Source organism: Pyrgilauda ruficollis, unplaced genomic scaffold (assembly GCF_017590135.1).
Source record: "Pyrgilauda ruficollis isolate IOZ18807 unplaced genomic scaffold, ASM1759013v1 scaffold131, whole genome shotgun sequence".
Taxonomy (NCBI): Eukaryota; Metazoa; Chordata; class Aves; order Passeriformes; family Passeridae; genus Pyrgilauda; species Pyrgilauda ruficollis.
The window spans coordinates 594,451-736,834 of NW_024511544.1; the positions used below are offsets into that span (position 1 = coordinate 594,451).

Genomic DNA, 142,384 nt, shown 5'->3' on the forward strand with positions numbered 1-142,384 from the left:
TGCTGGGAAGAAAAAGTCTGTGACAGCAGGCCCAGCCAGGTGTCAGCAGCAGAGGGCCAGGTGGTGCAGGGTGGTGCTGGACGGGTCCTGCCTCCAGGTCTGTCATCGCCCAGGCTGCAGGACAGGTGAGAGGAGAAGTACAAATAGCCATGGAAGTAGTAAAGTAAACAATTTATATGAAAGGTCAAAGCTGCTTTATTGTTTTTATCAGTTGGATTAGGGTGAAAAATGAGACGTGCTGGGAGTGTTCCTGCAAATGTTCTGGGGCTGTGAATTACACACGACACCTAGGCCACCGAGCCTGCCAGGGTTCAAGGGGAGTTTGGACAATGCTCTCGGGCTTGTGGTGGGAATCCTGGTGGTCCTGTGCAGGACCAGCAGTTGGACTTGACATTCTTTGTGTGTCCCTTCCCACTCAGGACACTTTATGACTCTCTGACTTTGTAAGTGCTGAATTGCCCGTGTATTTCCTGGGCTTGTGGGCTCAGCCTGGAGGGTTAAATGGCTGTGGTGGAACTTCCTTAGCACAGACAGCTGCTTTGTTTCCTCAGTAGCTTTTCCAAGCAGAACTTCTTCCTTTCCCACCTTCTCTCTTTGGGCTCTGAGGCTGTTGAACCTCAACAGATTTTAATGTGTCCCAGGAGCTGGCTTAGTCATTTAATGATTTTATATATCTATAGCTCTTTTCCTTCAGGGAAGAGGTAAAATATCTGCTATTCTGTCACTATCAGAGCCACGATCCTGTGGAACTCACCAAGGGGATTAGGGAACCTGCAGAGACATCAAGGGAAAACTGTCATGGAGCTCAAACCAAAGCTGGAGATGGCCATGGGACCTACAGAGTAACTGCTCCGGGGGTTGCCCTGGGCTCCAGGGAAGCACCTGTGACACTCCCTGGGACAGTGAGCAGCACACACCGTGCCTGTGTTAAGCTGGGGTCTCCAGCACCTGTGGAGGCTGCTCCTCTCTCCCCTTTCGGCTTTGCCCCATTGCTGGAGCAGGATGTGATCTCATCCAGCAGGAGGGATGTTTGTTTCTGGGAGCCTCATTGGACCCGAGACAACGCACCCAGAACATGAAAACCTGGAGGCCACGAGTCCTGAGGCACCTTCTGGAAACACTTCAGCTGTCCTCGATGCCTTCCCTCTCCAAAGCCTCTGCTTGGCACAAAGGTGCCATGTCTGACCTGAAAAGAGCAAAATGAAGATGATCATCACCTAAAATCTCCTTGGGATCAGTCACCTGCTAATCAGGTTAGCTATGATAAGGATAATTGTGAATATCAGCACAGCTTACCTGACAGCCCCAGTCCTGCAGATAAGACGTGCCAGCAAGGTTGAAGGATAAATGTGTCATTAGCTAATGAGGCCCATATGCTTGTGCAGTCAAAGAAGAGTGAACTAAATGCATGCAAGAGCCAAAAAGCAGATGAATGAACCATGACAGACATCCTGAAATCATGTTTAAAATGCAAATATTGATATTTCTCAGGCTTTTCTCCCATATGTAAATCACATCTAAATAAGGCATCTGGCAGAAGAACATATTTTGCCTTTGAGCTCAGACACAAACGAAGCAAACCCAACTGGGGAGTGGCTGCCATGATTCCTGGAGACCACAGGCAGTTGGGAGTCACAAACCAGACTTGCTATCATGATGGATGCTGAGCCTGAAAGTCATTTATATGCAAATCTGCACAAATTAATTGGAGGGGATTTTTTTTCCTAAAAATGCAAACTACATATTTTTCTCCTGGGATCAAACTGCAAATGGTGGGTTTGGAGAATCCAGAAACAGTCAGAAAGCACTTCAGTACCAGAGAAATTATCCTCTTTCTTCTGTTTCCGTATTACTTGTACGGAAGAGAAAAAAAAGAGAAACAAACCACCAGCATTAATGAGCTTGCTCTTATTTTGCAGTAAAGGTGCAACTCAGGGAGAACTTTCACTTGTTTGGGAAAGGTTTGGGCTACTCGTTGCAATGCACTTGCTCTCTATTGCTGCTGGAACTGACATTTATTGCTTTGCTGGTCTGCAAGATCAGCCCACCTTTCTCCACCAGTGACATCATTTAATAGGGCAAATTATGTCTTATACATAGTTCTGGCAGAGGGCTACGAGCTTCAGGCTTCCCATGTGAGAAAATGTGCCGAAATCCCTCTCCTTGCCTTAGAATGTGCCACTTTGAGTGAATGGAGCTCCCAGGTGAGTTTGTGTGGGGTGCAGCAGCCACTCTGCCTGTGAGAGGCTGCCATTACACCAGGCATGCTTGTGAAAGCACAGGCTCAAGGGTGCTGCTGCTTGTGATTAAGATTTGAATTGTGACTTTGGGGCCAATAGGCTTTAAGGTCTCTTCCAATCCTAAACATTCTGTGATTCTGTAATTCTACAATATATCACATGCCTGGATTATGGGAGCAAACTGAGGGTGCTAAATAATGTTTGGCTCCAGGGCAGTCAGATGTGGTTTTTCATCTGCTTTTCTTCTTCTTTTTTTTTTTCTTTTTTTTTTTTCCTTTTTTGATATTCTTATTTTTCTGACCACCCTTTCAGGGAGCACAAAAAAAGAGACACCCTTTTCCTTGGCTTCCCTTTGGATTATCTTCCTGAAGGGCACAGAGCCGTGAGTGCTCATCAGATTGAGTTCAACTGCCAGTGCCCTCAGCTGGAGGGCTGTGCTGGGCAGCAGGTGTGGACACACTGTCAGAAACAATCTCTACACCCAGCACCCACAGCAGCAAGAGATGGAAATGTTGGGAAAAGACATTTGTGTCTTTCAACCGAGCAGAGATTTTCAAAAAACACAGTGTCAGGCTGCTAGTCTGGAGTTTATAGACTTTCTGCATGTTGGAAGTGGGAAGGTAGAGCTTTAATGCTATGAAATGATAGTAACTGAACAAAAAAATGGAGAAATTGAGTGTAGAAAGAGCTATGCTGGTTAGCACCAGCTAGGGACTTGGCCCCAGCTCCTCTTTATGATCTGATTACACAAGTTATTGTTGTGGTTTGTGTTTGTTTTGCTTCTATCTCCGCTGTTCTGGGATTTGACCACATTGCAACATCTCCAGCTTGGGCCTGCTGCAAAGGGCTCCTTGTGGCCCACAGCGCTCCTCTAATCACTGAAATATGACCCAGCACGTGGGCTTGGGGAGGGTGCTCCAAGTGTGACCTAAGTGTTGCTTATCAGACCCTTCTCCAGCCAAGTGTGGCACTATCCCGTGCTGGCATCAGCTGCCAGGCCATTCCAAACCACTGAGGACTATCTCCTTCTCTCATATAATATCATATATCATATAATATCATATCATCTATCATATCATAATCATATCCTATCATATCCTGTCACATCTTGGTAAATGCATTAATAGATCACAACAGTTGCTCATATCTCGCTTAGTAGGTGAAAGGAAATCCCCCTCCTCCAGATTAAGAGAATTAACATGGGAGTGTCATTCCTGCTTCATGAGGACTACAGCAAAGGCTTTTTTTATGGTTCAGGACAGAGGAGAATAGTTGCATTTTCCTATTTCTTCTCACACACCCAAAAGGTTCCGTTTGGGAGCTGATATTAACCAGTCTCATGAAGTGCACCATATGTTTTAGTCTTTTTTAATTATTGTAGCCTTTATGGTCTCAGCTAAATGTCATACTTAGTGCTTTGTTCTACAATTAAATCTCTCCTTTGGGGAGATCCTAAGATCTTTTTCTCTTGTCATCTGTGAAGTGTAAAGGAGAGCCACAAACTTACGTTACTCTAGGCAAAAACCAGTTCTGTTTGGAAAATAAACTTCAAACTATTATTATATCAAGATGCTTTTTATTAAATGCTGTGTTGATGCCACATAACAGGAATGTAAGTGATAAAGGATATTTTCACTCTTTCTTCATTGCCTTGCATAAGGCAAAGTGTTGGTTTATTATTTGAAAATAAAGGTCTACACAGAATTTTAAAAAGCCAGCATGAGCTCAGGTCTCCACACATTCTAAAGATCTCAGTGCTAAAAGGATGAATTTACATCTCGAGCAGACTGTTGGTTATTGCTGAAGGACTTGAATCTATTCACAGCTCTCTCCCACTCCTCAAACCCACGCCCTCTTTCTGCAAAGAGCTTTTTTGCCCACAGATAAGACTCATTAAAATAAAAAATAAAAATATTCGTAACTAACAGCAAGGTAGCTGTTAAATGTAGCCCTTCTGATCCTCTGCTGGAACACTTCTTACTGCAAACCAGTTCCTGGATGCCGGGGTGGGAATGTGACTGTCCTTGGCTCCAGAGGATCCCCCAGCTCTGGTTTAACATCTGAGCTCCCTTCTACACTAGAGAAGGGATTTCCCCACACCTTGAGGGCACCCCATCGAGGGGGGGATGTAGGGTGCTGGCCCTGGAATGGCTTTGTCTGGGACTGTGAGGAGCTGTGGCTGCTCTCATCACAAATGTCACCAGGCTCTCTGCTTATGGCAGTAATTCCTAACTACACTTTGTGCTACTCTGTGCAGATAACACTGAAGAGGGGACTAGCCATTTTCTTTTCCAGTTTCTCTGTGAGTGGTGCTGATTTGCCACAGAAGCATTAGCATTGCAGTTTGGGGGAAAATCAGTTTAATTTATTGATGATTAAAATAGAGATGGTCTGAAACAAAAACATAAAACACCTTCTGCCCCCTCCTCTTTCCTGAGTGTCAGTGGGCTGCTTCTGACACTCATTTCCTCACAGCCCCTTGTCATTTTAACCTTTCTCTACTCCCTCAGCCTCAGAAACAGGGAAAAGGGATCATTGTTGTGTGTGGAAACCATAAGAAATGGAAACTGCCACGCTGCTCTGAAGGTGTCTCCAAAGAAGAAAGCAGCGTGGCTGGAGGAGTCTGTGCTGATGAGCAGCTGGCCCAGGGCTTTGGCAGTCCCAGTGTTCAGACATCACATTAAGGACAACAATAAACAAACAGAGTTTTCTCCATGACCCTTTATTTTTCCCAGAGATGTTCATGGCTTACACTGGAGACCACTGGAGTGGGACCTGTGGGCAGCAGGGATCTGCCACTGCTGCCTGAAAACCTCTCCAGAGCAGCACTGCCTCAGAAACTGGAACGTGCTGGGGAAGCAGACTGGGCTATTACGGGTCAAACCCACACTGCAGGGGTTTTTTCCTATTTTTTTTTTTCCTTTCTGATGGTTATAACATTAATGGGCTACATTTTTCATTCTCTCTGGCACTTCTAATGAGAAACAGGGATATAGGAAGATCCCTAAACAGTTTACATGTGTGCTCTGAATCTCAAAGTAAACACCCAGCCAAATTTCAGGAGGGAGACTGGAGGCAGCTGTGAAAGGGGCGTTGCTGCTGTCTGATTTATAGGGTCAGCTATTCCCTTTAGTAGGAATGGGAGCTATGTCCAAGGCAATAATGGGCTGGCCTTTGAGCATGAGCTAACCAGGGTTGCACGACATTCCAGCCCTGTTATATTCCTGCACAGCAGCATCCATAAATTCAGTAAGGAAGTATGTGCTGTACGTGGATGCCTCTTGCATGGATCCAGCCCCAGTGCTGCAGTTTCAGCTACGGTGGGAAAACAGAAAATTAAACATTGCTGTTGGGTTTTCCAGAGCAGGTAACATTAGGAGTAATTTTTAACTTTGAATGGAGATGATTTTGTGTGAACTGGGTATATTTGTGCAGGATGAGATGTCCAAATAGTCCCTGTGGGGCTTGTGAGCTGGTTTTGTTCAGAACTTGGCTGTCTGCGTGTCTGTGCTGCCCAACAACAGGGATGTTTGCCTCATGAGATGATAACTTTCACATGTTGTTAGAGATCCATCACGGCACAAATCAGAACTAACCAGCTCACATGGCCTTCAGCTTTCCAAGATTTAATCATCAGGTTTCCAGGCCGGTTCAAGTTTTTATTAGCCCCACACCTTTTCCAATTTGCAAAGCCTCTAATGTGAGGCCTTCCTTCTGGCTGGAGGAGGGAGCTGGTCTGCCAGCACTTGGTGACTGTCACCCCTTTTCCCACAGCACTCAAAACATGGCTTTGCTTTTTGCTTTGGATCATTTGCATTTTCAAAGAAGTGAGGCAATAGCGGTGACAATAACTGCATATTCAATAACACCACTTTCGTTTCTATCCCAATTGGTTTATTTTAACAGAAAACTGGTTTTCTATGGCAGAGGTGCTGCGAGCCTGAGGCTGGGACAGCAGGCAGCATCAAAGAGCAGCTTGTGCACGGGATAACTTCATGACATCTGGGGAAACAGCCATTCTGGTAGTTTATTTGTGTAGTAGGTATTTATTACCATTGCAGGATGTTGCCTGGCCTCAGACCCTGCATTCTTGGCCTCAGTGCAAACATTTTTATTCAAGCCATTCACCAGAGGAAAACAATTATCTGTGACGAGTAATTTTAAGGGTTTATGCACTCCTTTGTCAAATGGGACCTTGTTGTACCTTCCAGCTTGCCAACGACCCACACTCACTGGCAGCAGGTCTCTGCCTGTGTGGGCTGAGCTGGAAATCTCTCCTCAGCAGTGACAGCCCCTTCTTTGTCCTGTGTGTCACCTGGCTGGGCTCACAGCAGGCTTCTCTCCAAAATGCAGGTGCTGCTTGGGACAGACTCCTGTGTGTGAGTCATGTGTGAGGACAGAGCAGCACTGAGGGTTGGAGGGGATGAGACAAAGCCACAGCCTCATTAAGGAGGCGTTGTGAAGTGCTGCTGGGATTTGAGATCCTGCTGCAGAGCAGGGAGCTGTGGCAGGCTTAAGCAGTGTTTCCCTCCGTGTTTGTGAGCACTGAGATGAGACAGAGGTAGTCCTGTTCATTATTTGAGTGGTTTTGAAGGACTGATGTTCCTGGTAATTTTCTGGTAGTTCAGTGAGTGGGCAAAGGCAGCAGGGAACTCCAGACAGCAAAGCAGAGCTCGGGAGATGAGACTTCCTGTGCAGTGAAATGCAGAAACAGCAGATGGAAATCACACCTCACCTCAGGGATGAAAACACAATCCACTCATTTTGGGTGGGTAATGGAGTGTGTTACAGGGGAGGTGACTCACAGCTGGAATTCAGGTGGGAATATCCAGCTCAGAATAATGCCTTTACAAATTTCTAAACTTCCTCCTGCTTCCTATCTTCCTCCTCTCTGCATCCCTTCTGGCTTTCCACTGGAGTCTCTCCTGTGTTCTACCTCCTGCCATACCGAGCTGACAGATCTCTGGACCCACAGAGGATGCTGCTGATGGAGCAGAGCTGGGTGTGGGTGCAAAAAAACCACACATAAACAGCCCACACAGAAAGAGCCTGTGGGCTCTGGGTCCTCGTTGGCAACCTTAAATGTTTGTAAAGTTCTGCTGAAATGGGTTTTCAATACTTTATCCTTTCTAAATTTGGAGCATGTTTCAGAGTCATAACAGCAGTCATGATGGCTCCACAGGATGCAGCCTGCTGGTGGTCACTCTTATCTTGGATATTTGTTTTGTTTACAACCTGCATGTAACGTGCTGCAGCAAATCTAAAGTGGATTTTGACAGTCTGCATTAGTCAGCTCATCTGCCATGGAAAGAACCAGAGCTTCCCCTGTTCTTTGAAAACTTTCAAGGTCAATACTGATAGTCTCAAAAGAGAAAACAATAACAAGAAATGTATTGTTTCAGTTACATCTTCAACTTCCTCACTCTCAAAATGTTCAGGTACAGAGGATCCAGTGAGAGGAACTGGGATGGCCAGGAGGAAATGGGAGATAGACTGGGCAAAAACACCACTTTGCCAGCTCACTGCACACCTTGTATGGATGTCAGACTTGAGCCTCTACTGCATATTTGGAAATCAGTCCAAGATAACGTGTGTCTGACATGCTTGGTTTGGGTTTCTTGGCAGCTTTACATGTGACAAAACTGAAGGTAACCAGCCCTGGCAGAGGGGCTCTTTCTGCAGCTATGGGGCAGCGGGAGGGCTTGCCTTGGCTGTCCTTGCAGCCTTTGCCATCTGAAGGCTCCTCACTGAGGTGACATCTGCTGGTGTCAGATGCTGATTTCCATCAATTACTACTGGTGGAAAAGTTTGAGAACCAGGAGCAGTTTCAAATCAGGTTCCAAGATAAAGATCATTTTCATGCTATTTCCCTTGAAGAGCCTTTTGATGTTAGATTTGGGTACATTTCTCAGACACTGGCAGTAAAATGTCAGAATCTGAAAGAATACTTTATCAAATGCTGCTTTTAAGTGCCCTTGCCTTGCCAGTACATTAAATTAATGACAAGTCACTGTCAGGCACGCTCGCTCCTGGCTTGAAGAATTAGGCTTTATTCTGTTTCACATGTACGACCTGATTTCCTCTCAGGGCACTGAATGGGTGTAGCAGAGAGTGAATGTGACCAAATACCTGCAGAAAAACTGACTGATGATAAGGAAAGGGAGATGCTGTTTCCCTTCTAAATGATGGTTTTCTTTCATTCAGAAATGATGGGTATTTCCAATTAGGCTCGCTTCATTAAATCCTGGTTGTAATAGTTCTTCAGTGTCACTTGAAGTCAAAGCAAAATATTTTAAGTGATATTTACGTTGTTAAAAATATGGCTCAGAACCAGAGTAATTACTGGGGGTACTTTTCACACTGCAGGAATCTTCTCCTGTGATCTGCTTCTTTACCTTTTCCCTGTCACAAGTTCAACTCTGCAGGTTGCAGCAAACCTTTACAAGTTGTGGTGATCAAAATCCCCAGAATGGTGTGAGCTTTTCTGCATGGCCTCAGAGTATTTATAGACTGTCATGGATTTGTTTGCATTGAGCCAGTCAATTTCTCTTGTATGAAATGTGCTAGCATAGGGACTCTGGTATTTTAAAGCAGCAACATCTGCTGAAAGCTTTTCCTGTGTGAGCTGTGCATTTCTTATGTTTCTCAACCACTGAGCTGTGCATTTCTTATGTTTCTCAACCATACACTGCAATGAAAGGCACGCTGTGGAGTGGTCTGACTTTGGCCAAGGGGGCATTGTTTTCTGTTGCTTTGTGACATCTTCCCAAATTCTGAAAAACTGTGGTTGGATGAGGACACGCAAACAAATATTTCAGTCTGAGTCTGCTCTGCTCCATGGCTATTCAACCAGAGCAGCACCACCTCACAGTGGGAATGCCAGAGCCATGCGGAAGGCAGGGTCACGGAAGAGATGTGGCAAAATGGATCCTACAATATACAGGGGCAGAGGACACTGGTGCTGTTGTTCCACTGGTCTGCAAGTAGGAAATTGTTGCTTAGGAATCACTAGAGACTTCTTTTCTTTTTTTTTTTTTTTTTTTTTTTTTTTTTTTTTTTTTTTTTTTTAATCTTAGCTTTGGGATTTTAAAATGGCACATCTTTTCTCTTCTGGTTTGATTCCACTTCTGTGGGGCTTCTATTTGAAAAATAAGTTGTTCCTAGGTGGGTCAAAGATTAACCAGCTCGTGTACAGAGGTTTCTTTGTGCTCAGGTTCCCTGTCTGTCCCTTGGAAGGGGACAGTGCTACCCTCTCTCCTTTGGTGCACAGTGCAGAGCTCAGAGCTTCAGGAGAGTTGGAGATGCAAAAAAAAAAAAAAAAAAGGCTGGATTCAAGTCCAAACTTTTCTCCTGAAATCAGACTTCCAAAGAGTTGGTTTTGCTTTCCAAAGCTAGTCCCTGAGTTGGTATGTGCTTATCCCACCCATGAGGATGGCTGTGTGGATTCACATGACCTGCCTTATCCTTTCAGTCCCCAGACAATGTTGTTGGTTTTCTATCATTCAGAAATGATGGATATTTCCATTTAGCCTCACTTCATTAAATCCTGGATGCATTAGTTCTTCAGTGTCACTTGAAGTCAAAATAAAATATTTTAAGTGATCTTAGGTTGTTAAAAATATGGCTCAGAGTAATTTTTTACTTGGATAAATTGAGTGAAAACACTGCCTGAGGACAGGCCACCAGCATAGGGCTCCAATTTTTGGGTTAGGTTTAGGACTTCCTGAGTTTATCCAGGTGTGTGGTGCTCTGGTGAGGTGCAGCTTGCACCCCCTCTTAGATATGAGGAAGGATTTGGGAGCCTGAAAGTATCTCCCATGTGCATCATTTGGTTTGATGAGACAACTTAAACCTACCTACAGACTTCACCTTGCTTAGGGCATCATGCCTTAAACAGGAAAAGTTGCGGGAGTGATTCTGGGAGTATCCTGTAATTCCTGGTTTAGTTTTATCACAGTCCTGACTCCTTTGGTCTCTCATGGTGTTCCTCAAACACACAGCTCAGGGTGTTGAGCTGGAGATGTGGGCTCACTGTCAGCTCAGTGCCAGTCTCAGTGCAAACCCCAGATAAAGCATTACCCCAGCTCTGCTGCTCCCTTCTGCTCCTGCTGCAGTGGGGGCCAGCAAGGGGCACTCACGGGCTGTCACCACACGATTTAAGGGGACTGTAACCCTGCTTTCAGCGCAGCAGTGCTCACACTGCATCTCCACAGAGGGAGAGAGAAATCAGAGTCCTCTGCTCCTTCTATGCTTTCATTTTTCCTCCAGATGAAATTCAAGACTGTGTAGGAACATTTTGGGAGGGCTGATTGTTTGTTTACAAAGTAAATAGCATTTTTCTCTCTGGCTAAAGTTACACAATGATTTTGTGCAGTTGGTCCATCCCTCAGGGTGTCCAGCAGCAATCGGCAGGACCCTTCCCACATACACTGCAGCATCACACAATAACACAGTCCCACTTTCCCAAGCACTGGCTGTGTTGGAGACAGGATACCACATTTCAGAAATGGAAACTCTTACCCTGCTACTTTTTCCCTAATTGTATGCACATTTTGTCTGTGCAGACTTCAGTCTTGCCTGTGAATGGGAGTTGAGAGACAGGACCAGCTCCAAAGTTTCCTCAAATGTTGCATTTATAGTGTCATAGATTGGGCCAGGCTGACTTTGCCATGAGGAGGAGGAAGATGGCCAAGCACTGCAGGGAGCTCCCAGCTCTGACTGCAGCAGTGGATTCTGCTGCATCCCTTGGCTGTTGGGATGCAAAGCTGGCAGCCAGGCCGTGGATGCTCTGGTGCCTCCACCAGCTGTTTGCAGCTGTCCCCAGGGCCCGGGCCAGGCCAGGCTGGTGCTGCAGAGCTGCTGCGCTGCGGGCTGGACAGGCGGCCTCAGTGGGATGCTGCCATGCTCCTGCTACTCCTGTTCTTCCCTGCTGGCTTGGGCAGAGCTGTCCTGCCAACAGCTCTGGTGGGCACCAAACAGGGTCTCTCCTTCCCATAACCAAATGCCCGGGAAGACAGAGGAGCCCTTCGGTGTGAAAACATCCCAGTGTGTCTCAGTGCTGCCTGCCCCAGGGACAGAGCTCCAGGGCTGGCCTGCGGGCCCGGCTGGAAACACCTGGTACTGAAGGGACAGAAAGGCAGGGGGAAGCCGAGCCTGGTGCCCAAAGAGAGGTGCCCGAGCTCTCGATCCAGGACTAGCGGCTCCCTCTGGCTGAGCCCCCTGAGCTCACAGGCACAGCCCGCTGTCTGGCGGGGCGCACCGGCCTCACTCCCGAGACCCTCTGAGGAGGGATGCTTTCCCGATGACATAGTGTTTGTTGCAGGGACTCGGTTCGTCCCAGGGACTCGTCTCTAATTTATCCCAGGATGGGTTTCTATAAACAGTCGCTGTTGTCACACGACAACAACAGGACGCTCTCGATGAGCAGATCGGGGGCCGAGCACCGAGCGCTTCCCTGAGGGCTTACGGCCAGGTGAGTTGGGGGCTACTTACATCTCAGTAAGCAGCTGTGGGACAAAAAGAAATTGAAAAGCCCTTTTAGTACAACCTCGAAGCCACCTTTGGTCGACACAGCGGCGTTAACCTGGGTAGAACCAGGTGAGGCCCCTCAGCCCCGGGGCAGGCGTGGCGCTCACCTCTAACCCCCGGCTTTTTCTTTTCCTTGGTAGCTGCGGTCCCCAGGAGCCGGTCTAGGGGCTGCTCCCCTCCCCGTGAGCCTCCCCGCACAGCCCATCCCATCCTATCCTATCCCATCCCATTGTCCCGGTGTGTCGGGCCGTGCTCCGCGGGGCTGCCGTCCCGCCCGGCCGCTGTCAGGTTGGACAAACCCCGCCGCCACTCGGCCCCGGCGCCGCTTTCCGGCCCCTCCCTCCGGCCCCGGGGTCCCGCGGCCCCTTCCCCGCGGAGCGGAGCGAGCGGCGCGGCGCGGCCCGGTAAGTGCGGGGCAGCGCGGGCGCGGAGCCCCGGGCGCTCCCGGAGCCCGCTGCAGCCCCTCCACCCAGAGCCTTTCCGGGACAAGTACGCCGAGATTTCCTTGCGCTGTTCCATTCTCTCTCTCTCCCTCTCTCTCTCGCTTTTTTTTTTTCTTTTTTTTTTTTTTTTTCCTGTTGGTTTGAAAGCGGCAAATTGTCAAAAGAAAAAAAGTTTCTGTGGATGTTTCCGAGCTGTTGGTTTATTGAAAACAACTCGCTGGGTGGAGGCGAGAGCAGCCCGCGGGGCGGGGGGAGTGTTTGCAAAGCAAATGTCATTTGGCGCTGGGGGGAGAGCTGGCCGGATTGTTCCTCACACGCGTCCACCGAGTCGTGCAGGCTCGTGAGCCGAGCGAAAACCAATGGGAAGTTCGAAAGGAAGAGGAGAAGGTATACGGCAGAGTTAAGAAAAGCGCTCTCTGCCTGTTCTTGCTGGTATGCTCGGATTTCTGCAGTGAGCGGCGTTAAAACGGACCGGGGGCAGTGCCGGGAGCTCCGGGAGGACAGGGGAGGGATGTGCTGGGGAAGGTTTGGGGACCAGGCTCGTAGGATCAGTGGAGAAACCGAGCTGCCGGCCGCAGAATCACTACGTGCGTGCAGGGCTGAGCCAAAGCCAGCCGGCTCTCTGCCCCCATGCCTGCCCTCACCTTATCTCCTCCCCTGTCGCTCAGAGCCTTGTGCAGGAGCCTGGCGGTCGCCCCGGGCTGAGATCACGGGAGGAGGATTTGGGCTCACGGTAACACCTGCAGGAAGGGCCTTGGAGCTGGTGTGTGCCCCACTGGTATCGAATTTTCTTTCTCAACCTTTGGCTTTCTTTGGAAAGGAAAGCTGCCGTTATTGCCAAGTTATATTAGCGTCGAGTTTGGTTTCTTTGCACCTATAGGCGATGAGCAGAGGGGCGGTGTTTGGAGTTTGTGTGGTTTGCTAACAGATCATCAGCATCTGAGTTCTCTCCTTTCCTGCTCCTCCTCATGATGAATTCTTGCTTTAGGCATCCCCGTCCTTCAGATGCAAACTGCAAACGGAAGCTATGGATACATCCCATAAATGTGGCTATACTTGTAGCTTACGTATTTCAACAACAAAAACTACAGTTTGTGCTATACAGTTAATGAGTGTAAAATTGTCTGAGAAGATTTTGGACATAAACCCCCCTTATTAGTGGAATGGATTAAATTAGTTTTAATATGAAGAATTTTCCCCCAGTGACAGAATGGAGCCTATGGAGGCCAAACGCTAGTCTTTTAACTAGTTCTTCTCCCGAGTGGCGTCAGCTGGACCTTCAAAATCACTTTGAAGACAGTTACACCAGCATTAATAGGGCTGATGTTGGCCTAAAAATATATTCCAAAAATCACACTCTTAATTGGCACTGCTTTGTTGGCAAAGCTTTCCTGGTGCTGCCTTACTCTTCAAGAGTGATGTTATTTTAATTGCATAAATGTATTATGTCACGAAAGCAGTGCTCTGAGCAGGGTTTATTGAGTTTAGTGTAGAGCCTGGAGCTTTAACTTTTCCACTAAAGACAAGAAACCAATGGCAAAGCCATGGAGCTCTTCAGCCTTGGGAGCTTCTCAGGCACCCCTCTTCTGTAGGACTGCTGGTCTGAGCACACTGCATCAGGCTATTCTGCAAGTGACACTGGAATAAATAATAAGTAAACAGTAGCCTTGCAGTGTGTATAAATTTGAGGAAAACCAGCTCTCTTTTAGTTTAAATCAGTTTTTGAGACTGAAGAGATCTTTACTTTCCATCCATCCACTTTAATACCTTTCCAGTTGCATTAAATGATCATGTGATATTATACATTTCTTAATTTCTCTGATCTACTTGAAGAAATGGTGTTCTCCAGTTTTGTGCACTGAGTGTAGGTGGCCTCTGAGAAGTGATGTTGGGCAGAGTCCCCTGCAGTGCTTGGTGGCATTAAAGATGACATTTCAGACAAAGCTCTTTCTGTCCTGCTCAGGCATGAACTCGTGGGAGAGCAACAACAACCCCCATCTCTGAGGGTTGGGGGTGAGTGTGGCTGAGGATCAGCTGGATCCCACTGGAAGAGGCATGTGGGCTCCCAGGGAGCCTCACCAGAGCACTCCTGAGTGCAGCTTCACTCCTGCATGTGTGTGAGCACCCCAGGCTGCTTTTTGGGGCTCAGGTGGTAGATGGCAATGGAGCAGCAGCACAGTCAGGAAGTGGCATCTTCTGCATCTGATCATCTGTCCCTGCCTGGGATGAGTCCTGCTGTTATTACCTGGAAACTGTTTCGCTGGACAGTTCCTCGGTTCCAGGAGGTGATACTGCTGGGGCTTCCATGCTGCCAGAACCCCTCCAGCACTGCAGAAGGACATCCCTTCCTCTGGATTGCAGCCTTCTCCAGGCTGCTTCCATACTGTGATTTTGTGCCCTCTGAGGGCTCCTGTTGCTCTCACTGCTGTCATGTCTGGTGACTCAGGTCTGACAGGCTGCATGGAGACTGCTGGGGATGGAAGGGACCTTGGCTGTCCCTCCCCATCATCCCTGTGTCACCAGATTTTGCGTCCCATGTAAGCCAAACCAAGCCTCCTGCCAACTATGCCTCTCTCTGCTGCCTTCTTTCCTTAATCCAGGCAGATGAGAAATCTTTACAGGGTTGGTCTTCTCTTTCAAACTGTTCTTTGAAAACGTTTCCATGCCTGGGAGTTTCTTCCCATAGTTTGTGGGGTACAAGGTGGGATTTAGCTGCTTCTGCCAAAATCAGAAGTGTCTCTTACATTCTGCAGAGATTTTGGTGGCTGCTGAAAGACTTGCAGTGGGCACACGCTTTCCTCCAGCTGCCTTCTGGCTGCTCAGCAGAGGAAACCAGAGTGCTGCTGGCTGGGGTCTGCCTGCCCCTTCCGTGAGCCTTTGTCCTCAGGCCACTGTGATCTCAGGTGGCCTCACAGTGCCCTGGGAGCTCGCCTTCCTCCTCTGTCCCAGGGCTGAGCGTCCCGAGGTGTTTTTCTTAGTTGTATGCAGATCCCTAGTAACAGAAAGAACTGTGACTCCTAATTATTGTGCCTCTTATCTCCTCTTCGATGTGCCACCAGCCCATATGTTTAGAATAAGGCTCTGATCTTGTGATATGAGCTCATGCATTCACTTTTGTTTAGCTTTTCCCCCCATTCTCATGCATTAGAAATTTGGATTTCCTTCCAGCTCATTGGCATAACATTAACCTTTCTTTCTGCTGGAAGTGACATGTTGCCTTTAATAACAGGGGCCTGTATTTAATATCCCAAGAAGTCCTTTCCAATTCCATGTTCATAAAGATCAGGAGTTAAACAGAAGAGACTTGGAAAAGGGCTTTCCAAAAAGTGGTTGTTTTCTCCTGCTTATGTTATTGTGGTCTTTCTGTTGGAAATCAAACAGTTGAAACAAACGTAGGTATGAAGAAATGCAGCTCACTTGTGGCCTGGCCACTCCTCCTCCGGTTGAACACGACCAGAGCAAGACCAGACCCTTTGAGCTATGTTATCATTCTTGCCCGTTACAAATCTGACCCATTATTCATTAAAATTAAGCTGTGTTAATTTGCATTACGTGCATTCCTGTCTGTCTTGTTTGCTAAGGAGCTCTGTGGGTTGGAGCAGAGGCAGGGAGAAGTTTGAGGCCTGTCACTGATCCCTGCCTTCAGCATGCAGCCGCGGCGGGGGCAGTGTGTGTGAGCAGAGATGTCACCGGCACTGACTGCTGCGTGCGCTGCAGCCTGGGCTTTCCCCAGCGTGGGCTGGTTTTATGAATGAAGGCAGGCAGGGAGTGCCCAGCCCGGTGCCAGGAACGCTCTGTGGGAGGGACTGGGTCCCTGGTGCAGCTGCACGGACAGACGGACAGCCAGCTGCCATGGGCCGGGCTCGGGCACCCCGACAGCAGCTGCCGCCAGCAGGTACCTCCAACTCAGAACTCAGACTTTCTGCCTATTTTGGTAGGATTTTTTTTTTTTTTTTTTTTTTTTTGTGATCCTTGGCAGGAAACTTCTTTTAGTTTAGTTCTGCTTTTTGCTCCTGACTCTATTCACTGAGAATACCTTGGAGACAAGGAGCTCATTTTTTCCTGTATCCAGAAAACCTTTTAGTAACTGCTAACACCTTACACCTGTACACATAAGTCAAGAAAGGATCTTAATGCAGTTTTGTCTAGACTGGTGATGGAGAGAGAGAGAAAAAGCAATTCCTGGGGCAGGCATACATGACATTTTGGAAATAGAAAATACAACCAGCAAAGATTTTATCCCCACCAGAGCTGGCAGAAGGGGTCTTAGGGGTGTTCTTAATCCACCTCCCTGCAAATCCAGCCAGGTTAGCTCAAACCACCTTTGTTTTTGACTTGAATTAGCTGAGTCTGCACTAGCACAGTGAATGTTCTCTCTGTCCCTCCTGCCAGACATGTGGTGGGGGACTACCAGCCAGCTGCTGGTCCTCAGCCAGCTCCTGCTGTAGCCACGGCCAGGAGACACCGTCTGTGTGTCCCCAGGCTTCACTTAATGAGAGCTGGGCCGTTTGGCCAGCATCAGCTTAAGATGTGCCCCTTACACTTTGTTTGTGCTGTCCTAAATCATCTCAGCTTGGTACCTGCCCCCATCTCATAGCTGTCACTCCTGGGAAATTCCACAGATCCCTGGTGCTCAGGGTGGGCCAGCTGAAATCCCTCAGGGCATCAGTGTGGTTCCCACTGAACAGCTGTTCTACCCATGGAATGGCAGACCTGTTCTTCTGCCCGAGCATTTGTGAACCTTTTAGGATGATGTGGATATTCATGGACAGAGGGTCAGGGGATGCCTGTGGGATCTGAATTCCCATTTAAGTTATAAGGCAATTTGTTGTCTGAGTTTCTGTGGCAATCAGATTTGAAGTGTTTTATAGAAAAAACTTCTAGGATTGCTGCTTTTCTGTGCTATGCTCTGGGCTTTGGAGGTGAGGTTACTTATAAAAAAAATTAAGGTGAAAGCTGGAAAAATTATTTTGCTGGTGTCATGAATCAGATCAGAATGAGAGAATACATTTAAAACTTTGAAACCTTTTCACAGGAGAGTGTTACTTTAAATATATGTCTGGAATGGGGAAAAACACCCACTTCTGCAAAAGATTTAAAAAAAAATAATTAAACTCCACTGTTTAGAAATGATTAATTATTGTAACATGTGAGCACTGCAGAGTTTCATCTACTCACATTAGTATTTCAAATGATTTAAAGTTGTTTGTTCAAGGTTTGCTTTTAGTATGTCATTAAATGTCATGGATTTATTCCAGCTGTCCTCCACAAATGTATCACTTATGAAGGATTTTGCATGGGAACAGGCTGCCAGATTTTAGTTTTGATAGCAAAGCCCAATTTTGTTTTATTTTTAATCTAGTTTTGCTTTGCTAAGTGTATTACTGGCTCAAAGTGGAGTTGACAGAGAAGATGGTAGCAGCTCTGCTGGGCAGAGTTACTGGACAGGCGTGGACCTCCTGAAACCCCCTGAGCCCGGGGTCAAGGGCAGGCAGCTGGTGCAGATCCCTGACCCCACTGACCACTGCCAGCCCGCCCCTGCTCCGGGCCCGCTGGCCTCTGCCTCTGCACAGTTCCCACGAGCACTCCCTAATTTGCTTTAGACAAAGCCAAGTGGATTATCTCGAGCCACCAATTAGACTATTGAAGATAATCCTGCTGCCTTTTGGGTTTGTCTCTTTCCTTCCTGAAGTGAATCAGTGAGGACTGAGAGAGGCTGCTCCTCCATCCACCTGAAGGAGCTGAGCTGCTGAGCCTGCCCGGAGGTTCTGCCATCTCTGTGGAGGCCAACTTTTTATTTATTCAGTTTTCATAACCAGGACACTCACATCTGGTGGCACGGCATGTCCTGTTCTCATCTCACCTGCCTCACGCGGGGAGCTCTGTCCTACAATGCGTACAACATCCAGTCTGATGATCCTGAATGTAGGCTCTTGGGCATGATTAATGTATAAAACTTGGATGGCTGTTTGGGCAGGATATAATGCGATACAGAGCAGATTGGTTTGGGGGATTTACCCCTCAGTTCTGAGCTGCTGAAGTAAATGTTTAGCTCTACTCAGGGGAGCTGCAGAATGCTCGGAAACATTCATTTGCCTTTAGAGCAAAACCAAAAATGCAGTCTGCTTTCTGACACGACGTTTGGTTCCTGGCATGGCTGCCTGCATATCCAGGAGGATATGTCCTGTGGAAAGTGTGTGTAATAATTCGTGAGCTTTTGTAAAATGCAGATGTTAACAGCAAGAGTGCATGATAAGCAATCTCTCGTCTCTTTTATTAAGATGTTTGCATTCTTCTCAAGGTGTTGACATAGCACACTATGCCCTGGGGTGCTGCAAGTGTCTGAATATTTAGGATGTGTAAAAGAACATTTAATAATGTCTCTCCAGTCTGGGCAAACAGGTTAACTTGAGTGCGTCAGTTCTATTCCTGCATTTAAATAGAGTGAAGTGGAAGAAACTCACTGGGGTTTGCTTAAATTTACTAAAATCTCTCTTCCTGCAATGATTTAAAAATAAATTAGCACTTTATGATGTTTGCCATGAAGATGAAGCAAATGCCTAGACCGGACAGCTCACACATGTAATTCTTGGTTATGTTTCTGTGGTTTGGGGTTGCTTGTCTCTGAGAGTGTAAATAGCACTTAAATTGTGTAAATTGTGTGTTTGTGCATTGCTGGGCACTGTGGCATTCCAACATGCAGCTGCACAAAGTTCCATGTTGCTTCCACAGCTGGAGGATGGCTTTGCACTGGGAAAAACCTCCACTAACTGGGAATTGGAACTTGATAATTGTGTTGGATCTAGATGATCTTTAGGTCCCTTCCAACCCAAACCATTCTGTGAAAACAGGCAGTGAAGTGTGTCAGGCAAGCATGTGTGTGTTTCAAATGATCTCCAATGGGTTCAAAATTAAATGTTTCCATTTGGTTTTAAGCCTGCTTTTCGAAAACTCGTTTAAAGAGCCTAAATAACATCTGCTATCAGTAATGTTGGGGCCTTAACAAAGGACAAGACTCTCATGTTAGTGACTAAGGTAGAGCTGGGTGTTCTCAGGAGCAGAGCTGAGGATTTCTCTAATAACTTGAGTAACAACTTCCAGTTTTCCCTCAATGCTGTATTTTCCTGATGGTCTTGTTTCCTCATTAAAAAGAAAAGCTAAGTGAAAGAAAATATATGCTTTCTGCAAAACATCCTATTTTCATCTTTATTTAATTAGCAGGTTTTAATTTGCAGAGTGACTGTCATCCATCTGACCTGCCTCCCGTCCCCTCCCCTCCTTATTGACACTGATATTAGAAGTATGGGAAAACTTAGACTGTTGGCAGAATGGGTGGAAAATCAAATGTTTAATGTTTTGCTTGAACATTTTGTGGTTTCTCCTGAAATTCTTCGTCTGAAACAAAGGATGTTCTTTGTTCTTTATTGGGACACTTGTTTTTACTTGAAAAAAAATATGCAATGTCATTGTGGATTGCAGAAGTTTCTAAAGAAATGACATAAGTTCTCTGCAAAAACATTTTTAAGACCTGGGAAAAAAGGAGACAGTTACAAACTGCAAAAAAAATTGACTGGTTTCATGTGTTTTTGGCAGATTCTTACAAATACATTCAGAGTCAAAATGTTAGTGATTTGGAAAAATTTTGAAATAGAGTAATTTCACATGACCCCCTCTTGGAAGCTTCTGGGTTTTGCATTCTTTGCTCCAACACAATTCCCACTGAAGAAATACTTCAAAAAACCAACATTATGGATTCTTTTTAAAATGTCATTCCTTGCTTTTCGGGTAACTGCGTTGTGTTTATGTATCTTAATCTCACCCTGATTTATATGATCAAAACAAAGCATTCATGGATTTGTTTGGAGTCTGCCTGAACCACGAGACAGGCGGAACTGGCAGGCCCGAGGTGCCCAGCTCCTCCAGCTGGATGTGGGGGTGCTGTGGGCACCCCATCCTCTGTCCCCTGGGCACCCTAGCTCCTGTCCCCTGGACACCCCATCCCCTGTCCCCTGGACACCCCATCCCCTGTCCCCTCGGCACCCCATCCCCTGTCCCCTTGGCACCCCAGTCCTCTGTCCCCTGGGCACCCCATCCCCGTCCCCTGGGCACCCCATCCCTGTCCCCTGGGCATCCCATCCCCTGTCCCCTGGCTCTACAGCACCACGAGGGCTCCCTGTCCCTCCACACCAGCGGGCACAAAGGCCTGGGAGCAAGCAGTGAGGACGCGGGGTGGTGGCGATTCGAAGTGGGAAAGAAAGGTGGCTTTGGGACCATGTGGTGGTCGTACACGTCCTGCCCTTCCAGCCAGGCTGGCTTTCACTGCCGTGCCTGTACTGTTAAATAGCTGGTAGCTGTCACTCCATGAGTATTCCTTTGTTATTTGAGAATTACTGAGACACTTAATTGGCTGTTCATTAGCTGCTTTAGAGAAAAATAAGATTTGATTAATCATCATTTCAGCAAATTATGGCCTGTTCTGCAGGCTAATGGAATTAGGCAGTGAAGAGCTGGCTTCCTGCAGCACGCTGTGCCCTGTCCTGGCCCTGCAGCCCTGCCTGGCCTCACCTGGAGGGCTGGGGGGCACAGTAATCGGGGTCACCCCCACCAGTCAGGGATGGGGCACCTGGACTGGCAGGGTGGTGGGGTGAGGAGCACGAGTGCTGCTGGGGCACAGTGCAGGTTGTGCCTGGGGCTGTGGCTTCCTCACAGCGAGGCCCTGGCACAGGATACCCAGAGCAGCTGTGGCTGCCCTTGGACCCCTGGCAGTGTCCAAAGACAGGCTGAACAGGGCTTGGAGCACCCTGGGACAGTGGAAGGTGTCCCTGCCCATGGCAAGGGGTGGAATAAGATGAGCTTTAAGGTCTCTTCCAACTCAAACCATTCCATGATACTGTGCTATAAACACAGCCTTGATCAGAGACAACTGTTGGTGTCCATTCCTAACCTTTGAGGTCACTTCACTTCCTTTTTGTTACTTTTGTTTTGTAAGCAATTGTCACCTCAATCGAGATCAGATTTCTGAGCTGAGATGTTGAATTCATCCTTGAAGAATATATCTTTTTCTCTGAAATAGTCCCATTACATTATTTCAAGTTTTGCCTTACCAACATGCTAATTTCAAACATAACTGGGTTTAGTAAATTATGCAACAGGGAAGACAGAGCTCTCACCTTTGCTTTAGAGTAAAGGTCAAGAGTTTGAAGACAGGAAAGCTCCAAGATGCAGAATGCAGTTGTTAGAAATCCCACAGAAGGTATTTGTAGATCTTAAATACCAGGGCAAGGATTTAAAAAGCAGATTCTTTACATGAAATTGCTTTGCTGCCTTCTGGCCAAGACTTAAAAGTTCCCGCAAAGGTTTTCTGTTTTCTGCCATCTTTTTGTCTTACATCTTTCCTCTTCCAGGATCACTGACTGTTTCTTCCCTGTAATCTCTTTTAGGGGCCCTCTCTTGGCTGTTGAAAAGCAGTTCTGTCTGCTCCCCCATCTGCCCAGGGCAGAGGAACAGAGACCTCCCTTCCCCTTGCCATGTGGGACTCCCTCAGCCTCCCTGACTTGATTTAGCAGTGGTTGGGCCATTGACCATGTTGACATTGGGATTACATGGAATTTGCTTGCACAAAAGCTGGGGAACAACACAGCCCGTGTGAGTTTGCACTTCACCCTTCTCTGAGCAAACACTCAGGAAATGCCTGCACCAGGCTGGTGCTGGTTGTTATCCCTGGGGTTGGTGCACAGCGTTGGGGACCTCATTGTGGGGCTGGGGCTGGACTAGCAGCAGTGACAGGATTTGGGGACTATTCTCCCTCTGCTCCTCTGCACCTTCTCTGGTGCTAGGCAGCTTCACAGCAAGTGTAACTCTGCACTGTGCAGAATTTGGGAAGAAGAGGCATTTCCTCCTTCTCTCAGTGTAGTGTTCTTGTCAAGCATGATGGTAATTGCAAATTCAAACCAGAAGTAGATCAATAACAATAGAAGAATATTAACAGAAGAGTTAATTGACAAAGTTTAGAGGCTTGGTTTTTGGATGCTGTTAATTGCTTAGCTGATGGCAGCCCTGGAGAGGAACAGATGGGACTCTTCCAGCCCAACATGTGCAACATCTTCATTGCCAAAGATCCCAGACCAGATGCCCAGGGCTTTCCTGGGTCTTGAGGGGCCTCTCCAGAGCTACCTCAGTGACCAACCTCGGCTTTGGCCATGGGGATGGTGGTGGCCCCAGCACAGTGGTGGTGGCCCTCAGCAAGGAGTCCCCTCTGTGTTGGGACTGTGGTCCCTGCTGCACCAGACACCCAGGGGAAGGAAAGGGCCTCAGTAGCCCCTGAATACCCCCTCAGGTCTGGAAGGGGGAAATGAGCTATTTTAGGGCCCCACTGGGGTGGAGGAAGCAGTCCCAGCGCTGCCCTGGCTTTACCTGGGTCAGGCAGCCCTAGGCTCAGCTTTGAAATGTGAAGCAGCTTCCTTAAGCATTGCAGGGGGTAAAAAGTGAATTAACCATATCATAGGCACATGGTCCTTCCCTGCTCAGATTACACTACAAAATCTGGGCAGTTCCTAAGATAGAGCTGGAAAAGGGGATTTGGGAGTGTGAGCAGCACTTGAAGCAGAGCACAGCTGACATGGCTGGGAACAAAAGGTGACAGGAGAACTCGCCACATCTGCACTGCTGCTCATACACAGGTCAGCAGAAATCTTTCCTAACTGGACATTTGTTGCAAATTTGCTGGGAGAAGTGTAAAGTAACTTTGTCTGAGTGCTGGCTTTGCTTTGTGCCTTGTGTTCTGCTAGTTGCAGAGAGTTTGTGTCTGGCTGGGTTTCACTTTGGTTTTTGTACTTTGTTTTCCAGATTTACTTTTTAACTGTTCTTTAGGCTCTAAAGCTACTGTTAAATATCTCCAGTTTGATGCAGTTTAAAGACTTAAGTAGAGAGGGGTGGGTTTGCTTTGTTAGTTAAGGCTGCTAAAGCCGGGTCTTTGCTGCTCGTGGACAAAGCTTTTTGCTTTTTTGTAAAGTTCTCCATAAGCAACACATGTGTTTGTGCTATTAGTCAGATCTTCACGGGCTTTTTTTTTTGTTGCTTTCTCCTCAAAGTGAGCTTCTTACAAAAACAATTATTTTTAATGCCACTTCTGGCCTTTTGACTGGGAATTCAAAGTTTTACCTCACAGGCTGGAGCGAAAGTTAGGTTTGTTTTTGTTAATGTAAGTCAAGGAGTAGCAGTGATTCACTGTGACAGGCTGAATGTGAGCCATATGAACCGAGCTGCACAGGCATAAAGGAGAATTGTGCTGCAAAATATCTACAAGTAATTTAGATTTTGACACACTTACTACTTCTCAAGTTGCATTTCCCCCTCTCCTCACGCTCCTGCCCTTCCCCCACCATCCAGGATCTGATGTGATGGAAAAATATAGGCATTGTCTCTGGGATTAGGAATGGCTGGGCTAAAAGTGCTTTTTGCTTCTGTGGATTTTATTATAGCGGTGTGAGAGCTTCCTAAAGACATGGCAATGACTATATACACTTACATACAGGGTCTTAAATGACGACTTTCTGGGCTGCAGTAATAGGGTTCTGAGATGATCATTCCTATCCTTGGGAGCGTGCGAGTGTTGTGGGCTGGTTTGTGTCACTGGGACACAAACCCCATGCTGGGTTCCTGCTCCAAGGAGTGTGAGTTGTGTGGATTTGCTGGAGCCTGGCTCCCACAGCTGTGGGTGACTGGGGGCAGGGGCTGCCTGGCCCCAGGAAACCCCAGGAAACCCCAGGAACTGGCACAGGGCCACTGTGTCCCACTCTGGGGGCAGCATTCTACAGAGCCCTTTTTTTCCAATGAAACACTACCAATTTCTTTTGTGTGTGTTTTGGGGCTTTTTGCTGTAATTCTCCTTTTTCCCCTTCTTTATTCTGTGGTTTTCTTGTATGAATGGCAAATTAAGGCTATTTTAGTGTTGACTCAGACAGTACATATTCATAGCAGGACTTTTTGTCCAGTCTTTTTATTGATTAAATATTGTAGCATTGGGGTGTAGAAAGGAATGGCAAATGGCAGCTCATACTGTTATGAACATCGGGTTTCTTACTAGTCAGTGAAAGACAGAGTGTAGAACTGCATGTGAGTGCAGTTAAGTGCAATATCTGTAAAATAAGACATATTTTAATGGCTCTTAAACTTGAAGATCGAATTCTGTTCTCTTAGGAAGTGTATCCTGCAGCTACAACAGACACACACTAGGAGAAAGGAGAGCAGAATTTGGTGTTGCAGTGAATTTGTTATAACCCGGTGGCCCATTCCAAGTCTCTTTTTCCCTGAAGTTATTAGCCAGGACCCTACTGGAAGCGGGGATTAAGCCAGACGTTAAGGTCATGTTGTGACCCACCTTTGCTGTTTAATGTCGAATGTGAAGTTTTAAAAGCAAACCAAAAATAATACATTGAATACTATTGAGGCAAAGCCCCAGCAAAATGTTTGTCATCAGGTTCCAAATGATGCCTTGCTTCACTTTAACAATGAGCTATCCATTATATGGTCTGAATTTATGGAATGTTAAACAGTTTCTGGCATTACTGTGCCCCTGCAGGAAGAACAGATGGTACATTTGAATGAGTTTTGCTATGGGATAAAATGTTCCCAGGTCTTCACCAGATCACATCCATCTGTAAGAAAGGAATACCATTTGTGTAAAGTAAACAAGATAAAGTCAAACAACTTGAAATCTCCTACTGAAGGAGGAACAGTGCCTGTGGGCTGAGGTGGTAGTACAGATTGGAAGGTAATGTGGAAAGGTACTGCTTAATATTATTTTAAAGGTGAACACTTATCTTGGTGAAACATCCCAGCCAGGAAATCTCCTTTATCAGGCCGTGGGAGGCAGTGCTCAGGGTGTGAGTGGTCAGCGTGTACTGACAGGAGCCTGTGTATAACAAGAGCACATTATTTTTATATCTTGTTTGATTTATAAAGCTTTGGCTCTCTGAGAAGAGCATGGAAACAATGAAAATCCAGATCCTGACAGTCCTTATCGTGCCCATGCATAATGTGGCCACCCCCACATTACTGAGAGGAACATCTCCATCTGGATGCACGCCTTGCACCCTTTGTAGAAGTTTGTCTTGTAGGTGAAACAGAGGATTGGCAGAATTGTGAGGTGTTGCACCATTTTCCTTTTCCATTCCTCTGGATGACCAGGAACTGCTGGAATGATAGAGTCCATAATTGTTTTCAGGGCTCTGCTGGGATTCTCCCAGTTGACCTCCAAGGGAATGATTGCTTTCTCCTCCTTGGCCTCTGCAGTATTGTGGTCCACATTCCACTGAAGGAATATCCCCTTCAATTCATTTGTGTTCCTTACAATTCTGTAAGCTTTCTTCATATTGCCCATAGAGTTCTCCTTTGCAAAGTGAAAAATCACAGGCTCTGCAGATTTATCCACCCAAAATTAAGGTATGTATCGTGTAAATCATGTATAGTCTTTGTACGGTGCACAGCTGTGGGCTTCCCATCCCTGAAAGTGTCAAGGCCAGGCTGGATAGGACTTGGAGCAACCTGAGGTAGCGGAAGGTGGGACTGGGTTATCTTTAAGGTCCTTTCCAGCCCAAACCAGCCTGGAATTCTGTGGTAAAGCTCAGAGCAAAGGGACAAGACATTCATCCCAAACAGTTTATTACTTGCCCTCTGAAGTCTTCCCCAGCCCTCCACTGATTGTAGAGAACCTCATCAGCGAGGTGACTTCTAGAAAACTGATGTTAAACTGCACCAGTGATCTTCTGAGACTTAAACTCACAGACCTCTTTGTTCTGCTCTTGTTCTTTGTACTTGGGATAACCAAGACCGTGGTATCAGCCGCTTGCTTTCAGAATTGAGCCTTCAAAATTGATGTATGGTTTATTACTGAAATCCAGTGAAAATCTTCCCCGTGCCAGGCTCCAGCTCAGTCAGCTGGGTGTGCACGTCTGGCTGGGCTGCCAGAGCGTTTCCATCACGGCGGGTGAGGCAGGGTCGTGCCACAGGAAGGCTCTCTGCAGGTGCCTCTCACTGCCGGGCGGCTGCACCTCGGAGAGCGCTGACAGGGGAGTCCGGAAAGCTGAAATACCTCCCACTGCACCCCCTCTGCTTCCCTTGGTGGGGCTTTTGTCCTTCTTTCATTGTTTTAAATACTGAATATTCTGTACTCTTGGGAGACTTCATTTCATCTCTCATGTTAGTAACTTTTCCATCTTAATTTTCCTTCTCAGTCATGTGCTGGACTGTACATAACTAATGTGGAAGGAGGGACTACAACCTCATTCTTCTTCTGTTGTACTAATTATTTATTTCCCTTTGTACTAATTATTTACTTCCCCTTGTATTAATTATCTTTACAGTTAAAGGATTTCCTCAGCTGGAAAATAAAATAGTTCCCTTCCAGAAGATCATTGACCAAAACATAAATATGTATTTTAATGTGCCAAGACCAAAGAAATTGTTCGTACTGGTCAGTACCACTTTAGCTGGAGTATTGTTTGCTGTGATGAAAATCAGATAGAATTTACTGTTTTGTCAGTGTGCTCAGCAAAACCAAGATGATGATAAAGGAAAAAAAGTATTGTTTAAATTATGTGCGTGTCTATAAGGTAACATAAAAAGTTATTCAGTCAGCATTTTTTGTTAATGCAGTATCATCTGCTTCACTGGGATTTCTGTTTTGAATGTTCCACCTGCAGTTGCAAGTGATCATGGGTTTACTTGTATTGGTGATGATCAGTAAATTAAAGTATTCAAGAGTCTGGGTTGCAAGCTTACCCAGCAGATCATAGTAACTTCCTGTGGTATTAGAAAATGTAATTTGTAATTTACAAAATAAACAAGAGTTGCTTTTCTAATCTCATTCTGATTTGTAGATTGAATATGGTACAGAACCACAAACTGTTCTGAACACAAGAAGTGCACCCGTGCATCTGAGGGCAGAAGCTGTCCCAGGGCATTTGGACACTTGGCAAATTATCACTGAGTGTGCCAGCTTGGGGTTCTGTGCAGAAACAGGAAAAACCCATGTTCCTATCTCCAGGAAATTATTCTTCAACTTAAGGTTACCCTCTAGACAACTGGGATCTGTTCCCTATCAAAGGAAGGGAGTCAAGGTACGGGATTCCACATCTGCTGCAGGCAAAAGTGCAGGATAAACCCGAGGTGGAAGATGGAGGCAGTGCATGAGTGACTTCTGTAAGCTCCACCTGGAATTATTGTTGTCTCTGCATGATGGGCTCTGAGATGGAATGGCAGAGCAGGCTTCTTTACTTTTCAGTTTGGTACTCACCAAACCAAATTAATTCCATTATCTTTTATGGAAAGTTTGTGCAGGAACTCTTTGGATTGATGGATTACATCTGTGGCTGCTGTCTGATTAGCAGCATGATAGATGCAGCTTCATTTACAGGGATTTATTTTCATTCATGAGGAAAAATTGAAGGTTTCTTTCCAGCACTTTTTTTTGCATTAAAACTTTTCAAAGTGCTCAACAAATGGTAGGTTTTGATTTCCATTTGTTTAATGCCTGTGGTAACCAATATTTTTATGAGAACATTTTAACCAAGTTCTAGTTTTTCCCCCATTAAAATAAAAATTTTTTGCTTTAGCTGAAGAATTTAATTGCTATATACAATAACCTTGATATGGACTCTCTTTTGTCACCATATGAGAGGAAACTTCCCACGGAATGATCATTGCTGCTTTTTCTGGATTTTATTAATTTATAATTGGCAATATGCCTCGTGGTACATCCAGTCCGTTCTCCAGATATGCTCTTGTCTGCAGTCCATGGAGTTTGAGAAAGCATGTGCACAAATGCTGAAACAAGTCTGAGTTCCTTTTCTTCAGACCAGAAAATCATGTATTTTGTCAGATGCTCAACCAGATTCAGTATTTGGGTATTTTTCAATGCCCAATAGCTAGACTATCACCATTAATCATGATAGTGACAAAGTCAGGACACAATTATGGAAAACCTATTGGCTGTAAACTTGCTGTATTGACATTTTGTTTTGACACTGATTTGGAATTAATTGGCAGACTGAAGCAAACCCCTCTGAGTTCCTCTGGAGGGTCTCAAATCCATTCCTCAGTTCTGAAGCTGAAGTTCAGGCGATGGAGGCAGCTCTGCCTCACAGGTATGCTGTGCAGAACTGCCTGGCAGCTCCCTTCAGCCTTCCCTGTATGAAAACCATTGTTAATTATTTCCAAATTGCCACATGGCAGCGCACAGGGCAGGAAAGGCCACTTGCTAAGCTGTCAGTTAAATAGTAGGCTTTCTTTGGCCTAATTTGGATTTTGGATGGGGGTGGGGGAATTTTCAGTTTGAACTGTTTGGAAAGAGCTGACTGAAATGGGTAGGGGGTGCTCAGATGTTCCAACCAACGCATTTCCCAGGAAAAAGTCTGTATTACTGTCACTGCTTGGGGCAGTGGGGTTCAAAGTGCATAACAGAAGACTGGATTATGAAAAAGAATCAAACTCAAAACTTAAATCTACTGCTTACAGAGAGTTCTAAGTAGTATCAGAGTTCTTTCATGGAGGAAAGGAGAAATGGGGAGAGGGAATGACATCTCAGGTTTTGCGTGCCACTGTCCTTGCAGCAGGCTCTTCCCTTGGTGAAAGGCACTGCAGCCCTGCAAATGGGAGCTCTGTAAAACTTGTGGGAAGGGGCAGGGGGCTGGAGCATCCTGCCGGGAGGTCAGAGAAAGGAAGCAGAGAGAGAGAAATCTAGTCCAGGATCGATTGAAAGAATATATTTGAGGGGCATGATAATGAGATTGTGCAGGGGTTGTGCTTGGGTTAGTTTTGGGAAATGATAAATACCTAAATAATGGGGAACATCTTGGAAACTAGGGGTTTGCTCCTTCCTGAGAGGGAAGAGAGGAGTGCAGCTCTTTAAATAAGTAAGAAAAAATTCTTTCTTTCACTTATCAGAGCAGCCTCCATTATTGACAGTGCTCACCTGAGCCTGGAACCTGGAGCTGGTGCTGGCTCTGGGAGCTGTGCTGCCCCATCACAAGGCTGTCTCCACATGTGTGCGGCTGCTCAAGGTGCTGTGGAGCTCAGGGACCTGCCTGCTGCCAAAAGAGCTCTCCCTGTGCAAATTAGTTCATAACTTATGAGCTTTGACAAGTTTTTGTTGGCTGTGCCTTGGGAAACATTTTTGAGTGGCTGTTGCTGAGTTTGCTTTAATCTTTTCCCAGATTTCTTTGGCTGGTGTGGAAATAGCTGGATTATTTAATTGTGTTTTTGAGGAGTATATATAGTCACCTGAAACTTGGTGATGTAAAAAGAAGGAAAAAAAAAGGTGTATCAATAGCACACACATTTATTTTCACTCCAGTGTAAGAGTTTGGCTCCTTGTGCAGCAGAGCTGTGACCCTGGCCCAGCTGTCAGGACTTGCTGAGCCTCCTGTGCATTGTCCAGAGAGGAGCCTGGCCGTGGTCAGTTTGTCAGGGATCCCATGGTGGGTTTGTCAGGCTCCCCGTGGCAGAGTCCTGGGCCTGTCCCTGCTGCTCTGGTCCCTGTGTCCCATGTGAGCCCTTCCTCTCCGACTCCTGGGCAGCTGCTGTGCTCCCACTGGGTCACTTTGGATCTGCTGCACCGGCAACTCCCGATGACACAGAATGTCACTCCTCTGGAAGCCAAGAACCTGCCCTGTTTTGCTGGGCTGGGCTGAAGGAGAGCACTGACACAACAGCCCCAAGACATGATTCTCCCCTCCCTGGCTCTGTCATTCCCTTGGAAAAAGGCTGCCTTTGCTCTCCTGGACTTCAGAAAGCCTTCAAACCCGGCACATTGTGGAAGAATAAGTCCCAGAGCTGCCTGGTCACTTCTGTTAATGCTTGGCTACTTCAGCTGAAATACCTCGGGTGATGCCTTTCCATTACTGCAGTGTGTCAGGTTCCTGTTTGGATTTGAGCGTGGGGAATGTCCTGGGAAGCTTCTGGAGCATCTCTGCCTGAGGGCGCTTCTGCTGGGAAGGGAGTTCTTATCGGAGTTCTTTTGGGAGGCTGTTGTGTGAGTTTTGATCCCATCCTGCTTTCTTCTTGTTTGTCTCCTCTTGAGTTCGCTGTTGAATTAAGTAAAAATCCTCCAGACTCCCAAATGTCCATTTTTAAAAGCTTTTCCATGAAAAGGGGGTTAATGATAACTGATTTCCTATTGAAAACAAACCTGAGGAAAACTGCCTGCAAAAGCTATGACTCCTGAACACAGGCTTGTTTAGCCAAGAACCAGAGAGTTGACAACTCCTGAGTGCTTTACTTTCAATAACAAAAAACAGCCTGTTGGATTGGGATTTACCCTGAGGTTCATCCTTCCCCTCTGCTCCTTCTGCCCAACACAGGGGTTCAGCTCAGCTCAGATTCCAGTAATTTGCAGGCAGAGATGATGGGCCCTGGGCCTGAATGTTGCATAAGAGCAGTGATGGAAACACTTCTCTCTTTTCATTCATCCTGCCGGTGAACAGCTCTGCAGTTCCCTCTGCGAGGAGAGCAGCAGTCCCTTCCAGCAGCCATCCCTTCCAGCGCCTGGTGAGATCACAAGTTTCCGGATTGAGAGGGTGTGAAGGGAAGATCTAATCCATGGGCTGGCACAGTCCAGTCAGGAGTTACTGGGTTTAGGGGTTTTTCTGGTTTTCATACAAAATGCTCTCACAAATTTCCATTTTCCCTTGCATTTAAAAGGGATTGTTTTAAAATTGTTGTTTCCTTCCGTCCCCTCCCTTCTTCCTCCCTCAGTCTAAACTGTGACCGCAGGCAGGGAGAGCTGCTGGCAGCTGCAGCAGCCCGGAGCTCTGGCTGGGGAGAGGTGTGAAAATGCTCTGACTGGGGAAATACATTTCCCCTTGCTCCTCGGGACGGCTGTGCACATGTGCTTCTGCCTGCTGCCCTGCTTTCTGCAGAGCTTTCATCTCTGTGAGGGAGATTCAGCTTCACCAAAAGATTGACCGCCACAGAGCAGGGCTGTGTTTGGTCCCTGCTCATGTACAACTTGAACTTGCAGGGCCAATTTCAGCTGGCTGGCACTGGGAAGGCAGGAGAATGGTTCATGGCTGATGAACTTGCTTTGTGCACAGGTGGTGAGTGCCAGCCCTGCGCTGGCTTTCCCACAGGTTTTTTCTTTGTGTATCTGAACCTTAGGTGTGGATTCCTGGGCAGGCTCGGGGGCTGCCCCTCAGTTACACCCAGCAGGGCGTGTGCTCCCGGTACCCAGCAGAGGGATTGCACAGGTGGCTGCCACCTTCTGCTCTTACATCAGCCTGGCATCTGGCCCTGCTCACTCTCAAAAGTAGAAGATACAGATCACACCAGCATTTCTGTTACTGTTGTCCTTGAAAATGGCAATTTAGTGAGGGACTGAGAGGTGGGACGGAGAAAAGAATTGTTCTGTCTAAACCCCTTCACAGGGATCTGCAGCTGTTGAAATCGCAGGTACATCTTAAAGGTGGAAGTCTGTGGGTTCTCCTACAATGCACTGGATTTATTCTCTTTACTGCTTTTTGTTTATAAATGGCTGCCTCCTTTTGTTCAGTGAACATTTGGCAGAATGCTCCTGTGTTGCTCCTGTGGCATCTCTTCCACATGTGCCCACCTTCTCTATGTCTGTGGGGCACCCTTCACACAGAGACATTGTCTTTGGGTGAAATCTTTGAAGGAGAGTGCCTCCTGTCACCTCTGCTTACCTAAAATAAGCTTTCTGGTTCAGCACTGAAATGAAACCATCTGGAAAAAGAATCTCCTAATAAAATGCTCCTCTTAATTTAAAGAAGTTGCACATTTAAAATGTCTAGATCTTCTGTGGGAACACACTGGTTTCATCAACATTTTAGAGTAATACGACTGAACAATTTTAATCAAGTCAACATTCTTCCTTTTGGTTTTATGTTATGGCTTTGAATGAAGTAAATCACTTGGAGTATATTGTTTTGCAAAAATGTCAAAATTTATAACTTTTTGGCCCTAAACCGAATTGAAATAAGCATCTTGAAATCTTGTTTTATTCCCCTGCCAGGAGACGGGAATATGGTGTTTTTCAGCCAGGACTAGTTACGATTTTGATGGCTGCTGCTGTTAGCCTTGGATGTCCCATCACACAGATACTGGGTTCATCTGCTTTCTTTTCCCATGAAAATGTGTGCCTGCAGTTCATGCTTATTTGGACTGTTTTTAAAGCTGGTTTTCCATAAGGTGTCTTTACTCTGCTTTCCTAGGAATACTTTTTAAAGAAGGGATTGAGGCATAAGGAACTGCAGCAGTGTGACCACCCTCCATTTACTGCTGGTTTACCTCACATGTTTAAGTGGGTAGAATTTGAGGGACTCACTCTCAGTCCAGAGCATCTCCCCCTCTCTTGCATGGGCACTCCTGCTTGCTCAGGAGGTATTACGAGCATAGGAATGGCAACAACTTCTTTAATAATGGCCCAGTAAAACCCGGTGAAGCCAACAGGGTCAGCCCTTGAACTAAAGTAGAGCAGGATATACAAGTTAGGAAATTCCACAATGGACATGAATGGAATTCTCCTGGGACATGAAGCAGTGCATGAAGACTGGCACAGCTGGCACATGGTTCCCTTGCTATAGAGCTCTGTAAAGCTTTCAACAGGGCCTTTGAAATACTTTTATTTTAGGTGTGCAGGGCATAATTTGTCACTCAACGGAACAGCAGAAGTTAGTGACATTGGTAAGAGTGGGCGAAGGACATTGGTGAGAGCACAAAGAACCAATTCTCATTTTAGTGAAGCCCTTGTGTATTGCCCCAGCTGTGTAAAAGGACATCAAGGAAAGCATTAAAATAGTTAATGGAAACAAATTATCGCAATAACATCTGCTGGTATTAAACTCCCCTGTCCTGCAGAGATAGTGTATTGTTTTTACTCTCTTGGTTTAGAGACCTTTATTTACAGCTCCAGCTTTTGATGCCATTCCCCAGTAATGAGCTGCTGTCTCCAGAGCATCGTTGCAGTGTTGAGGCAGGGCAGGGGTCCAGAGTGGAGCACATCAGCTGCGGGGGCTGGCAGGAGCACAGCTTTGTGTGCAGGGATGGGGGCTCAGCAGCCCTGTCTGTGCTTCCCTCAAAGATGTTTTTCTCTGTGCCTGAAGTAGAGGCTGTTTCTTTGATATGTGAATTTATGGTTTGGGGGGACTGATGGGCGTGGGAAACAGATGGAGAAAGCACAGGGAAACACAGTGGTTTAAAGGAATAAAAAGATACTTTTTTGTTGGAGTCATTGCACCAAAAACAAGGAGCCTCTGAGGAAGGAAAGTGAGCCTGAGGAAAGGGAAGGTTGTGGTCTCATTCATGGAGTAAGGGCTTATAAGGATTTCAGCCTTATCAGTTCAGCCTGAAAACCCAGATGCTGAGGGGTGTGGAAATGGTGGGAAGAGGAAGGCACGGGGGCTGAGCAGGGCACGGAGCAGGAAGTGTGAGAGGCAGGGACAGGGCTGGCCATGAGCTCTCTGTGGGTGAGAGGCAAGGGAGCAAGGATGGGAACAGAGGAAGGACTGGCGGTGACCCAGGCAAGCAAACAAACCCTTGGACAGAAATGGGTGGGGGTGAGGGGGGCAGGGGTGACAGCACAGGGGAGCAGCTCCTTTCTCCAAAGCAGGACTGCCCTGTGATAAACCCTCAGCTGTCCTTGAACACTCTCCCTGTGAGGGATGACTGCTTTCTGCCTCTTGCTTCAGCACAGGGGTTTCTTTTGGGAGTTTGAGCGTGTGCCTGAGATGTTTTAGGAACCATTTACCTGGAGCTGTGCCCCAGCATGGGCTGGCTGGGCTGGGGGTGTTCACAGCAGCTCACCCCTTACCTGTCCCACAGGTGATGCCTGGCCCTGCCCAGGTGCACACTGAGGCTGCCAGACCTGTGCCTCTGACACCCACATGGCCATGCTTTGTTCTGGGGCTCTCTGGGAAGCCTGATGTAAAAAAGGGAATATGGCCAGGGCAGAGTGGAGCTCAGCTGCTTCCCCATGGGTTTTGCACTGAGGCATCACAGCCAGGAGGTACCACAGGAGGGAATGTGACAAAATCCTGCTGTGAGCCCCTTACAGAAGTCACCTGTAGTTGTCCTCCCATTATTTCTCAGCTACAGCAATGTAACAATTACAAATTTGGAGTACCTGGAAAAGCTGCTGAAAGCAGGATGAATTATTAATTCCCAGGCTGTGTTCTGAAGTATTAATTTCAGCACCACATATTGAAAATTCTCCTTCATGAGAAATAGCCTGGTTTTGAGAGCAGTGAGATTCTGAAAAAGTGAAATTGTTCCAAGCTATTATTGTATTTTCTGACAAATTTATTTTTCAGTCACTCTCCTTTAACACACTCAGCTAATATTCTCAAATTAGTAGTAGGACATTTGTAAGAATTCTGTCTCTGTATAAGGTACTGAAGTAATTGGGATTCCAGGGCAGAACTGTGGAAATTCTTAGCACGATTTGTCCGTATCTTATCAGAACAGGCATGCATTTCCCATAGCCTGGCCTCTTGCCAGAGGGGCTGAGCAGACTTGTTGGAAGCCCCCTTTGAATGGGAGAAGTAATCTTTCTGAATGGATTTTCTGGCACAACTCCTGTTGCGTGTGTGGTTCATTGTTCTGGGTGATGTGGCTGTATTTTACCCCCTAGATAAATGTTTCAGGGTTGTTGTTTTTTCGATGATGGGAGGGGTCCTGGGAAAATAATCAGATTGATGGTTCTATAAAATTTCTATAGGCAAATTGTTTTTTTGTTCTAAGTGGTTTTTCGTGTTAATTGTGTAGCTTTGTGGGCATAATTTTGATATAAAGAACAACAGCAGATTAACCCTTGAACTTTTTGATGCTCAAAGGGCTTAGTAATTAAAAAGCAAACAATTTTCTGTTCTTCAAGGCATTTTAACAGTGTTGTTATGGCAGTTCATGTACGTATAGATGTATGTTGTGTGTTCATAGTATAGTATAGTATTTAGTATTCATTAAAAAGTATTGCTGGTGGTGTCAAAACTAAAAGAAGTGGTTGCCAGCGATGGCACGCCCTCAGTTGTTGTAAATGTCCTCCAGTGAAGTTGGAGTCAATCCCTCTGTGCACCACAGTCCTGCTGTGGAGCTGTGCCAACCTCTGTGAGCAGAGGATCCGGCCCTTAATATGTATTACAGGATAGTTAGTATGATGTGTAACCACAAAGTAACCACAACACACAAAGAAGTTCTATTTTAGCCCTGCTGGAGCAAAGAAATAACTCTTAATGCTGAAGACTGAAGTGCAAGAGATTGCTCAGTGGGGGTAGGAGGCAGAAAAAATCCAGATTTTGAGTTAACATGTGTACAGACAAATTCTCACGTCCCAAGGCTAAGTTTTGTCTATAAAAATTCCTTAAGATTTGAGTCTTTGTAATTAAAACATAAAGAATAATTATCTTAAGCTCATATCTGCAGAGGAAGAACAGTGTATTTACTTATTCTCTGCCAAAAAATCTTTTTAGCTGGAAAGATTAACAAAAAGGCATTGAAGTATAAAGAAGGGCCTTCCTTTTATTGAAATATATATGTTTTGTCAACAGATTCAAAACAGAGCAGTCACAACCATTTTTTCTTCCTTTTTTTTTCAGAACAAGGGTGGGGGAAGCATCCAGCTCCAAACTTAGTGCCTCCAATGCTTGGAAGACATTATGATTAATTTTTGTCCTTAGGTTTCCAGATGTTGGATTTCGTCCCAACTTTTAAAGACCTCTAATGTTTAACAGGATATGTGCTGAGTGTAGTCTTTAACAGAGTTTTCTTTCATAACTCCAGGATCTATGAGAAAAGGTAACTTAGGAGGCCGCTGCAGATTCGGAGCTGAAGCCCCAGCCGTCCAGGAGAGCAGCCAAGGCTGAACGTGCGAGGTTGGAGCGGAGCTGCGTTCCTTCAGGAAGACGATGGCCAGGGCCCGGAGCTGGCAGCAGAGCCCTTGGAATGCCCTGCTCCTGGTGCTGCTGTGCACGGGTGGCTGCCAGGCACAGAGGGACTGCACAGGCGCCGAGTGCCAGGCCCTGGAGAACTGCATCGAGGATGTGCTGGAGCCCGGCGAGTGCTGCGCCACATGCCTGCAGCACGGCTGCACCTGCGAGGGCTACCAGTACTATGACTGCGTCAACGTGGGCTTCGTCAACGGCAAGGTGCCCGAGGGACAGTCCTACTTCGTGGACTTCGGCAGCACTGAGTGCTCGTGCCCCAAGGGAGGGGGCAAGATCAGCTGCCAGTTCATGCTGTGCCCGGAGCTGCCCCCGAACTGCATCGACGCAGTGGTGCCGGCGGACGGGTGTCCCCAGTGCGGCCGCATCGGCTGCCTGCACGAGGGACAGAAGTACGTGGCAGGGCACACCTTCCACATGCCCCCCTGCAAGGTTTGCCACTGCCCCAATGCTGGCGGGGAGCTAATGTGCTACCAGCTGCCGGACTGCGACACGTTCTCCTTGAATACGGCCAGCCCGGGGGACGCCGAGGACGGCGAGCCCGAGCGGCACTACGATGATCCCTACAGCTACGACCAGGAGGCCTCCGAGGGAGACAACACCCAGGTGGAGTCTCCAAAGAAGTACAGGAGTTACTCGTCCCACCTGGAGCACGAGAACCTCAGCCAGGAGCAGGGTGAGGACTATGACTACCTGGCGGCCAGCGTGGCTCCCTCGGCGCCGGCCCCAGCTGATACCCACACCGAGGGCACGGCGGTGCCCAGCACCTCCCCGGTGCTCCGGGACCCTGCTGAGATCCGTGGTGCCACGGAGCGCGGCGAGCGCCGCAGGCTGCCCCGCACCACGGCACCCTCCCTCCGGCAGGTGACACACAAGGAGGCACCAGCCACCACCAGGGCTCCTCCCCAGCACACCACGGCCACCACCGAGGCACCCCAGCACCTGGAGGAGTTGGAGAGGAGACCTAAAGGGAACAAAGAGAGGCACGAGCAAGAAAGAGCCCCCCACTCGAAAATGAAAAAGCATGCCAGGAAGGAAGAGCCAGAGAATAGCATGTATCAGGGCCTGAAAGAGGTGAACTTTACGGAGCCAAGCACAGCAAGATCATCCCATGAAAGCCTCGAGGGGAATGATTTCCCCAAGGTGAAGTTCAGTGCTACAACCTCTCCTCCTGTTGCTCTGAAGGAAGACCGCAGCCAGTCCTCCCCAAAGCAGTCGCAGACGCTGTACCGGTACCATCCCGAGGAGGACGGGGACCCCAACTCCATCCACGCTAACCCCAGGCTGCCAGAAGGTAAGAACAACTCCAGTTCCAGTGTCTAGTGTGCTCTTACTCGTGGTAACATTGGTGCTCATTCTCTGCTGTGTTGTTCTTACTGTTGCACATGGCCTTGAAATCAACCAAACCACCACCAACCTTTCTTCCATCCCCTCAGGAGGTGGTTTGTGTTTCCTTTCATAGAACAGGTACCATTTCACTGTTACCCACCTTGTTTTGATTTCACAGACAGTGGATGGGGTTTTCTGGTATTTTAACTTTATTTCAGATGATGATTTATTAAACTCTGGCATTTTAATTAAATTGCTTTTAACTTCTGTTGTGATGTTAAAGAAACATCTTCCTCTTCATAGAAGGATTTAATTAGTTATCTCCAGTTACTCACTCAGTGTAATCACATTTGTACCTTTAGTCTTCTTGTGGAAAGGAAGTGAAACAGTTGTGCTTTCACTTTCTAAATAAAAATATTTAGAGTACTTATAATACTTATCTCATGGTTGTACGCTCATTAGTTCAAGAACTCAAGAGATACACTCAAATACCCCTGAGGACTAGTAGGGAGAAAAAGGGCTCTCTCTTGCTTTATGTTTTCATGGGTCTGGAAGTTTATGATGTTTATGCTCAGCTGTGGCAAGTATATGTATTTTCCTCCCTGCCTCTGGATTCCTCTTGACATCTGCAGGGAATGTTGATTATACACTTTATGCAATGCTCATTACTGTAATGAATGCAAACTTCATTGATGTAAATTAGCACATATACAGCTCATATTTGCAATTCATTTTTCATCAAATCAGGAGCAGTACCTCCTCTTTCAAGATGTGGCACAAAATGTTCTCCCAAGACTCAGCTGGAGGATGCTTGCAGAGAATATTGATGAGTCCCTGGGCAGTGGCATTTCTCCTGGGCTGTGTGGTAGCCGTTAAATCTTGAGCTGTCCAGTCCATCTCCTGGAGAAGTTTAAGACAGATGGGAGGAGGAGAGCAGATTTGGAGCTCAGATTCTAAGTCTCAACACACACAGCTCCTCGTGGCTGTTCAAACAGAAAGTGTGCCAGATCCATGGATGGAGATGGCAGCTTTTTCCTTTTCCTTTGACTTCCCTTTTATTTGCTTCAGCCTCCTTCAAAATATGAGCCGTGCACCAAGGCTGTGTATGATACATGGCCTGAATTAGGACTGACACACAATAACCTGTTTCCTGATGTAACTTTAAGGAAGATTTTTTTTTTAATAAAATTTCCTTTTCTTCTTTCAAAAAAGGAGAAATGGGTGGAGCACCCTGAAATTTTCAATGAGAGGGTTTAAGAAAGTCTGTTGGGGTGAAAGTGTTCAACAGCAGAACTAACTACTGAATTTTGGAGTCTGCTTGGGTGATTTGCAGTCTGTGATTCCTGGGAACTGCTTGGCAGAGACAGGTCTGGTTGGGGGATGGTTTAGGTTGAGGTGCCTGGGGCAAGATGTGATGGATGGCATGTCAGGCATGAATTGTTCAGCTGGCAGAAGCAGGCTTGGGAATCACTGGGTGCCATTTTCCCCTTAGCTGAAATACCTGCGATTTTCTTTAAATATTGCAGAGATAGAAATGAGAAATAAATGTTCTGTGGGAGCGCACAACTCTCTGACTGACTGTAGATGCTGCAGCTCCAAGGCTGCTGCTTCCCTGCCCCACGGAGCTCCTGCATGTTTTGGGAGCCAGCACTGGTGCCACCACACCATGTCCATCACCCACATTCACTGACAGGTGACCTGCCCCACCATTCCCATCAGGAATATTGGTGGAAGATCTGTATGGAACTACAGCACCCTCTCCCAAAATGAGGGCTCTCTTTTGCCGTGACCAGTGCTTGTGCCTAGGAATAGCAGTGCTTCCACTCGTTCTGCTATTTTAATTGACATGGTTGTGATTCATGGGAGTAGCTCCATATGTTTCAAGTAATAAAACACATACATCTTGTGTCTTTGGTGACTCCAGAGCCAGTGGTGGAGGGGGAGTGAAGATATTAGTCAGACTTGAAAGAAAAATTAATCTCGCCTACAGATACAGAAAGAAAACATAAATTTTGTGCATGTATTTCCAACTATAAAATGACAAAAGCTACCAGAATTGCCAAATAACTTCTTTTCTCCCTTCAGGAATTGTCAGCATGGTATAAACTACATCAATCCCCTGATTTTCAGAGCCTGTGGGGTTGTTGTGCTGTTCCCTAATGAGGCTGCAGCCGCTCTGGCAGTGTGCAAGGTTCCGTTCGACCAGCTCTCAGGGCTCTGGGGTGCATTTCTGTGACTCTATGGCCATTCTAGATTTATTTTTATGTTTTGTTTAGTGTTTCTTTTCCCCCAGAGTTTAGAAAGTTTGGGAGCTTCCAGAGAGGCTTTCAGCTCAAGTTAGATGGCTGTTGCATTTGTTCTTCCTGTTTAGCTGTATCCTGGCCCCAGAATTCTGCTGTGCTTGAGTCCTGATGCCTTTGGTTAAAAACTTGGCTTCATTACTTGTATTTTACATAACTCACTTTGGTTTTATATGTAGCTGAGTTTTCATCTCCCAGATCTTTGCTGGTTCATACGTAATCTAATGGTGGAAACAACATGGAACACTTTGGTACTCAGGAAAGGTTAATTTCGTGGTTTGGTTTTTTTTCTTCTTTTTAGCATTGTTTTTCATCTGTAGTATTGCCCTGTGTTCACATCAGCTACTCCGGTCCTAAAGGAGCTGTAAGTGTACAGCAGAGGTAATTACTCAGCTGAGAAAGTGCAAATTAAGTGCTGTCACCATGGGAAGGGAGGAGATTAATGGAGACTGTTCTCTTTATACAGTCTCTCTCCAAACATTGATCTTACCCTGTCACTTACTGCAAGAGCAGCAGACGGGGGGAATTTTAATTTCTGTATTGCCTATTTCCTCATTGTAAAAATGCCCTGATCAGGGCAGGGCTGACTAAAACATATTTCAAGAACTTAGTGTCAAATTCTGTTATGATTTTCCCTCTTTCTTCCATTTCCCCATGCTCTGGCAGTAGAGTGCTGTTCCTTGGACAAATGTAACTCAGGTAGCAAGCAGACTCACTGTGAATGTTTTATCATTTGCATTCTGGTTTTGGCAGGCTCAGCAGCAGTTTGGATCTAGCTGGACCTGTCATGTTTCAGAGTGGAGGTGTTTTTCCACTTAAACTACTCCACAACTGGTGATTTTTTTTACCATGGTGGCTTTTAGAGACAAAGATAATTGTTCTTGAACTGGAGTGAATTGCACCAATTTGGGAGCTGAGATCAGTGCATGTGAGAGTGTCATTTATTGCAGGTGAATTCTGCCCAGGCAGGAGCTTCTGTGGGAGGCTCCTGTGAAACTTCTGAGGATGTAGCTGAGATTCCAACCCACCCATCTGCTGAATGTTTTCTGATTCTGAAACTTCTGGAGAAAGATGACCTTGAATTTCTGAAATGAGGGCAGACAGATCCATGTGCAGGTCCAGGAGTTGGACTTGATGGTCCTTTTGGTCTCTTCTTGGATATTCTATGACTCTGTGAAAGCAGACCTGCAGTGAGGGTTTGGAAGCATTCCCTGAGCACACCCAGTCTTTGTCCTTCTTACTGCCACCATAAAAAGCACTGGAGAGAATGCTTGCCTCGTCCTACAGAAACAAACTCTCTTTGCAATTAGTTAGATTTGTTTGCTATCAGGTGAAGTGTTGTCTCATTTTTACTTGAATTACCTCAGGCTTAATCCTGTGTTCTCTACCTAATCCCAGTCCTTTCTGTAACAGGAAGAAATCAGCTTTGAGGCCTCAAAATAGGATATCTGAGGAACAAAAATAAACCTCAGGAGACTGGTGTATAAGGAGAAAAAGCCTCTAGGCCAGCAAGAATGAATCAGCATGAATTACAGCCCTGGATGACAGTGTTCTGTGGTTCCTTTGGTAGCTGGAGTTCTGAGGCAGCACGAATGCGAAATAAGGCAGTTTGAGATACTTGCAGAAAGAGGAAGACTAAAATACTATAAAATTAAAAAATGTCTATCTGTTCTCCCAGAAGTGGCCTTTGTACTTTATTAGGTAGCCAGATGCTTGTTTAGAAGGAAAAATGTAAATAATTCAACCATTTCTATTAAAACATCCTATGTATGATATGTAGGGTCTGATTCCCTCACAGCTGCTGGTGCACAGCCTTCCCTGTGCCCTTCCCTTGTCACCTCAGGCATGGATTTGCGAGCAGAGGGTGCAAGGAAATCCCAAACCTACCCAAATGATACGGAGGAGTGCACTCAGAGTAACTGTTTGCAGATTCTGCAATAAACAGTAGCCAGATTATCCAATCTGCAGGCACAGACAGCCAGATGTGACCTGGCTCTCTGCTTCCTACGCTCTTGCTTTCCGTTAGGTCTGTATCCAGTCCTGGGAGCAGTCCCATGTGAGGGATGGGAGCAGTCCCATCCTGTGTGAGGAATGGGAGCCGTCCCATCCTGTGTGAGGGATGGGAGCAGTCCCATCCTGTGAGGGATGGGAGCAGTCTCATGTGAGGCATGGGAGCAGGGCTGGGGGGCCCCAGGCACGCAGGCAGCAGCCGAATTCCTAGTGTCCAGACGTGTCCTAGCCAGGGGCGTGCTTTGGGGGTCAGTGCCGGTGCTTTGGGGTTTGAGTCTGGGTGATGGCTCTGGACATGTTGCTGCATGGCTGCTGCTTGCCTGGCTGTGTTTTGGGAGCTGCTCTGGGTCAGATCCTGCTGTTGCTTTTCCACCTGGCTGGGCTTCAGGGCACCTCTCAGAGCTGCAGGCTCTGCATGGGCAGTGTTATTCTTTGCAGGAATTCCCCTGTAGAGCCCAAACCCTCCCCACCACCATCCTTCTCCCATTCCTCATGTGCATCTTCCTTCTAAAACAGAGATATTAACCACAGATCATGAGCTCCTGGCTACAATGCTTTTGTGTCAGGCTTTTATGGGGTTTTGTTTCTCATCTTAAAAGTATTTTAAGCCATAGCTGTATATTGAATAGTGGTCTTAGTTACAAAATATAGTTTAGATGATCCTTTTTAAAGCTCAAAGACCTGTGCAGTGATGCAGGCACAAGCCTGGCATGCAGAGTGCCAAGACTGGGTGCCATGTTTTGCTAAAAGCTGTGTAGCCTGTCATAGTCAGGTGTCTGCCGACTTCTAAGAGCCTAAATAATTTAAGAAATGCTTAGATCTTCAGTTCTTTTCTTTTCAAACCTCAGTACCTGCCAATCTCATAAACAGAGATGTGTAAGAAGGTGGTTCTCCATCTTCCTGTGTTACTCATAAAATTAAGGTAGCAGCTGCTGCCTGCGGTGTGAATCACTGGGGACCACAACGGGCAGGTACAGTCTACAAGGTGGGACAAACGTGTGTTCCTGCAGCTCCTGCCAGTCCTGCCTCCATTAAGTACCCTCTGAAGAGCACAGTTCTTGTCCCACACCCAGCTCTTTGTGCTGCTGAGGTGCAGTCAGTCTTCCTCTGCTGACAGTGCATTATACCCCGGGCTGTTGGTGCTGCAGCACAGGGAGTTCCTCACACAGCTGGCGGGGAGTGTTCTGTATAAGGAAATCCACTGTTCTCAGTGCTGGCACCAAGGGAATGTGCAGAGGATGACTGAAAGTGGAATAGGATGGAGCATTCACACCTGGCTGGGGCGTGCGGGGGAGACTCATCCTCCCTGCAGCACAAAGCCAGGGCAGTGCCTGCGTGGGACAGGCTTTCCACAGGGACACTGAACACAGGGGGGTTTCAGATATCCTTGCCTTCAGGGGCTTTAGGTTCTAAGATAGCTTAAATCTCAAATTGTTGCCATAATACAACTGGAGTTGGGCACCCAACCTAGGATGACATCAAAATGCCTTTGAAAGCCCATCTCATGTACCTGTTCTGTAGAGGTAAAAATCGTTATTTATGCAAAGTCAGCTCCATCCATGGTTGGCAAAAAAAACATTGAATCTCAGTTCTGAAATTCAAACATGCTGCAGACAAAGTATGAAAATAAGATAAAATAAGATGGGAGTTTTTTTGTATAAATTAATTACTCACTTGAACACACGAGGCTGTTGGGCTCACCAGGTTTCTCGAGGGTACTCCATTTGCTGGCTATTTATAGTGAGTATCCGAGAGTGTATTTTTTTTTGTATGCATGATTGATACTCCTTCAGAAAACAGAATTTCAATGAGACTTCTTTGCAGTAATGCGTCTGTTATTCTAATCAATCACCGAGGCATTAAAACTGACTCTGAATATAGCTCCTTGTTAGAGAAAGGAAAGTATAAGTAGTAATTCCTGATCCAGATTTTGTGAGACAATAACCTTTTGAACAGTTTCAAATATGTAGGCCAAATAAACGTAGCTTTCTAGCATATGCTTACTCATGAAAGGATTTGTAATTTCATTACCCCGGGCCTCACAGCGAGCAATATCTCTTACCTCTCAGGGATTCTTAGGTAACATGCCAGCAAGTAATTGGAATTTTATAAAGATCCCCTTATGTGTGAGCGGGTTTTATGTTTTCTTGACTGTTCCCAGTCTGTCTGTGCTCTGCTTTGCTCTGCTTGAGATGACCAATTCCTTTCCAAAGCCACCAGAAAGTCCTAAATCGTCATCCTGAAGCACTGGGGGTATTTATGCTCAGCCAAAGGCTGGGAAAGGGGTAGGAGAAAGAAGTATTTGTGCTGTATTTAGGGCCAGCAAACCTCCTCTGCATTTTTTCCTTCCCTGCCTTTGCCAGGGGCCAGGGAGCTGCAGAGCCCCCCAGGAGCCACCTGCCTTGCTCCAGCACTGTGTGTGGGTGTGTGGGACACACCAAGCACCCTGCAGGTTTGTAAGCAGCAGCATTCCAGAGTCATCGTGCCTGCAGCCGGTCACTGCCTGCTGGAATTGTTGCTTTCCCTCCATCCTGGGATGCTCTGATGGTGATGGGGTGGCTGTGGGATGGTGGCAGCGGCTCAGGTGGGTGCAGTGGGGTGGGAGGGGAGGCTCGGCAGCCAGGGTGGGCAGGGGCTCGTGCTGGGGCTGCCCTGCCTGTCCTCTCCAGCCCTGCCTGCCCTGCCCCTCTCCAGCCCTGCCTGCCCTGCCCTCTCCAGCCCTGCCTGCCCTGTCCTCTCCAGCCCTGCCCTGCCCCTCTCCAGCCCTGCCTGCCCTGCCCCTCTCCAGCCCTGCCTGCCCTGCCCCTCTCCAGCCCTGCCTGTCCTCTCCAGCCCTGCCTGCCCTGCCCCTCTCCAGCCCTGCCTGTCCTCTCCAGCCCTGCCTGTCCTCTCCAGCCCTGCCTGCCCTGCCCTCTCCAGCCCTGCCTGTCCTCTCCAGCCGTAGCTGCTGCACTTCTGGCTGCAGTTTCTCCAACCCTTCCTGCACCAGAAATGGGGCCATTCACACAAACCCCCGAGCAGTAATTCCTTCCCCTTGGTGTCTGAGTGCTGCTTGCTTTTGTGGTGCTGTTGTGAACCACAGGGAGGCCGATTGTGTTCAGAAGGGCTCAGAGTTGTTTGACCGTAGTTTTGAATTACCAAGTACTAAAATAAACGTTTATGGCTTCAATAGCTCTGGGTTTAATAGCTTTTAACAGTACAAAGAGTTGCCTGAAAGGGGAGGATTTGCATCAGCAACTTTTAAAAGGTGTAAAAGTTGATGCTCTTGTGTGCTGTTCCTGTGTGTAAACTAAACATCTTAAAAATAACGAAAGTCATCAGATGAGATCTCATGGCCTTACTGCTGCCATGCACAGGGCAAATGACTGCTTGCAGCTGCAGTGACCTGTGCTGCCCAAGGAGTAGGTGTGTGTTAGTGCTGAACACCCTTCCACCAAGGTTACCTGAACTGGGCACATGAGGATGGCTCAGGGGTGAGGATGGTGATTGCTCAGGATGAGCTTTATTTTGTATGAGGTCACTCTGTAGAAATGTTGTTTCTAGAAGCTGGGGGGGGGGGCTGCTGCCCAGCATGGGGACTTGGTGTGGGGACCCTGCAGCCTGGTGTTAGCCACCAGACACTGGGTTACAGTACAGGAGCTCTTCTGTGAGAGCTCAAGGAAAGAAATGCAGGCAGACATGCCTCCGCTGGTGTAAGGGAAGTCAACAGGATACCAAAATCTAAATCAACTGGAAAAGCAAGTGTGTGCTCAGTACAGGGTCATCAGTGAGCGCTGTTGAAAAGGAAGAGAGTACGGGATGTGAAAAAAGGAACTTCCATGGATGTCTTACATGGTCCAGAAAATTTTCAGCCAATGTGATGCAATATATTCTGGTCTCAGAATGGCACTGAGATGCTTTTTGTGTAATAATCCCCCTAGCACTGGGTGAGGGCTCCAGTCTGGCACTGATCTGTAATAGCACTCACCTCCTCATTACATTCTCTGAAAGCAGCAGCATCAACTGTGTTTGGAGCAGGGGAGCTGGGTTTGACTGGAGCTGGCTCCTAGGCAGGGAAAAAAATTGAGAAGATGAATGAGCTCTTGCAACAAGAACATCTGTCTGTACCTCAGTTTCCTTCTCTTCTAACCTCTCACTATTTTATGTTAATTTCAGTCTGGGTCTTCAAAGACATTGTATCTACTACTTGCTGAGCGCAAGTTAAATTGATTAATATTAGTGAGTTATACATCTTGTGAAGTGAATCAGCAAAAGTGCTTCTTTTATTCTGATGTAGACATCCTTCAGGGACTTAGGAGCCCATTACATTTTGTCAGTGGTTTGTAGCACAGCATTTGTTATACTCAATAGCAAACCTCCTGCATGGTGATGGCACAGGGAAGAGACATTCCAGGCACACAAACGTTGCCTTGGTGGGGAGGAGAATTCCCTGGAAAGCAAACACTGAACAGCAAAGCACACCCTGTGCTCCGGCCAGCCGAGCTGGGAGAACAGAGCCTTGTCTGGAGGGGACTCGTGTCCAAACTTGTCTGGTCTGTCATTCCAAAAGTGAACTTCATGACTACAAAATGAAAATATGTGAAAACATATCTTTGTCATGAAAATGGAGCTTATATAGTGGTGGTTTCTTACAGTTCTTTCCATAAGGTTAAAGAGCTCTTCTGCATTGAACAAGCAGAAAAAGAAGCTCTGAGTGCGTTTAATGGTGTTTACGGAGTCTTTTTTTTCTTTCTTCTACTTTTAATAATGACTGTGAGAAGGCTTCTGGATAAGAGTGTGAAGGCAATGCACTGTGTACTTGGTGGCACGGAGAGCCCTACACCCATCCCACATCCCTGCCAAGTGCTGTCAGGGTTTGGCTACCAAGCTTCCAGCTGATGGCTTTAAAGCTTCCTTACACCCAGCTGTAATTCTGCAGCTATGTCTATAAAACATCTTGTTTATGGCCTATAAGCAGCTGAAGATTAATATAGTTCTTCCTCTTATCCAAGAATCCTTCCTCTGCAATGTTCATTAATTTTCCTGGTGTTGGAATTGCCTTGCATGGTATTACTAGTAGTTTTCATTTCCAGATTCAAACCTACAGTGTTCTAGCTGAATGATTTTGTAAGAGATTCACTCTGAGGAACTGTTTTCATTGAAGATAACATGCACTTAAGTAATGTCTCATGTAATAATGATAAAATTTGTACTTTTCCTGGTTCTGGATCAAAGTTGATAAGCATTGTCTGAACTCATGGCATTGATATCAAAAGAAAAGTGTAGTGACATTCAGTGATGGCTGGCTTTACATTAGAAGGTTCCATAAATGTTGAATTTCAGTCAATTTGGATTGACTGTGGTGGTTTTGTTGGTGGAAGATAAATGCAGAGACTTTCCAAAATCTTGTGCTGTGGTGTCAGAAGTTTTGGACGATGCTTTAAAGTGATGAATGTGCTTTGCATGTGTTCTTGAAGTACAGACTTTTGGCTTGCTCAGCCTATGGCCCTGGGAAAATCTTCCTGTTGGTGTCTGTGCTCTTTCTCCCTCACCCTCGGCCCCCAAGGACAAGAGGAGCAGGTTTGTGCTGTAAAGTGGCCAAGAACAAGCTGTGGGACAGGCAGGGCCTCTCATTGCCCTGGTACCACGTGAAGCTAACCAACTGAGGTGAAAAAAGAGTTACACTGCTGGTTTTCTTATTCTGGAGGAGTGTAACCAGCCAGTTAAAATGAACAGGAGCTTTTGGAGTAAGCCAGTTACATTTGCTTTCCAGTGTGAATAATTTGGTATGCGGAGAAATTGTGGCATGTGGCAGATAGGGCAGTGAGCACTGGTACCCTCCTCTGGGGAGGATGAACAGTTCAGCACTGTAGGGCTGAGGCTCAGTCTCCTTTAGCCTCCAGTGCCAAGTCCCCATTCCCACTCTGGACCATGCAGAGAGCCAGTGCATCATCTGCACTGCTGTTTGTCTGCACAAACCCTTCAACCATGGGTTCTGACCTTTATTAGGTAGTACTGAAGTCTCCTCTTGGTATGGTGAACAGATTTACACAGCTTTGAAATCTGACCCTGCTATTTCAGAGAGAGTGCTTGCTTGTTAGTCAGCTTTTAAATGGAGTCAATAATGTTCCTTGAAAAAAGACCCTGAAGGTCAGACCCTGTCTTGTCAATTCCATGTTAACCCCATTAGTTTCAGTGAGGTACACACTCGTTTTAGCTGTATTGCTCCTCTGACATTACTTTAAAATGGTGAAGGGCAACTGTTAAACATCAGAAATTTTAAAAATTAAATGCTGTCTTTAAGAAAGAACTCCTTACATCTCACATAGGCATACAGCAGTTGCTCTCACTTCACAAGGGTTCCCTTGTAGTAACAAAGCACTTAGTTGTTTGTTATATTTTTTGGTCAGACTCAAATTCCTCTCCCAGAACTTAGAGTTAATCTATAGTAAACAAATACCTCATAAACCATATGATCACTGTATAAATACATTATTTTAGCCATTTGTCTCTTTTGTTTGTAAATTCCCCAAACTGAATGTGTGGGTAATGGACATTTATGGCCATGCAGTTGATAGCACGGGGCCCCTGGCACCACACGGTGCTGAGGGTCACAAGTGAGCTCCTCTTCCCATGACAGGCAGGAAAGGACTTGATGCCTGCTCATCCAGCATCACCAAACACATTCCTTGGGGAAAGAGGAGATGGTGTTGATTGATTAATATGCTTTCCCCACCCTTGCCAGGGTCACAGAACTGAGATTCTCTGCTCTCTTTCAAATGTGGCACAGACAGCTTCAGACTCCCACAGAAAGTTAATCATGCCCTTGAACATAAATATCTGGACTATGGTCAGTTTTGTGCTGTATGGTCAGTTTTAGACCCAGAGGAATTGCACAGTTTTCTAAGTATATAGCATGAGAATTGTCCTTTTGTGCTGCATTCATACTAGGTCAGAATGATGCTTGTCTTGAAGCAAATCTTGGCTTAGTTTGCTGTAGTCCTGGTATTAGTGAAGAAATCCTCACAAGTTTCCTGTTTTATATTTTAATGGCAAGAAACATATGTATATATAATATGTATATATGTAATAGAATCAAAGAATCAATAAGGTTAGAAACTAAGACCTCAGAGCTTCTCTCTCTGTCACTCTCCTGCGAGGTACAGGACAGAGTCCATGTCCTGGAGGGCCAGGGACCATGCTGCTATGACGTGGTGATTGATTCTGTTCCCTAAGATGAACCAGGGAGGTTTCCTAACCCCTTCTCATTTGTTTTGGCTGGCTGTTTGCTGCCACCTTGCTGAGATTTTCCTTTTGCTGCTTGAATCCTCTCCAGATTCAGAACCTGAAAGCTGCCAAAGCTCATGGCAAGTCAGAGGGAGAAAGTGTTGGTGCAGTGCAAGGAGAAGCCAGGCTGGCAATGGGTGTTGAGGATGTTTTTGTTGTAGTAGCCCACAGCACTCTCAGTATGGGCTATGTGTTGCCTTGTCTGTGCATTCTCCCAAGAAGGAAAAGCAAATTATCTGCTCTCATAGCCTGTCCCCTCTCTGCTGCTCCATCAGTTCTAGCGTACAGTGCAGGTTTGTTTGGCCATGCCTCGCGTGGGGCGGAGAAGGTAAAGTTTAACCTTTATTAATTCAGTATCTTGGTGTAATTTAGAGAAGGTGGCTCCATGTGGGCTCCCTCAGCCCAGCTCGGAGGCCTGGCTGTGCCCTCATGTGTGGATGTGCAGGCTGGGCCCTAGAACAGGAGTTAAAGCTGGTGTTCAGCACAGACATTACCCACAGTGTGCAGGATGGGTGTGTCAATGCAGCCAACTCTGCTGGGCACGTTGTGTGTGACTGGTGTCAAATGCCTTTAAAAAGGTGCAGAGGAACTTCAGGTGTGTGCTGGGGAGCTGCCTGCTGAGGCTGGAAGATGCCTTTGTCTTGTTTGCCCTCTTTTCTTATTCGCTGGTACTAAGACTTCGTTGTTAACTTTCAAACTGCTGAGCAGCTTTTAACTACTTGTGTGGATTAAAAATGCACCTTCATCAGATGCTAAAATAGCTCCTAACACCTTCCCTGAATGAGTCTGTCAAGAAGGAGAGAGTTCAGTTCTGAAGCAGTGATGGCTATTGCCACAATTTATGTAATTGAAAATAAAACCTTTGTAAGCAGGAGTTTAGAAGTGGCAGAATTTCTCCACAGGTGTGTATGGTGCTGTGGGAATGCTGGCTAGCTCAATGTAAACATTTGGAATATAGACAGATAGAAATTTTGGCATGTCCCTTAAAAATGAGGTGCTGCAGAGCCCCAGGGGTTGGTCACTGGAGGTCAAGTCAAGGGAGGTGAAACAGGGAACCTTTGCTTGGGGAGCTGAGCTGAGCCCCAGGGCTCAGAAAATCCTCAAAGTGATGAAAAGTAGGGCCTGGTTTGCAAAGCAAACACAGCACTGCAGATGCATTTGTGACTGTAGCTTGATAACAGGGATGTGTAAACAGACTGCACCTGGCTTCCTGTTTAGCTGCAGTTTTCTTCCATAATTGTGAGTTATGCAAACGGATTAATTTGACAGATTTCTGCCTTTTGTGGCAAGTCATATTCAGAGCAAGGAAGAGCGTTAATCTAGAATGAGGTTAAAGTTGTTTGTCAGGTGTTGTGCTTGTAAAGAAAATTAATAACTCTTCCCAGCATGGAAATGTATGCCTTGGACATCACCTACGAAATTAAAGGAGTGCCAAATTCTACAACATGTTTCAAATAATCCAGTATATGAGGTTATTTTTAAAGTTCCATTCCCTGGAGCTCTGTGGCTGCCCTAAGCCATCAACTTTCATTTAAAACATGTTTTTTAGAAAAATAGGAGACTCACAGTTTTCCTCAGAGAGAAAAACTAAATCTCAAATGTTTAAAACCAAACAAAACGCACTGACACTGTAAGGAGAGAGCAAATTAAAAGCTACTCATTAGACTTTACTGTTTAGATGAGATGTTTGGAAGGAATTGCTCCCTGTGAGGGTGGGCAGGTCCTGGCACAGGGTGCCCAGAGCAGCTGTGGCTGCCCCTGGATCCGTGACAGTGCCCAAGGCCAGGCTGGACAGGGCTTGGAGCAGCCTGGGACAGTGGGAGGTGTCCCTGCCATGGCAGGGGTGGCACTGGAAGGGCTTTCAGAGATCCCTTCCAACCCAACCCATTCTGGGATTCTGTGGTTCATGTTTCTGCTCCACTGCTCCTGCAGTCCTTCCCCAGCCACCAAGGCCCTCAGGCAGGGTGGGAGAGCAGCCGGGCTGTGGTGGGGGGGCTGGGACCCGGAAACACTTCTCCCAGCAGGGTCTGGGAACACCTCTCCCAGCGGGGTCTGGGAACACCTCTCCTCTCCCAGCAGGGTCTGGGAACACCTCTCCCAGCGGGGTCTGGGAACACCTCTCCCAGCAGTTCTTCTTGGGTGCACCTGCAGCATCCGAGGTCGCTGCAACAAGGAAGAACCAAAGAGGAACCAGACAGCTTGAGGGGATGAGAGCCAAACCAAGGGGTGTTTTTTTGTTTGTTTTTTGGGGGTTTTTTTTGTTTTGTTTTGTTTTGTTTTGTTTTTTGTTTTGTTTTGTTTTTTCTGAGCCCCACAGAAGTCACTAGAGAGGGCAAAGGAAGCCTTACTGGAATGTTCTGCTGGAGAAGGGAGAGGAGCAGACAGGAGCGTCCTGCTCTGTCAAACACCCTGGGCTGTTAAAGGAGCGCCTGATGGGGTGGGCTGGGGTTTTGTGTCTGTTTAACATTCAGCCTGGAGGTGGCTAAATGGGAATGGTTTAAAATAGCCCCACAGTTGCCATAGATACTTGTCTAAATAGAAAATAGAGGTCTGGCCCAAGCTTGGAGTGTGTCCTCCAAAGCCAGCCTTGGAGTGGGCTAGAAGAACCCCACAAAACTGTGGTGCTGCAGGGAGTCAGCCCAGGATGGGGATGTCTGGATGTGTTTGATGTCACCAGGCAGCTCCAGCAAGGCTTTACTTGGGCCTGGAGACTGGGAAGGGAAAAATCCTTCATGCTTCAAACGCTTCCCTCCTTTTTTTGCCCTGGGAGGTCTGTAGAGCTGGAAAAAACGCCATGGAATGCTGCTTTCATGGCACTGGGTTTGGTTTTTATTTGTGAAATGTTACTGTGCAACAAAGCAGCAGCAAATTTAAAGTAGTTCAGCTGGATAAAAGCACCCTATTAAGGTAAATTTGCTTTATTTGTCCCAGGAATGTGTAGCAAATGCGTGTCTAATTACAGATAAGGCAACTAAGCCTTTCATCTTCTTTCAGTGAAAAAAACTCTGTGGAATAATGTGGAAAATGTTGTGGTGGAATGAAGGTCTTTTCAAGGATTTAGTTATCACAGATGAGAGCCCCACTTGAGGGAATTGGGAATGTTTCTCCCTAGCCTCCGTTGGATGGATGTTTTGGGACAATTGCAGCTGACTCTGGAAATGCTTCATTTTGAGATAACAATCTGTCCCTCTGCCTTTGGGGCTCTCTGGTGTCATCTCTGGGTTTGGGGAGGGGAGGGCAGCTCAGGTCTGCAGGGCTCGGTGAGGAGGATGGAGAAGCAGAATCTGACTGAAACGTGCACACTTAGCAATGTGCCGTATTTCCTCTCCAATTTCTCACTCTGTAGGTGGTAGAGAATTAGTGCTTAATTACTTGCAGGCTGTGGACAACAACCACCCCCTTAAACTGTTTACATTTCTAGATAATGCTGGAGCTGGATATTCTTTGAGGTTCAGTCCTTCCTAAAATCTTTGGGAGATTTTATATTTTATAGTGCTTATTTATCTTTTATACCATGTACTGGGAGAAATGTTTGTCCTAAAGAGCTTTTATCTATTAAGAACCACAAAACCCTGTTCATCTACGTCTACATCCCCTTATATATGATAGATCCCATTCATGCCATTCAGCTTTCCAGCCTGTGAAAAGGCCCAGTCAAGAGGCTTGTGCAATTGGGGGAGTTCAGAACTGGGCAGAAAATCAGATCCAAGGTGGAGCTGGAGTTCTAGACTCACTTGGATACAAGGAATTATATCTAGCAAATATCGTTTGAATAAAACATTAATTTCCCATTATAAAACATAATGTTGCTCTGATAATGGTCCCTCTTTTGAGTAATCCTCATGTCCTGCGTCTCTCTGGTGACTCATCACAGCAGAGCTCTCATCCATTCTGCTCTGCAGATGCACTCAAGCTGCCTGTTCCCCATCTGACTCAGCTCCTGTGTATCAGCATCTCCTCCCATTGCTGTGGAGCTCTGGGAGTGTTTGCCTGCAGAGCACTTCAGCCTCCTTCCAGCCTAAAGATGACTGGTGCTCCTGGCTACGCTTTTAAATTTAACTCCAATTTTTAACAAGATTTTTGGTCAAAAATTCACGTGGCAAAATTTCAGGCTGTCTCAAGTCTTGGATCTAGAACTGAGAAGCCCAAATGGCAGAAGTGTGTGTCTCTGTCCTTGTGTGTATCTGTGAGAGGTACCAATCTTTCTTCCTTTCAGGTTTTCAGTGAGTCGTTGCCTGTATAAAACATTCCCAAATGTGATGTGTGCCTCCTGCAGCTTTAATTAAACTTCAAGGGGTTAAAAATGATGGGGTGCAGGGGTCTAAATGGAGACTGTACCTCTCAGCTGTCACCTCTGTAACAAGTCCTGAGCTGCTGCTACTGAATTTTATAGGTAAATACAAAGTTTTAAGAAGGCTGGTGGGTGGGTGGTGAGCTAAGCAACAAAACCACAGGATTCAGAGAAATTTTTGTTGGAGATTGGAGGGCTGCAGTGCTCTGAGGTGCCATAAGGTCCATGCAGAATGTTCCACGTGTGAATTCAGAGCCCCCAAAGCTGGGGCAGAGCTGTGGGCAGGGCTGACATGGCATTTGTGGTGCCAGGGGAGATGTTTGTGAGCTCTGGGGGTACAACAGAGCCTCTTCTGGCTCTCGTTGCCATTTGGGCTGAAGGAAAGGAGTGTGCAGGTGTTACCAGCTATAACTTCCATCAGAATTACCTGGCTGTAAATAGGCTGTTAAGGCTTCCCTCTGCTTCTTGTTTAACGCTACAAGAATTTGTTGATCCTGAAGAAACACCAACATTTCCTGCCAGGAGGCCTGTGGGATGTGTGCAAGGAGGAATCGTGAACAGAAGAGCCTTTCTTTCTCCTCCCAGTGTTCCCTCTGTGCTGCTCTAGGTGAGGTTTGGGCTGGAGGTTCATTCTCCAGCTCCTGGGTAGTGTTGGGGAGCTTTCTTTTCGTTTTTGAAGTCAACCTCACCCTCCTATGGAACCTGGTGTTCAATAAAGGGTGCAATGCAGTGAAAATACAACTAGTTGTGCTTGTCTGGGGCTTTCATTACTCAGGTGAAGCCCATGGAACTGGCACTGCCATGGAGCTGCCCTCCTGTCACCTGTACCACAAGGTGTACCTGGGACTCACTGCAGCACAACCCCTTTACTTTTAATTGACTTCTCCACTTTTTTCTGGCAGTACTTCAAGCTTCTTAGGTCATATTTGGGTAAAGTTTTCCTTTCCATACTGAAAGCAGTTTCTAGTATTAAAAGTTGCACATGGATGAGAGTTTTCACTGAATGAATGATGAGAGAGGGGAGTTTTGGGACAGTGCCATGCTTCATATAGTGCCTTAGATAGATTGTCATGAGGTGGTTACCTCAGCTGTCAGTCTGTTAGGATTATATAACATTTTAAAATTATCTCCTTTCCTAAGGCCAAAAAATGATTCAGTCCTCTTGTATATTGTATTACCTCGAGCTCTTGGTATTTATTACATATGCAATCAAGAAAATAAGAGTCTGAGGCTTGCAGAGATTTATTAGGTAGCATTTAATAGCTCTCTGTTTGCTAGTAATTTGGTTCATCAGAATGAGGAATTTATTTCTGAATTGTCTTTTAATGAGCAGATAAGCAGGTTTCTCTATCACTCTGAAACTGTGGGTTGTCACTTCAGGGCTTTGTTTTTACAAATGGAAGTTATCTCTTGGATAGGTATCAGCCTGCTGTGGCAGTTTCCACTGGTTTTAATGGACCTTGAGTTTAAATACCCCAGCTAAAAGAAGGATAAGAACCTTTCTCTTTAGTGATATTTCTTTTACTGTGTATTTGGTGCTTGATGGAATTTACACAGCCAGAACAAACCCCTAAGTGATTTTCAGTTCTGTGAATAGTGACTTTTTACTTGGGTATATTGTGATAGAACAAGGAGGAATGGTTTTAAACTAAAAAAGAGCAGATTTTGATTTGATATTAGGAAGAAATTGTTCCCTGTTCGGGGATGCCTTATGACACTGTGATAACTAGTTTTGCAAGGGCCAAGGCAAACAGAGGTGTTTCTCTGTGACAAGATTTATGTGACAAACAGAGGATGAGCAACATGATGTTTCTATGTGGGAAATTAAAGTGGTTTATCAACTGATGGACTAGCTGGGATTTAACTTAGTGCTGCTGAAACACTGCATATGTACAGCTGAAGTTGTCTGAAAAGACGGAAGGGAACTGAGCAGAGTTGTATTCAGCACCTGGGCTCTCAGTCCCTCAGTGCTGGGTGTTACAGGTTCCACAGCAGATCAGAGAATATCACGGAATCATAGAATCACTGGGTTGGAAGAGACCTTTAAGATCATTGAGTCCAACCCAGCCCCAACACCTCACCTAAACCCTGGCACCGAGTGCCACATCCAGGCTTTGTTAAACACACCCAGGGATGGTGACTCCACCACCTCCCTGGGCAGCCATTCCAGAACTTTATCACCCTTTCTGTAAAAAACTTTCTTCTAATATCCAACCTGTATTTCCCTTGATGCAGCTTAGGGAGGACGAAATTCCTCCATTCTGGGAGAAACAGCCACAAGTTGCACCAGTGGAGGTTTAGGTTTGATATTAGGAAAAATTTCTTCATGGAAAGAGTTGTCAGGCATGGGACCAGGCTGCCCAGGGCAGTGGTGGAGTCACCTGAATGTGTTCCAAAACGTGTGTGGATGTGGCACTTGGGGACTGGCTTTGTGGGGAACAGGGTGGTGCTGCGCTGATGGACTTTTCCAATCTTAATGATTCCTTGTTCCTTTTGCCAGAGCCTGGAAACGTCTCTGTGGGATGGGATTTCAAAGCCAAGCAAAGCTGGTGTTCCTCCTCCAGGCTCTGAATTGAACACAGTGTATGAGACTGGAGGTAGTTTTAGAGATGTGCAGCTCTGTGGGACATTTCTCTTTCACACGCCATGGGGAAGGGGAAAAGCCAGAAGAGCAGAGGAGAATCTGAGTGCTGATCCAGTGGGGTCCCCCAACAGCTTTTAGTTTGGGGTTTTTTTTTTTTCTTTTTCTAATTAGAAATTAAAGAAATTAAACAATTAAAAGTCCCTGCTGCAAAGCCTGTAGATAACACGTGGGTTGAGGGAGCAGTGAGCAGCAGGGAGGCCTGCACAGGGCTGTGGGAATTGCCTGCACTTTAGCATGCTCAAATGAAAGGTCATTCCTCTTCAGCCAGGAAGGAAAAGGAAAAGCTAATTCTCTCTTCTTCCAGTCTGGGAAAGCCACCAGCATTTCATCACACAGGGCTGAAAGCTGCCATGAGGCTTATGGAACAGAGAGTGGGGTGATGGAAGGTGTACTCAGCACCCCTAATTCCGCTGTCAATTCAGTTTTAAGGCTGCTCTTTCTACAAACAATTACTGTACACAAGATGACTTACCTCTGGGTCCTGGGTTATGATGAACAGCATCAATCCCTACAGGTAAAAAACCCATTTCCCTCATTTGCAGCTTGTGAAATCCTATGGGAAATAGGAATAAAATTAGTATTTGGTTAAGGACATAGAAATGGGCAAGTAAGTGCAGTTTCCTCTGTTTTACAAACACAGGCATATTTGGCAGTGCAAATTCTCAGATATTTTCAGAGAAACACAGAATAGTATGTAAAGTGTGGGGGATTTTTGGTCAATATCTGTTTCTTAAGGAAGTCAGAAAGAAGGGTAGCAGTAGGTGTAGTTCTTCCTTTTTGTTGGCTTCTTGCCAGGGCATTGCTCTTTTTTTTTAAGCCTTTTTGTCCTTCAGTTTACTCCAGTTATAATTTATTTACAAATGTATTCCTCGGGAATGTCATTCAAAAGCCATGTGCAATGAGACAAGGCAGATTTTGATTTTTCACACCGTCAGGTTAAGCTGTAGAAAGTGGATCAAACAGGACACATGGCTGGCCTCTTTCTTTGGTTCTTTCCTCCTCTGCTGAAATAAACTCATAGGTGTATGGCATTAAATCCTGACTGAGAGTGCTCATACCTGTGTGGGGCAAATCCTAACTGAGAGTGCTGATACCTGTGTGGGGTGTTAAATCCTAACTGAGAGTGCTCATACCTGTGTGGGGCAAATCCTAACTGGGAGTGCTCATACCTGTGAGCTGGAGCTGGCTGAGCCAGGTCTCAGGGAGGTGGGAATGCTGATGGACTCTGATAAATCAGGCAAACAGTGTACACAGTCTGCACCAGCTCCTGCTCAGCTGGGATGGCTGAGGACAGCTCCAGGGTGGAGGGGCTGATGTGCTGGCCCCCTGGCAGCTGGAGGAGCAGTGTGGGCTGCTCTGGGGCCCTGCAGTGTCCCCAGCCCTGGCAGGGGCTGCACTCTGCCCTGAGACCAGCCCTGGGAACCATTCCAAGCTGGAGGGTCATCCCAGGACCTGGGTGTGTCCAGCCACGCAGCTCCAGGGAATTTTGGCACTGCTGCTGTGCAGAGCCATGGCTGCAGCCTCCCCTCCCTGTGGCTTGGCACTGGCCGGGCTTTTGGCACAAGGCTTTTGGCAGGAAGGCTGGCAGGCATCGCGCCGGCGAGTGCCGTGGAGCAGGAGCTCCACCGGGAGCTTTGGCCCTGCTGGCTGCAGGAGCAGGGCCCTCCCTGCTGCTGTCACAGCCCAGGGGACATCAGCCCCACCACACTTTTGTCTTTTGCCGTCATCCCTGCACCCTGCATTCCTCAAATCCTGCCAGCTACAAAGAGAAAATGAATGCGGTTTTTGGGGGTAGTGGTTGGACTTGATGATCTTGAAGGTCTCCTCCAACTGAAATTATTCTGTGATTCTGTAAAACATGAAAAATCACCTTTTTCTTATATGGGGGAAGAAGGTTTGGAAGGGGGAATTTGTATCGTGCCAGCTCTGGTAAGTGAAGATTACCACTATTAAGAGATAAAACAGTTAAAAATATATCAAAAATGCATGTTGGCTTGGGTCCTGCTTTGAAAAAGAAAAAAGTATTCTGTGAAGGTGATGTGTGATGGACCCATTTGTTTATCTGAGCTGAAAAAAGGAAAGAAAAAGTCATCTGAGATCTGTCTGATGTGAAGATGACCTGAGCTGTACTGTACATATCTTTAGATATGGGAATAATACCTCTTGCTAACAGCCAAAACACTTCTTAAGGCATTGAGGAGATTTTCAAGATATGCATAAAGAAAGATTATTCTAAGTTAAACTGCTGGGAGGGAAAGCATCCTCAGCTTGAAGCCATTCTAATTCATGTCTGTCCTCAGAATTTAAAGTCATACAATTGTTGCTAGAAAAGTGGATGCATTGGAGTGTGGAGGAATTGGGACAGGCTGGGCATTTGTGGAGATGTGACTGGAGTTGTACCTGCAATCACCAATCAAAACAATTACCAGTGATTGTAGCTCAGTAGAATGTCAGATCCCTTGCATTTATCCAGCAGGTCTGGTGCTGGATGGTGCTGGGTACACAGTTCCTAAATTCAGTTTGTAACTTGTTTCTGTGCACCAAACAGGATTGGGGAAATCCTACATCAAGAGTTTAAAAGGTTGAGTCTTTCCTTTTAGCAAACATATCAAGCAAATGTATCAAATTTAATTGACTTTTTAAACACATCAAGTGTTTTGGAGCTATTCTGTGGAAATAGCATTTGGAAAGTTTTACCTGTCCATGGTGTTTCTGTTTGAGTTGGATCTGCACGGTGCTGGCAGAGAACAGGAGAGTTTGGGCTTTTGGGGTGATTTTGTTTGAAGGCAGTTGCTGATTCTTGGGAACTAATGTAACCTTCTGTGTTTAAATGCTGGTGGATTTGCCTCATTTGCAGTTGGTTTTTATGTACCAAGTCTACTGTACAGAGGTTTGCAAAACCCCCCCCCCCTTTTTTTATGACTAGTTCTCAGTGACAGTTGATGTCATTAAGCCTGTTTGTGTCATTGTGAATTGTCATGAAGCCTTGCAAAGCTGGAAGTGGCTAAGCAGTTTTTCCACTCACAGGTAATTAGGCAACTATAACATGGCAACACTGGTAGAGATAAAAGGATGTGGAAAGCAGAATTGTATCTAGGAGGCTTCTTTTCACTCTGTTCAGTACTGATCATTACTTCCTAAAGAAATAACTTTCCTCCACGATTCAAGTGCATGGAGTTGTGCTGGTCATAACTTTAACAGATGATGGTGAGGAAAAGTAATTAGCCTTCAGTCAGAAATGGTTACACTGTGTGAGGCAGTGGTGCTTTACACTACATGCACTGTAAATATAAGTCATTTTAACATTGCTGGGAATCCATGAAGCTCTGAACTCAGGTTTCCATGTTCTCTCAGGCTCCTGAAATGTTAACTCTTGGGTTGTAGTGCCAGTCAGTTCCTGTGCTGACAGTGGGAATTAGAAGTCATTGTGAAGTCAGTGAGCCACTGCACAGGAATGAGATCTATTCCAGTTGCATGGATTCAGGGCAAGTGTCACTGTGTTACTCTGATTCCATCCCCTGGCTCCTGAGGCTGCACACAGGAATCGTGCAGTGGGGTGCTGCAGCACAGACACAGCCCATGCAGGTGCTGCCAGCAGGATGGGGATCTGCTCTGAAACAGGATAAGGGATCTGCTCTCCAGCAGGATAGGGGATCTGCTCTGAAACAGGATAAGGGATCTGCTCTCCAGCGGGATAAGGGATCTGCTCCCCAGCAGGATGAGGGATCTGCGCATCCCCAGCAGGATGAGGGATCTGCTCTCCCCCAGTACCTGTGGAACAGGAGCTCATGGTTCATGGCACTTGGGAGAGCACTCTGAGCTCTGGTCCTGACTGAAGGCAGAACCTCTGCTGAGGTGGATGTGCACAGAGGTTTGGGGCTGAGAAAGGCAGACTGGGTGAGAAATGTAGCATCAGTAGTGGTGGCCTTGCTGGACTGTTGTTTTGTGTCCTAACTTGGAGGGAAATTGATTTGTTAGGGTTTGGTTGGGGGGTTTTTGTTTGTTTGCTTGTTTGTTTGTTTTTGGGGTTTAGGGTTTTTTTGTTTGTTTTGGGGTTGTTGGTTTTTTTGTTTGTGGTTTTGTGTGGGGGTTCTGGTTGTTTTTTGGGGTTTTTTTGGGGTTTTTTTTGTTTGTTTGTTTGTTTTGGGTTTTTGTTTTGTTTTGTTTTGTTTCGTTGTTGTTGTTGTTGTTTTGTTTTGTTTTGTTTTTCTTGGTTTGGTTTGGTTTGGTTTTGTTTTTGTTTTGGGGTTTTTTTTTAGATTTCCTGAAGCAGTGTGGGAAAAGAGATAGAGTTTGAGGGGGAGATAAGGAAAAAGGGTCAAGAAAAATAGGGGTAATGTGTGTATGGAGGAAAGGGAGAAGACTAAGGGACTCTAGAGAGGAAAAGCAGTAGTGAAACAGGGAAATCTTCAAGGGTGAGAGCTGCAGGACTCCAGCTGGACACAGATAACACTGTTAGTGCTATAAGGCTGCTGTTAGTTACTCCTGTCTGTCCCAGCAGCTGGGTCACTGTTGCTTTTGTCACTGTGGGCCATCCCTGTGTGACAGCCCTGCCTCTGCCCCTGCAATCTGCCTCACACAGGAAGATTGAAGAGAGGGGTCCTAACCTGGAAGATGTGGATGGCACTTTTCTGTTACTGAAAATGGAATGTTCATGTTTTTTATGAGAGCTTTTGTAACAAATTGCCTAGAAAGCTTGTGATCCCAAGGGCCGTTTATACTGGCTTTTGTCAGATAGCCAATCTTTCACTATAATGTGGTTGCAGCACATTTTACTTGAGTTCATAAACAAACAACTCCTCCCTAAAAGCAGCCTTGCCAATACAGTCTGTTGGTGGTCCTAACCCTTGCTGAAGGGAGCGCAGCTCCCTGCTCTTGTCCCACAGCTCTGGAGCTGCCCCTGCCTGGCAACTTCAGCGTTTAACTGTGCTGCTGTTACAGGAAAAACCTTCTCCCATGACCTTGTGCTGAACATCAGAGCCACAGGGCCAGTTAGACCTCAGAAAGCTTTATCTTATCTATGGGAAGGAGTGGAAATCCTTCAAATCAAAATGCATCTTAGATACCCGCAGCTTGTGCTGGTTGGGTCAGTGACCTTCCAGAACATTAATGTGTTGAAAATGTCAAGACTTTACTTCAAATTGTTACAAGGAGTCACCTATCTGATGTGAGAAGGGTTTCAGGCTTTTGTTTTGGTTTGCAGACACTGCAGGGGTATGTGTTGATACACTGCTATCACCATTTATACCTCCCCTTCCCTCCACCCCTCTTCTTTCTCATTGCAGGTTTACAGAGTGGCAGAGAGGTCAGATTGTGAGCTGTATTTCCAGCTCTGTAGTGGAGGGAGCAGTCCCTCACCTCTCCCCACCGTGTGGCTCTGTTCCATGTGCAAGCTGATGTCTTGCAGTGATTGGGAAACAGCTGACAGTTCACCACCAGTGTTTGTTGGCTGGGAGAAGCAGCAAGTTCAAAGCTGTGCTTTGAAAAGTTTCCTCTCCCTGGATGAGGAAAGCTGCATTCCTTGCAGGGAGGGGTCTGGCTGGTGCCCAGCCCCTGCCCAGAACGTGCTGTCCTGTCCTTGGCACCCCACACGTTGCTCCCAGTCCTTCCCACTGGGCCCTGGGCACTTCAGGGGTGATGGGGCAGGGGAGACTGGGGATGCTGTGCCAGCTCCAGGGTGTCAGGGGACAGCCCCTGGTGCCAGAGCTCACGTCTGCAGTGTAGCAGTTTCACCCCTAAAGTCTCAAAGGGCCTGAGTTTTTCTGAGATAAGAGAGGATTTCCCCTGGCAGGGGTTGGATTTTGAGATGAGGCTTAGTGGGTGTAAATGTGACCTGGAGCCTGGCCCAGGTAAGGAGAGTGCCTTTCAGAGGAACTCAGGTCTTTTGCTTCCTACAGGGTCCCATTTGGGATGTGCAGGATGTGCTGCTGGGTTTGTCAGAGCCGGTTCTCAGGACAAGAGGACTTTTGGGAGGTTAATAGGAAGAAATTGCATCTGATGAGAAAAATGAGGGGATGCCACTGGCACTTTACTGAGATATATGGGTTTGCTTGTCAGTGCTCCATAGTGTTGTATCTTGCTTTTAAAGATCCATTTCACATCCATTTGCTGTGGTTGCAGACACAGCAGAGAAGGGTGTAACTGCTGAACCCAAATAAAACCAAAAAAGATCTCAGCAGCAAGTCAAAATTGTAACAATTGCTGGAGAGAGCAAATAGTATGCAGGGTCCTGCTTCTATGGAGTAGTTTATAACAGACCTGTTTCTACGGAGTAGTTTAGGAAAGATCTATTTTGTATTGTTGAATTAAAGTCTGAGAAAAATGTGAAGTATTGTGGCCTTCCTCAGTGTTGTCCTTGTGTATGTGGGTGTGCACAACTTGGTGGTGCTCCAGACCCTCTCAGGCACCCAGAGCCCAGTGTTCCAACCACTTCTATCCCTTTTCCTGGCTGATGACTCAGCAAGTTATTGTCTTTTTCCAGCTATGTCCAGACTTGTCTGCCTTTAAGTATCCAGACACTTTGTTCCTTTCTTACTGCTGCATCACCACAAAGGGCCTCATATGGATCTTATTTTCAACAGCCTCTGGGCAGCACTAAGGCTTTACTCTCATCCTGAGCTGTTAGCATCCTGAACTAGAAACCTGGGTAAAAACCTTCAAAATTCAACCATCCTGATATTTTGATTGTTCACTTATAATTTGCACAAGTGCTGTGTGGGAATGGATGTCGCTTTCCCAGCGTGTGGTTGAATATTGAAAAAGAGAGAAACTGAGAAGTGCGCTCTACTTATTTACACACAAGTAATAAAGACTGGGGGTTTTGGAAAAGCATTGATGAAGTGGTATGTGAAGTTCTGCCTCTTTTAATATTTTCCTTTACTCTGTTTTAGGTGTCTCATGCAGAAAGTAACAGTAATGAGTCTTTGTGGGAGAGATGAAGAGTCCTCCACCCTTCATTAGAATTTGCTGCCTTATCCCAAATGCTCCAAAACACATTTAAATCACATAGTTGGAGCTTTTCACAAGTCAGTGCCTTTTCTCGCTCTTCATCTCTGATTCCAAACTGGAATGTGATTGGGAATGTAAATTCCTTTACAAGTGGCTGCAGCCTGTCTTGTCCAAGTAGGAAATGTGAGCCAGAGTGCACTGCAGGAGATGGAGCTGCAGCTGGGGTTTAACTTGTGCCTGTTTTAGGTTCTGCATGTGGGCTGTGGAAGCCCAGAGCACATTTCTCTGTCTCTGGCTGCTCAGGAGAGCAGGAGGAATCTGAACAGAGCCTGATGCCAGCTCTGTCCTCGCAGCCATGCTTGTGCTCACTGCAGTGGTAGGTGCACGGGGAGGGAGAGGAACTGGGACTGTCCCTGCAGCTGAAAGAGCTTCTGTAGAGACAGATACAGGCTGAAATGCTGATCTGTCCACAGCATCCTCCTGACTGTTTCAAGCTTTGTACATGCAGCTGTTGCTTGTTGGCTGTCCCTGCAGGAAGCACTGTCCCACCCGTTCTTGCTGTGCCTCCGCACGACTGGGTTCAGCAGCAGCCTTCAGCACGTGCCTGAGCTCCATCAGTGCTGCTGCACTAAGGACTCGACTAAATATTAATATATTTATATTTACTGTATGTATAAACAACCCCAGGCTGAACTGGAGTTGCTCAGCCTGGAGAAAAGGAGGCTCAGGAAGAACCTTCTGTTTCTCCACAGTTCCCTGACAGGAGGGGTGGGGCTCTGCTCCCAGGGAACAAGGGACAGGACAAGGGGAAATGGCCTCAAGCTGTGCCAGGGAGGTTTGGATTGGATATTAGGGAAAAATTTCTTGATGGAGAGGGTTGTCAAGCATTGGAAAAGGCTGCCCAGGGCAGTGGTGGAGTCCCCATCCGTGGAAGTGTTCCAAAACAGGTGTGGATGCAGCACGTGGGACATGGTTTAGTGGTGGTGGTGGTGGTGGCCTGATAGTTGGACTTGATCTCAAGTCTTTTCCACAGAAACCTTAAGGATTCTGTGATTCTGCATTCAAGGGCTTTGTGCTTGAATTTTTGGTAAAGGAGCAGGCAATGTCTGTGGGCTTCCATGGGGCACGGGGTCAAACCCCAGCTTTAGGTGAAAACAGCCCCTTCTGCTATAGTTTGCAATTATTTTCAAGTGTTGCCTTGTTTGAAGGTGACTTCAGTAGCAGTGCTGGCAGGTATTACAGGAGTGTCATTTATCCTGATGAACAGATATGTGAGGGACTCACTACTTTTAATTAGGAATATAGAATTGAAACAAATAATAGAAATTTTGTGTGTGATCTGAGTGGTGTAGATTTTTGGCAGGGAGGAAGGACTTAGGGAATTGAACAGTTCATGTGAATGTGTTTCTCTTGGTGTGTTGTAGGATTACACTGAGCTGCACCCTGGACAGTCTGAGCTGGAGGCAAAGTCTGAAGTGGGAATTAGCAAAATGGTTCACCCAGTCCCTGCTGTGTGAAACCACATCAACAGCATCAAACAAGGTGCTTCATTTAGAAGTTAAAAACTCCATTTGCCTAATTTCTACCCCAGACCCTACTTTCTTAGGGAACTAAACCCCCTTCCTTCCAAACATCTGTGGTTCTGAGGCATGCTGCATGGCAAAGGACAGATTTCCTGCTGTGCTTCCTGCTAGAGCTGCTAAATTCCCCTGGAACAATCTAAACATCATTATCAGCCCATTCAAATTAGTATTTCCTCCTACTTCTGTAAGGGATAAAAGGAGGTTTGTTTCGTTGCTGTTGACTTAAGTGTCCCACTGAATTCCTTCACAATAACTGCTCTGGCACTGGGTGCATCCTGGAGAGTTTAAACCTCCTTGGGGTTACTGGATCAAGGCAGAATGGGGAGCCATCAGCTCTTCCAGCCTGTCATTAATCCAGGAAATGCCCTGGGCCACAATCAATACTGCTGAAATTCTTGCCCAAACCCTGATTACAAAACTTCATAAAGGAAAGCCAGAGGAAATGAGAGATCTCTTCAGAACATCATCATAAAATAAAGGAACAATGTAATTTATGATTATAAACCTGACAAGGACAGGCAAGGAATCCTGGAGGGTTCCCAAATAAGGAGATGGAGCTCTACAACAACTCTTCTGTTCAGTTAAAGCATCCCTGCTCACTAATTAGAAACTCAATGAAACTCAGATTTTTCCTTCCTCTGCTATTCAGAATCCTTTTGTCAACAGTCCTCAGGCAAACAGAGCTGGAGGGCACATACTTGGTCAGGAGCACTCCTGGGGCTGTTCAGGTCACTGACTGCTGCTGTCACGTCCTTTCCTCTCTGTTCTTTCCTTCTCCAGGTGTGCAGGCTCCCGCTGTGGCTGAAAGCTGTGCTGGGCTATGTGGCAGGGCAGGCAAGCTGACACCAGCGGCTGAGCTGAGTCAGGGGCTGAATCTGCCCCGTGTTTTCAGTCATGGGCTATCCTCTGATGAATTTTACAGTTTTTCTACTTTGGGTGAATTGGTCATGAGGAAAATGAAAATCTTGGCTTCCCCTTCCCCCCCTCCGTCCCCCGTCCTCCCCCCCGAACTGATTAGAGACTTTCCCTGTGAGCAATTTCTGAGTGGGTTCTCCTGGAGGGCAGACGAGGCTGTGTATTTTTTAGCCTGTGCTGCATGCGTTGAACTGGTGGAAGCAGAATGAGCACTGGGCAGGTGCTGGGGATTTTATTTTCAGTTGCCAGAGTTACAAAACTCGAAACTCTAAAGGCTCACAACAGCTACCTGAAGGATGCTTGACTTTTGGAGCTGGCTCCATAGAGCATCCATGAGCAGTGCCTGTCCCGTGTTAGCCCTGGCAGAGTGTGCACAGTGCAGTCTGTGTCCCAGCAAATCAGATGTGGTTCAGATATAAATGTACAATCTTCCATCAGGCTTTCAACAAAAATACAATTTGTTGTGTGCTTGGTGTGAGAATGAATAATATATTTATATGGATTGCATGATTAAAGTGTGTGTAGTGATTTTAGGCAATTGGGCTTTAAAATGGCACAGTAACTTGGCTTGTCCTTGATCAACACTCCCAGTCCTAAACAAAGACCTTTTTCACTGCTAAACTTTTAAAATTTAAAGCAGAAACATGTCTTAGTGGATGGCTGTCCCTAACACTGCAGTGTGTGGGTGTGGATGGGTAATGGTGAAATGAATGCATTTTCTATAGATGAGCACTCAGAGGTAAGGGGAGCATATATGCTAAATGAAGGCCTTACACACACATCTATTTGCTTATGTTTGTTGCCTTTATATTTTTTAAGATGAAGGAATATTGTTTTTGTAATTTAGTTACCTTTATAACTTCAGCTCAGTTTGTAATTGGTTAATAACATACTGGAAGTGCTTGGCTCACTCAGTGTTTGAGTTGCAGCAGATTTAGTGATCCTGCCTAATTTTCCCAAGCGCTCTGACAGGCAGTCCTGAATACATTCCCTGACAAACACTATTCCTCCAAATTTTAACTTTAAAATTAAACAGGGCTGGTGGAAGTGCTTTGAAGAAAGGAGCCTACCTAGCCACAAAACAGATCATGCAAAGAGCTTGCTCTCCCCAAGATAAAATTCTTCAGACAGGAATTACAAGGATAATCAGAACCAGGCTTTCCAAAGCCTCAGCTCTTTTGAAAGTTAATAGCCAGCATAAATATACTCTGTGCAATATTTGGGGAAGGAGGGTTGAGGGGGAAAATACAGCCAAGACTGGGCTGAAGGGCAAGAAATATTCTGCCTGCTCTGAGTTATCATTGTAACTGATGGAAGGATGATTGTGCATGAGCTGTTCTGCTTCAAACTCCGCGGCAGAAGGATACAGCAAAATGAGACACATTCTGAAACAGCAGGCATAGGAATTGCTTGGGTTTGTAGCTGGTGAAAAGGGTTAAAGAATTTATTTAGTTGTTCCCCCCCTTCTTTCAACCTGGATCTAATAAAGGATGCTGTCATGGAAACCTTAGAAACCAAACATTGTCCAAATTATCTGGCCTCTGCCACAGGTAATATAAGTTTTGACTTACAAGGATTATCCAGAACTAAAGCCAGAGGGAGTATAAGGTTGCTATTCATTGACACTTTGAACAAAATCTGCCAAACAAGCGTGGCTGAGGCAATGTTGATGTATGTCTCCACTGTATGGTGCACAGTAAAATGAATGTTCAGCTTGGGTTATCCAGTTTTTCATTGTGCCTTGGGGCAGACACAGCTCTCTATGTTTTGCCAAGCAAGCCAGTATAAGGAATTTATGAAAAAAGAATAATGTAGGAAACAGAATGTTTTCAGGTTGAAATAGAAAGCAGATGCTTCCCAAGGAGTGAAGGCAATATAACAGGAACTTGTCCTGGATGAGTGGTGGGATGGATTCCCAAAGAGATGCGGGTGCCTTCAGAGGATGGAGGAGAGCACAGAAAAACACTTTGCTGCATGAGATGAAGGCAGGTTGCTCCAAGTGTGATGAACCTCCCTTACAATGCTGTGGTGATGGCATGGCAGGCAGGAATTGAAGAGGGTGGTGGAAAAAGATTAGGCACTGAACTGAATCCAAGAGGTGTGTGCTGGGTGCTCAGCTCAGCCTGTATTTCTCCTGCAATCTGCTTTTCCATCATTTCCAACGAGAGAAGCCTCAAAGACTGAGGAGAGCGTGTGGGTTAGTGCCCCATCCTGAGCAGTGAGCTAACTGTGGTTTGGTCATGGAAACATTCCAGCACTGCCCTCATTTCAGGGAGATTTAGAGTCAGACACATCCTGAGCACCGAGGCACTTGGAGGAGCCTGCAGGAACCTGCACAGAGTAAAACCCTCTGCTCATTTATCTGGGAACAGGTCCTGGGAGAGCTTAACCAGCCCCAATGACGTAAGTGATAGCTCAGTTTGGAGTGAAAGCAGTTGGCTTTGGGGCTGTGCTGTCATTCTCCCCTCCCCTGTCTTTGCCAAGATAAATGTTCTTCTCCTCTTTACCTTGCTCATTAAAATGTCTTCCCAGCCATCCCAGATAAACCAAGTTGAGAACATGTTACAGTGCACACCTAGATTGTGAAATTCAAGGAGGGAGTTCAATAAAGCCTCTCAGGCTGTTGATAAGATAGGAAATGACAACCTGTTAAGGGCTAAAGCTACAGTACTTTGTTATTTATTTATTAGAGCTTTAAATGGTGAAGAGATTGGAGCAGAAAAAAGACCCACTGGAAACAGTTATTCTTCAGTATTTTAAGAACTCCCACAAGTTGTTCTGTGAGGTTTTTGTAATTATTTTTCGTAATATATTGTTTTATGTTGTCAGGCAGGTATTTGATAAGGAAGTACAACTTATTTTTCTGCAGTTCTTGTTAAGTGTATGTGCTGAATGTAAATGTAAATACATTTTACATATTATGGGTTTGGGGAAGATAAACTGCTTTCTTCAGGTGTAGGAATGGAATAGGAAGTTCCATTATAACAGCAAGAGCTCAGCTCAGTTTTGGGAGTATGACCTTTGCCTCCCTCCCATGTGAGTGCTGATGCACCAATTAACAGCTGGAATTAAAGCCAGCAGGGAAGAGATGTGAGTGCCTGGGGCTGACAGTGCTCTGCCCAACACCCTGATCCTCCTGGTGATTCATGCAGTGCTCTGCTTTCCCTGGCTTATAGATAATTGGTTTTGGTGAAGTCAAGTGATTCTGTCCAGGCCTTCACTGTGTCTGCCTTACTTGGGTCTCTCTGTAGTTGAAGTTGCTATCAGAGACTCCTTAATGTCGTGTCTCCTGGAGTAATTTTAGTGGAAAGGGAAATAATTGTACATTTGTGCATGGGAGGCTCGGGTGGGTTGGTTGGTGTGATGGGTCAGTCCTTGCTGCTCCCGTCCTGTGAGGAGTGGTAGACTCACAGAACAGTTTGTGTGCAAAGGGATTTAAAGTCCATCCCGTGCCACCCCTGCCATGGCAGGGACACCTTCCACTGTCCCAGGCTGCTCCAAGCCCCATCCAGCCTGGCCTGGGACACTGCCAGGGATCCAGGGGCAGCCACAGCTGCTCTGGGCACCCTGTGCCGGGGTTTTACCAGGCTCATCGAGGAAGTGCTGATGTCTTAAGGTTTGTCTGTCTTTCTACTGAGACAAAAGAACCACTTGGAAGGGAATGGTGGATAAAGCTGCTGACAGCTCAGTCCGGACTGCTGGCTCCAAAAATGGGTATTTGCATGACAAGAGTTATTCAATCGATGCAAATGCTCCGCAGAGCTGCAGACCCGAAGTGAGAATGGGAGGAAGCACGCTGGAGATGTTAAAAGGTGTGAAGTGGTCTAAGTGGAAATTCAGGTGAAGCTGAAATCAGGGAAACTTCAGTGTTAAAAGAGCTTTGGCAAGAAACTGAGATACCCTGTCCCTTCTTGACCTTCTAGAGCTGGCTGGTGATTTATCGCTCTGGAAACATAATTTGTGAACATTGGGAAGGAAAAAGGGGAGGGAAGTTTATGAAAATCCACTTTGTCTCCTTTGCTGCTCTAACAAACTTATGGTTCCCTGTTACAGTGGGAGGAAATAATTTAGTAGCCTTTAACTGTGTGTTTTTTCTCAGTTTGAGCTTCAGTTAAACTTTTTAAAATACACGCACCCACCCACAGCAGATTTTTCTAGCTGAAAGCTGAAATTCTTAGCAAAAGCTGTGTGGCTATCATGTGACCATGGAAAACCTGGATGTGTCCCTGGGTCAGCTTGAGGCCATCCCGCTGCTGCTCAGGGCTGGATCAGGCACTGAGACAACTTTAAAGCACAGGCAGGGAAGAGTTAAAATTCTCTTGAGGAAAAAGTGTTATTCAAAATATTTGAATTAACTTCTAAGTGTCTTTAAAAGACAGTACACCAGTTTTTGAGATTTGGCCAAAATGTTCTGTAGTTCTTGTCTTCAGACTGATGCAGAGTGATAAATGCAGGAGGTGAGTTTCTGAATTGCAAACAAGTGAGGAAACTGCTGCTGTTTTCTAGTGCAGCCTGATATAATTTACCTTTTTTTTTTTCCTTAGTGAAGACATCTATAAATAGCAAATTATCTTTTAGCAGGTGGGTTGTGAAATGACTTTATCAAATATTCACACAGTATGTGTGTATATATATATATATATATATATATATATATATATATATATATATAAAACCCGGGATTATAGAGTTCTCAAACAAAACTACTTTGTTTTCCATAAGAAGATGCAAATCTGCTTCTAAATCTGCTAATATCATGGAAGCCCCAAATAAACAAAGCTCTGTTTGAATGTTTTTGTATTTCAAAGTCTGCTACACCCAGAGCTGAAAATCTCTATCAGCATAGAACCTCTGTGATCCCCAGTCCTGTGCATGTATTTAGTTGTATATATTTTTTCTTCCTAATGGAGAATTAAAATATCATAAATCCATGCTAATGTATGTGAGTCCTAATATGAGTTATTCCAGTTTCTTTTAAATTCCTGATGAAGATCAAAAACAGTAGTTTGTTTATTTTATGTTAACTTAATTGTGGGTTTAATTATTCATAAGATCACAGCAAAAGGCAATATATTTTGCCAATATGACTGTTTAATAGTATGGCACTTCAGTAGAGCAATCTGATATTGAATCTTCAGTGAGGAATGAGTAACTCGCTTTTAGTTGATTTATAAATCATGTAGATTACTGCAATATAGATAGTTAAATTCTGCTCTATTCTCATGTTCCAGCAAGAGCAACAAATGTATTTCAGCACTTGGTAAAATGAATGGAGTTTCCACCGAGGGAGTGCATTAGAGCTATGTTAAAATTTCACTGTTTTATAGCAATGTATTGTAATTATCTGGAACTGGATATATTTCCTGCCAGTTTAACTGCATAGATCAACCCTCCAATGTCACAGAGCAACTCTTACACCTAATACAGCTCTCAGGACTCAAGTATATCTTAATGTTGTTAATGTGTTTTATAGAGTGAAAGCATTGTGCAGCCTGGGGGCCATGTGCAGATTGTTGTGGTGCCACTGCCCCGGTGTGTGAACAGGAGCTGGGCAGGGTGGGAAGACACAAGTGGCTTTGGTCATTAACCCCCTGCACCTGCAGGTCTGCTTTGGGCTGTTCCTCCCCAAAGGCTTGAAGAGAACAAGTCCATGCAATAGGCGTAGAGGATCCAGCAAAATCCTATTTCACTGCAACCTGCACATTTACATCTTGGGTGCAAATCTGCAGAATCAAATGTGAGAGCTAGAGCAGCATTCTCCATGTCCATCTCTCTTACTGCATCTTAGTGCCAGTGTTTCACAGTCAGAGCTACAGCTCCCAGACCCTTTTCATTGTATTTTTAAGCCAGCTGAACCATGCAAGGCTGGGGCACTCTATGCTAACCGAGCCTGTGTAGTGAGGGCACTGTTACCACAGCATAATGACTAAATCAACTTGCACCAAGTGGCCAGGCATGATTTTTCAAGGATTTTGCTCAGAGTTTTTAAATATGGAATGTTCTTCAAATCATTTTTGTCATTTATAGCATTTAAAACTGTTCATTTCCTTCTGCTGTTCCCCCCTGAAGGACATCACCAGGTGATCGGTTATGGCAAGATGTTTTAGGTATCAGTTGTCTCTTTGGTTTTTTTCCTTATAACCAAATAAAATGTGGAAATAAAGGGAAAAACCTCACCCTGAACTATTGTTATTTTAAAGATCTTCTCAATTAAGAAGCAGAGTTAAACTAAATCCATTTCATACAAAATAATAATAAAAAAAAAAAATCTGTGTGTGTGCTTCGTACAGGTTCCACGAAGGAGTTGATTGAGAGCTGCTGTGGAGCTGGCCAGCAGTGGGCTATAGACAACGGGGAGTGCACAGAAATCCCTGTAAGTGGCATGGATGGTGATATTTGCAGGTACGTAAGGAAAAACTGAACATTTTTGGTTAGCATAAAGACTAGCCCTTGAGAAGAAATCAAATGTACTTCGTGGGATGTCCAGGAGACTGGAAACCATGTCATTCATTGTCTGAATTATTTGTGGACTGGCAATATTCATGGCTAATTAGAAACCCGAATTTCCCCCTCTGTTTGCCCAAAATCTAATATAAACAAAAGCTTTTTAAGGCTTCTTTTTGTCTCTCCCATGAGCAGAGCACAGACTTGTTTCCCGTTTTCTGCCTATCTGTGGAGTTGCAGTTAAATGGGAGGGCAGAGCTTGGCAAGTGTCGAGTGCAGTGATTGTCCGTGTCATTAAGGGATGTGTTTATTGCTCTGTGAGTGGCCCCTGGTTCTGCTGGAGGGGGCACCATACCCTGATCCTGCTGCTAGTGTCAGCAGCCCCTGCTCTGAGAGGCAGCCAGGTTCCCTCTGCATGGTAGGAGGATCGGGATGGGTGCAGGGTAACCTGGATCAGCCCCCCAAGAGCTGCAGTTCATCCCATTCCCTGCCCACGAGCCTGGAGCAGCCCTTGGGGAGGGATGGGGACAAACTCACTCCAGACTCATATTCTAGAAGACCAATCCCGTCATTTAGAGCATTGAAAAACTTTGGCATAATCCCTTTTATCAAATTTAGTATCATTGCACATTTCTGAAGTTACTGGGAGATTGAAATCCTCCCTGCTGGGATCTGGTGTGATAAAACTGACACATACCAACTGTCTGTGAAGTAAAGGCAGATTAAAAATTCCAGCCTTGGCCTAAGTAGGTGCAAATACAGTACATTAATGAGTTGCACCTGCACATCTGAAGCTGGTTGTAGATGAAAAAGCCAGATCCTAAATGTTTCAGTCCCTGTGAACCTGCTGGAATTAAAAGGAGTAAGAGATCAGGGGGTTCAGTTGTCTTACTTGTAAAATTTCAGTTGTGCCTCTGTTTTAAAGATATAAGCCTGCCCATAAATATTAAGTCTAAAAAAAAAAAATTATGTAAAAAAGTATTCAAGTATGTGGCCACAGACCCTGGAAAGCAAGGACAAAATCTTGCTGCTGCAAGTGGGAGCTGTGCCAGTGAGCAGATCTGGTGACCCTGCCGCTCTCCATCCCCAGGGCACTGCCTGTGCTGGAACCCTGCAATTCCTGCAGCTCCCAGGAGTCTACTCCAGCTCAACTCATTACCTAAAGATTGTAAAATCCCACTCTGGTTTGGGTTGGAAGGACTGAAAGGTCATCCCATTCCACCCCCTGCCATGGGCAGGGACACCTTCCACTGTCCCAGGTTGTTCCAAGCCCTGTCCAGCCTGGCCTTGGGCACTGCCAGGGATCCAGGGGATACGTACAAAGTGGATGCTCATTAAAAACATTAGTTCCTGTTCTGCCAGGATAGTTTTCTGCACATGTTTAGGTGTTACGAGTGGGATAGTTGAGGTGGCACTGGGACATTTGCAGGGGGTCTCAGGGAGCCCTGCCCCCGGGATGTGTGACAGCGGTGGCCTGGCCCTTGCAGGATTGCCCAGAAGCAGTGCTGCGTGTCCACGGTGAGGGAGAACAGCTGCCTGGCCGGGATGGTCGCCGCCAAGGAGGGGGACACGTGTGGCCCCGAGGACAGCGACCCCTGCGCGGGCTCCTCCTACAAGGTGAGCTCCTCTGTGGGTGGGTAAGGTGTGCTCCTGCCTGCCTCAGCAGGCAGCTGTTCCTGCATTCCTGTGGGGCACGGAAGAGATGAACTGGCAGGAATGTGGCAGTGAAATGGTGCTGTTTGCATTTCAGTTTGCGGCCCCTTTTAAAACTTTGCAGTAATGTTTTGAATTAATTGCCATCTCCATTCTGTAGACCTAACTGGCTGTATTGCTTTTGCTTCCTCGCTTTAGAAGTTGCTGAAAAGTCCATTTTAGTTTTTATATCTATAGTGTAGAAGAATTTAGAAAATGATGGGGCAAAACTTAATTGAAGGTATAATGTGAAACCCATTACTGGGTGCTTTGCTTGGCTCCAGTGTTGAATTGTAGCCCCTTTTCCCAGTTCTGCACAATGCTGGACTAGAGAAACAAGCATTTAGATGATGATGGAAGCTTCTGTTCATAAATAAAGGCAAACTGTTAATGGACAGCACAAATCACAAGTCCTGAGCCACAGCCTCTGCTTAGATAAATGAGATTTGCTTTATGAGAACCAGTGGAGCCAAACCAATTTAAACCAGTTTGAAGATTCAGCAGCTCGCTTGTCCTGTTTTCAGCAGAACTGTGCCTTTCAGAATTCATTTCCCTCTGATCATAATTTACATAGCTATAGCTCAGCTTAAGTGCAGCTTCGTGGGCTCAGCAGGAACCTGATTAGTTCTATCTGTTCTTTTACATCGCAGATTCTCGCAGATAATTGTTCACTGGAAAAGCAGGGAAAATGGACATCCACTGCAGGGTTTAAGGGTTAATTAGCTGTGCTGATTTGTCATCTTCAGAACCATTGCTAATTTGGGTTTGAAGTCTGTAATTAGAGTAAAAGGAGAATCTGTGCATTTGGGAGAAGACATTAATATGTCTGAAATGTGACAGAATTGTTATTCTTAGGTTTTCACCAGGGGTTGCTTGCATGCCAGGCAGAGCCAGGCTGTGGAGTCAGCCTGATTACACATGCCATTCCTCAGGCAGAGGTGGGGAGGGAGAACTCCATCATTCCCGGCTGAGCTGAAACCAGTGACAAAATACTCTTGTGGAATGGTTCCTCATGCCAGTTCCAGCGGGATTTTTCCTTTAAGATAAACCATCTGAGACAGTAAAATTACTAACAGCTTTGCTCACCTATTTAGCTCATTTAGCTCTTGAGTCATTGCAGCTACTGCTTGAAAAAAATCAATAAATATTGAGACTGTTGAGACTTCATATTACTTTAGCATTACAGTATGTACTGCTGTAATGCAAAATAATCCAACTTTGTACTGCTTTCTAATGCTTTGTATTACAAGAAAGGTTTTCTAATTTTATTGTGGTTAAACATTGTTTCAGAGGGGATCTGGCAGAAGATGCTGACGGTCCATAGTGGTGTTTCCCCTGATCTGTCTGCTCATAGTAAATCCTGTGGCATAAATCAAAAAAGTTTGTCTGGAATGTGGAAAGATTCATTAATTGCCTCAAAACCCAGCAAGATATTTATACTGTCTTGCCAAAAGCCAGGGTTTTATCTCCAGGTTACAAACATTTGTTGGTCTTCAGGCATTTTAGATGTTTTCACCTTTTGCTTCAAGGTGAATGTGGTAGTGCTGGTTTTTCAGATCCAGGAGTTCAGCCTGTGCTAAATCAACCTAATGTCAGGGTGCTTTAATTGTTATTTACTCTTAACACAAAAAGCACAGGCTTAGGGATTTTTCCTAGTGGATGGAGACTCCACCATGGTAAATCCAATTATGCAGAATTCCAGCTAACATTGTTTTGAGGGGAATGCAGAAAGCTGTGAACCAAAGAATGGTTGTCAAGGTGGGTTTCTCAATTGCAAGGTAAAAATAGTCATATTTGCTATTAAATCAGTTGTAGAATCCATAGGAAGTTCAAAAAGCAGCTAACAGAAAGTCAAGTCATGCCAATTTTTGCATTTTAGAAGGAACTTTTCAGAGAACAAGTTTTTCCACTGGAAAATGACACAGTTTTGTTCACCTGGAAAATATGTGCGCCCAAAGATGTATGAGTGATTTAATACTCTCTGTCATGCCTGCACATGGGATAAATTGTGAATCAAATTATGATTGAAAGAAGCCTGGGTCTTCGAGGCAAATATTGCATATTTTACAGTACTTCAGTAAAAACATGTATTATCTTGAACTTCTATTTTGCATATTGAAGGTGACAAAACTGAGCTAAAACAAAAGAAAAAACAGAAAAGAGATTTTTTTTTCATAAAATTTGAATTTGAGGGTTCTGAATTTGGGGAGGATGGCAAGAGGAATTTTCCCTTTTCTAGCATGACCACAATTCATTATTGCTACAGGTTTGTTTGTTTTTTTTTTTTTTTTTTAATACTCATTTGAAAAGATAATTTAAGCCTATTTAGTGTGCACAATAATTCATCCTCTTCAAGGCCCGTAGTGTAAATTTTTCACAAAAATATATTTGGGCACATGAAGGGAGTTCCTTATGGCTGTGCATATTTGCAGATGTGAGTAATGTCTGCTGTTTATGGTGTTTGGGGATTTCTCAGATTAGAAAGCAGGGCCATAAAATGTGAGCTGCAGCCATCAGTGCTGGCTGAACATGCCAGGCTGTGCGCTGAGTGTGAAGTGCCCACAAAACCCCAGTGCTGCCCTGGAAAAAGGGGCTCAGCGGAAGAGTTTCTGAGCACTGAGCTGGCAGTGGATGCATCTCCCTGCAGGAGACAGGCTCTGGATTAATGGGAATGCCCATCTAGGATTTCTAATGATGAAAAGCGATCCCTCCTCATTTCCACGCTCCTTAGAACGCTGCCTCTCTTAGTGCCCTGCCCAGCTCAGGGATCTCCCTCCTGGCAGCTGTTCTGTCCGTGGAGCTCCTGTGCCAGCTCGAATCCTGCCCTTCATTTCCTGTGTCTGACCCCTTGTCTCAGGGTGAATGTTTTAACAGGCTGGAGCCTTTTCTCTGGGTTCGGAGAGGCTCCTCCAGTGTGGCTGCAAACTCTCAGTGAGTGGATGACTGTCAAAGGAGTTGCAGAGGGAAAGAGAGTTTGTGCTTTTCTGTCGGTGAAACTTGTTATTTATACCTAAATTACATGAACAAATAAATAAATAAATTAGGGGTGAGAGGACACTGAAATTCAAACCCACAAAGGCATCTCCACCTCAGGTGTGACCCCTGTTGTCTCTGCAGCAGACTCAGCTCCTCAGCTTCCCAGCTTGGTTAGGTATCCACTGTGCATCCACAGCGTGGACTTCTTGAGTTTGGTATCATTTATCTGATGCCCTTTTGTGCCTTTACTGTGCAGTAGATTTGTCTGGGACTGAGTAAAGCAGCACACCGTTTTTGCCTGCCACCTGCAGCAGAGCAAACTGCAAGAGGTGGGAATTGAGCATGTCACTGAAGCTGCTGTTCAGGTACTCTGAGAAAGGAAAAAAGAGGCAAAGAGCTCATCAGACGCCCTGGCCTCCCTCCAGCCGGTCCCAGCAGGATGCTGTCCAGCACAGCCAGGTAATTAAAGGTCAGAGCAGGTTTGCAGGGCTGTAGTGCAGAGAGGAAAGTCTTCACTGACACCTGACAGGGCTGGGATGCTGCTGACCCTCATGTCTGTGCAGGTTATTTCCAGTTCCTGTCACATGGCTTCAAACTGGCCGTGGTTTGAGCTCTAATGCGAAGAGGCGCAGATCTGTATTACTTTGTTTATAATTTCTGTTCGTACTACACACAGTCAAGGCCTGTGAGCAAGAGCTGGGAGGAGCTGATGTGCAGCACCACTCCTTCCTGGCATATGTGGAGCTGCTGAAATCACTGGCACAGCCAGACTTTGTGTTTGTTGTGGCTGCAGTTGACCCGTTGGTGCAGATTGGCAAAAACAAGTGCAAGTAAAGCTTTGATATTTACAACTGTCTACACTACAAATGTTTTTCCAGATGCTCCACTGCTTAGGAAAGTGCAGATCAGTTCCAGATGTGTGTGGGCTCATCCCTGAAGCTGTATTAAATCACAGAATAGAATTGTTAAGGTGGGAAAAGACCACTAAGGCCATCAAGTGCAACTGTAAACCCAGCACCACTGCCCTGTTCACCACTAAACCATGTCCTCAAGTGTCACATCCACACATTTTTTGAACACTTCCAGGTGTGGGGATTCCACCACCGCCCTGGCAGTTTGCTCAGTGCTTCCAAATGCTGGTGGCTGACATTCCCCTGTCTTGCAGCAATGCTGTGATTGCTGCAGCCTGGGCCTGCGCCTGAGGAGCGAGGGGAAAACCTGCGAGTCCAACATCAACCTGGGCTACCCCTGCAGCCACGTGATGCTGTCCTGCTGTGAGGGGGGGGACCACTTCGTCCATCCCGAGATCAGACGGCATCCTGAGCCCGTGCCCACGGTGACCCCCGAGAAGGGTGAGTGTCCTTCTGTGACTGAGGCCCTGCGCACGAGGGCTCTGCCCCGCACGGGCCTTCATGGTGCTGGAGGGAGCAGGGCATCAGGGGCACAGCTGCCTTCCTCTCAGCTCTAGCACAATTGCCTGGTTCCTAAAGCAGGCTGGAGAAAGCAAAGAATGTGTGGATGTTTCTCATCCATAAATATACCTGAGACCTCGCTGAGTGAGGAACTTTGGCGCTGTGTGTTCAAGAAAAGCCGACTGAGAAACTCGCTTAAGGATTAATTTTAGTGCCACAGAAACCTTGTCAGACTTGGTCAGGCATGGAAGCTGGTGGTGTTCCAGCTCTGGCTGGTGTTTACAGGCAGTAAGAAGGACGGCCATGTCACTGCTCAGTGTCTCCCAGGCTGCTGCTGCTGCTAACGTAGGAGAAGCCAACAAATTGTGATGTTGGAAAGTTTCCAAATCAACTGGATAACTTCTCCTGAAATTTGGAATTCAGTGTAGGCCCAATTTCAGCTGGGGCTCAGCACAGTACCTGAGTTCAAATGTCAGTGGGAATGGGGTTGGCAGTGATGTGGAAGGTCAGCTTGTGACCTCCCTTGTGACTGTTTCTCGGTGGCTCTGTAAAATCTGTCCCTGCAGCCCTAGGGAAGGAGGAGGTGGCCCTCCAGCACAGATCAAGGTGTTATCTCCAGGATGGGCTCCTTTGTTCTTATCCTTGCAGTAACTGTTTTGGGTAGATCTGACTTTTCTTGGCATTTTTGTGCCCACCCACCCTGTTGTGTCCAGTCCCAAGGCCAGAACAGCTGTGAGAGATGTTCTGCTGTAGTTTCAGAGAGGGAAGATCACCATGAAGCACTGTCCATCAGCAGTGAGGCTGAGCTGTCCAATAACCTGCCTGGAGATGACCTGGATGAGTGTCTGCTCTACGGGGGGGAGCTCTGCCAGCACCTGTGCATCAACACCGTGGGCTCCTACAAGTGCTCGTGTTTCCCAGAGTTCACCCTGCAGGAGGATGGCACCAGCTGCTCTCCAGGTGAGAAAAGGGGACATGAAAGGCAGTATCTTTATACCTGCACTCATCAACCAAATTTTTCTTTAGTTTCTTTGCAGTTTCTCTTTTTTAATGGGTGCTGATGCATGGACATGTCCTGTAGAAATTGTAAAATGTAAAGAAAAATGGTAATTTAGGACACTCAGTTGCACCTTATTTTTGTGTTTGGTGGTACAGGATGGTAAAGGGTGGTGTTTCATATGTTCAAATCAAGAGTGTTTGCACTTTTCAGAAGGGGATTTGTAAAGATTTTTAAAGAAATACCTGTTCTTCTCAGAGTAATTTTGTATTTCACAGTCAGGTTTTCTTTAGATAAGTGTAGATAAACTTAATTCAGACAGACAGCGTTGCTTCCTGAGCTCTGATTTTTATCTAAAATCATTAACATCCTTCAGTGATAACAAACTCCAAATTTGTCTAGTGTGGTGGAAGTCTGGAAAAGAAAGTCAGTTGTGTTGTAATTGTTTTGATGTGTGGAGTTCTCCAATGGCACAATTTCAAGTCAGATAACCCAGAAAGTTGAAACATCATATTAGTTACAAGTCCTTTCTGTTATTTAACAAGCAAAAGCAGAATTTCCATCCAATGACAGAACTCCTTAGGCTTCTAATCCTCTGCCCAAGGCAAACAATGAGCATTCTTTATGTCATCCTTCTCAATGTGGTGTTACAGCATTTACCTCAAGAATGCATTTGACTCTTCCTGTGGCAGCTGTATGCGCTGCTTATATTAAAATTCTGGGAAAGGAACCTAATCCAAAAGAGGCAAAGAGAAGTTCTTATTTTAGCATTGCAGATTGCTCACCTGGAGTGTATTTGTGGTTTTGCTTTGCTTTGCTGTTCTTCTCGAAGCACTGCCTCGACTGAGGTTCTGGGTGGAACATCTTGTGATCTGAGAAGTCGTGTTCCTGCAGATCTACAGGGCTGTGGTGCTCAGGGTTGTGCCCAGGGGTGCAGAGGGGTTTGCAGAGCTCACCTGGGGAGTGGGATTGTGACAGGGGCAGGGGACACCCGTGGGACCTCAGAGGTGCATGGCAGGGGGCCAGGGCAGGGAGGGCTGGTGCTGCTCTTGCTGTGCTAGGCTGAGGGAGGGTCAGGGAGGGGATTGGGAACCTCCGTGGCTTTGCTCGGCTGAGCCATATGTGGCACAGTGGCCTTTCAGTTCTCCTTGTCCCTGTGTGTCTGTGCCCATCTCAGGCATTCCTGGGGAAGTCGTTCAGGCTGTGAAGGTGAATTTTGTTTGTCTCTGTTCCACAGCCTGTTATGCATCTGTGCTGACTTAATTTGTTTGAGGAAATCACTCTTCCCACACCCCAAACCTGCACTGCAGTCACCCTTAGTCATTTAAGATTGTCACTATTTTGGGGATCACACTTTGCTCCAGGTGACCCTTGAACTCAGGGTCCCTATTAAGGGACAATTTAGCCCTATGGATTTAGGCTTCTGTTTTGATGATACTCATACTCTTACTGATGTAAGAGAGCTCTTTTTTCCTGATACCTTTAACATTACTGTCTGTTGAAAATATTAGTGGCAGACAGCAGTTGTCATGTTTTCCACTTGGCTGTACAAAAGTCATTCCAAAGTACCCCGTGCTTGTAAAGGTGTTTGTTGTTTGTCTGTGTTGAAATAGGATGGACAGGATAAGGTCAGAGGCTTGGTTTTTTTCCATCAAATACCGAATGAAAGACAGCTGCTGTATTTAAAATACAGCAAATGTTTTAAGAATTAAATTAGCACTTCGTAGTTTATTCAGATATTGCAGTATTTTACAGAAGTTATTGTCAGCCGGCTCTCTGATCTGTGTCCATATTTGTTTCCTCCTCCAAACCATGATGGAGTGGCATGAATGGGATCACCCCTTGCTGTGGTGTGTCTGGTGGGGGTGGTGCTGTCCCTGATCCTCCCTTGCCTTGCAGATCCTGACCGAGGACAGATGACCAGGCTGGAAGCCGAAGCCACCATCCCTCCAGTAGCTTCTCCATCCCAGCCCATCCTCGTGGTGTCCTTGCAGGAAGAGCAGGACAAGTGCAAAGGTATGTTGGAGGTGTCAGCTGCAGAGGAATGTTTAGAGACGGAATAAAACTCCATTCATCCCTTCTCCAGTCTGATTTCAGTGCGCAGCTTTAATCTGTTACCGTGGCACAAGACTGAGGAATTGTCAGGAGAAACCCGAGGGAGAAACCTGAGGCTGCTCTCTGCTTTCAGGGTTATTCCCCACTGCTGCTCAGGCTGGGGTGGCAGTGCAGCTGTGCAGGGTGATGTGAGCAGTGCAGGGAGGAGGGGCCAGCTGTGTTTGTGTGCAGCAGGAGGGTGGGGAGCAGTGCTTAGGGCTGCCTGGACAGGGTGGTTCCAGGCTGATTCCCCTTGCCTGAGCTGGGATTGTGCCTGGCTGGCCTGGCAGTGTGGAACTGCAGCTGATCTGTGCTAGGGGTCCTGATGTACTGTGCAATTTTGTGTTGTGCAGATAACGGCCCCTGCAAGCACCTGTGCAACATCGTGGAAGGAGAGGCTGTGTGCTCCTGCATGGCTGGGTACACGCTCATGGCAGATGGGGTTTCCTGTGAAGGTGAGTGCTTTGAGCTCCCCACAGAGCCATGGTTAAATGTTTGTGTACCTCACACACCTGGGTCTTCCTCATTTTCAGAACTGGGAATTGCAGTGCCATCAGAGAGGCCATTTGGCAGAAGGAATCCCAGTTCTACCTCACAGATACCTCCTGAAGCACAGCGTGGCTGTTACCTGGTGAGGTGGAGGCAAGCCTGGGCTGGTGCTTTTTTCCTCTGACATTGCAGGCTTTTTTACAGCCCTTCTGGTTTCTGTTCCCACTGAGGTTCTCCCCAGGCTCTGTGTGCACAGCTGTGGACACTCAGCACTCTGGCTGGGAACAGGAGCAGCGAGCAGGACACCTTTGCTGTCCTGGGCACCCTCAGGACACAGCTCTGCCCTGACATCTGCTCTGTTTGCTTTTAGCTTCTCTTGCCTTGGAAACCTGAACTCAGGGAGGCTTCACAGCTGAGGCAGGACATGCCATGGGAGTTGGCCAGCTCCGGGTGTTCAGTTGCTGCTGGAGCTCTGGCCTGCCCAGTGATGAGCAGTGAATTCCAAAGCTGCATCCTCACCATTCACGTTACAGACATTTTAAATGGGCTTCTTGAGTAGTCACAAGGGATATGTTTGCCCAGGGAGGGCTTGGGGGTCAGAAGCCATGCCCTGTGACATACCTTAATTATAAATCTCTAAGTAAGGGAGCAATAACAGTGAAATGCAAGCAGGAGCTCCCAATGCTCAGAATTGCTCACAAATGATCCACATCACTCTTAATCTTAGATCTTATTGAATAACAAATCATTTTCATAAAATTCCAGACAGTCTGTGAAGAAAATGGGATTTTAATATCACCAGATGAAATATTCACAGTGCACTGCTTACTCAAGTGTGGTGGAAGCTAATTTGATTAATTAATGTCAGCATCAAAAGGGGCATTTCAAGGCAATAGTTTTCCTACAGGAAATGAAAAAATTTGTATTTGTCAGTGGAAGCAGTGAGTTTAAACATTGGCAAGGGACATTTATAATCTCTGCTGAAGTCAGGAGCTGATGGTGAGGGTGGTGGTGCACTGGAACAGGTTTCTTTCAAGGAGTGCGCACTGTCTCTATGTGAATGCCTGCCTGTTTTTAAGGATATTTCTTTCTGGAATGGCAAAAGTACAGGAGTGTGAGCAAGGAGCGAGTGATCTCCGAGGGTTTATTCCAGCCCTGTTTTCAGTGTAACACTGCATGTATTGCAGCCTGGTGCTGATGTGGGAGCTCCAGCACACTTCATCTCGGCATCCCCGCGTGAAAGAAATGTTGTTTCATTTCAGGAGCTGTTCTAATGGAGTTCTGTTTTTCCCTTTTGGCTGCCCCCTGCTGCTGTAGATTTGGATGAGTGCCTCACAGGTGCTCAGGCTTGTTCCAGCGGACAATTATGTGAGAACACACTGGGATCATTCTCCTGTGTCAGCCACAGTGGGATGTGTGCAGAGGGCTTTATTCTCAACAGGCATAGGAAATGTGTTGGTAAGACGAGAGGCACACGCCGTTCCCCTCAACATCACAGCTCTCCATGCTCTGCAGCACCTCCCCACCATCCCTGCATCTGACATCTCAGAGCCACTCAGCACAAACACACGTGCACCATTTGCTCAGCCCTTCACTTCATGAGTTGTGTGCTGTTTGGTTTTTCCCCAGCCATCTCAGGGTGCAGGTGACCTTGAGCAGGAGCCCCGAGCCCACAGTGTGGTGAGCGCAGCAGCTCTGCTGGCTGCAGGCTGAGCTCAGGGATCAGAGCAGCTGATCTCTCTGCACAGTTCAGTACTGCCAAGTTCTAGACACCACCAAACGAGAGAACTTCAGAAATACAGCTCAAGAATCCGTGTGAGTCTGGGCACTGGAAAAGATCCATTCCAAAGGGGGGGCATTTTAAAATTCATATGAGTCCTTTGTTGATTCTGGCATAAATTTCTTTGTGTAAAAGTCAAGGATGCATCATAATTCTGCTCAATCATCCCTGCTGTTTGACTTCATGGAATAAACTAATCAATTTTTACAAGTATATTTATGAGGATTTAGTTTGCTTCCAGCAGCCAGGACCTCAGCTTATGTGAAATAGTTTCTTTTTTGGGTACTTTTCTAGAGGCTGGGTTAGGAGGCAGCAGCAGTGTTGCCTGGAAAAATGGAGCACCTGGAGACCTCCAGTCATCCACGAAAGCATCAGCGCTCATGGTTGTAATGTCCTGTGTGAATGCAGTACTCTTTTCCACGCCTGTCCTCCTCCCTACATTTATAACATTGTTTCTCTGATCACCACAGCTTCGGTTTTGTTCCTGTCTTTAAAGCTCTGTGATCCTATCTGGTTAATAAACACCATGTGGCATTTGCGCATGAGCAGGAAAACTTCTGCAGTGTCAGAATCCAGGGAAGAACTGTGATTTACCACCTTTTGGGTGTTCCTTAAATTGTTGACACTGGATTTTTATTTTTTGGTTGTTATTATTATTTATATTTAAGTCAGAGGTACTGGTAAGAATGGGAAACGAATGAAATTATTTGGTTTGAATGAAATGGCTGAGAGAGCAGCACTGGAAGGAGAGAGGCCTCTATCAGACAGCTCAGCCTGAGCTGAAGCTGGTGCTGGAGGTGCCCAGGGTGTGCCCAGAGCCTGCTGCAGGCACCACACTCCTGCCCAGGAGCCTGGCAGCTCCAGGAGTGGCCCCTCCTCCAGCTCTCCTGACTCTTGCCACTGAACCCCCTGATGTTTTCCCTGGACTGTGCAGGAAGGATGAATCTGTCCTTTTTCACCTCTCCCAGGAGTGTTCTGAAACTAAACCAGTGCCTGTGCCTGCAGCTTTGGCAGGAGCTGCTGTGGCAGGTGCCAAGTGCTTCCTTTGAGTCACGTTCTCCCTCTGCCCCGTGACATTAGAAGAGTTTTATTGTGGCTCATACCAGATAAATCTCAGGCACCACTCACGAAAGCAAAGACACAACTCTCGTTTGCTAAGCTCTTCTTCCTCACTGAACACCAAACTTCTGTGTTCCTCTAATGCAGAGCAGTTTTTAGTTATCCTTTTAAATAACCTTAAAAACTTTGGAAATTCTCTTTTTTTTTTGTGTGTGCTCCCTGCTCCCATCCAGCTCTGCTCCGTATGTGGTGCCACCAGAACATTTGCCACGTTTAACATTTTTCCCTACTTTTGTAGTTGAAGGGGAAAGCCACAGGCATACGCTGTGGGTTGTGTTTTGCTCTCTGCCTCGTTCTCCTGGGGTATCCTTTTCCAGCCTAACAGCTTGCTCTCCACCTTGAGCTGTCCCAAACACCAGGAGAAAACCTTTGGTAATTAGTTTGCAAATTCTTGTTGGTTTAATGATGTTACTCTTTGCATGTTTTAGGGACAGGAGGAACAATCTTTGCACAGCCACAAAGCAGCTGATCATCTTTGATCTGTGGAGTTCCCTTTAGTCAGAGATGGGGAATTATAACTCCAGGTGCATTCAGGAGCAGACACCCAGGACTCCCAAAAGGCAGCCATGCACAGAGAGGAGTCCCCAGCTGTTTGAACAGCTCTCACACAGCCCCTCTGTGTGTCTTTGGGAGCAGACACTGAAATCCTTTGGGCTGGAAGCTCCATGTTCTCCAGAGATAAGAGCCAGGTTGGGTGTTGCTTTTCTGGTGACTTTCAGGCAAAGTCATTCCCACCACCCACTGCGCACTGACAGCTCTGCTCCTGTTTTTGCTACTCCCACCTCAGTTCCCTCCCGGCAGGGAGCAGGACGTGGTCTCTTTATTCCTGGACCCACTGGGTGGGTGGTTGCAAAATAACAAAGTGTCTGCATTGCACAGATGTGTCCCATAAAACAAACAGAGCTGAGGCAGTTTGAGAGGAAAAAATAAGGAGAAACTGCAGATGCAGCCCAAGAAAAGTACACTTCGCTTTTTTAATAGAAGGTGCATCAAAATGAGTTTTTGATGTCAAAGTGCATATTGAAATAAATAGCAGTAGGTAAAATGTTGATGGCAGAAATGTCAGCCCTTGGGTGCAACAGTTGTGCTCAGGGATCGTGTGTGTGTGTGCTGCTGTTTTCAGCAACAGTTCTGCAGAAAAAAAAAAGAGTTATTACATGATTGCATTTCATTCTGGGTTTTGCTGACATAAAGTGAGGAATGTTGCTGCCACACACAGAGACTGCGTAGATTCCTCAAAAATTAACTGCGTGACTATTTTTCAGTATAGTATGGAGCTATTTTTCCTCTTTTCCATGTTCTTTAAAGAAAACATTATCTTACCCTCCACAGCTGATCCAGTGTTGGATTTAACTGTGTTTGAGACTGAAAACATAACTCCTGTTCTTCCTGGTGCTTTGTCGAGCTCTTACTGTCTTGTGGAGTTGGCTTCCAGGACTGGAGGGAGACAGGTCATGGGCACTCTGGATTCTACAGCAAATTTAGGAATTTGTTTAGAAAAATGAACAAAACCAGGCATGTTTGCATGATAAACTGGCCAGGGGGCTGTGGTGGGTTGGCAGCTGGCCTGATGGCACAGCCAGGGGCTCCTGCCCTGACTCTGGACAGGCAGAGCAGAGCTTTGCTTGGCCATGGCTCAGGGTTTAAGCCTTGCAGCTCAGCCCAGTTTACAGTCAGGCTGTAGAGTTTGTCAGTGTCTCGTGCACAAAACTTCCGTTGAAAGCGAGAATTCTGCATTGTAATCTGCCAGTTTCCATCATTTCAATTTCATCAAATATGTTCCAGCCAGTTCTGCGTATTTTTTCAAGCACTCAGAGTTTTGAAAATTAAATCAAAAATATAGACAAAACACGAAATCGTATTAGATTTTTTTTCTCTCTGAAATCACAACCTTTTTTTATGGCTGTTACTCAGTATTCCACCTGCTGATCACATGGAATGCCTCCTACCCTCTTTGGTTCATATGTCAGACAAACATACTTTCTCTTTTGACATGGTGCTGGGCTGACTCAAGCTCATGAGCTGCAGTGTGATGCTGTCAGTTTGTTTATGTGAAAGCCTTTTTGTGGTTTGCAAGAAAGATAATCTCAGATCTGTGGTACAGCCAGCAGAAAGTCTTGCAGTGCTTTGGGTGCTATTAAGTGGCCATCCGTTGCTGGTTTTCTCTAAAATAAATTTTTAAACTATCAAAAATTTTATTAACTAAGTCTAAGTAGGTGAGAGGGATCTACCACAGCACGTCATATTCATCTCCCAGCATGTGAGGGGGTTTTGCTACCCCCACAAGATCACTTGTGAAAATACTCTTAGTCTACTTCACTTGTGATAATACTAATTAATAGAAAGTGGGAAAGTGCACAGGCATTAGGGGGACATAACCCTGTAGGAACTTCGGGGCAGGCAAGGACCTGCCCCTCAGTGGAGGAGCTCAGACTTCATGTGGGACAGGTAGAAAGAGATCCAGGTGATGGCCAGGACCTTGCTGTGGATTAACCAGCTGCTTTGGAAAGCAAGCCTAGAGCATGTGGAGAGTCCAATGGCAAACAGAGAGCAAAAAAAAAAAGGAAAATAGGAATAAGTGAGAAGTGGAATGTAACCAAGCTAACGCAGGTCTTGCAAAACTCTGCGCGTATCACCAGTTATCCGAACCCACCAGGAACTGAAGGGTTTTGGTGCTTCTCCTCATTTCTTTGCTAGAAAACCAGCTGACACATTTTTAAATACGAAAATCTTTTTGAATGGTTTTTCCTGTTTTCGTGCTCCACAGGGAAAGTCATATATCTGATGTACTTATCTGAGAATGAGGTTCTACAGCCAAAATGAAAATCTGATTTAAACAATACTTGCTTTATTGTGTAGTATGAAAACAGCTTCATGCACAGAGCAGCCAGAGGACTGGTAATGGTTCTGGTCACATTTGGCTTTTGTTAGCTCTAGCAATTCTTAGCTTTATATAGAACTGGGAATGTGTGATGTTTTGTGGTGGTTGGCAAGAAAATTTGTCTTCCCAGTCTCTGCCTCTTTTTGTTGCTTCTAAGTATTTGTTCATCATGCTGTTCTAGCTTTCATTATTAACATAAGCAAAACCTGAATGTTAGATGATTTCATCCAAGCCTATCAAAACATATCATTTTAAAGGTGTTTCATATTCCTTCCTTAATTGTCCCGTGCTCTGCAATCTTGTGTTCAAGTGATTTCTTAAAAAGAACTTTTTCATTACTCCACTTGCTGAAATCAAATCTCTTTAAAGCTCTAAATACAAATTTACAAACTTGATTGAGCCATCAGGGTCCATGAGTTCCTGCATATCCAGTCCCAGTGATGTATTCCTTTAGGGAACAGACGCCAGCATGACCCAGCTCAGCAGGTAGCCTCAGCTCCCATCACTGGCAGCCTGGCCTGAGGCAAGAGGGCTGATTAGTGGCCTGGACTGTGGAGGTCTGGAGAGGAGCAATGGGCATTAATCCCTTTCTCATTCCCTTGTCCAGGAGTTCCCATCCCTTCACCACCAGCTGGTCATCAATCCTCTACCCCCTGCCTTTCCTCAGTTCTGTCCATCCCTGTCCCAGTGCCTGCACCATCCCCATGGCATTTGGGAAGAGGGGAGGAGGAGGAAATCCCCCTGTGATTTGTGTCTCTTCAGTCACTCTTTGCTAACTAAAGACCCTGGACTAAAAGCATCTTCCATCAGAGCGCTGTAACAAAGCCTCAATTGAGAGTACTTCATTTGAGCTTTCTGCTCCTTCCAGAAGAGAAGGAAGAGGGAGATCTTGTGGCACCCTGTGGCACTGATTTGTTCCCTCTTTCTCACAGACATCAACGAGTGTGTGACAGAGAGACACACCTGCCAGAGGAGAGAGCACTGTGTCAACACCATGGGCTCCTTCCGCTGCCTGCAGGAGCTGAGCTGCCAGCCTGGCCACGAGCTGAAGGACGGCGAGTGTGTGGGTAAGGAAAGTGTTCTCAGCTCTCACACTGAGGGAGGGGAAGGGATTGCAGATTCTGGTGTTGCTGCTCTGTGGTACCAGTGCTGCAGCTAAAAAAGGCTGCTCATCGTGGAAGTGTTGGGCTTTACAGGCTCTTCCTGCACATTCACTCATTTGAAATGGTTTCCAGGGATAACTGTAAATTACTTAGAACATGGATGAAACCTTCTGAATTAGGATTTGACATCTCTGTGATGGAGGAATCCCCCTTAGCTCCTCTGCCTTACTCAGCTGATGCTGTTTGCTGGTGAGTCCAGCAAAAATTCCCAGCCTGAATGGAACACGGGGCTGACAGCCCCGTTCTTCCTGTGTTCAGAATCCTTGTCAGCATTTATTTCCATTTACATTTAACCATTTGGAATGGGTTAAGAAGTTACTCTTCATCCCCCCAGTCCCTGTAGGTGTCTAACCAAGAAGGGAACATCAGTGCTCACAGCAGCACAAGACTGTGCAAGGGACACACGTGCCCTGCCTCCAGGGCAAAATTCACTGTTATTTACACCTACAAGTTTTACAGTTTCCTGACAGCTGCAGTAAGAGATGCCTAAGGAAAGAGCTTAGCTTTTGATGTAGAACATAAAGTCATAAAACAGAAATTATCAGAAATCATCCTTTATAAACAGCTGTCATAAATAAAGCTTGGTTTACTTAAAGAGACTGTTTTGTGAATGCCTTGTTCTGTTGTCTGATTCTAGAGCATTTCTAACATTTATTACTAATCTAATTTACTTTCTAGTCTTGAAATTAGATTATAGAGGATTATAATATTTACAAACTGTTTTACAGTGGCCTGTAAAAAAAACTGCAGCTATTTTGGTATTTGTGGGTTGCCAAAGATGCTGTGAATGAGGCAGTAGGGACCTGAATCAAATTTGCTGCAGGACCTGACAAATCCTGAAGTGATGTCCAAGAGCACACACACTTAACCCTCAGATTTCTCATTGGTAACATGTGTCTATTGAAATAATGCCTCCTAATTTCCTTTCTGGAGGTTAGCTGGCCATGAAGGCCGCTGAAAGGCAGAGCTGAGCTCACCCCAGTGTGGTGTTTTGGTGTGCTGAACAGATATCGATGAGTGCGAGAGAGGAACTCACAGCTGCAAGGTGAACTTTGTTTGTCAGAACACAGAGGGCTCCTTCTACTGCGAGTCAAAGCAGCGCTGCATGGATGGCTTCCTGCAAGACCCTGAGGGCAACTGTGTGGGTGAGTGTGAGCAGCAGGGTCTGTGCCCTGTGCTGCAGCTCCTGTGCATCGACCCCTTGGATCTGGAGTTTTCTGCAAATGCTGCTGTGAGCTTAATGTCAGCGCTGAAGCCCATACTTGCATGTTGAATTTGGAACTATCCCCACAGCAGGCCTTCATCAACCTTATCTCTGTAGTACAAGAAATTGAAGGGAAGGAAAAGAAGTGACAGTTGGAAGAAAGCAGACCACAAGGGTTAAATAGCATCTCTCACTGCTCTGTTCATGTTCTTCACCAGATATCAACGAATGCACGTCTCTCCCTGAGCCCTGTAAGCCAGGATTCAACTGCATCAACACCGTGGGGTCCTACACGTGCCAGAGGAACATGCTGAGCTGCAGCAGAGGGTACCACTCCAACGAGGAGGGCACGCGCTGCGTCGGTGAGCGCAGCCTGGGGCTGGGTGGGGGCTCTCCCAGGGGAAAAATCTGTTTCACTTCCAAAGAGTTTGGAGTTCCAGATTCCTAAATGTGTTTGAGGAATGGGAATTAGCTGTCCCTGCAGCTCTGGGATTTGTTTGTGCTGCAGGATGCTGATGTCTCATTGCTCCACAGAGTTTCTCTTGGTATGCTCAGCAACTGGTTTTGGCTGCAGATTTCACTGGCTTCCAGTCTGAAGAGAGTGTGCTTTAGTTAGTTTTTAAACTCATCCTGTCAGTCAAGACCATAATGCCTAGGTGGTTTTTGTAGTACCTCCCTGGAAGTGAAGTGATCTGCAGAAAACAAGGCATGCTGGTTTTGGGGTCTCACAAGAGTAGCACCAAGTGGATTTTCTTTGTAGTGATCTTCTGTGCATGGTGTTCCCCATTACATCCACTTGTGAGGATGTTCAGGATAAATTCTCACTGTGTGAAAAGAATTCTGAGGAGAATGAGTGTATGAAATATTCATGTAGGCTGGCATGCAGCTTGATCCTGATTTGTGTTTGTTCCAGTGTATTTAGGGAGTTACTGACTGAGAATAGCAGATTTCAGTGCTTGTTAGCATTTGTTTGTAAATGAGCACATGAGGCATCAAAGGCTGGGAAGCTCAGTCCCTGGTGCCCAAGGCAAGGATGGCTGGGTGTTCTCCAATTCCCCATGTTCCAGGTTACATAAGATAGGACATCCTATCCTAAAATGACAGTGGGGGAAAAGAAAAAAAGAAATGACAAAGCAGCAGTTTGCTTAGTGGTGATATCCTAGTGATTTTTACCTGCCTTCCCCTGGAAAAAAGGAAGGATGGCAGATTAACAAAATGTGCTTTGTAGTGCTGCAGGTGGGTGGGAACCATTAATTGAGAGCCATTAATTTGGTCATGGTTAGCAGCTTGCAGTGCACACCAAGGTACAGCTGGACCCCATTTCCACAGGTATTCCTGCATTCACCTTTTTGCTCTTCATTATCCTCCACCTCCCGTCATGGTTTTACCCTCTGGACTATCCAGACCGTGGGTGGCCAGTGGAAAGGTAGAGAAGATTTGGAAGTAGCACACTTGGAAGGAACAGTTCATGTGTGCAAGTGAGGAAATTGAGAAAGCTTCCAAATACCGTGTTTTGTAAGTTCAGGGCAAAGCAGTGCAGTGTTCTTTGTTGTCCTGTTACAGCCTGGGATATTTTAGTTCTTACAAAAAGAAGCTCCAGAAGTCCTGTCCCTCTCAGTTCTGTGCTGACACAGTTCTGCAGCTGCTTTTGATCAGTCCTTTCTCAGCCAGGCCACCTGAGCTGGGTATGGTTGCACCCCCTGGCCTGTGCTTACCCTGAGGTTGTTTTTAGGGTGACCACCATGCCAGAGTTTCCCTGAATGCCATTTTTCCCACAAGGCAGCAGTCACCCTGAGCAGCACAGCCATCCTGGCTGCAGTGCCCTGCATGCCCTGCAGACGAGGGCAGGGGTACAGTCCCCATCCCTGGACATGGCCAAAAACTGTGTGGATGTGGCACTTGGGGACGTGGCTTAGTGGTGAACATGGTGGTGCTGGATCAACAGCTGGACTTTGTGATCTTGGAGGCCTTTCCTAGCCTTAATGATTCTGTGATTCTGTAATAGCTGGGGCAAGTTATGTTCTAAATTTCAAATTGATGAGACAGAAAGAATCCAGCTTTTCTTCCCATCTGTCCCTAAAAAAAATAGTTGACTGTGTGTAAGTCCAGGAGAAAGGAAGAAATTGCCATTAATCCTCCAGCATCTCTGCTCTAGAGCACAGTGAAATAACATGATGCATTGTGATTCCTGATGGCCTTCTGCCTCTGCTTCACAGCACTCACAAGGCTCTTCAGGAATAGGCATAAGGAGGCTTCTCTAGCTTGATTTTGGGAAAATATAATTGATGTTAATTGGTGATTTCTCTGTCTTTGCTGTGTGCACTCTGTCCCTACTGCTGGTTTGTGTTGTTTGGTGTTTTTGGAATGGCTTTTTTTAAGTAGGCAGAGAGCACCGAGAAGAAAGAAGAAAAACATATGGTCCTAATTTCCTCTCTCTGTGATAAAGACTAGTGTCTGTGAGGCATTACAATAGCTAATTAGATCCCTGAGTCAGATTTATTCATTTCACAGTAGTAAAAACATCATCTGCACATGTTTCTTTAGCAGAACAACACTTGTAGGGTCATCTCCTCTGTTTAGAGAATTCATCTGTCTTTAAAATGCTCAGATTTTCTGATTTAGCAAATGAGTTATTAAAACCTGCCTCTTAGATTTAGCTGAAAACTGCTATAAGTGTGAAATATGGCACAGTTCTGGTGGTGTAATGCCCTAGAACTAATCAAAGTCTGAATGCAATGGAATACAGAATTTTGGACAAACTAGCAAAATGGTTGCACTCACAAATTCATTATAAATAAAGCTGCTACTTTACAAATTATCTGCATTAAAGACTTCCTTGTTTTTGCTGCCACCTCTGATTAAAAGAGAACTGGTAACTCAATGTTCCAGCAGAAACCTCAGTTCCTGTCAGGAGTTGCTGCGTGGTGAGGGGCATTCCCTGCCATCCCTGACCCCGGTGCCATCAGGGACTGTGTGGGTGCAGCCTCTCCAAGGCTGTTGTTTGATAGAGAACTGCCCAGGGGCCCTCTGAAATGATTCAGTGCTCAAATTTATGGCTTCAAATAGGGCAGTATGGTGAATTTCCAGCCTTAGAGATCCATCCTGATGATTATTACAGATGGGCTTAGAAGCTCGCTGTGATCTTGCTCGGCTCGGCCAGGAGGGGCTGGCTAATAAATGAGGGATGGGAACGGTGAAATAGCCTGGAAAATACAAACTTTAATAACCAAAATAACAAAACATGGTGCAGGTTACAGAGGCTAGATTCCAAAGATCCCTGGGCAGGGCAAATGCAGCCAGGTATAGGGACACAAGGTCCAATCACAAAGGTGAACTCAGAACCTGACCTTATATGAACTAGGCATGGAGCCAACTGGAAGCAAGAACTGGAAACTTGACCAAATATAGGATAGTCCTATTAGCATACTACTAATTTCTGTGGCCCCACTCTTCCCACTGTGGCCTGGTCAGGTGCCCCTCCCCTCAGTGCCCTGCCTGCCATGGTATGTGGCCAAAGCCCTCTGCAAATGCATCTGAAGCAGGACCCAGCTGGACAAGGTTCCACAATTACATGAAGAGGGATTTGGGTTGTAAAAGTAGTTGAAGATGTGAACAATAGGAAAAAATCAGGATCTGTTGGCTTAGTAAGTGGCAGAGCTTGGAATACTTGAAGAAAAACACAATTGTGAGAGTTAATCAGACTTTTTGATGCTACTTGTCACAGATGGTAAGAGGGATTTGTTAGATGCTGATGAGCTATTTAGTCATGTTGCAAGTCTTGTAAATCAGCCTGTATTGAAAACTCTCATCTTCCTCCGAGGATGTTTGAATGAGATTGGAAATGATGTGTGTGAGTGAAGAAGCAACTAATTTGTTGGTATTGGATTTTGGATGAGAGGCCGTGGGGAATATCAAAATGGGAGCTGATTGAGAAAAGGAAAAAAATCAAAAAATCAACATTGGGAAAGAGCAAAAGGTAGACAGCAGGAGCAGACTGAGAGGGCAGGTGGAGATGAAAATAGCAATTGCTTTAATTGAAGGGATGAGCAGAATTTCTGGCTCGTTCTTGTTTTGCTTTAAATGGCTTGGTGTGACTCATGGAATGGCAGAACATCAGAATGGGGGGTTTAAATGTCAAGGTTTGATCAGAATCAAAGTGTGTTTACACTGAAATGCAGAATATACTGGGAGAACCCCATTGCAAGTCCAGTTACCATTTTCACTTTGAAGGTAAGGCTCTGCTTTTCCCAGGTTTGACTCAACTGCCTCTGAGAAAAGCATGGAGGGAGAAGGTGGTGGTACTTCTCCTGTCCAGTTCCTAATCCTGCTATTAAATGGACCTTTTTGTGTCTCATTATAAACACTGTTTTTAAGCAGACTGTACTGATGCTGATGCCTTGTCTGGCTCTGCAGATGTGGACGAGTGCCAGACTGGGGTGCACCGGTGTGGAGAGGGGCAGCTGTGCCACAACCTGCCCGGGAGCTATCGCTGTGACTGCAAGATGGGCTATCAGTACGACGCCTTCAGCCGCAGCTGCATCGGTGCGTGGGGCATGGGAGGGCTGGCAGCTCACCCTGACTGAGCCCTGGGCCCCAAAGCAGTGCTCAGCACCACTGCAGTCAGCGTTCTGCAGTGCTCAGCACCACTGCAGTCTGAGTTCTGCAGTGCAGTGCCTCAGAAGAGGATGGCGTCACCTCCAGAGCTGGGCTCTGTCACTCCCAGCTGGGAGTTGGGACCAGGCACCCTTGGCTTGCCTTAACTGCAGGGTTACTTACAGTTTGTCACTTAAACCATCTGCAGAGTCCTTCCCTGTGGGTTATGCTTCTGCTGCTGTGGGAAACCTCTCTGAAGGTTCCAGCACTGTCCTCCCAGGAGCCATGACACAGGACTTTGTCTTTGGTCCCTCCGTGCAGCAATTAGAGTTCAGGGTCACACAGCCTCGAACCCGGGGTTGCAGCACTTCACGCTCTGCAAATAAATCTCTGACATTTTAAAAAAGACCTCCTGCACCTCGTTTGCTCGTGTCCCTCAGCTGATTGTGCGTTTGCTTGTTGCTGGCAGACATAAACGAGTGCTGGAACTACCCCGGGCGCCTGTGCCAGCACACGTGTGAGAACACGCCCGGCTCCTACCACTGCACCTGCTCCTCCGGCTTCCGTCTCTCCTACGATGGCAAGCACTGCGAAGGTACCGGCCTTCTCCTCCACGAGGAAGCAACTGCTGTGGGAATTAGGGGACTTAGGAGGAGGCCTTGAGGTGAAATATAAAGGCAGTAACCTTTGTGTGCTCAGATTTGCAGACAGTCAAACACTGGAGTTGTCAGATGAGTGTCAACAAGTTTCTCCTCTTCCTTGCTTTCTTTCTTTCTTTCCCTGTGTACTCTTTGCTTTCCTTTCAGATGACAGGAGAACAGAACAAAGTTAAAACAGGAAACCATTCAAATTTTGATAAAGATTAACCTTGGTAGTGATAAAACGTACAAAAAACAACTTTGAATTGAATGGAACATTTTTGAGTTCTCCATGATCTTTTTAGGGCAACAGTTATGTATTTTAGTGAAGTGAAACCTATGTGAAGTCTGAAACAAATGTCTGCATGTGTGTGTGTTTCCACTGGCATATGGAGAAATGAAATTCAGGTGCAACAAACATGCTCTGGCTTCCTGGCATTCTGCCTAGGGAGCAGAAAAAACAGGGACAAATTAGTCCTTCCTTAGTCACTGTGACTGGAAGGTAAAGGTTTTCGGGGCAGGAAAGAGTGGAAGACACTGTTCTGAAGCACTGTGGCCATCTCTGTGGGTTTGTTTTTGGATGCAGATGTGAATGAATGTGATAACAGTCCCTGCAGCCAGGAGTGTGCCAATGTTTATGGTTCCTACCAGTGCTACTGCAGGCAAGGCTTCCAGCTGGCAGAAGATGGGCATTCCTGTAAAGGTAAGGTGCTGCCTCACCAGGTCAGGGGTGTGTGTTTATTCTCTGTAGCAGGAAGAGCTCTCTGACCCTCAGCTGCCCCTGATGCTGCAGGTGATGTCTGAGGATGGTTGTGAGCTGCAGCTGCCACAGAGGCTGCAAAAGGTCACTCAGCTACTGCACAGTGCAGTTCAGTGGGTGGAGCACACCTGTGGGACTGCACAGCCAGGGAGGTTGTTGCAATGGTTTCATGCGGCCAGAGCTTATGACTGAAGGAATCAGGTGGGAAGATATTCCTGTATTGCATCAGTGAACACCTGCACTGCTGAGTGAAGGTTTGCTCTGACAGCTGCTCATGGTGAATGAGGAGCAGAGTGATCAGAATGGAGAGAGGAAAGGTTTTGGCTCTTTAGCTGAAGTTACCAGCACTGACACACTGGAGAGTCTCTGTTTAAGGAACGATGAAGAAGCCAACACCCTTCCTAGCACAGGGAAGCCTGGCAAAATATCCTAGAAAAATTCATTGCTGAAAGGGTAGTGAGGCCCTGGCACAGGTTGCTCAGAGAGATTTCTTATCCCTGGAGTGTTCAAAGCCAGGTTCAGCCTCGTCTCTTGGAAGGTGTCCCTGCCCATGGCAGGGGGAGGAATGAGCTTTAAGCTCCCTTCCATCCTAAACTGGTCTGTGGTTCTATGATTCTCTCAATTACAGAGGCACCAGAGAGACTGAGTGCTTCAAAAACTCAGACATGCCCCACCCTCATTATTCCTTCCCATGAGTGTGTACTGCTTGCAGCCAGTATTTCTGGGAGCAGGCTGGTGTTCAGCATTTCAGAAAGCATCAAAGCAATGCCAGACCTCCATGGTTGTGCTCATATTTAGCAATGTATTATAAATGTGTCAGGTGAGAGTTTCCTGGTGTCCTGCAGCCTGCCTTTGCAGATCTGTGTTGTGTTTTTTGTTTTGTTTTGTTTTGTTTTGTTTTGTTTTGTTGGCTGGGCTGTGACTGTGTTCTTTGCACAGATATTGACGAGTGCACACAGAGCGCCGGCATCCTCTGCACCTTCCGCTGCGTCAATGTCCCCGGCAGCTACCAGTGCGCCTGTCCTGAGCAGGGCTACACCATGGCAGCCAACGGCAGGACCTGCAGAGGTAACAGCACCTGAGGACTGGGCCTTTCACACCCTTGCAGTGAGTTCAGCCATTACAGTTGCTCAGTCAAGCCTCCACGGTTTGTGTCAGTCACTGTTCCGAAGTCAGTCTTCGACAAAGTTGCCAAGTATTGGTGTCTGCAAAGTCAGTTTTGCTGTGCTAGAAGAAAGTGCTGTGGCAACTCAGCTGTCAGTGTGAACTAATTGCCTCAGTGAATTCCCCAGGAGCCCACTTCATCCTTCCAACTGAGGCACTTGATGACTCACGTGAGCTGTGTGTGCACCTTGGAACAGCACTCCATGGTTGGGGTTTTAGAGGTGCCAGATGTAGAAATCTGTGGCTGCTTTATGAGTTACAGTTTTCTCCTCTGGAAAACTGGGAGATTAAATGTTGGTGGTGTAATTGAAACTTGGCCATCCAGCAGTGTCACCTAAGCTTAATCATGCTGGCATTAATAAATGTTAGTGAAATGACAAGAACCCTCCCCTCACACACCCCTTTTCCTCAGAATTGTGGAGATGTCTTCTGGGAGTCTGGTGGTTTTCATCTGGTGTGCAGCTGTGTGGTTCTGAGCTGAACCCCCCTTTCCAAAGGATGCACTGCCTGTGTAACCTGATGGAGGATCTGATTACCTTTAGTCCTCTGCACATTCCTGCAGTCCTTACACCAGCTGCCAGGCATTTCCTGCCCTGGCTCTTTTAGGAACCCTTCACGTAACTTTGGTTATGTATCTCCTGTGCTTGAATTCTGAGTGCTAATGGCAGTGAATTTTCTCTGTGTAAATCCTGAGCAGCATGAGCATACTTAATCCTGACTGTGGAGCAGTGAAGCAGATGAAATGACAATTAAAATCCTTTAGAAACATTTTAAAATATTTTCAGATGTGTTTCTAAGTATGATTGCAGTAATATCCACATGGACTTAAATTCTTACGTAAAGTTTACCTTTAGAAAACTGCCGTTCCCCTGGATACATCCCCTTTTTTGGAGCTCTGCAGGTCTGTAGGTACAAGTCTGGGCAGATACTGAGGTGTGTCTGAAAATGTGGTCAAAGGAAGGCTGGGTTGCTGTTGGCTCTGTTGTTGGCTTCTCTGTGCAGGGAGATGATGTTGGTTTCCCCCAGCTAAAGATCTGGCTCCAGTTGCTCATCATCTGACCAGTTCTGAAGAGTTACTGGTGGAATGTTCCTTGTACCCTATTTTCAAAAGATGAGTTGTATCTCATGAAGTAGTGGCTCAACATATGGATCTTCTTTGCAGAAACTGCCTGTGGTATTTTGCAGCGCAGCCAAAGTGGTGCAGGGACTGCTTTCATGACAATGATTGCAATATGGAAGAAATTTTCTTTTCACCTACGGGCACTGCTGAGAACCAGCAAGGGATTTACTTGACTTTGATTCTCTCCTATTTCCTATTGTATACTTTCCTTTGCAAGACTTTTAAACCAGCCGGTTCAGTGTGTGAGATCAGTTCTCATCCCGGGGGAATGGAGGGAGTGGAAGGCTATGATTTCCCTCTAAGATTCTCTGCTCTGTGAGAATTAGCAGAGCTGCAGGGCCCTACGCAGTCCACATGCCTCGTCTGTTGGAATTTATTTCATTTTAAAGTCTCTGTGCATTGTCTAGACGTTTGGGAGTACACAGTGTGACTGCGAGGGCTCTGCCAATGCTTCCTGCTCAGGCTGGATCTTTGTCACTGCATCTGGCTCTCAGCATTGTCAGGCCCATGGCTTGGGCTTGTGACTATGTGTTATTTAGGTAACCACATTATTCTTTGGGCCATAAAGTGTCTTTGAGATTCTAAGTGCTCTTTATTATGTCTTTTGCAATTATGTCTCATTCTGGGGAGATACTTGTATTTAGGTTTTCTAAACTGTGTGCCTTGTTCTGAAGGGTTGTTCTAAGTTCCTCTTTTTGGCATCTCCTGGATCCTGTAGGACAGCAGTGACCACTTTGCATTTGCTTGCTTTAACTCCACATTCATTTTAGTAGTTCTGCTTTAATCCAGAGCTACCTTCATGCACAGATGGATTCTTCTGGCACAGCCCAGCTTTCTTCAGTCTCAAAAAATCAGTGAGAAGGTCCTGTTGTCTTTCAGCATGACTTAATTATGTCCTGGTGGGGTTTGTTTATTCCTGAAAAGTACTAGGAATTAATTCTTACTTTTGAACTTGGAACATCTTTTTCTTGTGTTTCTTCTTAGATATTGATGAGTGTGCAATAGGAAGCCACAACTGTTCAGCTGCAGAGACTTGCTACAACATCCAGGGCAGCTTCCGCTGCCTGTCCTTCGAGTGCCCTTCCAACTACAGGAAGGTGTCTGACATGTGAGTATGGCCTTGGGGCAGCACCAGAGCCAGCCCAGTGCCTCTGGTGCTGTGTGGCACTTAGTTGTGGATGGGTGTGGGTGCTCAGAGCTCTGAGAAGCTGCTTTGGCACCTGGAGCTCATAGACCTTCCCTATGCAGAGTTTGTGTCTGGTTATCCTTCATGCTCCTAAGCCCTAAAGCCTCTGTTTGCCCTCCAGCTGCTGGTGGAACAGCAGAGACCAGAGCCTGCAGCTTTCCTTGCAGCTCTAAAATGCCTCTGTTTATAATTAAATTTTAAAGTACTATCTTCTGTGCTGTTTGTGTCAGAGCAGGAGCAGCCAGGCTGCTCAGTGCTCCACTTTGACTGTGGGTTTAGGGCTCCCTGTTTAATACCCACATTGCAGTTCCTTAGGGAGTGTTGAAGGGGAGCAGGATACTGAGCTTGCCAGGCCGCAGGATTCTGGGAATGGCACATCCCCAGCTCCTCAGCAGCTGGGGCTCGGGAGCCCCAAAATCTCCCTACCCATTTCCTGCCTCGGTGGCTGCCAGTGCTTTGGAACCCATACTTAGTTGCTTATGGCTTAAAACATACTTTTCCTGCCTTACAGAACTGAGCAGCTTTGCCAGTTGAGGAGTTTGTTTCCCACTCCCGTGTTTTAGGTACCTTTCCAAGGGGTCTCATTGTTATTTTCTTGAAGCAGTGCCCCAGACCTGCCGGTGATGAGCCCCTGGCTCCCCTTCCTGGCTCTGTGCCGTTCAGCCTGGCTCTGGCTGTTCCTGTGCAGCTTCCCCACACTCTCCCCAGGCTGTGATGTGTGCCTCGGGCTGTGCTGCTCTCAGTTACACACCCAGAGGGGTTCCTGGGCACTGGCAGGGCAGAACAAGCAGCTGCTGATCCCACACTGAGGTTTGGGACTGGTGTTGTCCTGATGGGACTATCTGAAAACAGCGGCCAGAGAAAATTAAGAGAATAAAAAGCATTTATATTTATTGAAGGGCCTTCAGGTACATTTAGGGCAGATGAAGCCCCCCACCCCCCCCCAGGGGCTACACCCAAAATGTGTAGTCATGGGTCACGGGTTTTTATACTTTTATAAGTTTGGTCCATTTGCGTATTGGGGGTTAATCTTCCAGTTACAGCTTCAGGTAATGCAGTCATTCACCCCAAGTTTGCTCCCCCCAAACTCACTTCTCTGGGGCCTGAGGCAGTGAGGTGTCCTTGATTGCCAGGCCTGGAGAGGAATTGTTGTGTCTGACCAAAATGGGAAAGCAGCAGTGAACACTCTGTATGGAGTTTAGAGTTATATGCTAAAGAATTGCAGGATTACAAATGTATGAACAATATAAAATCTAAAATCCTGAGGCATCAGTCTGATCCTTGGCAACGCCCCGAGGTTTTTATGTTTTCCCCTGCTGTTCCCTGGCCCCTGAAGGTGCCTCTCTCCTCTTTCCCCAGGAGGTGTGAGCGCATCAGCTGCTTCAACTTCCTGGAGTGCCAGAACACACCGGTGCGCATCACCTACTACCAGCTCAACTTCCAGACCAACATCGTGGTGCCAGCCCACATCTTCCGCATCGGGCCCTCGCCCGCCTACGCCGGGGACAGCATCGTGCTCACCATCACCAAGGGCAACGAGGAGGGCTTCTTCAGCACCCGCAGGCTCAACGCCTACACAGGCATCGTCTACCTGCAGCGCCAGGTCAAGGAGCCCAAAGACTTCCTGTTGGATGTGGAAATGAAACTCTGGCGGCAGGGAACCTACACCACTTTTCTTGCCAAAATCTACATTTTCATCACAGCTCATGCCTACTGAAGCCTGTGCTGATGTTGGATTTTATTGGTGCTATGCTCTTTAACTGTTCTACCAAAGCTTAATACCGTTGAACTGGCATTTCATGTATCTAGCCTTTATATTATTTTTCTTTTGTTGCTTTAAACTTTCTTATTGGTTGTGTAAATTAAGTTAATTTTTATCTTTTTATGTTCTGTTTTCTTATGCAATTCTGTACATCATCATCTGCCAGCGAACAAAGGAAGGGTTAGAAAGGCAGTACAGACCTTGTGATAAATGCTGGAACCTTTTCTTAGCAATTATTTTTAGGTGTAGTCACTTCTGCAGGGTATTGCACTAGAGAGGGAAGGTGTTCATGTGGGAGTACTGGGAAAAAAACATGGAATGATTTCTCTTTCTGACACAAAGTTCTGGTTTGGCCAGGCCAGTGGCCTCACTGGGGTGTCTCTGCTGAGGTGCTGAGTCCAAGGCAATCCGTGGACCCTGATGGGGACCCCACCTCCTGCTCCCAGGTTATTTTCCTCCTTCCAACTTTCATAATATGTTGCCTTAAAATATATATAAATAAAAGGAAACTCCACCAGTGAAAAAGCCTATGGATGAGTCTTGCTTTAGTAGGAATGCTCATCTGCTGAATATTTGCAAGACCAAGGCCTTACCAGAATGTTACACTTTAAGGTAAAAGCTCACATTACCATTTTTAGTAGTTGTCTTTGAAAGTGTTGGTGTTCCTCTGTTCCTCACTCTATAATATGTAAGTGCAGATTTGAAGCTTTGTAATTCTTAAAGGAATGTCCAAATGGAAATAATGAAATAATAATTACTGCTCCTTATTTTAAAGCTTGGGCATGTCCCTGAGCAATAACTTGCAGTTTTAAATAGACAAAAAAGGGAGTTGCTTCTCTGCTTCAGGAAAATGCCTCCAGTGGTGCTGCCAAATGAAAAATGCCAGTGAAATTGGTGGGTATTTTGCCATTTAGAAAAGAGCACAATCAAAGTTTTGAGCTCGATTTCCTCTAGTTCTTCAGGGAACTGGATGAAGTTGGAGGCCAGATCTGGCAAAGCGTAATATAATTGAAGTATTTATTAGAACTCAAAAATTAATATCAGAACTTTTTTGCTGTTTTTTCTTTTCCTTCCCCTAAAAGCTCCAGTGTTGCAATTTTCTGAGCTTCCTTTATTTCAGCTGTAATTATTTTGCAAAATGTTTTAAAGGAAAAACATAGCTACAAGCTATGGATGTTTATTTCTCTGCAGTTTAATAACCCTGAATCCCAGGTTGGATGGGACCTCAAGGATCCATCTTGGCATAACAATAACCTTTTCTTTTCTACAGTCAATCTTATTTTGGTCGATGTTTACACAAAAAGAAATGGAGAAATTAAATCTTACACATTTTTATGCCATATTCAACAATTTTATTATGTTGTAAAAATTGCGTCTAAAAATCTTGTAAGCATCAGCTGTATGGTGAGGGGTATTCACTACATCCCCAGGCCAGTCTCTACCACTTCAATTCACTCCTTTAATTTGGACGTTCTTAAAATAAAGGGCAAATCTTTCTGTATCTGTGATCATAAAATCCCATTAGCAGGGAAAAATTATTCATGTTCCCCAGCTGTAAAACAAAGACTACCACTGAGCTTGCTCTCTTTGTTTATTTTCTATAAAAACCATTTAGTAAAAGATCTTCTTCCATCCATCTTTTGTTTTCCATAGTTAACAGTTTTGTAAGCATGTAACAGGGAAGTGCCAGCTGAGAAACACATGCTTGTGCAATTTGTCATTCCAGTTAATTCGAATCTTACAGCTCCAGGCCTTTCAGATCCATCCGGCACACGTTCAGGGGTGACACATTTCTCCAAGCCCCACTGGGGCACGTCAGGAGTCACCAAAACCTGGAGTTTTCCATCAGCATTAGGATTTGATTGAGCATAAATGATACCCAGGCCTCAACTGTGTTTCTTGTCAGAGAATAAATGGACAAGTCATTTGTTACTGGGAGACCTTTTGCTGACTAAAACCAGCCACAGTCAATCATATCTGGCAGTTCTTAGCACCAACTCTTCATTTTCTAGACAGGTAATTGATGAAGAAAGTTTTAGGGAAGGCTTTGCATAATATTAGAAGGAAAATGCTCTGCTAGGAAGAAAGGTGTCTTCATCTGTAGCTGGGAAAGGTTGGAAGGGGTTGCTTGGTGCAACTGGTCAAAGCAAGGGGAAAGATTTCAGGAGGTAACTTCACATTCTTCTGCTTCCAGATTAACCAGAGGAGGGTTTTACCTTTTTCCAACCCAAAGAGTTCTCTCTGTCCATTCAAGGAGGAGCAGGAGCAGTCAGCACTGCTCCCTTAGCTCTGCCTTGGGGCAATGCCCGTGGCTGAACTTGAGCAGCCTCAGTCCCACCACAGGGGGGATGTGCTTTCACGTGCTGTAAGTGGCCTTGAACTGGAATTTTGGTCTCCTTCAACTGGTCCAGCTCCCAAAGGCCCAGTCCCCATCTCCAGGAATGCTCTTTCCACTTTATTTGGGCTGGGTAATCTGTGTGTGTGTCTATGTGCACAGGAGGTCTCAGTGGAAAGAGTTCAGGCCTGGGCTGTATTTCTTTTTCTTTTCTTTTGAGTAGGTTTCGTTTATTCCCTTTGCTCCTTTGTGGCCCCCCCCATGCCTTGCCTGGTTGAGGTGAATTAAGAACAGCTACACAAGAGCTGTGCAAGCTGATAAACTCACGAGGAAGACAACAGCTGCAAACCTCATAAAGAATTACAGCTGACTTGGGGCATCTGTTCTATGTGTGCGAAAACTCGGATTATTGGTTGTTTCCCAGCATGGAAATGGTCTTGCTGTGACCTGCCTGAGCAGAGCAGAGGAGGCCTTGCTCAAGGCCTGCTCTGCTCTGCTCAGCTTTTCTTGCTCCTGCCTCGATAAAATCTGACCTCTCTGCACCCTGCTGTTGCATTCCTTGGGAGATCCAGTGATCCCAGAGACTGAGCAAGATCAAATGAGCTGTTGGAATGAAGAAGAAATGTTCCTCTGTGTGTTTGCTGGAAATTTGAGTGGGTCTATTCCAGAAAGAAGCATCAGGTTTTATTTGGACTGGAATGTACATAACAGAGTTGAAATAGCAGGACACAGGTGAGAGGGATGTTTTTACCTCGTATTTTAAACTGTTCCCTTTCTAGAGCAGGGAGGAAGTGATTTACAATCTCTTTGTGTGTAAACACATGTTTGTGGGTCACTGCAGGTGATGGCCAGCCTGTGCCAGCATTCCTGTGTGAGCCTGGTGCAGGGAAAGGCATTGGATGGCTCAGCCTGGGCCTCACTCCTCCTCACACTGGGGAACCAAAACAGGGGAGGGAGCTGTTAATGGGCCCAAATTTTTACATTTCTTCCAAGATATTCCAGACTTTCATTCTCTGTTATTTCTCTGTACCAGTTACTCAATCAGTTATATCAATTATGTCAGGTTCAGGACAGAAATAAATTTCAGATAGATTTTCTAGTAAAAAGCTGTAATAAGGGCCATGCTGCAACATCTCTTCAACTTCAGAGCACGAGAGCCTCTTGTGCAAAGGTCCCAGTGCCTCTGCCAGCTGAGGGCATCTTGGAGAGTGAGGGCAGGGCTGAGCCCTCTCCACCCCTGTTCCCTTGGGCAGCCCCTGGCACACAGACACCTTTGGCAGGCCCTGGCCATGGGGGGCACACACACATTGTCCTCCTGTGTTGTTCTGCAGACCTGCCTCACACCTAGGGAGATGGTTTTTCCATTCATTTGCCTTTTTTTGCCTTTGTCTTTCCATTGCTCCCACCCATGCCAGGGGGAAGAGAAAGTTCCAGCTGTGGAGAATTAGGATTGTGGAGTAAAAATAGATTTTGAGGTCAAATAAAAAGTGTCTTCACACTTCCAGTGTTCTCTGCATTACAGAGACATTAATTTTGAAGTGGCTACTGAAAAGCAGGATTTAATTATGTCTGGTTTCAGTGATGTGAAGCTGAAGTCACAAACTTGAGCCTTTTGTCTTCTAAAGCACAGTTCTTTCTCTTGCACGTTCTCTTCCCATAAGGCTGAGGGTCCTGTTAGTTTGGGGTTAAAAATGGCAACATCTGCAGTGAATTTTCCCTTTTTAGCAGGGGCTGGAGAGGAAGAGGATGCCATTGTGGTGCCTGCCCTACACGCTGCGACCGGAGGGTGGGACAAGAGCCTTTGTACATCAGTGAGCCCTTGTGTGGCAGCCAAGGATTGTGTTCAGTGCATAAAGGCATAGCAGGATGTTTGGAACATGGGATGGTGCAGTGGTGGAGGGATGGAGGTGCTGAACTGGTGATGCTGGGGCTAGGCTGCAGCAGAAGGGTCTCTGATCTCACTACCCCATGGGACATAAACCCCAGGCTCACTCTGGATGAAGAATTGGTCTCAGCGGAGATGCCTTGTGCTTACAGGTGACCCAAGGTCAGATTAGTGAGCCCAGAATGTGTGAGAAGGGAAATGAAGTGAGTTCTGTGCAGGGTTCATGAGATTTGGTTCATTGCTAATAGTCTGTAACCCGAGCGTTCAACCTCCCGAGGAAATGCAGAGTTTCTGAAGAGAAACACTGATTATGGAAAGGACCATCTGAAGGAGTCAGAGCTTTTCCCAATAGAACAAGTGTGGAATGCTCTCCTTTCTGGGGAAGGGTGGAGGGGGAAGATGTAAAATCTAATTTTATTCAGGAATAATAGTCCAGTGTGCGGAGCACTAAACTCTCCTCTGTGCCACCATGACTAGAAAGGAGTTGTGAAACATATTGGCAACACCAGTTGATCCAATGTAAGGAAAATGCATCCAAAAAGGAGACATGAATGCCTTGAGGGAATGGGAGGGAGGAGATGCCTTTCTCTCTGTCACTGAGGGCCCCTGACAGCAGCTCCACTGGGCTCCGCTCCAGGAAGGGAATTTGGCTCACTCTGATTGCAGAGTTACTGGTTGCAGCCAGACGCGCCATAGAAGGGGATAGATCCTCCCCAGCACTGATGGCCAGGAGGAAAATGCGTGTGGAATACTTTCAGTATGGGAAAAAAGCTGATAATCTTTGATGAAGGACACTTGAGGTGGAACACTGCCGTTGCTGGAGTCTGAGTAAACCATGGAACGTGGAGGCTGAACAAATCCCACTGGTGCTGGTTCCCTTCTCCCAAGGGTTTCCCACAGCAGACACCAGATATGGTGCTAGTGGCTGAGGGCTGAGGCTGGGTTTGTTCTCAGGTGCCACAAACCTGCAGCTCTGCTGGGCTGTGCTGGGTGCCGCCAGCACCTCCTGCTAACTCTGGGAGCTCTACAAACAAACAAAAACCCCAACCTCAATCACCTTGAAAATAATGCTTGCTGAGCAAAAGACTTAATATTCTCGAGAAGGAGTTTTCCACAGGTTCCCAACAGCTGTTGATGCAGAGCTTCATTGAAGTGGATGGGCTGGGTGAAGGCACAGCTTTAATCATAACTTAATTTTCCCCTGGGGACAGGAACAGACACACAAATGACATGTGCTGCTATCGTGTCCTGAATCACATCTGGAAGATGCTGACATAAATAATGATGAAGGCTATTTAAAAATGTGATTACTCCATGTAAGTACCTGAATTTTCTTTCAAAAACATATGTTTGCACTAGTAAATGAAGTGCTCAGAGGAGGGTGAAGGCCAGGCCTCCAGTGTGGGAGGACGCCAAAGCCAACAGGCAGAGTTAGAGCTGCCAGAATGCAATGTGAGGCTCCCCAGCCTTCAGTCAGCCTTGACCCCTGCGTGGAGGGGGTGTTGGAGCACTTTGGGTGGTTGGACTTTAGGAGGTTTTCCTTGTGTTTTTACTGGTTTGGGTGGAGAGGGAGGCTGTGGGTGTTCACAGCTCTGCCATGGGTGTGTTGAGCAGATCGTCTGCACCTCTCCTGGATAGTCCCAGTCCCTTGGCAGGTGGTGCAGAGTTGGTTTTCCACGTGAAGTGTGACCTTCTCAGGACTCTGAAAGCTCTCACCATCCTCACTTCCCAGCCTCTCCATCCTTGGAAATCCAGGAGTTCACAGTTCATTTGTTAACTTTGGTACCTCCAACCCCCAACAATCTCCACCTCTTTCTCTGAGGAATTCCACTTGCAGCCTGTCCTTTCTGCAGCTGCCTCCTGTGGGTTCTCTTGCTTTTACCCCACTGCAGGAGATCTTCGTTCATGACTTCTCTCCCCTTTAAAAGAGCACAGGTCAGAAAGAGAAGCATCCACCCTTTCTCCTTGATGCCTGAGAGCTTGCACCAGTGTGAGGAGCTCACTGCCCTGCTGAGCCTCTGAGCTGCCAGGCTAGATCCTGAGCAATAATATTATTCTACACTACACCATGACTTTAAACTGCAGCACTGCAGGTTTGGAAGACAGCTGCTCTGTACCTTTGGGACTTCAGGGTGTGCTGCTGAATGAGTGCCCTGGGAAATCATTAATAAAGGATGATTTATATTTCCCCAAATTCTACTCTTTGTTTTTATTTTTTTTAAGGCATTATGTTTTGTTCTTTCTTGGAGTGTTTTTGTAGAAATGTAGAGTTTAATGTTAAATATTTGCTCCCACGTGTTCGTTTTTGAGAGGGTATCGGGGATTTTCAGTTTATGTCCTTCAGCATCATCTCCCCCCCAGGGGCACTGCTCTGGTGGTGTCTGGCCCAGCCCACAGCTGGTGCTGAGGTGGTTCAGCCCGTTTTGGGCCCATTGTTATTGCAGAGCTGCTTGGGTTTATTCTGGCATGTTTGGTGGTGCTGTAGCTGACTGAACAGTGGCAGTGGAGATGTTAATGGAAATACACAAAAACCAGAGAAATGGCAGAGGGATTTGTTCTCTCTCATGTGCTGGCACTGGGAGACTTTGAAGAACAGGCTACAAGACCAGTTGTTACCTGCACACATCATTTTCCCAAACCTGTCAGTGACAATAACTCCATTATTTTTTAGGTTGTGCTCCCCTGTCCAGGCAGGACAAGCCATTTCCAAAAGCACATCCCAGAGTTTCATCATCTCTGCTGTACATTGCAGCATATCTGCACAATTGATAATGCAGAGATTTGTAGGCTTGTTTTCTTTCAATGCTGATCTAATTAGTTAATAAAATAATAGTCTCTCCCCTGCCTCCTCCTACTTGTTTCCTCCTCGTTTCTCATCTTAGCCACTGAAGAAATATTTCCTCTGTTCTCATGAAAGGAATGCATTTACACTTGCCACAGCAGTTCAAAGATACCAAGAATATATTTTCCTTATGCTGGTAATTGCTTTTCTTGGTCATTAGTTGATCAAAGTGGAGGAAATAGAGCAGGGGCAGTCAGACTAAATAACAGATTTGGAATAGAACTGGGACTGAGCTTTCTTGGGGTTTTTCTTTTGTTTTCAGAGTGTTGAGTTATTCAGTCTCTGCACAGGGGTGCCTCCCTGCAATGTGGGGGGTAACTGTGGAGTTACTGGGGTGGCTCCTCCATGGTGTAAATCAGGCACCAGCTGCTTCACCTTGTTCCTCGAGACTCTGAAGGAGCTCATAGCTCCAACAGAGGTTTGTCTTACAAGCAAACTGAGCAAACTGAGGGAAGCCTTTTTTTTTTTTTTTTTTTTTTTCACTTGTCCAGCAAAATATGCAGGTGGTGAGGAAAAAAAAAAAAAAAAAAAGGAAAACTGGGGATTTGGTGCTTGAATTTTTTGCTTGGTGTTTTGTTTGAAATTTTTTTAGAAAAGTAAAAGTTACGATTGTTCTTCCATGCTTTCTGGCACTGTTCTTGTTTGGAAAGCTTGTGTGGAATGTGAAACTGAAACTTTGCATTAGCATAAACATTTTAAGGTCTTTCTTCAAGTCTGTTGCACTTACTGTCAATGTATTTCATCATTGTGGCTCTTTAATAAGATTTAGCTGGTGCTGGCGAGACAGACAGTCAGAAGTTCACTTTTGCTTCATTTGAGTTTTTTGTGGGTGTTTTTTCTCCCCGCCCGTGTCCGGCCCCGAGAGCTTTGGTGGATTTGCTTGGAGACAAATTAGTTTCTAGATTTCTCCTTATTTGGAACAAGTGCCCTTATCACTGCTGCCAAGAATATCCCGGGCTGAGTGGCAAAAAGCCAGGAGGTTGCCGCAATCACTCGGAGGGCTGGAATCCCCAGGGAAAACTGGGGCTGGCACGATCAGTGCCACAGGAGGGAAGGTGTTGGGTAGGCTGTATGTCGTCTCATGAACGCCATCTTCACAGAAACACTGGTGTCTTTGGTAATCCTCCCTTTATAACTGGATGTTGAGATCAAAGATAACTTATTTGAAACAAAGCTTGGGGATTTTCGCAGTAAAAGTCTCCTTGCTTACTCAGTGGCATTTAATCATCTCAAGAGCCATAATACATGTAAACACTCTGAGAAATATAGGAGGTGGGTGCTCTAATTTGCTTTTTATTCCTCAGAATAATTTTCTGGAATATACTGAATAAGGATTTTTATGAGCTTCCTGAGGAAATTGCTACTGTCCTGCATTCTTGTAAAGAAGGATGATCTTGGAAAAAACAAACAACTCCTTGACTTGGAACAAAAGGGGGAAAGTGTCTGAAATTGTTAGTATGTATTTATTGGAAGAGAAGGTGGCATTTAGTAGTCTTAATGATTCAAGATAGCTCAGTGTTTTACTTAGAGTATGGAGGAAGTTTGTTTTGAAGACCAGGCTCAATTTCAGTTGGGTTTAGTATGTCTGTGACCTGCTTTTGCATGCATGAACAATATTCCCAATGGATATCCTGGAAAAGCACAGGGCAAAATCACATCTGATGTTACTTCTGACATTAACATACTCATAACAGGGATGAAAGTATGCAGTATTTCTACTTCAAAAAGGGGAAAAGCAGAAACACCTGGGAACAGGTTAGATGATCTTAGATTTTCTTGGTGTGTGTGGAAGGATGGCAGGGGTAGAAAAATTGCTCCCTGCGATTGTTCAGCTGATCATTGTTAGTTTGCCAGAGAGGACCACCATAAATGTAGGAACCACACAAAAAGGGAAACAAAGTGAGAGGAAGGGAAAAATAGAGGGGAGGTTCACAGATGGAAAAATTAAGACTTACTTTTAAATGCAGCAACTGAATGAGCTGCAGTGATCCCAGCCCTGCTGTCAGCTAGTGCATAATAAGGCATAATAAATGTTTAAAACGGGCCTTAACAGTGCAAAACTTTAAGGACTCTACACCAATAAACGGAACGGTTCATAATGTACTTTTAATTAGTGCCCATCAGGGAAGTAGCACACCTGCAGGCATTTCCGTGCCCTCTGCCATGCCCACGTTTTCCGGACACAGCGTGGAGCGATGCACACCCACAGCAGGGCTGAGCCATCCCATGCACGCGTGGAGCCCCGTGCGGGACACTGTGACAGACGTGGCCTCAGAGTCCTCCCTGGGAAGGGTTGAAAAGCTCCATTTTAGGAGATCCCTGCCTGGAATCACATCCTGCTATCTGTAAGTGCTGTGGACCAAGGGATGCAGCTCAGCTCTGGGCTCTTGGTGAGACGAGTCCTGGACTCAGAGGAAGTCATGGCAGTGTGGCACGAGAGCAGCTTAAAAACGGAGCCAAGTGGAACTCGCCCTGGCTGGAGGCTGGCAGGAACAGAAGGGAGGGATATTTTTGAGTTCCTGGGTGCAGAGCTCTGACAGGGGAGCAGGCTGGCTCTGGTGCTGTGGAACAGGTTGACGTAATGCTGAGGGAAGAAGCCAGCAGAGTGGGTGGATGGTGCTGGTGCCGCATGTGCGAGCATGGCTGGCACATGGCTGTGAGCGCACAGGGACAAGGGATAAAGGCTGGGCTGCCCCATCTGTGCCTGGCAGGAGGCTTGGGGTCTCCCCTGGGAGTGCAGGTGTTTGTCTGGGACCTGTCCCCTGTGTTTGGGTGGTGGCCATGCTGGCACAGAGGCCAGCCCTGAACTGGAAATGGATCCCTGTTCCTCCATGGATTCTATGGATGCTGAGGTCTCCAGGCACCACCTGAGCAGTGTGTAAATGAATTTCTGGGGATATAAATTGTAGCTGTGCTCACCGTAAGACCACCTTGCCCTGGCTGAAAGCTGCAAAATGGTTTGGGTATAAAAGGTGCCTTGTTGGCTGTCACAATGGGGGGAGACAGAGAGACCGCACAACACTCGTGGTTCATACAGCAGAGACTTTGGTTTACACAGCTCTTACATACCCTGTCCAAAATACTCCACATTCAGACCTGGCTGGCTATGACTGGTTACCACCCAGCTCACTGACCAACAGCTGCCTGCTTGCCTTCTCCTCGGGGGTTGGCTCTCCATAGTCAAACCCTTCCTCCTTTTGTGGCGCATACAGTCCAGCTGTATGCTGTCACAGCTCCCCATTTGCTGTTTCAAAATATAAAAGCTGTGTTTATTGTCTCTCTGTGGGGCCCCTTTGCAGAAAGGACAACAAACATGGTACAAGGAGAATTAAATTCTTCACTAAACTGACAAACCTAATATTTCTAGCTATTGGTGAGTCCCATCAATTTTTTACTATGATGTCCAGGAGCTGCCAAAGGTACAATGTTGCTGTGTGGCATGCTGTAGGCTACTTACAACTTGAATGTTACAAACCAATTTAAAAACTACCAGAGGTAGCATTTTAAACTGTCAGAGGGAGCATTTCCTTTTGCTTGCGATGTCCTTAAACTGTCTGACTCTTGAGGTCCAGGTGAAGTAACAGGCAAGTTGTCATTCCAAAGGTCTGGGACTTCCATCCAGCTGGTGCAGAGGGTTGTTACCATCGAATACCAGCATCTGTGGAAATACAATCATACCCTGTCCCGAGTGTCAAGGTCCTGTACCAGTACCTTCGGTTTAGGTAACTGGACATCACTAGAGGACTGTCATGACAAAAAATTATTTAAGATGATGGGGTTTATTTAAATGAGTAGACTCTCAATTTTTCTCAGTCATCTTAATTCTTTTTTGGCACTGCCTTCTTTGCCTTGGCCGCTTTGGGTTTGGCTACCTTAGGCTTGGCTGCATTGGGCTTCACCACTTTCGCCTTAGCTGGGCTCTTCACTGCCTTTTTGGGGTGCCCTGCCTCTGTGGCTCTCTTGGGACTCTTGGCTGCTATCTTGGCTGCTGTGGCTGCTGGCTTCTTCGCCTTCTTGGGGCTCTTCTTCACTGCCACTGCTTTCTTTGGCTTCTTGGAAGTGCTAGCAGGCTTCTTGGCCACCGGCTTCTTGGGCGTGGAAGCTGTCTTTTTCTTCGTTGCCCTTTCTTTTGTCTCACCTGGCTTCTTGTTCAGCTTGAAAGATCCAGAGGCACCCATGCCCTTGGTCTGCACCGAGGCGCCATTGCTGACGAGGCTCTTGAGCCCCAGCTTGGTGTGGCTCTTCTTCTCCACACTGCAGCTGCCAGCAGCCAGCGTGGCGAGGGCGAGTCCCCTGCGCTCCTTGGAGCGGACGCGGCCGTGGTGACACCGGCCCCGCGGGCCCACGGCCTGGGAGCCGCTCGCCGCCTCCTTCAGCTCCTCGGTGACACCGGGCCCGCGGCCTGGGAGCCGCTCGCCGCCTCCTTCAGCTCCTCGGTGGCGGCCCCGGCGCGGGCGGCGGAGGCGCAGGGCGCCGTGTCCAGCGCCGTGCCGCCCTTCACCTGCTGCCCAGGGGAACCACTCCGGCTGCCCGCCTGCGTTCCCACCGGGGACGGGCTCCCTGCAGCCAAACCCTCCTGCTCTTATGACACTGCAGTCCAGCTGTGTGCTGTCATAGCCGGCCAAAAGGCCTCCCGGCCCTCCCTTCTGCCCGCAGTAAAACCCTGTCAGGAATTCCCTGGGAAGGCTGGTTTGGCTTTGTCCAAAGGACAAAGCTGCTCTGTCCAAAGGACAGTGGGATGGGCACCTCCTTGGGAAAGGAGCAAGGTTTAATTCCATGTGCTGGAAGGGATGTGGTGTGACTGGGCAAATCAGCTAAACTCTACCTTTTTTCCCTCTCAAAAATGGGGAATATGCCATCCCTTATCCAAGCTACATGAACACAAAAGCCTGCTCGGTTTTTTGTACACTTCTAATAGAAATAAATGCTACCTAAACATCTACAGTATGAGTTTAGGGTATTTCCTGTTTGCTTTAGTTTTTTCTTGTTTCTTTTTAGAAAGAACTCAAACTGATTTTGCTACACCCACCAACTCTTTTTTTTTAACTCTTTTTTCTTCCCAGTAAAAGATTTTTCTTAAGGATTATAGACTAATTTTACTGTACACATATTGCACTGAAACAACTGGTAACTTTTTCTTGTGCCTACTCAGACAGCGGGCCCCTATAAATAGTATTTCACATGGCAGGCATATAATATCCATGTTCTGTGGTCTCTGCCAACAGTTTGAGGCATGGAAATGAGGTTAATATTAATCTAAAAAACATATTTTATTTGGAAACCCTTCTCTGCCTTTTCCCATGTTGCTGTGGGAGAGGTGGGAAGCAGAGATGGACAGCAGCTTCATCCCTGGGAACAGATGGAAGGTGCAAAGCAGACATCTTCAAGAAGAGCTGACATTTTAAGCACTATCGAGTCTGCAGGGAGAGATAATATCGTTCCTGAGACATAATGATATACTTGGAAGAGCAGACAAGCTTTACAGCATGCAAGCTGAAAAAGCATTTTGAGCCTGAATGCTTATTTCTTTTTATCATTCTATCCCTATGTGCAATAAAGATGTTATTGCCTCCCTCAAATTTGTCTTGCTTGTATCCCAAGACCTTCATGTCCAAAATTATGTCAGATTTCACTTTCCAACTTGCTTTCCTCTCCTTGTTATTGATGTCTGCATCTTCCCACTTTCAAGGCAATGGTGCATGTCCTGGCCATGTGACACAGGATAAAGAGAGCAAGGGTTTCTTTATTATTTGCTGTCCTCATTTCTTTTACTGATGAATGTTTATTTATCCATCAAGTCAGAATAAGCAGTGATTTGCTCTGGATCCTAATTTCAATTATGGATATCTTAAGTACTTGAGTAATAGTGCCATTGTTTGTTATTAGGTTTTAAGTAACAGACATGAGTAAATAATAAGACAATATAAACATAAATCTACTTAATTATCTGAGCCTTAAATTCCAGGCAATAATACCTAATCTAAAAAAAGAAAATAATGTGAATTACTAACATCAGAGAGACTTCAGAAACAATCTGTCTCTTATTAAATTTAAGTGGGTCAAATCCTGCAGCTCCTCAGCGCAGGGGAGAGGTTTGTTCAAGGATTTCAATGGACTACACCATGTTAAATGATGACAGAGGGGGTGATAAATGCAATGTGTTCCTCATTAGGACAGGCAAAGATGGGCTGGTAAATGATTGGTACAGATCTAATGATTTATTTGCAGAAGTACTGAGAAATATTCAAGCCCTAACTTAAGCTGTACATTGGGATGATACTGAGTTTGTGCAAAACTTGAGTCTCAGAGAGTTGAATCTTACATTATTTGTCTTCTACATAAGCAGAAGTAATAGTAATAAAGAATAAAAATGTATAACCTAATAGATTGATTGAAATTACAACCTCAGGGATTTTCTTCATCAAAAACTGGCAGTCAGGAAGACTTTAGTGCTGGCTGGGTGTTTTTCATTAACTTCTGAAGAGCTCGTCTTTGAGTGAAGCATTAATAGAGAGTAAAGTGGAAAACTGACAAAAGCCTTCAATGTTTCTTGGGTTTCAGCACTTTGAGTTGATCCTGTGGCACCTCTGAGCCCAGCCTGTTGTGCTGTGCAGATCAGATGAGCTTCCCTGGATCACCAGGACCCCAGGGCACCATCCTTCCTCCAGAGTTTCCTCCCTCCCTGTTTGAAATGGGAGGAATAACACTCCATTAAAACATTGCCTGTGCTTCTGCAGCAGCACAGGGAAAGAAGAGCTAACTTGGGAAGCAACCACATTTCCTGCTGTGTGTGAGCTCTTGGAGGGGTGATGGTGCAGCAGTGGTCCTTTCCAGGACAAAACTGGTTTTAGTACTGGGAAGGAACAAAGGGCAGCCACAGCTGGGAGGGAGACAGGGCAGGATGAGAAGGAAGGAAGGAAGGAGCAGGGAAGGGACCAACCTCCCCCAGGAAAGGAGCCCTCAAGGCAAAGATGATAGTCAAGGTCAAGCTGTCAGAGACAACCACAACCTCTTATATAAAACTGATGGCAGCTGTTCCAGGGCTTGGAGCATGCCAGTGTTCCTCAATTTATTTTACATTCCCCTGGGGCAGTGATACATGTGCTCTCTACCCCTCAGATGTGTGAAGGGAAATGAATTTCTGCTCCCTGCAGTGGGAATCTGGAGGGCTCTGACTGAGGCAGAGGAGGGGAATGGACCTCAGGAGACTTTTAGAGATAAGTTTGCTGTGAGGACAGGGGTGGGCTGATGGGGGTCCCAGCACATATGGCTGAGAGGGAACTGGTTTGCAGTTGTCTCACTGCTGTGCTGAGATTCACATCTTTGGAGTCTTTCAGGAGAGGACTGCAAGCCTCAGAGCAGTGTTGGAGCTGCAGCTTTGCTGTTTCAATCTGCATGAGTTTCAGAAGCAGCCTTCTACCTAAGCAAGTATTTCAGTATTGAATTAATTAGCAGTTCTCTTACCACAGCACTTTCACAGGAACTCCATCCCACACCTGCACCCCTTCACCTTTTCTGGCTGCAGCCCCAGCCAGTTTCTCAGCCAGGCTCGGGGGTGCCAGCACTACTTGCCCTGAGCCCAAGTCCTGCCTGCTGTAATCCACTGCCTTTGCAGAGCAATCCCCACAATGACCTTGCTTAACGACCTCACTGCAGAGCCTGGTGCTCAGTCAGCCTCTGCAAAGCTGCTGGGGCTGCTCTGGCCCTGGGGACAGGCTGGGTCTGCAGTGGGTAGCTGGGGGTGCTCACAGGGCGCTCATGTGCTGTGCAGTGGGACAAGAAGGACAGCACACTGATTCTTTTTAATAGAGGCATTAAAAAGGAAAGATCTCCTGCCCACTTATTTCACAGCACCCATTTCCTGCTTGGTTTTAGTGTTCCCTCTGGCTCTGCAAATGTTTTCCAGGTCGAAACAGAGGAGAAGCTGATGGCCACTGCCCCCAGTTATAAATTAATGTAACTGATGTAGCCTGGCTGCCAAAGAAGGTGTGAGGACTCCTGAGGTGAGCAGCATGCTGAGCCTGTGCTGCTCTGTGAAACAGGCAGGCAAAAACTGCAGGATGCACAAGGGGGATCAAACACCTTCCCAACACACTGGGCAGTGCAGGTCACCAGTTTTCGCTAGAGCCACCAGGTTGAGCCCCTCTGCTCTGAACCCCGGCTGGGAGAGCTGGGGATACTCACTTGGAGAGGAGAAGGCTCCAGGGAGAGTTTGGAGCCCCTTTCAGGGCCTAAAGGGGCTCCAGGGGACTGGGGAGGGACTGGGGACAAGGGATGGAGGGGCAGGACAAGGTGGAATGGCCTCAACCTGAAGGAGAGTAGATTTAGATTAGATTTTAGGAAGAAATTTTTCCCTGTGGGAAGAGCTACCCTGAGAGCGGGAGGCCCTGGCACAGGGTGCCCACAGCAGCTGTGACTGCCCCTGAATCCTTGGAAGTATGCAAGGCCAGGTTGGACACTTGGAGCAGCCTGGGACAGTGGAAAGTGTCCCTGCCCATGGGGGTGGGAGAGGATGGAGTTTAAGTTCCTGCCAAGTAAACCATTCCAGGACTCTGTGATTTATTTAACTCTAGAGTTACTGGTAGCCTCTCATTTCCATATGTTCCCTGCATTACTACAGTTCTGCCCTCTGGCCTTTTATCCCTTCCCTGTGCAGGAGCAGGAGCAGGCAGGGAGCAAAGGGGCTGTGAGGCTCAGCCTGCAGCCAAGCCATCCTGCTCTTCTCAGATAACATTGTGCCAGGGGAAACAACATCTAAGAGTTACAGATAGGCCAGAATGACAACAGCATCGTTAAAGCCTTTGTCATTCATGATGAATCCTTGCAAGAATTGTTCCTCAGCTTCAGAGGATGAAGGTCTCTTTTTAAAGAGGAGCATCAGCTGATCTAAACCCAGATAAAATTCACAGCACTACGCTGCATTCATCAGCACAAAGAGTCAGAAAGGTGCTGGGTACCACTGTCTCACACAGGGAAAAAAGTACAGCCGCATCAGACCTCACAGCTTCAGGGTTTCTTTTGGAGCTAAACAAACTTCCAGCAATTTTCCAGCCAGGGATTAATTTCTATTGTGCTCTTGCTTTTCAGACACAGCACTGCTACTCCTGGGGCTGTCAGACTGGGGCTGGGCCGTGCATCCCTTTGGGAGCAGCAGGGTTACAGGGGGATCTCTTCTATGTAACACTTGGTGCCCCTTGAGAAGTGTGATCCAAACAAGAAAACAACTTGCTGGAAGTCTTCCATCCAAACTGGTGTTCTAGAACTCATTTATTTGTTTGAGTGATCTAATGAAAGTCAAACAAAATCCAGAATAATATTTCTTCCACCAGAGGGACTTTTTTAGCATCTTTGGGAACTGTGCAGTATGACAAGAGGTAGGAGAGAAAGGGAACATGCTGGACTGAGTAATGGCAATTGTGATGAGTGTATTTCAGCTACCTTAAATATACAACTTACTGTAAAAGAAATAAAGAGCAAATCTGAGGAACTATTATTTTTTTAAACATCCTCCAGAGTGATTATTTGTGATAGATGTGCTTGTTGTGTTCCACTTCCATAAAACATGTACGTAGGCAGGTTTCTGAGCATCACATCCTCCAACTCCAGCACAGGAGTTTGTGCTGAGGGAGTGTTTTGGTTTGGGAAGGGAGGAGTAGAGTGTGGGTTATTTTTAGGGGTGTTGTTCCTTTTTTTTCTGAATAGGGAAGTGGAATGGTATTGAAGAAAATGGGATGTAAAAGAAAGGAAACTGGAATGGCATTGAAAGCAGGAGTACTCCCTTTCCCTTCCACAGCAGGAGGGAAGCCAGCAGACCCCCTGTTACCCCAATGCACTTACTCAGAGCACTAAGAGCTGTGCAAACTCTTTACATGGATGTGCTTATCCAAATTCCTTCATGCCTGAGAACGTGGTCAAGCATGGGACCAGGCTGCCAGGGCAGTGGGGGAGTCCCCATGCCTGGAAGTGTCCCTGTTCACGTGTGGATGTGGCACCTGGGGACACGGTTCAGTGCTGAGCAGGGTGGTGGTGCTGGGCTGATGTTTGGATTTGATGATCCTAAATGTCCTTTCTGACCTTGATGATTCTGTGATTCTCTGTTTGTCTGGGAGATAATTCAGACAGGCTGTCCTATAAAATTATTAAGTACAAGTAGAAAGAGACTTTTACTCTTCTGTCTCTACTAATTTGAGCAGCCAGCTTGAATTCTTTTCTCTCTCTAATATTTTCCTCTGATTGCCTTCATATTCAAATTTAAATTAAACCAAAGATAACTGGCCAGAAGTTCTCACCTTTAGCCTGTGGATGCTTTTGCTATCAGCTCTGGTGTGTCATGCAGCAGCAGTGCTGCTGCCATGAAGGAGCTGCTGGTGGAAAGGTTGAATGGAGCTTTGCTGATACATGGCTCATAAATCTGAGGAAGTCAGAGTTCTGATTTACACTTTAATTAAAGTATGTATCATACATATATTAAAATTCAAATGCTTAACTAATATAAAGGTCAATGGAATGCAGAAGCTGCTCCCTTCCTACATTTTTAATTTCCACATTTTGGTTCACTCACTCAAATGTGCACACAGAGCGATCAGGAAACTTAATCCAACAGTTTATAAGGAAAGATACAGTGATGTGTCTTAATCTAAATTCAAATTACTTTCTTCTGGGGAAAAAGTCATAGCTGTCAAAACCATTGCTGTACTAACTGTAAATTTATCACTTTTGTTACATAATCTCTGGGGAAATTAGATTATAAAACCTGTTTCTGTTTCTTAATGCTTATACACCAAACAATAAAAATTTGCCTTGATTCATAACCTGTTAGACTTCATTAAAAAAATACGGAGCCCAGAGATTTATGAATAGCAGTGACATTGACGTAGCTTCATTTGCAAAGAAATTACATCCATAGCTCTGCATTAATCTGTAAATGCTTATGAATGAGAACTTATTTATAATTGTTGGGAAAAAATATTTGTAGGATTTACAAGTGAGATATGATTCATCTTGGGGAGTTTATCATTTCAATTATATACAATTAATACCAGTCATAATTTAAGACTTCTGGTTGATGAAAGGCTGTGTACATTGACTAATTATCCTACTTTTCAGTTAGACATAAAGAATATTGTGCTTTGAAGAGTTAAAGGACTGCAGGTTTTCATCATGTAATAGCAAGCAATGGCACAGATCTGTTTTATATGATACAGATAATTCTTTTCTGCTAATTAACTAAGCACAGAATTCAGCACTTGCAAGGGCAGACTGTCAATGTGAGGACTAAAAACTTTTGTAGTGAATGTGAAAACACAGTTTTATGGTTGTAGGTGTTAGTATCTACCTGGTCTCTCCTTCCTAGTCTGTACTAACACCAGTTTGCAGCATCAGACCTGGGGCACCTGCTTGGTCCTTTCCACTGCTGGGGGGCTTGTGGCACAGGGAAGCTGTGCTCAGCAGGGACAGTGACACCGTCCACCCACACCTCCCTGTGTTCCACATCTCAGGCAGTTTCTTGCCCAGATTAAATCAAGTTGGATGCTATGGCACCAAAGGTTTGTCTCCTGCAACAGGAATGACCAAGGGAGAGATTTTCTCTGCAAACCCCCTTTAATAATGAAATCTATGCTCCTGAGACTGTAAATGCCATAAGGATGCAGCTGCTGTCCTGGCTCTGTATTCCCTGGGAAACTGGGTTACATTTGCAAATAAATTTGCTTCTATTTGTGTTTTGTATCTACCAAAGCACCAGTCCCAGGGAAGACTCCTTAGTATCCATTCCAATGTCCTTGACCTTGTGTCTGCCTAAATCCTGACTCTGAAATGGGAGGAGGGATGTCTCCACAAGAATATTTTAACAATCACTGGGAAGACTGGACAATGATATGAGAGAACAGGGGTTTCTTTTGAATGCATGATGTAGAAATGGGAATAATTATAGTGCCTATGAATGCTTCCAGGCTGTTCTCTGGGCCCAGGAAGTCCTCAGTACAAGAATTACCAATCCAAGTTTTTGCAGCACGACAATGTCCCTCAGTTCTCTCAATGTCAAACCATTCAGTGCATTGCTAAAAATACTTTCCTTGTGCACAAAGCCAGCCTACATGACAGCCTGGCGTGCTTTGAAGAGGAAACCATCTGAGCTGCCTGCGCTGATTGACTACTCCAAAAAAGCTTTCTGCAGAGAGCTGTGCAACTTTCTGAATGGATTAGCTGTGGCCAGGCTCACAGGCCCTCTCAGCTGTGGCCAGGCTCATAGCCCTTTCTGTGCATGGACAGACAGGCACTGCAGGTTTACTGCATTTTAACTTGGAAGTTTGGACACTGCAAATGGTGGCTCTTAATTTTGCTTTTGAAATCTGTTATGCTCAAGAATATAAAAAAGTTATGCTCATCTTGTCAGAGAACTAGAGCCCCTTATGTGTCTGGGGAACAATCAAAGCTGCTGGCACGTGTTTGGGTGGTTTAGAACAAAACATCAAAAAAACCTGGCAAATAAATTAATTGTTCAAATGCTGTTAGTCGATGTCAATGTTTGTACAGTATTTGATCTGAGGCTGACAAAGGTCTGAATGAAGCAATGCTTGACTTTGGGGAGCTTCCATTTCTACTTGCAGAGAAGATCTTGTGCTCTCTGGTGCAGCCAGGGCATTTTGGAGCACTGAGAGCAGGAGATGACACTGGCTGAACACTTGGGACAGAGCTGGAGCACGCCTTAGGACAAAGGACAGGAAGTGGAGGAGAAAGTAGGGCTGAGGAGGATGAAGTGGGGAACCAAGAGGGGAACGAAGCAAGTGGCGTTGCAGATGATTGTAGTCTTAATTAGCTTTTTTCTGTAGCCACCTCCTACTGAGATGCTGTGGCAGCACTCTGAGGAGGCTGATGGAGTTTGGAAGTATCCTGGATGGATGAGATCCTCCTGAAATTTGTGTTGAAGATTTTGCTATTTCTGGAAAGGCAAATAAGCTTCTCAAAATGGCAAATGTTTGAATGGGCCTTAATTGGACCATAATGTAAATTCTTCTTTTTTTTCTTTGGTTTTTTTTTTTTTTTTTTGAAGGTAGGCCAAAGCTGGGATTGAGCAAGAGACATCAAAGTAAACTGGAGCTAAATGCAGCTGAGGGAAATGTGAAACTAATTTACAAAACCCCAAGTCACTTTATGATCTGAATAAGAGAGATCAGTGCTGGAATCTGTAACACAGTTCCTGCATGGCAAAGCCAAGAGCACTGAGAGGAATGGTTCAGCAAATCACTTGCATATGAGCCAGTCCAGGCAGCAAATGGTTCATCTGATAATTTGCTGCTTTAAATGTGGAGCCGAGTTGGTCTTTGTGCTTTCATACTTGCAGTCTCTATTTAGTGACACTTTCAAATTGCAGTTTGAAATGACTTTGCAATATTGTCTTCCTAAGGACAACTACCTCTTCAGAGATTTGTGGTATTGTCATTATTCCTACTGATAATCCTTATTTTCTAGCACTTTGGATGGACCTGTTCCTATTGATTCAGTGTTGTGACTTGACATCTTGATGAAGTTTTCAGGTACCTTCCCACAACCCATGGCCACAGGAGAGTCCCAGGAAATGCTGCTGGTATGAGGGTGCCCTAAGGCTAAAAGCAGAGGACAAAAGCAAGGGGACCCCACTTGTATCTTTTTTAAGATGCCACATCCCTAGAAGTGTCCAAGGCCAGGCTGGACAGGGCTTGGAGCCACCTGGGCTAGTGGAAGGTGTCCCTGCCCATGGCAGGGGTGGAACAGGAGGAGCTTTAAAGACCCTTCCAGCCCAAACCAGTCTGGGATTCTGTGATTACGGGCCTTTCTCAGGCCCTGGATCACACAACTGCCATCAGGGTCAATCCTGAAACCAAAATACTTGGAGCTGTACACACAGGGCAGTACAGAAATGTGAGAGCACCCTGTAATTGCCAAGCTGACCTCATAGAGATGTTCTTCATAGCATCCATACAGGTTCTCTGTTCAAGGCAGGGCTTTGGAATATTCCTAACTTGGCAGACACGTTCCAGGTGCTGCATTTTGATGGGTGCTGGTGGCTGTCCTGCCCTGGACACTACTGCATCCTCCTGGGAACAACACCCAGCCATTGTCTTCAAAATCCCCAGCCAGGTTCTCAGCCAAGCAAGGAAGAGTCTTTGATAGCTGCGGTGCTGAACATGCTGAAACCCAGCTGTGTTACCAAAGAGTGTTATTTCTTCTTTGAAGATCCTTTCAGAAAAGCTGATGAATTAAAATGCTTTTCAGATCACAGAAGGAGCTGAATATCCATTTCGTGCCTCCCTCTCACAAAAGGAGCCGCAGTCATTACAGAGAAGCCAGCGCCTGTCTGCTCGTGATGGATGTGTGCAAGTGAGAAGTGAAAGTTCCTTTTATTCTCAACAGCCAAGTGCCACAGTTAGAGTTTCAACCTCTTAATCAATCAGTGTCAGCCAGTGTCACAGTCCCTCAGCACCTCAGTTAGCTCTGCATTTCCCATTACTCCCATTACTGCTCCTGCTGCTGCACGGGCTCTGCCTCACAATTCCTGCATCAGGAGTGGGGAAAACTCTCTGTGCTGGAATGGCCTGCTGGGCTTTGGGACACTCCAGTGTCTGCTGCCTTCTCAGCTGGCTAGAGAGGGCAGGGGAGAGAAAAAGAAGAGGAGAAGAGGAGGAGAGGAGAAGAGGAGGAGAGGAAGAGGAGACGAGGAGGAGGGGAGGAGAGGAGGAGAGGAGGGGGAGGGGAGGGGAGGGGAGGAGAAAGGAGAGAACTACAGCATTGTGGGTGAATGTCTCAGTGTGTCGCTCAGTCACTGGAATTACCCAAGGAGGCCAGGATGGGGATGAGTGGCGCAGCTGCAGCACCTCTCTGCTGCTGGAGCCCTGCTGGAGTGTCAGACAGGGCTCGGGTTGTCCTTCAGCAGAGCTAATCAGCTCGTGACCTTCAGCTCTATTGCAGTCTCTAATGTGAGAACTGCAGTTTAAATCAAGCCAAGCAGATTGCTTTTGTCATTTAACTTCATGCTGCAGCCTCACTGCACTGCTCCCAACCCTACCCTCACCTTTCTCATCTTGGACTGACTGCCCAAAGGAGTTAGGGAGAAGCACTGTTTTCAAAACATGCTGCTTCTAGAACAGGAAAGCAGCACAGGGCTCTTTTAAGGGCTTGCTCTTATGTGTGGTCTAGAATTTTTTCCTTTGAAGAATGTAAGTCTTAAAAAAACCACAGTTGCAGTGAGAAAAAACTAATGGTGGAAAAATCATTTTCTACTTGACAAAGCAGCATAGTTCTCTACTCTGAACAAAATCCTGAGGGAGGCTGTGAAAATCTGAGTCTGTTGCCTCCTAAACCAGTCTCTAGGAGAAGGTTAACCTGCAGTTTTTGTGAGCTCGGCTGGGAGTTGGAGGGTTTCCACTCTGAATGACCTTGTGTGGGTGCCACAGACACACGAGGCCCTGCGGGGCCCTGCCTTCCTCCCTTCAGCCCCCACCCTCAGCGTTGTTGTGACGGTCAGAGAGGGGCTTAAGACGCTCTGAGCAGATTTCTGCCCCCCCTGCAGACAGCGAGCGCAGGCTGTACCTGCAGACCCTCCGGCTGAGCAGCCGGGGCTGCGGTGTCCCTCACAGAGAGGTGTGAGGGTGGTGTCCGCACCGCCCCGGGAGGGTGAGCTCCCAGTGCTGAGACCTGCTCCGCTGCTGCTGCTACTGCTGCTGCTGCTGCTGCTGCTGCTGCTTTAAACGCTTCTCATTTCTGTTCCTCTCGGCTTGCCCGGGAGCCCAGCGCTGCCCGGGCTGCGGCTCTGCTCTGCCGCGGTCCGAGACCCCCCCCTAGCGCACAGCCCTGCTGCACTGCTGCAGGCGGGCACTTCGCTGGCGGGCTTTTCAAAATTCCCACCTTGGGAATTCCATCCCAGACCCTCCCCACCCTCTCAGCCAGGAATTCCTAATTCCCAATATCCCATCTGTCCCTCCCCTCTGGCAGTGGGAAGCCATTCCCTGTGTCCTGTCCCTCCATCCCTTGTCCCCAGTCCCTCTCCAGCTCTCCTGGAGCCCCTTCAGGCCCTGCCAGGGCTCTGAGCTCTCCCCGGAGCCTTCTCCTCTCCAGGTGAGTATCCCCAGCTCTCCCAGCCTGGCTCCAGAGCAGAGGGGTTTCCCTGGGATAAGCCAAGTGACCTCCCCTGGATTCACCCCAAGAGGTCCATGTCTCCCTTGTGCTGTGGCCCAGAGCTGGATGCTGTCCTCCAGGTGGAGTGGGACACTCCAGAGGGCTCAGCTGATGCCTTGTGAAGGCTGCCATAGAACACAGGCTGGACAGAGCTAAAGAATAAAGTAGGGATTTATTGAAAAGCCTCAATGGATCCACCTTGGGCAGCACAAGAGCCCAGCCAGGGCTGCACCCAAGATGAACCAAAATGGTCCCAAAATGGACTCAGGGTGAACCAAAATGGTCCCAAAATACACAACCGTTCATGGGTTCTCTCCCTGGGATCAGCTCTGCTCCATGTGCACATTGCAGTTCAGTGTCCAATTCCAGCTCAGCCCCTGCACTCCCATCCTGCTTGTTTTTCTCTCTCCAGCCCACGGGCTTTGTGCTCTTGGACTGAGATTTGGATCATTTGTCCTTGGTCCCCAGCTGGAGCAGGAATTGTTTTGTCTCCCTGCTCTGTGCAGAGAGCTCACCATGCCCTAATGTGAACCCCAGACCCACACACTAAAGCAGCCCAGAATCTGAAAAATATAAAAGCTGAAACCAGGGGCATCACAGTGACCTCACAGAGGTTTGGATTGGGGTGCGTTAACTGCAGACACGCATTCCTGAACAAAAGAAAAGTCAAACTGGACGTGTGTTGCAAAGAGCAAGGATGGGTTTAGATCCATGCCCCTCTGAGACATGAGGCACACTTATTTTTCTGCATAGATTAAGAGGAATTTATATTAAACTGGAGCCACATAAATAATCTCATTGCTGAAAGATGTTACTGAGGGGAGTTTGGTTTCCTTCACCCTGAGCAGTGCAGAGCACAGCTCAGCACTCCCAGCTCTTCCTGAGGCAGGTTAGCTGTGCCTTGGGATGTTGGCCAACCCATCTGATTAGCGAGTTACTTATTTATTCAACACTTATTTCTAAAAATCCCAGGCAGATTAAAATTTGGCAAATGCTAAGCTGCTGGAGTGAGTGATGCAGAGAATAATAAATGGAGCAAAATTAATCCAACTTCCTCTTGGAAACTTTGCAAATATGCATATTAAATCATGCTTGAATCACAATGAATATAAAAAGTAAATGTTCACCAATACACAGTGGCCATTTACAACCCTGTTCCCTGTAAATCCAGAGTTTACAAGGCATGTAAATCCTACACAGTCCCACCTCCACAGTAAATCAAAAGGAGGAGGATTTGTGGTATGCCAGTAGCTACTTCATACTTCTCTGCAGGATGTTTTGCTAAAAGGAATCCTCCAGGAGAATCTGCACAGGGTGGAGACCATGCCCAAGAGAAAAAAAAAGGAAGAAAACTTTCTGAAGAATGGCCTCTTAGATTTCCATTTTAGTTTGTAAACTTCTTATTGGTACATTCTTATAACAGTCTGAAGGAGTTCTTGTTTTAAAAAAATTTAAGACCTCTGGACTGTGAGCCAGGATGTCAAGCTTCTACCTTATTTATTCTTTAGTGTTAAAAATAAATAAATACACCTGCATCAGTGCTAAAAAACCCAGAACACAAATGCTGAGGTGGCTTGGATTAGCCTGGGAAAATGCCCCCAGTTTTTGCAGAATGTTCCTGCTGGCAAAGAATGAAAATGTATAAAAAAGGGCATGGTGGTTTGTCTTACAGAGATATGTGAGTGCATTGTACCCTTTCAACAATGACAAACAACTCCAAGTTTTTTGTGATTTGATTTCTAACTTTTGCTCCCTTCCACTTGGTTTTACCCTTATCCTCAATGGCTCATCTGTGCAATTAATCCCTCCACCTGCTGTAATAGTTGTGGGTTGGTTTTATTTAGGGGGTGTATTTTGTTTTGAGGTTTTTTTGGGTGGGTGAAGATGGGCTGGGTTTTGTTTTGTTTTTTGGGTTTTTTGTGTGTGTATTTGGGTTTATTTTAGTTTTTGTTTGTTTTGTTTTGCGGATTTTTTTTTTTTTTTTTGTGAGTGGAAACTTTTCTATTTGTTTTGTTGTTGTGGGTTTCTTGTGGTTTATTTTCTGTTTTATTATGTTTTATTCTTTCTTCAGAAAAAAAAATCTTAAATAATAAAGGAGGGAGGAAGGTAATGTACAGTTGAGTAAGGACATGAATGGAATTGAAATACAGAGATGGAATTAAGGTAATTTCCCTCTCTCTAGGTGTTGCCTTTCTCTGTATTTCCTATATGTCTGAGGAGTAAAAGCAGGAGGGAACTGGTGTGGCCAGCATGTAAGAAGAATTAGGGGTTTCTTTTGCTGGAAATGCCTTTGGGTACCCACACTGGAGGTGCAATGAACATTATGAAGGCTTCCAGCTCACGTTAAATTGAAGTCTGCACATCCAGTCAGGAGTCTGCTTCTAACCCAGCTCTGGTTTTGATTAAATACTGAGGAAAAGGGTGAGAAAAGGTGCTGTTTATAGCTGCATACACTGATTTCAACGTTTTGTTTTCTCCCTGTAGTGACACTGCTCACCTGTCTTTCAGCTGCATGGGAAAACACTTGGTTTATTCTGCTGCTGGCATTCTCACCCAGCAGATTCACCTGCTGGCAGAGCTGGGTGGCAGGGAACCCCTGCCAGCTGCATATTGCAAATAAACATTATGGATTTTAACGAGCAGTTCCATAAATCAGCTGTCTGGAAGCAACATTGCTGCTGCCACCCATCGGTTCAGAGGAGAGTCCAACCCACAAATCTCCTCACCCTGCAAGGACCATTCCCTAGTACACACTTTGCCCTCATAACTAATTGATGATGTGAAAGGAGGTTCCTGTATGTTGGTGATAAATAGATCATCTGCCATATAAAGTAGTCTGGTTCAAGCTCAGAACCTGCTTGCAAAAGAATAAATAAGTTCATCAGCCACTTTCCAATATCAGATTTTCTAATCCCTAAGCCAGTCCTTGAACCTTTTGCTCTAATTGTTTTTATTCTCCCTGTGGTAGCATAAAGTAATCATCTTCTAGTCTTCCTTTCTGCCTTTAAATCACTTCACTTGAAATTTTTTTTTGCAAAGCATCAGTTTCTTCCTCCTTATTTCAAAACAGGCTGCAGTCAGTTTTCATAAGTGCAAAATAAATCATCTGTAAAAACAATACTACCAAGTTTGTGATAGATCATGTCCAGAAGGAATAAAATAAACCCAACCCCTGCACTGGCAGTGCTGTTACTGATGGCAGAGTGATGTGTTTTGTCATCTGCCTGAGCTGTGGTGGTTCTGAAGAGGAATCACAGTCCCAGAATGGTTTGGATTGCAAGGGACCTCAAAGCCCATCCATGCCATGGCAGGGACACCTTCCACTGTCCCAGGTTGCTCCCAGCCCCAGTGTCCAGCCTGGCCTTGGGCACTGCCAGGGATCCAGGGGCAGCAACAGCTGCTCTGGGCACCCTGTGCCAGGGCCTGCCCACCCTCACAGGGAACAAATCCTTCTAACTATTTCATCTGTACCTGCCATGTTTTATTTTAAAACCATTCCCCCTTGTTCTGACACTATGTGCCCCGAAAAATATGAGCCCTGCAGCCTGTGCCAAGAGCAGGAGGAGCTGGGTAGCAGGAGAGGAAGTCTGGGGGTCTCATTATGGCACAATTTTTTGCATTTTCCTGCCTTTTCCAATGACTAGAAGCACCCAGCAGAGAAGGAGCACGTGGCAGAGCTGTCTCCCTGTGCACTGGCTTACCATTGCCTCTTCAACCCTGCAGGTCTCTCCAGGTCTGTCACCCATGTGCTCACCACAAACAGCTGAGAGTTTATTCAGCTCACCCTTCTGAAGGCTTTAGGATCCTCTGGATTGGGGTGGCGGTGCCAGGTAAGCAGTGCAGCGGCAGCAATAACAGTCCAGGGACATCTGTTAACTCTCCAGGCCCTCGGCTCAGCTCACAGTTTTGCAAAATGGAGATTTCAGTTTTAAATATCCACCTTGCCCATAACTCTCAGAGGAGTTATGTGACTCTGGTAGCAAGAACATCAGGAGCCCAGGTGTGTTTATAAACGTGGCCTCCCCAGGGAGCAGTGATGGAAGCAGCTCTGTCAGTGCTCACTGGGCCGTTCTCACCCTCTGTCTGATGGAAACCTCGGCTTGCTGCAGGCAAACCCCAGCCTCAGCCTGTGCTGGCTGCTGGTGACGAGTTCAGCCCCTTTCCCTCATGAGCTTTGTGCAGGGTGAGGGGCCAGCAGCCTGGGGAGGCTCAGGAACAGCTGGAAGGGACTGGGAGGGCTGTTCCACTTGAGTCAGCTCTCTTGCAGCATCCCCTCAGATCTCTTCCTCTGGGAAGAACAGAACGGAACTCTGAGTAACAACGGTGCAGCTTGTCCTACACCTTCTACAGTAATTTGGGTGATAATGAAATGCAGAATTTAGCTTTAGAACAGCTAGATCAGCTCTGGCAGTTTCCCAGGGGAGCACTGGTGAGAACAACAAATTCTCCCGTGGAACTTTCCCACTCCCAGCTCCTGGAGAGGTGTGAGCTGTGCCGAAGGCTGATGTGCAGGGACAGGTATCGAGCTCATTGAGCACCTTCCCTTGTGTGTTAGCTCAGGATTGACTCAGACCAGGCTTTCTGTGATCCTCCTTTAAGAGAAGCATCCTCTGAGCGTAGGGAGGTCAGGCTGCCTGCCGAGGGCTGTTGGAGGGTGTCTGCAGCAGGGGGTTAAAGCAGAGCGATGGCACTGCCCTTCAACTCGGTTAGGGGAGGATCCTGTCAGCTCTGAGCCCTCTAATTTCATTACTCAGCAAGATGCTGAAATTGATTTTGCTTCTCCAGCTGTTAGCAAGGGTAAAATTACATTTTTACTAGATTTCTGGCTTTCAGCAAATTAACTTGAAGCCAATCAGGATTCTTTAGGGACTATAGGAAGGAGAACAATTAGCCAAGCCATAAAAATCTAACTTAAAAAAAGCTGCCAAATACAAGGCCAGCTCTCTCTTTAAAAGTTTTATATCAGCATAGTCCTACTTATGTAAATTATTGGTGCAAACAAATATAGAAAAGGTCTTTGCTGCCTTTCTGCAGCATAAATTTTAATATATTTTCTCCAATTACTAGGAATATTTTGCTTTTAGTTCTTATTAGGTGAACATTGCTGTAACCACACACAAAATATCTTCCAGATGATGACTATATGACTTGGGTCATTTTACTGTCATAAGGTATATCAAGTGCCACCTTATCCTTGTTTACAACCTCAAAACATCCCAGGATTTGTCAGTATGTATTACTTTGCTTTCACTCCTTCGCCTGCCTCCTCTGCTTTGCAGTATCTATCTTTATTTTTGCCCTGAAACTACTTTCCTCCTTCTTTTTCCTTTGATTCTCCTTTGCTCTTCAGGGCATAGATGTGCCATTTATTCTTGGCATCTTTCTGTGAGCCTGTTTCAGCACATGTCCCCTTCCTTAGCTGTACTCTAGAAAAGAAGAAATCAAAAAGAATTTCATCAGCATTCCTGATGTAAAGTACATCCATGGGGGAAAACCTGCTTAACCCCATTTAAAAAAATGGAATAAATGCTTTATGTGTGTAGCAGGAAAATTCCCGGGGAACGGGGAGATGGGGGCGCGGGGCAGGGAATTCCCGGGGAAGTCGGGGCCGGGCGGGCGCGGCTTTTTTGCGTCAACAGCGGCACCTCGTGGCTACTCGGGTTATTGCAGCTCCCGAAAATTCCCTAATTCCTGGGATTTCCCGGGAATTCCCGCACGGGGATGGGCGCTGGACCCTCTGCCGCCCCCACCGCCACCCTCTGCGTGTTTTTAAGGGGAAGGCACAGAGAATACCGGGTGTTTATCGGGTGTGGAGCGGGCAGTGCTGGGTCCCCTTCTCTGCATGGGTTCCCTGCAGTGCGGGGCCCTATGTCCCCTCGGTGTGGGGCAGGGTCCCCTCCTCAGCATGGGGTGTCCCCCTCAACGTGGGGTGTCCCCTGCAGTGGAGGGCACTGTGTGTTGTGTTGTGTCCCCTCCTCAGTGCGGGGTGTCCCCTCTTTGCAAGGCAGTGTTCCTCTCCTCAGCGTGGAGTGTTGGGTCCCCTCCTCAGTGGAAGGGACACATTCCCCCTCAGTGTGGGGTGTCGCCAGGGCTGCCACAACACCCTGCCTTAGACTGAGGCGTTTGGTGCCTCTGGAGTGCTCCTCAACCTTAGCCACGTTGCAGTGCTTTAGTGTTAACTCTAGGCAGTGTAAATTCAGGATAAACGAGTCTGGCCATAGAGGTGGAATACTCAAAGGAGTACGGCCACATGGCCACATAGGTCTTGTCAGAACGGGGCTGTAATCTGGTATTTTCCATGCTGAGAGGCCACGTGTGTAATTGCTTCATCCTTTTCCTTGGGACAGACATGTGCCAAGTACACTGCTGACCCTAGCACATAAATTTTTCACTAACAAATGAAAATAGTGAGGGGAAAAAGGAGATATTTCTAAAGGAAACTTTCACTATAAACTTTAAAACCAAAATCCGCTGATTTGGGATAAGTGATATGTCCTGCTTCCTTCGAGCTGTCACCTCGTGTTACGCACAAGATGTGACCTGTGAGCAGGCACTCCAGGACAAGGCAGATTACATCTGGGCACGTCAGAGGCTCCAGGAGTCACTCAGAGCCAGGCTAAGCCCCACACGCTGTGGATGTAGCCCAGCCCCTCAGCATTTGTGCAAGAGTTACTGGCCCAGCTCCATGCAAGTGAAAAAACCTGTATTCACAAGGAGACCGGTTCAGAGCTCTTCCAGGCTGCAAACAAAAACAGACTCCTGCTGGTGCTGGTTGTGTCCTTAGTGCTGTCTCAGGCTTGGGAGCATCAAACTGCCCTGGGAGAGGGGCTGGGCTCTGTTCTGCCTGCCCGTGCCCCCGGCACCAGCCCCTCTGCCAGGGCCTCCCTTCCCTCCTTATCTCACACAGCGGCGTTGTCCAGCCCGGGCTGGAGTGGGGCAATGATGACAACACAAAGGCTCTTCACCCTTTTTGCTCTGGGTCTTAGGGGAAGTAAAACTGGACCTGCTTCAAACCCTTCTATTCCCAGTATGCCCAGCAAGGCAACAATTTCAGTTGTGTGGGCCAAGATAAAGAACCACTTCCAGTATTGTGGATTCCACCCAAAGAACACCCATTTCTTGCCCTTTTTATAATCAGAGGGTTCAGCAACTCTGGCAAGAAGCCGTGAGGGGAAAAGCAGTAGCTCAGGTGGGTCAGTACCGGGCTGTTTCGTGTTGGACTGCCACAAGTTCTTGCTATGTGGGTGAAAAACCAGAGGGAAGCTCTGGCTCACCTGTTCCCAGCAGCTTGCTCTTGCAGCTGGAAAATCTCACTTTGTGAAAATATTATTGTCTTCTTGTCTTTGAACACAGTGAAAGTTCCAGGACCTATTACATAAGGGAAATGATTACCTCAATGGACAAATGCAAGCTGAGTACACAAGGAACAAAATTCTAGAGAAATATGGAACCAAATATATATATATGATATGTAGAAACCATAGATACCCCATCATATAGATACCATACATATCCTGTGGTATATGGAACCATCATTTAATTTGTGTGTACAGGAGAAAGGCAGAGCTTGGAGCCTGGAGAGCAAAGTGAATGGGTCTTTCCAGCTGTCTGTGAAAAAGGGAAGGTGAGGAATGTGCACCATCCAGGTCAGTTTGCTTTTGTCATGTTTCCCAAGGTGATGCTCAGTTAGAGAATTAAAGCCACTCATTTTGGGGGGGGAATCACTTTTCCCAGTGGCTGTGCTCTCATCCAGAAAAGCTCAAGAAGGCTTAAGTAGTTTACAAAATCCATCATGCACTAAGAGCAGCGAACACAACTCTTCATGCAGGTAAAAGATGCCGTGTCCAAGAGGTAAAATGAAAACAGACTGTGAGAGTTTTCACAGCCTTTGTGTGAGGCTGAGGGATGAAAACAGAGTAGTCAATCATATAGCTTAAAACGGCTTAAGAGTAGCCCAAGCAGCAATGACAGTGGAGTTTGGGCTCCTATGGCAGTACTAAAGTGCTTCAGAGCCTTCCAGTTATTGACAGTTCAGCCCCACCTCCTCAAACCCTGCACCCAGCTGTGATAACTGTGTGTGCTCCACATGCAGAGCTGGTTAATGAGGAGTCAGGAGCTCCTGGAGGATGCTCCTGGGTGGGTGGATGCCTGGAGAGGAGAAGTCTTTGGGGAGACCTAATTGTGACCTCCCAGTACCTGAAGGGAGCCTCCAAGAAAGAAGGACAGAGACTTTTTCCAGGAGCCTGGAAGTAACAGGATGAGGTAGAATGGCTTCAAACTGACAGAAGGTAGGTTTAGGTTGGATAATAGGATGAAATTCCCCCCTGTGAGGGTGGGCAGGCCCTGGCACAGGGTGCCCAGAGCAGCTGTGGCTGCCCCTGGATCCCTGGCAGTGCCCAAGGCCAGGCTGGACACTGGGGACAGCCAGGGATCAGTGGAAGGTGTCACTTGGAGCAGCCTGGGACAGTGGAAGGTGTCTCTGCTATGGCAGGGGTGGCACTGGGATGTAAATTTCTGCCAAGGAATAAAGTGTTCATGAATCCAGGGAGCCAAATGAGCCACTTCCATCTGTCCATCTGCACCAGCTGCACCCTAAATCTTTCTTTGAGGTTCCCCAAACCTTTCTTTGAAGTTCCCTGCCACTGAGATCCTCTCAGGCAGGCACAGCCCAAGCCCTTCAGACTGGATGTGTTTATTTGCTTAGGAATTATCTTAATTGCAGGCAGGCCCTTCTATCTTGGCTCTAGAGCCATTGTCTTCTGTCACCCTGCAGCTCTGGGGCTTCCTGGGGAGCCTTCTCTATTGCTGGGCCATCCTGAAGAGCCCGAGGGTACAAGACATGTAAACACTTGGGAAGCAAGTGGAAAATGCCACTGGGAAACAATGGAGCCAGCTGCTGCTGGGGAAGCTGGGTGTTGTTACTGGGATATTGCCCAATCCTTCACTTAACCCTGAACCATTTCCAGGCTCCAAAGACCTGCCTGGGGACAGGAGCTGGTTCCTTAGAGGGCTCTACAGCGCAGAATTGGATCTGGCAGCCAAGGCAGATCCTCTCTGCAGGGGCAGATCTCAGCTGAGAGCAGTTTCTCCTTTCACCAAAGACCAAGGTACACATTTCCTTCTGCTGCTGAGAAAACATTCCTCTAGAAGGGACCCGGGCTGCTGTGCCCGTGAGTGGCTCTCAGGAGCTGGGATGGCAGCACCAGCCCTCCGCTGATTGCAGAGGACAGGAAGGGAGTTTTCTTGCAGAGGTGGGACTCTGACACAGGCTGCTTTTCTTTATTTCAGCAGCAGCTCTGTTCCCCTTGCCCAGGGTGTGTGTACATCCACACCGGTGTCACTGCAGTCACACGCAGGGATCCAGGGAGGGATCCATCCCTGCTCCTTTGAATGGCTGCTTCTTTTGCCTGGGGCAGGAGCTGAGGCTGTGCTGCAGAGCTCCTGAGCTCGGCAGACTGGGCTGTGCCCTCTCCTGAATGCACAGACGGGGTCACCTGGTGTCCCTCAGGAGCTCTGACATGTGCCCAGGATCCCTCGGATCACACCAAGGCTCTGGGAAGGGACACAGTGGCTGGAGGTGTGGATACATCACCTCACTTTGTGAGACAAGCATGCAGTTACTGGGATGATGGTCAGCCAGAAATAACCAAATATTTGAAAGCATGAGGAGCACCTTTAAAAAAAAAAAAAAAAAAAAAAAAAAAAAAACCATGAAGGAGAAGCCCAGAACTAGTTCCTTCCCACCCCCAAGAATGGCTTCTCTTTGATTCTAACAGAATAGGAAAGTATTGCATCTTTCAGTTGTGAAACTGGGACTGCTGAACCCACTGACGCTTGTTTCTGTCTCACATATCAGCCCTCCTCTGCTCAGTACATGCCAGCCCGGCTGTGCAGGAGCACCATGGGTGATGGTGACAATTCCCCTGAGGCTGGCTCAGCCTGCACTGCCACAGCTCAGGGGAAGGAGCAACTCTGTGTGTGCCCTTCCCACCCTAGGCATGGGGCAGGGGTCTGTGGGCAAGGGGAGAGGAGCTCAGATGGGCAGGAAAGAGGTGATCTATGGTTCTGAAGTGACACGATGGTCAGAGCCATGGCTCTGACCCACTCCTGATCTGGTGACTGTGAGTGATACCTCCTGGCATTTGTTAACACCCCCAGCCTCTGGAAATGTCTCTGTAGCAGCCAGGCAGGCCCTGGGGTGTCTCCCACCCACAGGAAAATGCTAATCTACCCTCAGCCTTCTCCTCCCAAGGCCACAGTCAATGTCTCTCCGTGATTCAGCTGCCAAAGGATGTTCCTGCAGAAGTCTGCTCACACCCTGTAACATTTTTGTCCGTTAGCTAAATATAACATGGCTAATAATTGTACTGACAGGAGGTAAATGGCTGCAATTTTTCTTTACAGAGTCTCTGCTTGGGATCCTGTATTATAATCTGGCTTCAAAAAGAGACATTTTTTCAAGTGTGTCTTGATGCCATACTGTACTATACATGTTGTTTAAATCAGTTGCTGGCTGAGTTTGGACAGGGAGTGTTTAAGCTCCTGGACCACATAGGGAATCTCTGACCCCAGCTTAGGGTTTTAGTTCTCACTGCAGATCTAACTTTGTGCAGTTGTGCATCCTTTTGGGATCCCGTCCCTCGTGGGGCTGTGGGCCATGTGTCTGCTCTGAAATAAAGCACAGGGGCTGTTCCACACCCAGCTGAGTTATTCCTCCGAGAGACTCCTCTGCAGGCTCTTGTTTTCATAGGGGCTAGTGAAAAACAATTTCATACCTGATGGGACATTTAATTTTCACAATATGTCTAAGAAACTGCAGAGAGCTCTTTTTCTTCTCTCCAAACACCCCGAAGATCAGCTGTCTTGGGTGCACTCAGTCACCATGACATACTAATACACTTAAACACCTTCCAGACAGAAGCTCACATCCAGCCAGCTCCAAAGAAAAAGGTACCCAAATAATTGCTGTAATTCACATCCCTAGTGTTCACTTTAAAAGAACAAAAGCATCTGTATGTCTCTTCTAATTCTTTCACGTGCTTTCTTTTGGAGAAAAAGGCATTCAGGTTTTCTCCACTCTCAAAGTACCTGATTAAACATCCCAGAAAGGAAGAATTTCCCTAAAAAGGCGTTCCTTAGTGTGTTATTAACTCGGGAGTACTTGTCCTGGTGGAGGAATGAGAATTAATGGTCTGGCAGAGATTGTTTGTCATGTCAAAGGCAGTAAGTTCTGATGTATTGCACACTGCTGCAACAAAGGATTTGGGGCACAGGAGCTGTGCTTTGTGCACTAATTGTAACATCTGCAGCAGTGCCATGGTTCTGTTCAGCTGCTCTCCCGGTGGTGAGAATATTTGCAGTGTGCACTGAACAATGCAGGTGGAGCGCTGCCGCTGCTGAAGGCTCCAGGAGAGTCCGCAAGCACACAGGTGAGAGGGCTGAAGCTAACTCGGTGTGTTCCCAGCACTGAAAGGCTGTGTGGGTCCTGCCCCTGGTGGATAAGCAGTGTCTGGTTTGGGCAGGATGCCCACGAGCAGTCACACAACCAATGCCGGAGAACAGGAGCGCACCCGCCCCCACCTGTGTCCTGCAGAACGTACCTGGGGAGGTGAGCCCCTGTGCCCTGGCAATGCACTGGTGCCCTCTGCCTGCCTAGGGCCAGCCTCAGGGGCTGCCTGCTGCCTCCTAAAACGCAGGAGCCAGCCCCAGATGGAAAGAAACAGGAGGGACAACTGAGTAGCTCCAGGGCAGGGAGACAAAGTATCTGGAGCAGCTGAGCAATGAGCCTGTGGGATAAAGGTGAACTGATCACAAAGAGGAGACAGGAGCATCTTAAATCTTTAGTAAGAGCACAGGATCTGCACCGGCCTGGGAAGCATAAAATCCATATCAAAAATACCAAAAGAGAGGCTGTTTTTCTCTGTAGGCCATCATCACACTCAAGAATTTACCTTCCTTTCTGATAGTAAATGCCAGCCTTGAGACATTGAGGGGAAGCAAAAGCACAAGAAATTCTTGTTCACTTTTCTTCCCTGCATAGTTTTAGATGAAAATAAAAGTGACTACAATGGTATTGGCATTGCAATGAGTATTCTGGGGAAACATCAAACTGAGCTCTTGGGGGTAACTCCTGCCTTGCCAATGTTGTGACAGTACTGACTGTGCTGCAAAGAGCTCAGCTCCTCCAGTGTCCCTGCAGAAAGAGGAGGGCTCAGGCACAGGCTTTGGGCATGTTTGAACTGACCCCAGTGTGAAGGCAAATACTGTGGCAGCACTGTTATCACATGGGGTGGGCATGTTCAGGTGGGTCTGACTTTTTTACTAACAGGTACAAATATTTTTCCACAAAAAGAAAATAGGCTTTTTGGTGAGTGCCATCAGCAAAAAATGTGGAGTTTTGAACACTAATTTGGCACATGGATTGCCAAATGCATGGTTGGAGTTTTTGTTTCCAAAACTACAGATGGCACAAAGCAACAGTCATGTCTAAAGGTAACAAGGAACCAGATAAATTCAGCTAAAGGTGGCACCCTGGCTACTTCCCTGATGAGAAGAACCTGTTGAATCCTCCTTCACCTCCCAGATGACAGGCAGTCAGCTCTGTGGGCACGAAGAAGGAATGGGGCCACATTCACCTAACAAAGGTGCAGGTCAAGGAGTCTTTTCTCGATTCTCCTCTTGCCCCAGTGTGAGCCAGGATCTGGCAGGCTTCCCCTCATCTGCTGGGGGGGCTCTGTCCTGAGCACGGAGCTGCCCTTCCCTCCCTGCCCCTCTGAGCCCTTCCGGGGATTCATTCCCAGGGCTCCTCATGTTTAGGAGTTCTGAGATTTGACAAATTATTTGCTTCCCCTGCTGGCTTTATCAGTACAGCTGTCCCAGTCTGACTGAGTGCCAAGTTGTTTTTCGTAATCCCAAGTGATGGGAAATGGACCAGAGACATTCTGATTGAATGGGTGAGGAGATTCACTAATGAGCTAGGAGACAATAATCAGTGCAGGATCTGGCACTTGCAGAACACTTATGTTTTGTGAAAACTGCACAGATTCTAATTTTTTAACATTATAGTCAAAACTTCAGTGATCTAATTGTCTGGAGGAATTAGTATTGAAGATCAGCACAGCTTTTTGGAAGTTTGCCATAAAAAAACCCCAATAATGATTATTATTATCAATTAGTAAAACTTATTCAAGATTCCTCCAATCTCCCTCTCCATGTCCATTTGTGGTAAATGAAGGGAATAATTTTACAGGTGGCTATAACAAATTTTAGTAATATAATTATTAATTCCCTTTTTTTCCTTCCCCTTTTCTGCATCCCCGTGATTAAACATTAAATTGAGAATGTTTAAACATTCCCTTTGGAAAAAATTGTGTCATGTGGTGGGACAGGAATGGGAAGCTCTCCATTTCTTATTGTACTTTATATAATCCTGCTTCTGGGCACAACAGAAGTTTATCCAAACCCACAGTTGTGTTGGTGTGCAGGTGCTAGGGCATTTCCTAATGGCTCACAAGGATCAATCAAAGGCTTTAATGTTCCCAGCTTGTGCCAAATGCTGCCCTCCCTTTCCAGGGAGCTCTGTGAGGTCACAGAAACTCCCTTTACTGTTTCAGCTTTTCTGGTGACACCGAGAGGAAAACTGAGCTCATGGATTAGTGTTTGTGCCCAGCCAAGGCTTCACCTGGACCAGTCCAGGGTGCCCTTATGGGAAATACTGAGTAATTCAGTTGACTGAAGGTGAAATGTTCAGACATAGGAGGCAAAACAAGAGCAGATTTTGACCTGTTATAGTATTTTTTAATATTTTTTAGTGCTGACCATGGCTCTGGCGGGACCTCCATCTTTGAACGGTTCCACTCCAGACTGTAATGGAAGTCTGACCCTTTTTGGGGTATCTGTTGCTGTGCCTCACGTGTGTGCTTCCTTTTTGGTATTTGATTCTGAACTCAGTCTCACACTGGGTATCCACTGGCTGTGCAAAAACACTGCTGCTGTAAAAACAATATCCACTAGTGCTTAGCAGAACTTTGCAGAAATTGGCGCTTATTTGGCAAGGAGCGCGGTCCTGTCTCTGTGCCTTATGCATTCTTTATGTCCTCAGCCGGGTGAGGGTACCTGGGTGTGGACTCTTCACATGGAATAATTTTGGTTTATGAATGGCTTGGGTTTGGGTTCTGACCTGGTCTGGTTTGGGCAGTGAAGGGGTTTGGTTTGGGCACTGAATCAACCAGTTTGGTTTGGGCACTGGGACAGAGCATTTGGGGTGGAGGGTGTCAAACACGCCCTGCTCAGCAGAGGAGCAGTTCCCATCCACGTCTGAGTGTTGCTGTGGCCTGAATGCTGCTATGGCAGATTTTTGTTCACAGTGCTGGGTGCTGTGAGCAATAATAATCTCACGAGTTCCCTGTGACAAAAACTCCTTTCCACACCCATTATTCTGCAGAATAAAATCAGTATTCTCCTAGGCTTTGTCAGAGTGAAACAAAGGCCCTGTACAAGTGGAAATAATAACCATTCATGTATGTGCTGTGGATGAGGGAATTATGCAGGTTTTTTAACCCTCTTCTCGGCAGGCAAAATCCTTCATCAGACAAAAAAAAAAATCTTATTTTGTTTGATTTTTGCAAATAGAATAATTTTAGCATGTGACCTGTCTTGTTTGTGTACTGTAGTCAGTCAGAAAAATGGGCTAAAATGTTTTGGTTAGTGCTTTTTTAAAGCTCTGCCTTGACCTGTCTTCCAGTTAACCCCCGGTTAAACCACTGGAGGGCAGGATGGAAACAAAGGAAAGCTCTTTCCAAATCGGGGCTGCACCTGGTTCACAGATTTGTGTGTGCAGAACATTTATCTTCAGTATTCTGCAGACCCACTTCTACTCATTATTACAGTGAAATCTTGGCACAGATAATTAGAGGGTAAGTCCATTAGTTCTGAATAAGTCAAAAGTTTTTATTTATCAATATTTTTTTTTCCCCAAAGTCTGATGAATTAGCCTCCTTGAGCACTTGGGTCACAGAATATATCACGGATGTCACAGAATCCTTGGAATGGAATGGTTTAGGTTGGAAGGGACCTTAAAAATGATCTGGTTCCAGTCCCTGGCCTGGGCAGGGCTGCCACACAGCAGCTGAGGTATATTGCAAACCATGCAACAGAGGAAACACCCCCATTTTAAAACCCAGAGGCATCCCTTGGACAGCAGTGTAAGTACAGCTGAATGCTGGCATCACAGACAGCCTTTGGGAGTCAAAAACAGGTGTGCATTTTGGAAATCCACCTTTTTTTTCTGAAAAGACATAAACTGGACAGATCAGTAATTTCTCTAGTTGCACAAATAAATTGTATTTCTTGCCATAAATGTCAACCTTCGATGTAATCATTCCAGGACAGCTGTAGGAACTCTCTGGTCTCAGTGCAGTCGATGGTTTCTCTGTCTTGTTCCAGTTATTTATTAGTTAAAAGATTAAGGTGCTATATTAAAGTGATCTCTGTGAGTTGTTGGGGGCCAGGTTTTTGTGGGGTTTCTGGTTGGTTTGCTAGTTTGTTTTTTGTTTGGTGGTGGTGATGGGGATCTTGCTTCAAGTGAAGTAGAAGGAAGCTCAGGCTCAGCTGAGCAGTGAGGGTTTTGGGTAACAACAAGTGCATAATTTTCCTCTATTAAATTTTAAATAAAAGGGAGAAAATGTCTAGACTGAGCAAAGAGGTGGGGTTAGAAGGTGCCTCAGGTGCTGAGTGCAGTAACCTCTCTTTAGCCAGCACATACCCCAGGGACAGAGCTGACCCCTTTGCTGAGAGCTTCCCTTGCTCTCAGGGAGAGCAAGGCTCGCTCTGGCTGCTGGCAGCTTTAGAAGACCTTGCCTAATTTATTTCCAGGCTGCGATTAAAACACGCTGGTTAAGGTCTGTGAACTGTTTTAAAGTCCCAGCCATTCCCTGCCGGGTCCCCATGCAGCTCAGCGTCTTCCCTGAGACCGTTCCACTGTCCTGGCCCCACTTTGATCCGGGCTCAGCGCAGGTGAGGTGTCAGGTCAGTCCCGGGAAAACGATCCCTGTGTGCTCCTGCCTGCTGCTGTTTATCTCCAAACAGAAGCGCTCCTTTGTGTCCGGGACAGCTCTCAGCGAGGGGCTGAGGAGCTCTGGCCCTGCCCTGTCAGGGCAATCCTGGGGCAGGTGCCAGCCCAAAAGAGCAGCCGATGAAATGTTCGATAACCGGATCAGCTGCAGAGCCACCCGGCTGGCCCTGGCTCACCCTGCCTGTCCAGGTGAGCACCAGGTCCCCAGGAGCTGTCCCCAGGCCCGGGCAGGGAGCACAGGGACCTGCACAGATTTCTGCCTCATTTTCCTCCTGCTCTTACCTGACGCTGTGACAGCAGCTTCTGGTTTTGTCTTTCCTTTCACTTACAGTGAAAGCGTATTTTCCTTAGCCAGCTAATTCCGTGCTTCTGGAAATCCCGCTTCCATTCTTAGCAACCTGCCTGCTTTTGACAAATTAAGAATACCAAGGGAATATAACAATGTGTTTTCCTTGTGCTGAAGACAGCATTTAAAGAACAGAACAGCTATTAAAGACAGTAAAAAATGCAATTTTGATGTTTTCCAATTTTTATTATGGTAGACAGGTAGTTTCATGTTAGAGATAAGCCTATCTGTAAGTGCAATAATTACTCTTTAATTAAGATAATTACAAAAACAGGAATGTAAATACTCAAGGTATAGTATGCCTCAACATTTCTGCCTTCACATTATCCACAAACTTATCTTGCATACCCTGTTTTTACTTGATGATTACAACAGCATATGCTCAAAACTGAAAACAGAGTAAGCAATTAAACTGTATGTAGACTGTTAAGTTTAATAGCTGAGAAAGGATTTTTGTTGTCATTTTCCTAATTTCTTCAACCTTTATCTTTTTATCTTCTTTCCTAAGGAGCTGGTGGGATTCTCCCACCAGTCTCTGGTACTGAGCTTATTTCCAGATGCACTGGGGCAAGGGGCAATGCTTTCTAAGTTCCATCAGGGTTCACAAAAATACCTGGCCAAAAGTAACAGACCTCCCTGAGACCTCTCTGAAAAAGGCAGAGTAATTCTTATTAGAGAAACAGGTGAGAATTATCCTGGGTGCCCCAGCTGCAGTAAAATTGTGTCTTTTGAGACCTCAGAGGTGCCAACCATGAACCAGCAGGTTCACTGGGGCCAGTCCAACTTCAGCAGCTCTGCTGCTGGTGGCATTGGTCATTTCATCTGTTCCGGTGGGTGGGAGCAACATAGGAATCTCTTTTGTGTCTTCTTAATAGATAAATCCATGGAACAAAAAAGTGCAACAACAGATCTGTAACTTCATGCTGTTCTGACCAAAGAGAAACTCAAACAACAACCAGCTCCTGCAGTCACAGAGCCCATTTTTCCTAGGCTTGTTTCTGTTCACTGCACAGTGATGAACAGAAGTCATTAGAGAATGATGGCAGTTTTGTGATTTTATTTTATTAGTTTTTGTAATAAAAGAAGGGAAATAATGCAGCTGGATTTAATGGTCTGGAAAAACACTCATGTGCCCAACTGCTATCTTGTCTCCTTATGCAAGGTCCTTTCTCTGATATGTGTGTGCTGCAGAGTCCTGTCCTGCTTCTCTTGGAGTCTCTGTGTGCTGTTCCCTGTTGGTAATAATGATTTCTCTAAGTGTTTAATTTCTTTGTCCTCCTTTATTCAGGGGTGTATGACACTGCAGAATGTGGCGTGGGGGATTGCTGCCATGAGCCCACAGAGCTGTGGTTTCTGGCACAGGGTCTGAGATGCTGGAGGAGAGCATTTCCCAACACCTGAAGCTGTGTTGCACATCCACGACGTTCTGGTACCACAATTTGTCTCTGAGCTCTGCCTGCTCTTGTTTCAGACAGATGCAGGGCTGGTGTGGGGGCTGCAGGCTCCGGTGCCAGCACCCCTGTGGTGCAGTGGTGCAGGAAATCCCTGTGCCTCCCGTGCAAATGGAAGCTCTCGGGCACTGAGGAAAATGAAAGGTGGCAAGGACACACAGGGAGGGCAAAAACAGAATCAAAAGCAGCACCTGGATGACTTTGCTGCCCTTCCCCTGTTACAGGGCAGCAGTGGCTGCTTGCTGCTCTGCTGGGCTGTGGAATCAGAACATCCTCGTGGGCTGGTAAGACACCAGAGGAAGCTGGGGAGGAGGCTGAGTGCCCCCAGTGCCCATTGCAAAGTGACACTGTATAAATCAGGTGGAGATAAGCTCTCAATACC

At 46.3% G+C, this 142,384-nt stretch overlaps 2 protein-coding genes across 6 annotated transcripts; one reads left to right on the top strand and one right to left on the bottom strand.

Annotated features, from left to right (window-relative positions):
* The first annotated feature begins 11,622 nt into the window (after positions 1-11,622).
* Positions 11,623-101,444, top strand: FBLN2 (fibulin 2). 5 transcript variants are annotated; one of them, XM_041459122.1, is made up of 18 exons: positions 11,623-11,712; positions 35,999-37,453; positions 71,736-71,847; positions 73,377-73,506; positions 77,723-77,909; positions 78,723-78,929; positions 80,866-80,982; positions 81,414-81,515; positions 82,867-83,007; positions 88,262-88,396; positions 89,500-89,637; positions 89,915-90,058; positions 94,110-94,238; positions 94,759-94,884; positions 95,514-95,630; positions 96,627-96,755; positions 98,956-99,079; positions 100,517-101,444. In XM_041459122.1, the coding sequence occupies exons 2-18, from the start codon at positions 36,124-36,126 to the stop codon at positions 100,872-100,874; spliced, it is 3,726 nt and encodes a 1,241-aa protein (XP_041315056.1). In that variant the 5' UTR covers positions 11,623-11,712; positions 35,999-36,123; the 3' UTR covers positions 100,875-101,444. The 5 variants fall into 5 exon arrangements, with proteins under 5 accessions (XP_041315056.1, XP_041315058.1, XP_041315057.1 ...); XM_041459124.1 differs by lacking the exon at positions 11,623-11,712 and adding an exon at positions 12,151-12,172; XM_041459123.1 differs by lacking the exon at positions 11,623-11,712 and adding an exon at positions 12,511-12,598.
* Positions 101,445-111,799: 10,355 nt separating this feature from the next.
* Positions 111,800-127,879, bottom strand: LOC121349066 (histone H1-like). The gene is given in 4 exon segments (XM_041459138.1): positions 111,800-112,282; positions 112,331-112,380; positions 112,383-112,515; positions 127,835-127,879. Coding segments are annotated over 4 exon segments (711 nt in total).
* Between the last annotated feature and the right edge of the window lie 14,505 nt (positions 127,880-142,384).

Excerpts from the sequence above, each read along its gene's own strand:
- FBLN2 (XM_041459122.1), top strand. The coding sequence starts at position 36,124 with ATGGCCAGGGCCCGGAGCTGGCAGCAGAGCCCTTGGAATGCCCTGCTC. Across the intron at positions 89,638-89,914 it reads CCCTGAGGGCAACTGTGTGG|ATATCAACGAATGCACGTCT; the intron begins GTGAGTGTGAGC and ends GTTCTTCACCAG. Across the intron at positions 95,631-96,626 it reads AGATGGGCATTCCTGTAAAG|ATATTGACGAGTGCACACAG; the intron begins GTAAGGTGCTGC and ends TTCTTTGCACAG.